This window comes from Nomascus leucogenys, chromosome X, assembly GCF_006542625.1.
Source record: "Nomascus leucogenys isolate Asia chromosome X, Asia_NLE_v1, whole genome shotgun sequence".
NCBI classification, from domain to species: domain Eukaryota; kingdom Metazoa; phylum Chordata; class Mammalia; order Primates; family Hylobatidae; genus Nomascus; species Nomascus leucogenys.
The window spans coordinates 99190371-99334549 of NC_044406.1; the positions used below are offsets into that span (position 1 = coordinate 99190371).

A 144179-nucleotide genomic window follows, 5' to 3' on the forward strand; every position below is an offset into this window, starting at 1 on the left:
TATCTTTGCATTCCTATTACACCTGTCTATTATAGCACTTTCTACACTCAATTATTATCATCCACTTAACTTATCTTAGCCTCAGTTTTCTCATCTGGAAATAGGGGATAATAACAATTTCTCCTTTATAGGGTAGTGGTGAGAAGTAAAAAAGACAATGCATGCAAAGCATGTAGCACAGAGGTAGCCCCGAATAAATAGGAGCTGACATCAGTTGAGCTCTCAATATGTGCCAGGCACTTTACGTGTATGAATTCATTTCATTGTCCTCATATGGTAAGTACAACTATTGCCTCCATATTCTAAGTGAGGACACGATGACTCAGGGGCTGAAATGACTTGCCTAAGGTCATACAGTTGGTTAGTGGAAGATCTGGTTGAACCCATGTGACCTGGTGCCGGACCATGCTCTTAACCACTATTGATCTGTGTACACTTTCTCATCCCTACTAAATGTGAACTCTTCTAGGACAGGAACTACTCTTTTCCTCATCTAAAAATTAGACTCACAGTCTCTAACTCTCTCAAGTCTGCTCCCCACAGGAGGTAGGGGTGCAGATTTCCAGCCCTCCACTCTGCTTAGATAATCAGCACTTCACCTTTCCTCCCTCAATTGCCCCCTGCTATTCAGCTACCTTGCCCTAAAATAACGTACTTTACATTTCTAAGCCCATCTCCAGCTACTGCTTTGCTCCTTTCCATTGCCTCAATTACTTTAATGCTTTCCAGATCCATATGTGGAGGCCTGAGAGCACTTCAGGTGAACAGAATATGGTTGTACACTGCATAAGAGTTTCAATCACTGTTCATTAATTGTTTAGGGTATAGTTTTAAAATGATTATAAGCAGAACTACAAATGTACCACACAGGCCAATATTCTGATTGGTTCTGTCCAGACTACAATCTGGGACCTACATATACCAGGTAAACTCTGCAAGCATCTCAGTCTATCCCAAAGATATTAAATGTTGATACTGTTTTACAGTCTTAAAAAAGAGATTAACATAGAAAGTGAAGAACCAACAGTAGCTCCAGAATTTCTATATAGAGAAGCTGCATCTACTCACCTCCTACCCTTTTACTGTTTGCATTTACATTCTTTCTTTATGTGAAGAGGTTTGGTGGGACAGGTAAAAATTAAGGGATTTGTCTTGAAAACACACTTTTTGTAAGCTTCTTTGGCATAACTTGATTAATATGGGCTAATACCTCTTTCTCCAAGTCAAATGGCACTACCACTGTGAACGGCTTACAGTCACACAGTGAGTCTTAGATAAAAGATAGATTAGAAGTTCTCATTTCTTGGCTCCAATTGCTGGGTTACAGAAAACTCAGTTCCACCATCCTTTCCAGACACCTACTAATTTCAGAGAAGATGAAAACCCTTTGCTGGTGAGAAATCCCAATTAGAAAGATAAGAGAGTCATGCTAGAGAAGGAAGGAGTGGGGGAAGAGTGGGATGGGAGCCAGGAAGAAGGAAATCACACCCACACTGGAGTCAAGGCAAGGTTTGTAGTTTCCACTAAGAAACCAAAAAGCTCGAAACAGGAAGAAAGAGGTGAGGTGCAATCCAAAAAGCAATCAGCTCACTGACATTTTATTTATTTTTACCTGGGGAAAAGGGGTATGAGGGAGGGGGCTTGGGCTCCCAGGCTGACCCAACAGCTGCAGCTGCTATAAAGGAAGTGGGTGATTGGGGGAGGGGGAGTGGGGGACCAGGATAGGAGAGCTTGCCTGTTTCTTGCCCCCATCAGAGGCCCTGGGATTCTGAAGGAGGGAACCTGAGACTGTGTCAACCCGAGAGACGGAGATATTTCCAAGCCCAGCAGAAAAGGAAGCCTCTCTCCAAGGACACAAAATCTATGGCAGTCCTGACTTGGAAATCTCGAGGAGGCCTCCCTGCCCCCACTGCCTTTTAGCCTGCCTTGCTTGCCTTGGCCATTTTAAGTGCAGATGAAGGCAATGGAATTGCAAAGCGGATGGAGGAAGAGGAAAGGAAAGACAGAGACTGTGCCAATAAAATATTACTATAAAAATTTAACGGAAAACGAGACTGTCCTGAGATTTTGCCCTGGTCTTGTAGCATCTGGTTTCATTTCTCTTCCTTAAAGAAGAAAGAACATAAGAGAGAGGGAAGGAGGGAGGGAGGGAGGGAGAGAGAGAGGAAGAAAGGAAGGAAGGAAGGGAGGGAGGGAGGGAGGGAGGGAGAGAGAGAGGAAGAAAGGAAGGAAGGAAGGAAGGGAGGGAGGGAAGGAAGGAAGGAAGGAAGGAAAGGAAGGAAAGGAAGGAAGGTAGGTAGGTGTTGGTGAACTTAGTACATATGTTTACAATGGAATCCTTCAAAACATGCTCAGGCAGCTGGGAGCTCCAGCCCTGAGGTGGAGCTCTTGTCACTGGTGGAGACAACACCATTCTGTCATGACTCTGTGTGGTCCTGAGCAAGTTATTCCACTCTGCCCCAGCTTCTACCTCACAGAATGGGTAGTGAAACTTTTAAAAGAAGTAACAGGAGAAAGTATGCCGAAAAGTGTAATAATAGTATGAACAGTTTCTGGAAGCTTCCTGTGCTTTACGTGCATGTTCTCATTTAATTCCCACAAAACTGATGTGATAAGCTATTATTGCCCCATTTTAGGGATGAGAAAAGTGGGTTAAAGAGAGGCTGGCTTGTGATGATCAGTATCTAGTAATTGCACCCAGCTCTGTCTGACTTCAGGGCTTTTAACTTCTAGATCATATAAAGTAAGATTATTGGCACTTTGATTAAATTGTACACTTCATGGTGTCCATATTTTATCTGGAGGAAATGTTTGCTTGAATAGAGTTTGAGAGATGGAGACTAAGGTACTTCTTTCTGTTAAGTGGGAGCTGAGAGAGGGGAACATTTGAAGCTGTAGCCCAAATTCCAAACTTCTAACTGAAGCAAGTATCCCCATCAGGCATTCTGGACTCAGTAATGTCAGGTGTGAAGAAAGCCAACCTCCTCATATTCCCTTGAAGGGCCTTGATGTTTCAACATATCGCTTGTTTCAAATTGAGAGTCACATTCACTCTGACTGGTTTAGTTAGTGCCCTAACCCAGCTCTCCCATCACCAAGTCTCCCTTTCATGGATATCTACTAAATAGGTTCCAATACTGCACTCAAAAGAATCCCCCAAAGAAAGAAAACTTAAATGTGCACAGCGATCTTTCGGCTGTAAAACATGTTGAAATATTGGAATGTGCAACTAAAAAGGCGAGTTGAACCTGATGGGCTTAAGGAACAGAAGGATCTGAGAAGCTTGAGCTGGTCAAGGGGTAATTCTGCTAAGAGGCCAAGGAATGGACAAGCTTTCCTTATAAATTTCCTTCCAGTGCATTTACTCAGACAAAGCTGGCTCAGAAGAGAGGCTTCAGAGGCTTAGATTTCCTAGACTGGTAGCCCTAAAAGGAACTTGTGAATTCATCTAGCCCAAATGTGTCCTCTTAAAAATAAAGAAACGTGTGTTTGGTATTCTGTTTAGTGCCATAATCTTTCTTTATGCCCCTGAGTCATATCTTTTGTCACTCAAGAGTGCCATCTACCAGCTGCTTCCAACTGCAGCCTCCTAAAATCCAGAATACATGGAGGAAGAAGCATATCCACTAGGTATGGTTCAGTGGAAAGATCTCTGGAGCAAAGGATGGGATACCTAGGTTGTACTTCTAGTTTTGTCTCTCTCTAGCAGTATGACCATGAGCAAGTCACTTGCTTGTGAGCAAATGGGGTTAATTATACTTGCATAGTGTACCTCAGAGCTGTAGCCTGAAACACACACACACACACACACACACACACACACACACACACACAGAGAGAGAGAGAGAAGAAAAACAGAAAAAGAGAGAGAGTTATGAATATAAAGTTCTATAGTAACTTACACAGGCCAAACCTTGACTATGCCTTGTAATATCGAAGAATGGAAAAGAAAAAAAAAATCCTGAGAAATTGAAAGTAACATTTTAACAAAATGACACTATCATTTTTAATTGGCATTTCACTTTGTTTTTCAATGGAGGAACTAGATTCCAGCTTTGTCCATACCGAATACAAGTGGGCCCCGTTCTCTTCCTAAATTCTTTTTAAATAAAATACAGATGGGTCACACTATGTTGCCTAGGCTAGTCTTGAACTACTGGGCTCAAGTGATCCTCCTGCCTCGACCTCCCTAATTACCTTTGTGAAAAGGAGAAAATACGCATTTGGCTCACATGAAGATCGCTTGTGATTCTTTAGTCATCAGTGCTTGCCTTGGTATGGCCACCAAAGGGTGTTTTTCTGCTGTGAACTGGCTGCACTCCTACTCCCAAGTCTTTCCCATTCCCTAAGCTTTGAGACTCTCAAAAACAAACAAACAAAACAAAACAACAACAACGACCAAAACCAGACGTGAGTTGGATGAGAAAGGACTTCCTGGCCTCTACAATGGTTCACTGACTGGCCAATGATGCCAGCAGAACAGAACATAGTAGTTAAGAGCATGGGCACAGAACTTACCCAGACCGGGCCTTGCATCCTGATCCTGTCACTTACCAGATATGTGACCTTGAACTAGTTGCTTCCTCTCTCCATGCGTCATTTTTCTCACCCATAATGGAAATATAATAATAACCTCCGTTTATTAATGTAATTGTGAGGATTAAATGAGTTAGGGCAAATAAAAAGCCCGGCACAGGGCTCAACACATAGTAGTGGGCACTCAAAAAAATGCTTAACATTACTATAATAATTTGGTACAAGAAAGAGCTGCTCCCAAGTCATATTTTGCAGAAATTCTCCGTTTCATTCAGAGTAATTGCTGGAACCAGGCTAGCCTGTACCCTCTACACTTTTTCAAATGCATTCTCCAAACGCTGAAAAGACTTCCCTTTTATCAATCTCTCTCCCGCCTTAGCGCCCTCTCCAGCTCTCTCACGCTCTCTCATGCTCTCTGTTTCTCGTCTCACATCTCTCCTCCCCCACCATCACCAAAGAAGCCCCCAATGTTCCAAATAGATAAAAAGATGTGGCGGGACGCAGGCCCCACTCCATTTGAATCTGGGTAGACTTGTCCGAAGGGGATGACAATATTACTTTTGTTTCTCAGATACTAGAATCTCCCACAAATCCTTAAGTGGACATTCCAGCGCCTCTTCAGCCCACTCTTAGCTACTTCAGCCCAGGCTCTCAGGAATCCAACAGTGCCACCTTTAAGGCCTCTCTCACGATTCTGACACCTGCATCCTGGCTCCTATAGAAACTCTTTCCCTCTTCTCAATGTATGTGATGTTGAGAAAACTGGAGGATGAATAGGGAAGGCATAATCATAATGTTAATGGGACTTTAGACATGCAAATGTGTGTCCTGAGCATGGATGAGCTGAACAAAGTCGATGTGAGGAACAGAAATGGACAAGTGCCATCAAAGCCCCAGATGTGTGACACTGGGAAGAGGGGACCTAGAAATGATGAAAGGAAACACAAGGGTTATTCAGAAAAATGGTACGTTTGAATGACTTGGTGAGAGGTGTGTAAATGAACAGACAGCATGAGAAAGTAGGAGAAAGAAATCTAAGTGCCTGCTAGGAGCATAGATCACAGAACTCTTCAAAGCCAGAGGGTAGAAGAGGAGGAGGCTGGGTGGGAAACTGCCAGTGACTGGGGGCTTTGTGCTCAAAGAGCTTTAGAAGAGGAGACTATGGGAGCCTTGTTTGGTTGGGCTATACCAGGTAGAATCAGAGCAGTTTCAATCTGGGACCAAAGGGCCCACCTCGCAATGAAGCTGAAAAGATCTCACCTCCCATTGACGAATTAGGCTACTCTGTGAACTTGGCCTTCTTCCATCTGCATAGCCGTTGGACCTTGAATTTTTTTCCCACTGTAATAACACATTTCAAACAGCTAGTTCAAAATCCTGAAAGGGAGGTCCAAAAGAGATGGAAAGGATACGGGAAGGACCTTGGTCTTGTGTCTAACCTACATTAGTGCCTATGCCCTAAGACATTGCTCTCCTCTTAACAATGTTTTTTAAACTATCCCCTCAGAAACTTTTGTGTTTTGTGAACTAAATAAGAGTATTCTGCCACTAAAAATGAAATGAAATGAAATGAAATGATGGTCTTTCACCAATTTTTTCAAGGAAAAGCAGTAAGTTTGTAGTTAGAATGTGCTCCCATAAGTTTTGCTGAAACCCTTGGCCCCTGCTCCCGTGTGCCTATACTAGAATGAAAAAGTTAGCATCTGATTTAACATAGAATTATATTTGTAAACATTTTATGATTTAAATATGAATATTTTATAATTTTCCACGAAGAACTCTATGATTCCCAGTGCTGTGTTACTGGAACAAAGTGAGAAGCTCTAGAATTAAGAATTGGAATCATTACCTTTATTCTTCATGATTACTTTCTCGCTTTCATTTTTGCTCCCTTCCAACTCATTGTCCACACAGTAGCAAGAATGAACTTTCAAATATGTCAACCAGGTCATGTCATCTCCCAGATTTAGACTCATTAATGGCTCCCCATTGCCTTTAGACTGAAACCCAGACTCCTGTGCATGGCCCATAAGCTCTGCATGAACTGACCCTTGCTCACCTCTCCAACCTCATTTTGTCCCACTGTCCTGCTTGCTCATAACATTCCAGCTACACTGGCTTCTCATTTCCTCAAATATGCCAAGCTGGAGTCCATCTCAGTGCACTTGGTCATTATGCTGTTCCCTCTGCCTGCAGTATCCTTTTTATCTGTGGGAGGCAGAATTTTGGCTCCCATAACCTTCACTGCCTGATGTCAAACCTATTGTCATGTGCAGATGTAATTACGGTTACTAATAAACTGACTTCAAGATTGAAAGATTGTCTTGAATTAGCCAAGTAGGTTCAGTGTAATTACATGAGCCCTTAAAAAGCAGAAAAAAAATGCAGCAGAAAAGGAAGTCAGAGATATTTGAAGCATGAGAAAGTCTCCAGACACACTTGCTGGCTTGAAGATGGAAAGGGCCATGTGGAAAACACAAAAAGGAAATGAGCTTGGAAGTGGATTCTTCCTCAGAGACTCCAGCAAGAAATGCAGCTGGCTTACACCTTGATTTTGGTCTTGGAGCTCTTAAGCAGGGAACCTACCTCAGCCATGCGGTGCCTGGACTGCTGCCCCATGGAAACTGTGAGATAATAGATCAGTATTGTTTTAATTCACTGAGCTTGTGGTGATTGGTTATGGCAGCAATAGAAAACTAATACACAATCCTTCCCTTTTCATAATTATCTCCTTTCAATCTTTTGGATCTTAGCTTAAATGTCACCATATATCAGGGTCATACCTTGACCATCCTGCTCAAAATGATTCTCCTCTCTTCCATCCCCCTTATTCTCCTTCTCTGTGTCCATTCTTTGCTTCCTTCATGGTCTTTATCATAATTTTAGCTATTTTATGTATAGAATTTCTAACTATTTTTTGGATGTCTCTCCCACCAAATTGCTATGAGACAAAGGGCCACATTTGTCTTGCTTTCCATCTTAGCCTCATTGTCAGCACAGTAGATCACATATAATAGGTAATTAATAGAAATGTGCTGAAGGAATAAATGAGTGAATGAATAGTTCTTGACAGAGTAATATTCACAGTATGAGCCACTGGAATGTAGACTCCACGAGAGCAGGAATCTTTGTTCACTGCTGTATCTATGGAACATAGAAAAATGAAAGGCATAGAGTGGGCAGTCAATAAATATTTGTTGAATGAATTAATATTTATTGAGCCTCTACTCTGAGCCAGGAACTGTGTTCTGCACTTTACCTACCTTATTTAATTGGATCCTCACAATACCAACTCAAGCTGGGCACCATTACTTTCTCCATTTTATAAATTGCGCTCAGAATGGTTACGCATTTTGTTCAAGGCCACACAGCTAGTAAGTGGAAGAGCCAGAATTCAAAGCCAGGCCTTTCTACAAGCCTATGCTTTCCACTGTGTCATACTGCCTCCCGAGTATTAACACAACCCAGTACCCTCTGGCTTGATCAGAGCTTTACAATGTGTAAATAATGCACATCCGGACATTCACATGAAACTTGGCATACAGTGGTAGGGAATTCATAGAACCTACTTATAAACCTCAGGTTAACTTAATGAATGCTAATAATGCATCAAATAATGCTCATACTTTAATAGAGATTAACCGGATTGGACCAGATGAACTTCATGTGTTTTTCTAGCTCTTAAATGGACATTCTTGAAGATGGAAAAATAAAATCTTTAAGACTCAGACATCCAGTACCAATAATAAGATGACAGGTGTTGGTTAGGCCAGCATTTCAGGGATGAGGCTCTGTCTAGTATTCCTGATGACTAAACACCATGTAAGCCTCCAGCCCTGGCTTCAGCAGTTCTTCTGGTGGTACCTAATCTCCCAAGAAATTGTGAAGTCATCAGAGAGTTGACAATAGCATGAAACCAAAAGCAAAAACTCCCCACAGAACTGTGTACTTTAAGGTAGGGCATGCTTCATACCCTTTGACTAAAAGCCCCCACCCAGCCCTCACTCAGCGGAGCTTGCCAATCCCTCTCTGAGCACTATTTTGTCAAAACCAAGTGTCGATGTTCTGTCTCAGCTTTGTGTAACACTTGGAATTCCTTCCAGATAAATGACAGGATTGTGGCCAAGAAGGAGCCAAGAAAGAACTTAGAGATAAGACCTAAAGGTTTGATTTATGAAGACAAATTTCTGAAAATGCTCATATCCCTCAGTGGCTGGGCAGCAGTCCGCTGGCTTCTTTCTTCAAGACTTCCTGCCACCACCCCAGGGATGGCAGGAACTCTTCTAGTGCCCACAGCCTGAGATTGCTACTCTTCCTTTCCTTTATCTCCAGTCGCCCTCCTCACAGAGTTATTATGACAGCCACAGACTCTCAGGACAGGCTCCCCGAGTGCAACTGAAACTACCCTGGGACAGACAGCAAGGATAGCATGAGCACACCCAGTTCACATGCAAGACTGGCTTGTTCTCCACAGATATGGGCCACCCACCCCAAAGCTTATGTGCTTTAAAGCATCTGCACACTTTCCAGCTAAATCCTCTTCCCTTTTCTAAATAGGCTCCTTGCGCCCCAAGGCCTTGACTGGGGTTTCATCTTCCAATTTGCAAGGGGGCTAGCGTAATGGTTGAGTCCAGGCTCTGGAGCCACACTGTCTAGATTTAGATCCTGCTCTACCATTACTTGCTAAGTGTGTGACCTGTGGCCAGTTATCCAACCTCTCTGGATTTCTTTACTCATCTGTAGAATGGGGATAATGATGATAGCCCTGAACTCTTAGTGGTGTAAGGATTGAACATGTTCATAAAAGTAAAGCACTTAGGCCGAGTGCGGTGGCTCACGCCTGTAATCCCAGCACTTTGGGAGGCCGAGATGGGCGGATCACAAGGTCAGGAGATCGAGACCATCCTGGCTAACATGGTGAAACTCTCTCTGAACTAAAAATACAAAAACTTAGCCAGGCATGGTGGCGGGCACCTGTAGTCCCAGCTACTCCGGAGGCTGAGGCGGGAGAATGGAGTGAACCCGGGAGGTGGAGTTTGCAGTGAGCTGAGATCCCGCCACCGCACTCCAGCCTGGGTGACGGAGGGAGACTCCGTCTCAAAAAAAAAAAAAAAAACACAAAAACAAACAAACAAAAAAAACAAAAGTAAAGCACTTAGAATATCACCCTGACTCATAGTTAGGACCCAGAATGTTACCTATTATTCTTTATCTATTCTGGAAGGCAAGGTATCCTTTTGCATATTAACAGGACAAAAGGCCTTGCCTGCTGCTTTCGATGTTATTACTACGTACTAATACCACAGTAATGTGTGATGGCCCTAACTTGGGGCTATATAACGCCTTGCCATGAAAATAAAAACAGATATGACTTATTGAGCACTGACTGTGCTTCAGTCACTCCCCTAAATGCTTTACATGAATTATTTTATTTAATCCTCACTAAAAATCTAAGAGGTGGGTGCTGTTATTTTCATCATCAAAGCACAGAGAGATTAAATAACTATGTAATATAAAACTTAAATAAGCTTTGTGCAAGGGCTAATTATGAGTTGGGGGCAATAATGGAATGGCTCATGGAGGATACAGAACTCTAATTTGATTTTGAAACATAGATTAGAAGTAGGGTAAGCAGAGAGGATGAGGAGGGGAGTCCAAGTAGAAGAAACCACAGAAACAGAAGGTGGAAATTAGCTTGGTGTGTGTGTGGAATTAAGAGAATAGACTAACTTGAATGCTCCAGAGGCTACAGAATGGAGAAAGGTAGGAAGTTGGGCTGATAGCATCATCCTTCCCACCTCACAGACTGAACAATTGAGTCTTGATACTGGAACAGCCCCATTCAGAGACTCAGACCCAGAAACAGCAATCTTTTGACATCCCGGCCTACTCTGTCCACTTTAGATGATTATGTTTTTAAATCATACCTCAGGGCTCCCCACATGATAACTTCATGGTATACCATCAGTTTCCAAGGTCGTGATCTCCCCTTCTCAACTTGGCTATCCCTTTGTGTCTCCCTTTGTGCACCCCACTGAGATACAGTAAGATGTATAGGTTGGGTCAGGAGAGTGGGCCTTGTGAGGTCTAAGCTAAGCTTGGTCCCTTTCCTGCCTTAGGACTCCAAAGCAAATTCGATCTACTCCAGAATCTTACCATAGCTCCATACTTGTCCTGATCTAGATCTCTTGCTTCACTAACTGACCCTTGGGTTTTGTCCCAGATAAAAAGAGTCCTTTAAGAATAACAACATTTAATTTTGCTATAAAAGCTTGTGAATCACTCAGCCATGTCAGACTGTTAGTGAAATCCTGTGGCATTATATGGAATCAGAAGAGAGAAGTAAGGCAAGTAGGGTTTCTTTTTTTTTATATATACTTTAAGTTCTAGGGTACATGTGCACAACGTGAAGGTTTGTTACATATGTATCCATGTGCCATGTTGGTGTGCTGCACCCATTAACTCGTCATTTACATTAGGTATATCTCCTAATGCTATCCCTTCCCCCTCCCCCCACCCCACGACAGGCCCTGTTGTTCCCCTTCCTGTGTCCAAGTGTTCTCATTGTTCAATTCCCACCTATGAATGAGAACATGCAGTGTTTGGTTTTTTGTCCCTGTGATAGTTTGCTGAGAATGATGGTTTCCAGCTTCATCCATGTCCCCACAAAGGACATGAACTCATCATTTTTTATGGCTGCATAGTATTCCATGGTGTATATGTGCCACATTTTCTTAATCCAGTCTATCCTTGTTGGACATTTGGGTTGGTTCCAAGTCTTTGCTATTGTGAATAGTGCCGCAGTAAACATACCTGTGCATGTGTCCTTATAGCAGTATGATTTATAATCCTTTGGGTATATACCCAGTAATGGGATGGCTGGGTCAAATGGTATTTCTAGTTCTAGATCCTTCAGGAATCACCACACCTTCTTCCACAATGGTTGAACTAGTTTACAGTCCCACCAACAATGTAAAAGTGTTCCTATTTCTCCACATCCTCTCCAGCACCTGTTGTTTCCTGACTTTTTAATGATGGCCATTCTAACGGGTGTGAGATGGTATTGCATTGTGGTTTTGATTTGCATTTCTCTGATGACCAGTGATGATGAGCATTTTTTCATGTGTCTGTTGGCTGCATAAATGTCTTCTTTTGAGAAGCGTCTGTTCATATCCTTTGCCCACTTTTTGATGGGGTTGTTTTTTTTTTCTTGTAAGTTTGTTTGAGTTCTTTGTAGATTCTGGACATTAGTCCTTTGTCAGATGAGTAGATTGCAAAAATTTTCTCCCATTCTGTAGGTTGCCTGTTCACTCTGATGGTAGTTTCTTTTGCTGTGCAGAAGCCTAAGCCAAAAGAACAAAGCTGGAGGCATCACACTACCTGATTTCAAACTATACTATAAGGCTACAGTAACCAAAACAGCATGGTACTGGTACCAAAACAGAGATATAGATCAATGGAACAGAACAGAGCCCTCAGAAATAATACCACACATCTACAACCATCTGACCTTTGACAAACCTGACAAAAATAAGAAATGGGGAAAGGATTCCCTATTTAATACATGGTGCTGGGAAAACTGGCTAGCCATATGTAGAAAGCTGAAACTGGATCTCTTCCTTACACCTTATACAAAAATTAATTCAAGATGGATTAAAGACTTAAATGTTAGACCTAAAACCATAAAAACCCTAGAAGAAAACCTAGGCAGTACCATTCAGGACATAGGCATGGGCAAGGACTTCATGTCTAAAACACCAAAAGCAATGGCAACAAAAGCCAAAATTGACAAATGGGGTCTAATTAAACTAAAGGGCAAGTTGTGTTTCAAAGGAAGGAGATATAGGTAGAACAATTTTTTTCCAGGCCAGGAAAGGTTAATGGCAGCATAGTGTCTTATACTGCAAGCAAAATATCAATGAAAAGAAAGGCATCTCTCCTTCCTTCCTTCCTTCCTTCCTTTCCTCCCTCCCTCCCTTCCTTCCTTCCTTCTTTCCTTCTTTCCTTCCCTCCACTTCAAAAATGACAACACTGCAAACAGGAAGAAGAGAGTGTCTACTTCCCCATCACCCCTGTCTGCCCCCCAACTTGACAGTTGGAGGCCCATTCTCTTGGAGTGATGAATCATACGTTGACAGGAATGAGTGGCCAGGCAGGATATTAATATTATATATTCTCCCTCGAGCCTGAAATGCATGCCCAGATGTTGCCATGGTAACTCATTAGAACGCGGCTCCAATCTACACAAGCTAGCACAGCTTTTCTAGTGACCACCTGGTTCCACATGCTTTTATGTTTTGTTTCACCTTTCCCAGACATCAATAACATGCTGGAGGCTAGTCTGGAAAACGAATATATCATCAGTAAACACAGAAAGAAGAGTACTCTAAAACTGGCCTGTAAGGTGGAAGACTGGGTTTTATTTGGACCTCTGCACCAGTGGACTATGTGACATGGCAAGATGTTTCACCTCTCAAGACCTTGTATTCCTTTTCTAGTGTATGAGTGGAGTGGACTAGTTGATTTCCTCAAGCTTCTGTCTCCCCAAAATGATTCTCTGCATGTCTTTAACATGCACAGAAATGTCAGTGGTAACTATTTCTAGAGATAGAGTCCTGAGAATTTTTAAAAGTGGCTGTTTAATGAAAGGCCTGTGAAGGGAACAGAAGAAAGAAAATAAATGGGTTGGGGGTGGGTGGAAGAGAAATGGTAACTTCATACATTCCAGTTTAGTGGTACCTGTATTCCATGAGAGCACATTCAGGGTCAAATGTTAAGTGGGAATGCAGCCACCTTTCACTCTTCTGTCCCTTGTACCTTCAAGATAGCTGGTATCCTTCTGCCTACTTAGTCTCCCAAATTTTCAGGTGACAGTAGTTCATTCTTACTTTATTGTCTTTTTATGGACAGCCTTCCCCATTTGAACTCCCTGTCATGTCTACCAATCGCATCCTAAATATGTGTTAAGTCTAGCTCAAGTCCCATCAGCCCCAAGAAGGCTGTCTGGATCTCTCTCAGGTTACAGGGACCCCTCAGACTTCTGTGGCTCTTGGGATATGCACCTCCTAATTCTTACCATAGACTGCTCTCTCATCATAGGTACTTTTGTTTTTATTGTTTTAAATGCACTTTTTAAAAATTTTAATTACTTTCATATTGATATTAAATATGGAGAGCAATAAAAGAAAAACTTCAGCCGAATTAAATTTAAAGGAGTTTAATTGAGCAATGAACGATTTGCGAATGGGGCAGCCCCAAGAATCACAGCAGATTCAGAGACCCCAAGGGTGCCTCCTGGTCAGAACAAATTTATAGACAAAAAAAGGTAAAGTGATGTACAGGAATCGGAAGTGAGGTACAGAAACGGTGAGATTGGCTACAGCTCAGTGTTTGCCTTATTTGAATACAGTTCGAACATTCAGCAGTCTTTGAGTGGTTGAAGTATGGCCCCTGGGATTGGCCAACACTCAGCTATTGTTACAGGTGTATACTATTAAGTTAGTTTTTCAATTTCGTCTATTAAGCTAGGTTACAGTTCATCCACAAGGACTCAAATATAAAAGTACGGAGTCCTTTTCAGGCCATAGTTTGCTTTAATAAGAGACGCAAAGAAGAAAACAAAATGGGCCATAATCTTCATCCTTATGACTCTGCTGAGTTTTTAAAATATATATCAAGGTAACACATGACAGGGCCTAGGGACTGGGGAGATGTTAATCAATGGATACAAACTTCAGTTAGACAGAAGGAATTAGTTCAAGATCTCTGTTGTATAAAATGATGACTATAGTTATCACAATGTATTTTATACTTGAAAAGTTTTAGGAGAGTAGATTTAAGTGTTCTCACCATGAAAAAAATAATTATGTGAGGTAACACATGTTAATTAGCTTGATGTAACCATTCCATAATATAGGTATATTTTGAAGCATCATGTTTTACACTGTAAATATAGACGCTGTTTTGCAATTTAAAATTTCAAAATAAATAAATAAATAATATGCATGTAAGGGCAGAAAATTCAAACTACAGAAAGGTACAAAATGAAAAGTAAAAGCCACTCCCCAAAATTCCTAGTCCCTTTCCCAGAGATCGCTATACAATATTTCATGCAGTATCATCCAGAGAAAATGAAAACAACATAAACTCACATACACACATACACACACACACATACACACACACACAAATGTATCCGTACTAGACATAATTCCTTATTCCAAACTCTTGAGGACAGAAAAATGTTGGAATGCAACATTTTTAGGATTTTAACATGATGATATAGTGCCTATGACATTTAGTATGTCACCCCCTCAGCAGGGTTTGGGACAGCAAAGATGTAAATTACACATGTTTAATATTAATTGAACATTAAAATTTATGGGACAAGGTGTTTGAATAATCACACTAGGTGGGATAAATGAAGACTACAAATAACCACATGTCAGTTCATATGAGGTTTCCCCCAAATGAGTTTGTGCCAGATTTTGAAGAAAAAATTCCATGTTCAGATTTTTTAGAATTAGGGAACTGCAGATAAGGGATTGTCTTTATATTCATGTTCTCTCTGTCTCTATCACTTTCTCAAATACACACATGCACACAGACGCACACACGCAAAGAGGGCACTATACACACTGTTCTGCCCTTTTGGTGGCCATGTTGGTAATTACCAGGCTTTTTTTTTGGGGGGCGGGGGGGGATGAAGTCTCGCTCTGTCGCTTAGGCTGGAGTGCAGTGGCATGATCTCAGCTCACTGCAAGCTCTGCCTCCCAGGTTCACACCATTCTCCTGCCTCAGCCTCCCGACTAGCTGGGACTACAGGCACCCACCACCACGCCTGGCTAATTTTTTGTATTTTTAGTAGAGACTTCCACCGTGTTAGCCAGGATGCTCTCGATCTCCTGACCTCGCGATCCACCTGCCTCAGCCTCCCAAAGTGCCAGGCTTTTTAAATTTTTTGCTATTTTTGTTTCTTAGTTTTTGTTGTTTTTGTTGTTGTTATTGTTGTTGCAGTGAATATCCTTCTTCATATGTCTTGGTGAAATTGTGCAAGTATATGTACAATTGAAATTCCAGTAGAATTGGTGTTTGGGTCTTGTCTTTTTGGATAGGCTGCATGCTCCAAAGAACGCAGTTTATACCTTTAAATTCTTTGTATCCACCTCTGGGCTTTGACATATAGTAGGTGATGGTAAATGTTTACTAAATGAGCAAAAATAATGAAGATGCTGAAATAAAATAATGAAGACAAAAAATGAAGATCATTAAAACCTTCATGAAAACTCCCATACAGATCTTCAAAATCAGACAAAAATATTTAGCAGCAGTTAAAAAATATTGTACCATTTAACCCTGTAGTTCCACTTCTAACTATATTTTTAAATGAAGTCATTTAAAATAAAAGCACCACTTGGAACATTATTTATAATAGCAAAAATTTCAAGCATGCTTAAATGTTTAACTGCTGGTGCTGAAGTGCAGAGTGGGAGAATGGGGGAATATATTTGTATACACACATATATAATTTGCAAAAAGCACGTTTGCAAAACAATTTCAATGATATGGAAATTTTTAAGATCAAGTAAAAAGAGCAAGCTAAAAATCAAATACATAATTCTCAACCATGTGAAGGTATTTTAAAGGCACTGGAATAAAACTGGACCAGAATATGAACAGGAACTTCATCTAGGTGAAGAAATAATTAGGGATATTTTTAACTTGTTTTGTAACACTTTTCTATACTATCCATATTACACTTCTACAGTCAATGTGTGTTGTTTTGATCATCGGGACCAATTTTTTTTTTTTTTTTAAGTTAGGTAGAAAGAAAGGATCCCCGGATGGGCACGGTGGCTCACGCCTGTAATCCCAGCACTTTGAGAGGCCGAGGCAGGTGGATCACGAGGTCAGGAGATTGAAACCATCCCGGCTAACACAGTGAAACCCCGTCTCTACTAAAAATACAAAAAATTAGCCAGGCGTGGTGGCGGGTGCCTGTAGTCCCAGCTACTTGGGAGGCTGAGGCAGGAGAACGGCGTGAACCCAGGAGGCGGAGCTGGCAGTGAGCCGAGATCGCACCACTGCACTCCAGCCTGGGCGACAGAGCGAGACTCCGTCTCAAAAAAAAAAAAAAAAAAAAAATCTCCATTTCCATCTCACATAGAGATGAAGAGACATCTTTTGGTACCTGCTCATACCTTACCCAAACTGGTACCCTTATGGATTCTCTGACAAGGTCCCAGGATGTGTTGTTAGCCATAAGGTGAGTTCTGTCGTGTACCCATTTTACAAACTCTAGCCCAAGTCAAATAGTAACTTTCCAACCTTTCTCAGAAAGCCTCTTTCTCCCCTGCCATGTGCACCCACCCTCCAGACTCATTCTAATTCTCATCAGTCAGGTTGACCTTGATCATTTTAACAGCTTTTTCATTATTGTTACTTTCCCCACAAGGATTGGCTAGTCTCTCTCTCAGGTGCTTGCCCACCCAAAGTCCCCTAAGACTTGGGGAATAGTCATGCTATTTATCAAAATGAGGAAATCTGAAGAGGTTAACTGCAGGGGTTGCCTGATTTGGGGTGTCTTTTTCTGGGTTCTTTATTCTTGCATTGCCTTTGACACTTCCATAGTGAGTGGAGGCTCTTTATAAAGCCAGGTCCCACACCTAGCCATTCAAAATGATATACTCCAGCCAGTCTTGCCTTCCTCATAGTAATAACCATATCTCCTTAGTTCTTATGCATGATCACATGTCCTAACCGGGGAAATGAGGCCTTTGGTTACCTAGGCTCGGGTCAGCAAACTACAGCCCATGGGGCCAAATATGCTCGGCAGTCTGTTTTTATGAGCTAAGAATGTTTTTTACATTTTTAATGTTTAAAAAGATCAAAAGAAGAAAAATATCTGATGACATGAAAATTATATAAAATTCAAATTTTACAGTCTTTAAATAAAGTTATATTGGAACAAGCCATACCTATTGGATTACAAATTTGTCTATGGATGCTTTCACACTACAATGGTAGAGTTGAGAAGTTGTGACAAAACTGTATGGTCTGCAAAGCCTAAAATATTTACAATCTGTCCCTTTACAGAATAAGTTTGCCAACCTCTGCTCTAGTGCATGCCCATCTATTCATTGCTAGTATGCTCTGAAGTTCTGTACTTGGCAAATGCCAGGCTATTGACATCAGTCATTGACACCGCCTGGACATAAAGTGATACAGGAGGGTGCAGAAAATTAAAGAACACATGTGTATCTAAAGGTGGCAACAAGGATTTATAATCATTCACAGTGCAGGCCCAGCTTTGCCAAATCTAAATTTTTAAAAGAATACAGAAATCCAGATTGTTATGTGAATTCTCCTGATTTTTATACATTGGCAAACACTGATAAGGTCAAATAAATCACATCTGCCAGCTACCAATTTACTACTGTTCTAGGGCTCTGAACACACAAAGAGCGAGTTCAGATTTTAAGTCAGGGCCACGCATTCTACCATCCTTGTGAACCAAGGGCAAGCAAAGAACAATTTGAGCTCATTAAAATAACTTATTCCACTGCAGATGGCATAGTGCTTGGGGGTGAAGATCAGAAATGAAAATAAGGAGAAAACTCCAGCACTTGCCTCTGCTGCCTTATCTTATATGACTTATCTTGTGGCTTTCAACGCTGATGACCAATCTCTTCTTTAACACTCTCTGGGTTGTCCTATTAGCCTGTCTTACTATTTATTTCTTTGGCTCACCTTCTGTTCTCTTGTGCTTTCTCTCTTCCATTAAACTGAGGTTTCTTTTTCTCCTATTGCCAATTTCAGGTACTGGTGGATAAAAGAGTCACAGAATTTGCTCTTGGCTTGGTTGTTCTTGTAGCTTCCTCCAAATTCTACCTACAGAGTGATAGGTTTTAGCAAGAGGTAGAAGCCCTGCTTAACGCCTCTAACCTAAACACTGTACTCCAACTTTCCTAGAGAGCCATGCGTTGAGTTTTCAGCTGCTTTTTTTTCTTTTTCTTTTTCTTTTCCTTTTCCTTTTTTTTTTTTTTTTTTGTTGTTGTTTTTCTTTTTGAAGCAAAGTCTCATTCTCTCATCCAGGCTGGAGTGTAGTGGCGTGACCTCGGCTCACTGCACCTGCACCTCCCAGGTTCAAGTGATTCTCATGCCTCAGCCTCCCGAGTAGCTGGGATTACAGGCATGTGCCACCACACCCGGCTTTTTTGTTTGTTTGTTTGTATTTTTAATAGAGATGGGGTTTCACTATGTTGACCAGGCTGGTCTCAAACTCCTGGCCTCAAGTGATCTGCCTGCCACTGCCTCCCAAAGTGCTGGGATTACAGGCATTAGCCACCACTCCCAGAGTTTTCAGCTTTTCTATTAAAGTGATACTTTGTTCACCCTTTGGCTACTGATCCTTGCAAATCTTTCCATACAGGATCTCATAAGGGGAAGGGCTGGTTGGCAAGGCAGGATTTCAGCAGTCCCTGGTTTTATAGACTAATGCCATCTAAATACTAGCAAAATTTTACCCCAATTCCTAACAGAAAGCTTCTCTCCTGGGTCTCTTTTTTATCTCAGGCTGTTCCATCCCAGGCTCCATTACTAACCTCTTTTTCTTCTGCTCACTTCTTAAGTGCTGCTGTTCTGTTCTTTCTTTGTCCTTTTTCTCTTTGCACTCTGTATACACTCTATGCAATTTCAACTCGGCCTGTGGCTTTAAATACAACATACAGATGGATGAATCAAAAATCTTTATCTCTAGTCTAGAGCTCCCTCCTGAGCTTCAGACCCATATATCCATCTACCTACTTGGCATCTCAGCTTGAATGTGCCAAAGGGACATCGAATGTAATGTTTCCTGCACAGATTATCTCTACTCCCCACTCTACCAGCCTTCTCCTCCTGTGTACTCGTAGTCCATTGTACCACTGACCCTACCAAGTGACTCAAGCCGGAAACACCGGGATTCATATTAGATTTCTCTCTCTACTTTCACCCACTACAGTCAATCATTCACCATGTCCTGTGAATGCCACCTCCTAATTGTCTCTGAAATTCATTCCCATTGCTAATACTTGCCCTAGTTCAGGCGCTCATTACTACTCATTCAAAGAGAGAGAGAGAGAGAGAGAGAAACAAACTATTGTCAAAACTTGCTTTAAGTCTGACCCCTTTCAATCAATTCTCCAGGCTGCTGAGAGAATGATTTTCTAAAATGTAAAGCTGGCCATGTCCCTCTCCCGCTTAAAACCTATAACTCTCCAGAGGGTCAAATCCAAATCCCTGTGTGTGCAGGTGAGACTCCTTATGATGCGGTTTCTGCCTACCTGCCCTGCTTCAGCTTTAAACACTTTTTCAAATACATTCTGTCCCAGTCATCCTGAGAATCTTGCAGTCCCCAACTCCAAACATACCATGCTACTTCTGAATTTCATGCCTTTGCCTGGAATGCCCTTCTTCATAACCCCCCTCCCACACAAATCCTATAGTACGTCTTCTCAGAGCTTTGCTAGGTGACAAGCTAGCTAATACCTGATAGACATTCATACTGAGATGTGTGATAATGGCTTCTTTTGGACATATGTAGGAATAATAATAGTAATAGCCAATATTTATGCAGTGATTACCGTGTGGCAGGCATTCTTTATTTACTTTCCTATATTAATCCATTTAATCCTCATGACAGCTCTGTGAGATAGATACTGTTATCATCCTCATTTTATCGATGAGGACACTGTATCATGGTCACACAGCTTGTAAGTGGTAGAGCAGGGACAATTCCAGGCGTGCTGGCTCTGGAGTGTGCGTGTTTTTAATCACTGCCCTCTTGCCATCACATTGCCTTAATTGTGTCACTAGTTTCTGGAAGGCAATATGATATACCAGTTGAGTGTGGGCTCTTCAGACAGAACTTGTTTCAAATCAAATCTTTGCCACTTACCAGCTGTGTGACCTCGAGCAACTGAATTAACCTCTCTGATTCTCAGCTTCCTCCTTCTAAAATGGGGTTATTTGTTGTAAAAATTAAATGAGATAAGCAATATATTTAAGTGCTTAAAACAGTACCTGGCACATATTAAGTATTTCACAAAGGCTACCATTGTTGGTTGTTACAGTGATTAAGAGCAATGATTCTCTAATGGTGGGGATTTCAGATGTCAAGGAGAAGGGACTGTAGCAAAGCGATTAAGAACAGGATTTTGAATCTTAGCTCTGCCTCTTAATAAATGAGTTAATCCCTCTGCATCAAAATTTCTTCATCTGTAAACTGAGGATAGCAGTATTTCTTTCTTAGCATTATTTTGAGGATGAAATGAGTTAATAGATGTAAGACACATAGAACAAACCAGGTATTTAGTAAATACAGTAATCCCCCCTTATTAAGCAGTTTTGCTTTTCGTGATTTCAGTTATCCATGGTCAACTGCTGCCCAAAAATATTGAATGGAAAATTCCAGAAATAAACAATTCACAAGTTTTAAATTGCCTGCCATTCTGAGTAGCATGATTAAATACCTCACTATCCTGCTTTATCCTGCCCAGGACATGAATCATCCCTTTGTCCATGTAGATGTCAGCCACCTGTTAATCATTTGTGGCTGCCTAGGTGATCAGATCAACTGCCATGGTATTGCAGTGTTTAAGTCACCCTTGTTTTTCTTCATAATAATCCCAAACGGCAAGAGTGATGACGCTGGCATATCATTATAATTGTTCGATGTTATTATTAGTTATTGTTGCTAATCTCTTACTTTGCCTAATTTATAACTTTACCATAGGGATGTATGTATTGGAAGAAAACATGGTATATCTAGGCTTCAATACCATCTGTGGTTTCAGGCATTCACTGCGGGCCTTGGAACGTGTCCCCCTCATATAAGGGGGGACTACTGTACTACATAACTGTTGCTTTATAATAACAAATAGATTTCTTTGAAGCCTTTACCTCTTTTGCCCATATATATGGTTCACCCTAAATGCAACTTTGTTTTGGTAACATCTGTGCCAGACTGCTGCTGCTGCTTTTTTTTTTTTAATCATTAGCACCCTTAAAGGCAGAGACTTGACTTTCTCACTATAATCCCGTAGCCAGCACAGTCTCTGGTACATGGTTTGATGAATAAATGAATGGGTCTGTATGGAAATATGAATACATAAACAAAAGAATGAAAAATTGGGCTGAAGTTCTGTGGCTGGTATAACACCTACAGATGGGACCAATTTTTTTAAAACAAACAGTAGAATGGAAAGCTCCCTTCTGCCCACTGTGGGGACTTATTAAATATTTAATAAATGTCCCTTAAATAGCAACATTCAAATGGCATAATCCATTTCATTTAGCTCAAAATGCTACTTCATTTTTCTTCATCTGAAAGCAAGCATGACAGATCATTTATTTTGCCTTACATATCAAGCATCTGCCTGAAACAGCTGCTTCTCTTCAAAACCTGGCAGCCTGAGGGTCTGAAACTGATCTAACTAAAGAAAGGTGATGTGGACTTTTGCGCCACTCTGTCCACCTCTTCTTTATGGAGACTCTTGAAAACAGACAAAGCTTTTCAATCCTGACTGTGTATCAGAATAATGTGGGAAGTTTATTAAATATGCAGATACTCAGATCCCATGCCAGACCAACTTAATCATATCCCCTGGGAATGGAGGCCCGGGAATTTGTATTTTTAGATACTGCCCAAATGAATTTTAAGCAGTGCTTTAAAGAAGGTCAAGGTTGGCCAGTAGATGTCACTGAATCTTTCCTAGCCTATACCACCCACCTGTCCTGTTGTCCTAAACTTTACACATTTACTTGAAAACGATGACTATAGAAAGTAGTTCTGACTGTATTCTAGAGGCATCCATAGCTCAGGTCACATGGACCATAAGAAAGAACAAGTGCTCTGTCATACATAGCATCTGGAAACTAAATGTTTTCCTAGGCAGGTTGGTGAAGCAAGGACAGCAGGCAGTTTTGCCTGTGCAGGAAGCAGCCCCCAAGCCTGTGGTTTTTCATTCTGTCCCCATGCATTGACCTGTAAGGTGATGTAGCCTGAAGAAGCCCCTGTTCCTCTGCATCCCTGGAAATAAATCTGCTCAATGGAGCACAGAATCAAAAACAGCAATAGCAATAATTTACAAATAAAGAAAAATATATTTTAATTTTTAAATTGACTTCAATTTCTATTTATACTTCCAGTTCTAGAGAAGCAGGGGGAGAAACATACCAGAGGAAGGTGCAGAAATAATCCCATCTGCTACAGAAGGCCTCCACAGAACTTGACCACTAAAAAAAGAAACAGACTGTTCCTTGCTTCAGCGACTCAGCTTCTCATGGTTCAACCTAGCCAGCTTTACCACAGAAGGATTCGGCAATTTGCTCAGAAATACGGCTTTAGTTTAAAACACAGACGACCCCCTGCTAAAAAAACAGTTGTGGATTCCACCAGCCCAACACTGAATTTCAGCTATCCTTGTCTGAGGATACAGGCGCCAATTGTTCACGTACCACACACTACTCCTCCCTGTGTTTAGGGGCTGCAGATCAGGCTGGGGTTTCTGTTCCTCTTGATTTGTAGCCACTTCCTCCACGGCTCCTGTGTGCACATCTGCATGTACCTTAAGTGTGATGGGATGTTTCTTAGCTCAGGACGCCATAACAAATACCATGGACCAGCATACTTGTATCGACTGGATGGCTTAAATAACAAAAATTTATTTTCTCACACTTGTGGAGGCTGGAAAGTCCAGGATCAAAGTCTGTCAGGCAAGGTCAGTCTTCTCACTGTGTCCTCACATGGTCATGGTCTTTCCTCAGTGCATGCTCACGGGAGGAGAAAGAAACAGAAAAGGAGTGGGAAGAGAAAGAGATAGAGAGTGCTCTCTTCCTCTTCTTAAAAGGCTGCCAACCTTATTGGATTAGGGCCCTGCCTTTATGACCTCACTTAACGTTATTACCTCTTAAAAGCCCTATCTACAAATGCAGTCACATTGGGAGTTCGGGCTTCAATATATGGATTTGGGTGGGAGTGGACACAATTCAGTCCATAGCAGGAAGTATAAAGTAGGTTCACCGTGCGCCAGTTACCAACTTGTCTGAGTCTGCTGAAATAGAATACCCACACATGCAACGAGTTACATGAAGCAGATTTATTACTTACAGGTAGGCAGCAAGGGACAACAGATGCCTAGAATTCATTATGAACTGGTCCCCCAAGGCTCAGAAAGCTGCCTGGGGAGGATGGAGTCTTGACTGAGTATGCCCCCACTTTCACTGTAGATGAGACCCCAGAAAGCAACCCACCCTGGGTGTTATACCTAGAGTCACAGGACTCACTGGGCTAAAGCATCCCTGTTTCTTGGGGGTAGGGAGGTACTGAAACAGTCTGGGCTGCTCCAGCCAGTTCCCCACTTATCTCAGGATGTTGCATTCCCAGCACATTCTAGTCTTTCTGGAGAACTATGAGCGAGAAAAGGGGAAGAAATGATTAGATCCAAGGCTATTCAGAAAATAGTCCTGCAGGAAGTCAGTGTAAAAACACTGAAAATGGACACCTAGGCCAGCCTGCAAGCAATTTCTGGAGAGGTCCAACCAAGAAAGAGAAGCACATACCAGAGAAGGGAAAGAGTTACCTGCCAACACGCCAGTCAGTCTGCACTCTGCAACCCTCACCTCCCACTTCTACACTCAACCAGTTGCCATCCCCAGTGGATGGATGTGTACCTCTGCCAAGGGGTGTCGCTTTAGCCCACATTTCAACAGGTCCCCCAGGAAGTAGATTTATGCTCGCTAGGGCTCAATTATCTTCCTTCCAAAAAGAAGGAGAAGTTGGATTATTTGGGTACCAATTATCGGCATGGTAAGTAAGAAAAAATGAGTGTTAGCTAGGTATCACAAGAGCAGATAAATGAATTGCTTGTACAATGATGATCATAATTGCATTTGTAGAGTACGGTTTACTTTGACTAAGTATATTCTGGCACATTACCACACTTGGTCCTCAAAGTAAACCAGGAGTTATTATTCTCATTTATCAGATGAGGAAACAGACGCCAAGGAGCTATGACAGTGTCCAAAGTCACAAATCCTGTTACTGTTGAAGTCAATGCTGAAGTCTTAAAGAATGTCAGCAATCACCAACAAAGTAACAGGGCCACACTGGCCCCTTGAGCATCAGAAGTGCTGTATGTACACAGCACCACACAATTTAGCACTGGTTTCCTCCAATTACTTTGTTTGCATTTATTTGGTTTCTATGAACTGGAAGTTTCTCAAAATCAGGGGCCCAGGCTTATGTATTATCATATTGCCCATAAGGCTTACTATAGGACTGCACTAAGGTGATGAACTTTCGGCCGGGCCTGGTGGCTCACGCCTGTAATCCCAGCACTTTGGGAGGCCGAGGCGGGTGGATCACGAGGTCAGGAGATCGAGACCATCCCGGCTAACACGGTGAAACCCCATCTCTACTAAAAATACAAAAAATTAGCCGGGCGTGGTGGCGGGTGCCTGTAGTCCCAGCTACTCGGGAGGCTGAGGCAGGAGAATGGCGTGAACCCGGGAGGCGGAGCTTGCAGTGAGCCGAGAAAGCGCCACTGCACTCCAGCCTGGGCGACAGAGTGAGACTCCGTCTCAAAAAAAAAAAAAAAAAGATGATGAACTTTCTGAAAATACTTCTTTCTTTCTTTATTCCTTTTTAGAGACAGGGTCTGGCTATGCTGCCCAGGCTGATCTCGAACTCCTAGACTCAAGTGATCCTTCTGCCTTGGTATCTCAAAGTGTTGGGTTTACAGGGTGAGCCACCATCCTTGGCCCAATACCTAATGTTGATAATAACACTCTACAATTTGCAGAGGGCCTTCACATATTTGATCTTTATGGAAACTACAAGAATAGCATGTTTAAAAAGGTCACTTCGTCTACCAATCCTCATGATGCTTATTTTAATCCTATTTTAGTGTAGTCATTTTATAAAACATTTATTGAGAACTTACCATTATTTTTATTATTAATAACTAACACTCGTTGAGCACCTACTATGTAGCAGGCATTAAATCAGGCACTGTGACAAATGCTGAGGACACCTAAAGAAATCACACGTACTCTTCTAAAGGAGTGTGACTAAATAAGTACTGCAGCATGATAAATGTCTAGTAAGCGATTATTTGGCCTCTGAACTGTACTTCTCTAATGATGAGGATCTAATCCTTCTCTAAACAGCTCATTCCATTTTTGGAGAGTTTAGACAGAAAGCTCTCACTGCAGAAATTTCACTCCCCTTTGGTTCCACCTGTTGCTCATAGGCCTAGCCTTGGGACTATATAGTGTAAATCTTCCTTTTCACTTGACAGCCCTTCAAATATTTGAAGACAACTGTCATTATCAGCCACCCCTTCTTCAGCTTCCCTGTCTCTGCCTCTGTCTGCCTGGACTACCCCACAGCTGGACCTACCGATCTACCCCAAGGACTCTATCCCACCTCAGGAAGCACTCAAGCAGCCTGCCTCAGGTTCCTTCATTCTAAATTCCAACTGCTGGGGCTTTGCGTTGGGGCACTTTCCTTGTTCTGTTAATTTCTGAATTGCAGCTTCTTCCCCACCTGTGCCCTAGTTTGGAAAAGAAGGCTTCTCGCCGGATCCCTCGTCTGAGTTTCTGGCCTGAGAAACGTGGCTGTGAAGAGAAGGAGATGAGGCTGCAGCTTGAGCACCTTGATTAGATTGGGGGAGGACCCAGGGAGGAGGGAAGAGGTTGCAGACAAGGGAAACTGGGAGCTTGTGGGTGGATCAAGGTGTCTGAGGATGAGAAGGGGGTGAGGTCCAGAGCGAAGATTGAGGTGTGAAAGTTAATCTCGGTCTGGAAGGATGCTTTATCCTCAGAGACCAGAGAAAAATGTGAGTTGAGTGAAGCTGTTGGTAAGTCTGCCATTGGAGAAGGCTGGACGTTGAGGTTATTCCTGAGGCAGATTTTGAGCTGGTTAAACCAGCACAGCAATAGTAGCTGTTTACAGCTGAACTGCTTTCTGGTTGGCTCAACGACTGCGCTCTACCTATTGCTATATGTTTTTAATATGAACCTCGTGTTGCCAACTGCAGACTCTGCTTTCACATTGAAATGGGCGTTGACTGCTCTGTGAGTAAGGGAGGTGAATATTTGCAGGTTGTGTGAAAAGAATACTATGTGTGGAATACTTGCTGAGGGGAACAGGACACTGGCCAAGGACAAGTACAGAAGGTCCCAGCTGAAATTGGAGCCTATGAATGTGTGATGGCACCAATCTGCACATCTTTCTCCAGCAACCACAATAGCTCAATACAGGAGTGGGGAATGCAGTTTGCTAGATTAATCATTCATTCATTCGTTCATTCATTCATTTATTAAAAGTATTTACTGAGCACTTACTTTGCATCAGGCACTCTTCTGGGCTCTGGAGATACAGTAATGAGCAGATATAGACAAGGTCATTTGCAATATCAAAATGGCTGTAGAAGTCAGCATATTCCCTTTCATTTCCTGGAAATCATGCAAGAGAAACAAGGGGAATGCAATAAAAAATCCCTACAAGCTCCACGCATCTACTAAGACAGATATGATGTACACATTCAAAAATATATGTAGTAGCTGCCAAAAGTAACAAAAATACGAGAAGAAAAGGGAGAAACCGGAGGAAAGGGAGGAAGGGATGGGAGGCAGTGAAGAGAAGCACTGAGAATATAGAAAGGACAGCATAGAAAGCTTTAACAAAAATATACTTCCTGAAGATGAGGGATCCACCTGAGTTGTAAAAACTATACCCTAGTTTTCAACAAGTTCAGAAACCAGGATGAGTAGAGCAGGGGCAAATGCCCTCCGAGACGAAGTTTGGCTTAGAGTGGCTGAAGAGGTGGGACTAGACAAAGAACCACACAAAGGAGCCATATTTGCAGTAAGCAGTCTGTTTCTCTGCCTGTAGCGGAAGAGGTTTTTGACTGTGTTAAATAAAATTTATAGGAGGCTATTGATTTGGACTGAGCTCCTGCACTAGGCCCAACAGACCAAACCAAAGTTGAATCATCCATGCTAAAGATACACCAACAAGCTGAAACTAAGTTGTTTATCTGATCTTCCGAGAAATCAGGAGAGAAAGAAAGAAAATGGCCAAATCCCCAAATAGGCCAGTTTTAGTCAGCATGGTAAGGAAGTCCCTTCTGCTTTAACCTTTACAAGGAAGGTATGTTTCAAATGACGGATCTGCTTTTGGTTTCTTGTTCCTGCTTTCTTCGGCCTTTTTCTGTCTATAAATACTCACTGCCCAAGTTGCAGACTGGAGTCCTCTGAACCTCTTTGGGTTCTGAGTACTGCTCGATTTATGAATCATACTTTGCTCAAATAAACACTATTAATTTTGTCTAAATTTTTTGTTTTTCAGATCGTGAAACATGGAGGACTACCTTGATCCATTTTTCCATCACTGGAGCCACCTGTAAGTAGCTGAGCCAGGATAATCCAAATCATGCAAAGGTAGATAATTAAAAACGGACTGGCACAATATTGATAAAACTACACTATTTTTTAAAAGGTGGAAAAGTACAACAAAAACAAAACACCACAAAAATTTTGCTGCTGAGTAGATTAAAACATTCCTCCATAAAATTTAAAAAATAATTAAGTAATTAACCATCTAAATGAAGAATAGAAAGCAGAGATTAATGAACTGTGGAAGAGATGGTGATACAACAGAAGAAAGTGAAACTTGAGCTGGCAGAACTCAGTGGAAGTGGTCAGATTCTGGGTAAATTGTGAAGGTAGAACTGATGAGATTTGCTGATGGATTGGATGTGTAGTATGAATTACATAGGACAATCTCAATATATATACATATATACACATGCATATATATGTATATATATAAACATAACCAAAGAAATTAACAAATATATGTTATATTCCTGTGTGTGTGTATGCTTTGTTATATTTCTTTGAACATTCTTGACTAATACAAGTATCATCTCTTTCTACTCTGATTTCCCTGTATTATACTTTCTGTCATGTTGGAGATCCCACAAAGGCAAAGTTGAGTTGGAGATACATTCAGTTTGTGTTTAGCGAGATATGTTTATACGGTTTTCAGTCAGTCCTGTGTATAGATAAATCATTGCTTACCTATCCTGGTAAAGGAATGGCTTCCAGAAATACCCTTACAGTTTATTCTGCGAACTCATCCAGCATGGTAATTACAAAGGTGCAAAGTCAGAGGTCTTATCACTATATGAAAGTGTCTTATGGTACTTGGCACTGAAAGTGTGTGGTATTGGAAGAGAAACAAGATTTGAAATGTATGGATTCAGATGCTAGTCCATGACTAATTCCTTCAATCACCTGATGTGCAAAATGGTATGCAGAATATTCAGGTCTCATTAATGCCTAAACACAGAGGAAATTCTCTTCTGTTAGGAATATATTCAATAATACAATGTACACAACTATGAATTGTACTTTTATTTAATCTGTGATGGGAATTGCATAAAGCATAATTTATCAGAATTATTATGTTCGTAGAGCACAAACACGAATTAGTTCTACAAGCACTGAGAACATCTCTGTGTAAAGTTGCGTGCTTTAGCTTCCCAAATATCAGTAATAATAATAAATTTTTATCAACCATGCTAGTGGAAAGACTGAATTATCTCAATATTGCAAAACCATTACCATATAAAGAAGGAAACGAAGAATATGAAGCCAAATATGCAAGAAAAAAGTACTACGGAGGTGTGTTTGCAGTTAATTATTTTAAAAATACTGTTTAGGGTTTTATATTGTGATGTTTGTGGTATTTCTCAGCTTTTAAAAATTTGTACTTAGCTGTGATTTCTAGTTTTACATAATTAGTATCTGGTTATGTATTCATAATTTTTAAAATTCTTTTTCTTAAAGAGGACCTTCCAAATTGTGTAAGCTTCAGGACTCACAAAATGTGGATCTGCCCTTGGGTGTGAGAGAAAGAAAAGAGTATTGAAAGATATGCACCACCCCAACCCCCACCCCAGCCTTTTTCTGTTAGATCTTACAACTTTGGCTGTTGCAAAGAATACCTAAGTAATGTATCTGTCACACAACTAGTTTTCAACACCTGGCAGTTCACAAAAAAGTAATTTTCTTTTCCCCTTTTCCTATCTCTAGTTATTCCCATGGGTTTTATGGTGGCTCAGCAGCCGCCACACTTTTCTTGACCATCTACTGAGACGTGACAAACGCCTTGAATATTTCCCTCTTACCCTCCCTTGTTTGTGCCACTTAGTCCTTATAAAACTGGATAAATGCAAATTACCACAGACTCATGGCTAAAAATATATACAAACTCTCCTGCCTTTCCTCCGTTTTGGTCTCCTCAGATTTTGGGGGGAAATTCATTCTTGTGGACCTGTCTTCTTTGGAAAATGATATACAAAGTAGGAGAATGGAGTAGGTATAGCCAAAATGGGAGACTAAAGTATCAAATACAGATACAACTAGTGAGGAAAAAAATTGAGGCTTCATGGGTAAATTTGCAGGCCTGTAGAATATTTTCAGTATACTCAGATTTTAAAATGTTTTTTTATCTGTGCTGCATAGCCAGTTTGGGATCCGTGTGAAAGAATTTATGACCTCAGAGGCAGTATTTAGTCTCATGGAATCACGGAATGTAAGAGCCAGAAGGGACATTAGAGATCATAATCCAGTGACCTCATATTACAGAACGGTCACTGGAGGTAAATGAGCTGGCCAAGATTACAAATGTAGTTGTGGTTGCCTCAAGAACTATAAACCATGTAAACCAACAACAAAAGTAGCCAACAACATGACCTGTTTGATCAGAGCAGTAAATCCAACTACTTAGAGTCATATCTGGGGAGCTGAATAGGCAGCCATTTCACCATAGGTACTATGGGTGAATTAAGAAAATAAAGTGACTGTCCACTGAAGTACCGGGGTGTGTGATAGCTAATACCCACATCAGACTTATCCATTTGACAACATGCAGTCGGGAGTCTGTTATGTAGCAAGGGGACTGAAGAGATGAAGAGAAGTATATAAACGCCATGAAATCCTTGGCCAGTGTTTCTCAAAGTATGTGCTTTCAGAAGGAGCTACAAAGATCTAGCAATTCCACTACTGGGTACATATCCAAAGGAAATGAAATCAGCATGCTGAAGAGATAGCAACATTCTCATGTTCATTGTAGCACTGTTCACAATAGCAAAGATATGCAATCAATCTAAGTGTTCATCAGTGGATGAATGGATAAAGAAAATGTGTGTGTGTGTGTGTGTGTGTGCAGAATGGAATACTATTCAGCTGTAAAAAAGAAGGAAATCCTGTCATTTGCAGCAACATGGATGAGCCTTGAGGATGTCATGTCAAAGTGAAACAAGCCAGGCACAGAAAGAGAAATACCGCATAATCTCACGCATATGTGAAATCTAAAAAGTTGTCCTCATAGAAGTAGAGAATAGAATAGTGGTCACCAGAGGATGGGGAAGGTAAGAGGAAGGAGAGATAATGAAAGATTGGTCAACAGATATAAAGCTATATAGTTAGATAGAGGGAATAGGTTCTAGTGGTCTATTGCATAGTAGGATGACTACAGTTAACAATATATTGTATATTTCAAAATAGCTAGGAAGAGAGGTTTCTGGATCTTCTCATTACAGCGAAATTATAAATCGTTAAGATGATAGATATGCTAATATTCCGGATTTGATTATTATACAATTTGTACATGCATTGAAATATCACACTGTACCCCATAAATATGTACAATTATTGTGTCTGTCATAAATTTTTTTGTAATCCCCTGGGAAGCCTGTTAAAATGCAAATTCCTTGGTCTTACTCTAGAAGTACAGGATAAGCATCTCTGGGAGCAAGGCCAGGGAAAAGGTGATTTCAAGACAGATGGTTTGGAGCACACTTCAAAAATAGTTGCTCTAGGTTAATATCAGAGAAAATAATGATGTCATGTCAGTAGTATCCTTTGAGCATAAAGAAAAAAAGATATTCATGACATTGTGTGACAATGATTCTGATGGAATAATAGTTCAAGATGTCTGCGTCCTGGTTCCAAATTCACTAATTATAAAACTGTGGGTTAGTTGTTTTACCTTTTGTGACACCATTTTACTCACACTGCAATTGGAAGCTTTTGAAAGATTGTAAGCAGGGAAATGACATGATATTAATTATATTTGTTGCTGACTAGTGACTGGAATAAAAACAGTGGGACAAGATTGAGCATGGCAGGCTGGGTGCAGTGGCTCACACCTGTAATCCCAACACTTCGGGAGGCTGAGGTGAGTGGATCACTTGAGGTCAGGAGTTCGAGACCAGCCTGGCCAACATAGTGAAACCCCATCTCCACTAAAAACACAAAAATTAGCTGGGCGTGATGGTGGGTGCCTGTAACCCGCTACTTGGGAGGCTGAGGCAGGAGAATCACTTGAACCCGGGAGGCCAAGGTTGCAGTGAGCCAAGGTTGTGCCATTGCACTCCAGCCTGGGCAACAAGAGTGAGACTCCGTCTCCAAAAAAAAAAAAAAAAAAAAAGATTCGGCATGACATATCAGTGAATAGGCTACTAAAATAGTCTAGGTGAAGGATAATGGTGGCTTAGAATAGGCTGTTGGCAGTAGACTTGGAACGAAGTGAATGAGTTTTGAGATTTATTTTCATAGGATCAGTAATAGATTGGATGTTAGCTATCAGAGAGAGGTGTCCAGGATGACTCATGAGTTTCTGATTTTGTGATGAATGGTTGAGGTTCTTAGAGGGTATGAATTGATTGCAGGTTCAAATGATTGAGTTTGAGGCCAAGAATAGATGGGTAAGAGCTAAAACTTTGGGAGGAAATGGAGGCATTGAGGGATTTGAGGTCTCTTTGATGTGAAAAGGTAGATAGAGTCAGAGCAGGCAAACTGAGAGGGTGGGAGACTGTGGTCAGAGAGTGGGGTACTGGTGGACATGTCCACAGTGGAGCAGTGCTGACTGATGACCAGCTCTGGGTTGGCCATGGGCACAGTGAGCTGAGGTGGAATGGACGTGGAGGTCAGTGAAGGCAGAGAGGCCAAGGAGCTGATGGGCCAAGATGCTGTCTGAGTTGTTTGCGGTAGAGAGACAACTGTGACCCAGGGCCCAAAACCATCAGTGCACTTGGGATAGTGACCAACTTAGTAGACGAGGGTAAACAAGGAACTGGATGACAGGGACATTAAGGGAGACAGAGCTTTTTATATGAGTGAAGGAGAAATAATAACTTGGAACCTACACTGGAGAGCCTTTAAAAAAAAAAATCCTGCCCTTTGATATGTGGGTTGTGAGAGAAGGAACCCCTCTGTTTTTGAGACCGTATGTTTCAATTTAAAGCATGAGTTGTGGTATCAAACCAAGAAGCTTTGTAAGTGGCAAAGCACAAGCATGCTGTCATTTTGTTTGTTTGATGTGTTACATATTTTGGTTCCAGATGTAACACTTGACTTTTTCATTATTAAAAATTTTATCATTCATTATGCATATTGAAGTATTTATGGATGAAATGCTGTGATGTCTGGGATATGCTCCAAAATAATATAGGATGGGTGGGGGTGATAAATGAAGCAAGATCAGCCATGTACTGATAATTGTTGAAGCCTGGAAATGGGTAAATGGAGGTGCCCTAGGTATTTGGTTTTTGCATATGCTTGAATTTTTCCTTAATAAAAAGTTAAAGAAAACATCTCATCTTTATAGATTCAGCCCTTTGCTTTGACTGGCATCTTTTGGGTTTTTTGTTTTGTTTTGTTTTTGTTTTTGTTTTTGTTTTGAGACGGGGTCTTCACTCTTATTGCCCAGGCTGGAGTGCAATGGTGCGACCTTGGCTCACGGCAACCTCTGGCTCCCGGGTTCAGGTGATTCTCCTGCCTCAGCCTCCCGAGTAGCTGGGACTACAGGCATGCGCCACCATGCCCAGCTAATTTTGTATTTTTAGTAGAGACGGGATTTCTCCATGTTGGTCAGGCTGGTCTCAAACTCCCTACCTCAGGTGATCTGCCCGCCTGGGCCTCCCAAAGTGCTGGGATTATAGGCATGAACCACTGTGCCCAGCCTTGACTGGCATTTTTATATTCTTACTTTGTTAGCCTCTCCTATCCCTTTCCACAAGGTTCACAGGGACAGGTATTTATCCCCATTTTACTGATAAACTTATCTGATCCTGTTAAGGAACTTGCCCACAAGTAAATATCTGTTTAGTGGCAGCTGTAGGACTGAAACTTTATGTTCTCTTGACTTCTAGACTAGTACATTCTACCACCTGACCGAGTGAGTTTGTGTTTCCATTAGTAGGTTGTTAAAATTCAGAGCAGTTCTCTAGAGACTTTGATCTTGGAAACGGAGTCTTCATTTGATTGCAGGTCTGGCAAAGTGAGATTGTCCTTGCACATGCTATGCCTTCTGCATGGAATGTTGATCCCCATCCTCTGGTTCACTTGGTTAACATCTACATACCCTTCAAAGCTCAGTTTAGTTCCTCTCCACTCCCCTCTCCCTGTGCCATCCCAACAATCATTCCCTCCTTTGCATTAGTTCTGTATTCTTGTTCAAACCTTTGCTATTTCATATATCACGATGAATTATAAATGTGTGTGTCTGTGTGTGGCTTTCTGTAATAAACTAGAATCATGGACTATTTTTAAATTTTGTATTCTAGGGCCATCTACATAATGGCACCATCTAGTAAGTAGTTATTCAACAACTCACATGTGCCTGAATCCATTGGTAGAGGCTACTAGCAAATAAAAAAACATGGAGACCAAAATACATACCATGGGCTTGGTTAGTTTGTGCATCTAAAGAGTGGGCATTTGTAATGTGTTATAAAATTTTGGTGCTGTGGGGAACATTTTTCTTCTTGGAAACTTAAGTCCTGTAACACAGGGCTCTTCACTGAAATACAAGGGCAATTGCCAGTCAACGTAGAAAGTGATCTAAGACCAAACCATTTACATTTTTTTCTCCAATAAAAACCTTACTGCAGAATAAGATGGAGGTGGGAAGCAGAACATGTTTTTTCTGCCACTGTGTAACTCATATAGGGTGTGCAGATCACTTATCTCAATAAGAAATGCACACAGAAAGGGAGAGATGAAGTACCATGCAGATGCCAGATCAGTTATATAACTGGATAATAATATCTAGAAATGCTCCTACAATGCAATCCAACTTTTTTTTTTTGAGACGGAGTCTCACTCTGTCGTCCAGGCTGGAGTGCGATGGCAAGATCTTGGCCCACTGCAACCTCTGCCACCCGGGTTCAAGCGATTCTCCTGCCTCAGCCTCCCAAGTAGCTGGGATTACAGGCACCTGCCACCACGCCTGGCTAATTTTTGTAATTTTATTGGAGATGGGGTTTCACCATCTTGGCCAGCTGGTCTTGAACTCCTGAACTCGTGATCCACCCGCCTCAGCCTCCCAAAGTGTTGGGATTACAGGCGTGAGCCACCATGCCCGGCCAATCTAACACATTTTTGAAGGAACATTTGCTTTTTCTTTCAACAAGTGACTGCTCCTTAAGAAATGGGCGCAATACATTTCTGAAAAGAATGCTTTGCAAAGCTATGTAAGAAGGTCTGGTTAACTTAATACCTTATCTTCTTTGTCCTGAAAAAGAGGGAGGCCTTTCATCCATATGGTTTTCAAAGCACTCATCATAAATATGGAGGGAATCAAGTCCAACTTTAAGAAAAATCAAATTTACAGTTGAATGAATTCTAGACCCCTGCCCTATCCCTTTTGCAACACCATCAAGTCTATTTCACTGTGAAAACGTGTCATTTCAAAGTCCTTGGGGATCCTTGCCTCACCAGTCAGGTTTGGAACTCATTGGTAAACAGGAGGCACAGAAAGGGCAGTGTAAAGGCAGCCTTAACATTTTCAGTGAAGAGCCAACTCGTTTGTGGTTTTGATTTGTTTTTAATAACAAGCTCCCTCAACCAAAACTGATGAATTGGCATCAGAACAAGGGTACAAAAGGAATATCAAGGGGCCTTCCAAAATGCTAACCAAAGGATGAATTCTCTGCTTTGGGTGGCCATCATTTTATCCCTAGAAACCAGAAGATAAAAAGATGCAAAGCTTTTAATATATGCTGCCTGAGTATATAAAGAGACCGATTAGAGCATGTGGCCTGTGGTGTTGTCTTAATACTTTATAATCTATAATCACATTCCATACTTCAAGCAAATGCAAATTCTGCTGCACGCTGCCCTTGAAAGGCAATTTCACTGCATACTGAATTGAAAGTAATCACTGATACAGCACAAATAAAGCCTCTGTCGGGTAAACACCAAAGCATTTTCCACACGGTACTGCATTTTAAAATAGCTAACTTTATTGTCAGTGAAAAGATAGGCACAAAGTGGATTTAAACCTGCTTAACTTTATTGGAACTAGCTCAGTTGATTACAGAATGGGGTCACAATCATTAGGGGACCACATACATTTTAAACCAAAGGCGATTCTTCTCTAGCCATCTGCCAACCCCAGCTATCCATTTTACAAACACATGCCATTAATCACAAGGGAGGCCAGAAGGAGGTTTCATGGCTCCATGTAACCCATCGTTGCTACTGGAAAAAAATAAACAAACTCCCGACACTTGTCCTACTGATGATGGATGGCACTTGGAAGATATATTTCCAAGAATCGTGGCAGGAAGAAATTGGTGGCAATTAGCCCACAGCTGATACCTTCCTTTGAAAACATTTTCAGTAAGAATGCACACATTTTAAGTAACATATTCCATATGCGCATAAGCAATTGAGATAATAGGAGATTGTGTGGCTAACAGATATGAGAATTGATCAAAGTTAGTGCATATGTATACACTTTGAGCTGCCGCATCATGAGGGTTTAGGCTTGTCATAAAAAGTAGTTTGCACAATCAATCAGTTTGTTCATTTTCCAATTGTTATACCCACCCAACAGTGTAACAACAAGAAGAGAACATGATGGGTCTCTGGGTATCTTTCTTATGGCAGATGATGGCAGATATTTTAGGTTCCCGCTGTCCTATTACCTTGAAGCTCAAAAGCAGCATTAAAAGGAAATCCTTCATTAAATCAACAATCAAGATACATGATTTTAAAAGAAAGCTCAAGCTACTTTTATTTCAAAAAAAGACTGTTAATAGGAGTTTCATATCAAGTAAAGTTTGTTCTAATGAAGTTTTTCTATACACGGAACACTGGGGTACAACTGAATTAGAAGGTCCTCAGAGATCACCAAGCAGTACAAGCTAAGACAACCTGGTCACCCACCTTTCCTGAGATGCCAGTAAAATGCACAGATAGGTAGGAGTCCAGAAAGATCCCCCAAATGTTACATCCACACAACTGTGAAAAGGTGGCTAATTGAGATTTCTCCCATAAACTTGAATTTTTGGAACAACAACTAGTGGAGATCTTCTGAAAAGGCTGTATCTATCTTCTGCATAATATACTGACATATTCTTCTTCCCTCTCTTGGATGTACAATGTTACTTTAGCAAATTATCCGGGATTGGAAACTGAGCAGAGAGGAACTGTCTCTGGTGTGAGAGGACAGATAGGTTCTGGAAAGTTCAAAATAGTACTCAGCCAAGAACTTCTTCCTTTCCCCAAAACACATGAGTCTAAAGAGATGGCTACCACACAATGTGGAATGTATGACATTTGTCACCTTGCAGAATGTGATTAAAATCATGGCTCCCAGAGCCAGCAAAAAGTCTGCCAATGTGTTATAACCATGAAAGGAGTAGGTGAAAAGTGTTTTTTAAATTATTTGGATAGAAAGTAGCTCTCCTGAAGTTTGCTACCTGCTGCTTCTACTATTTGAGGTTTTTTTTTTCTCCTTATGACTAAAGGGTAGTATGAAAAAGTCTTAACACAACTGCACTTTTAATTTCTATCTGAGATTCACTTTATAACTGAGGACTAATGTATATGTAACATGATTACCTCATTATTGAAAATGTGAAAGGACTAGCTGAAAATCACATCACCCTCCTTTATGTCTCTACACACACACACACGCACACACACAAAATAATTCCTTTGGAAGATAAGTAGGAAAGATACCATTCCTATACTCACAGAGGAACCGCAAAAGATTATCTAAGATACCCAATCTCCTAGAAAGAAGTGGGATTGGTTTCTTAGGGGGACATTTATGTGACTCGATGTTGAAATGCAGATCAGAAAAGGGAAAACCTTTTAAAAGGCACTGAAGGAGAGGCAAGACAGAAATTCAGTAGTTTGTCAAGACTGGACAAGCTACTCCATCCAGGGACATTTTACAAGATACATATTCCCTGGACCATGAAGATGCCTTTTCATAAAATGGAATTAAAAAAAAGATAAGAGTTTCCCAAAATAAGCATGGTGATTGGCATAATGGTTAGCTGTGTTGTATGACTTTCAAAAAGTCACCGAACCTCTCCAGTTCTCAGATTCCTCATCACTAAAATGAGGGGGTAGGGCTATATTGCTAAAGTTCTCTCCCACCACTATGGCTCATGATGTAATATATCAGGCCTACTCTTCTATTAATCTGGTTTCTAACTAAGACATCCCAAAACCTCTACCCCCACCCTTACCTAACACCCCCCCCACTTCCCTCACCCTCCCTATACCCCTTAAAACTGATCTTAATGATGCTATCTGCAGATTTGTCACCTTAATGAAGGGCAGACAGGTGACACAGGGCAGGGACCTGTGGCAACTGGCATCCTTCTGTGTCCTTGGAGGCAGCCCTATGGCAAGGCTTGGAGCCATTGCCTCCTTTGATCTCTACCCACATGCACATTTCCTGCTGCTTCCCAAAGGTATTCCAAGATGGAGTCACTGACAGTGAGAAGAGGTAGTTGAGGATACTGCTGCAATCCACCTCTCCCCCGACTGCAGCATAGTACTTTGGGTTTCTCATGCTATTCCCTTGGAGGTGATAGTCAAAAATGCCTTTTAAGACATATGCTTAGAATTTGACAAACAAAACAAGTTATTTCAAAGTAGTCACCAGAAATTCAAAGCATTCAACCTGTCAACAAAGATCCTTCCTCACTTTGCAAATGACTGGCAATTTGAGACTGGAGACCCAGCCAGTGAATCTGTGCTGTAGAAGAAATAAACACTAAGCTGATTGGTCTTACTAAATGCAAGCAAGCTGTGTTCATGGCTACACACAGACCATGAAAGTCTGCATATAGCACCTCATGCAACTCTCCATCAAGGCCTCTGATGGTCTAACTTCCTAAGAGAGAGGAAGTTGTGCATCACTCAGTTAATGTATTCTCCCAGCATCTGAAAGCAATATATTAATTATCCAAATGCATAAATTACTCCAGAGCATATATATGAATGTATGAACCTCCAGGAGGGAACCAAAAGAATCCGTTTCCAAAGCACCACTGAAATGAAGACAAACACAATTCCCTGGGGCAGGGTAGCTGGGAAGTTGGAAGAAAAAATTAGCTCCAGCACCCTTCTGCACCCCAAAACTCCCTACCTTTTTTCCAGCTTACATAGCTCCTGAAACTATTCCCTTTTGTAAGCCTGAGGTGAGAGCTTTCTCTGGCTGCTGCACAGGATAGTAACTATACAAAACAGCACACACTCAATTCTCTCCAGCTTCCCACTTCCAAACTACGTGTTATACACTGTCTTCCACACATACTGTGCTCTTCAATAAAACATGATCTAGAGTATGGAAAATTTAAACAAGTTTAAGCACACTGAAAACATCGATGTATAGCCACCTGTTAACAGTCCCAGTATTCATATAAATTCAAACAATAAGCTTTAGAGCACATTCTGATTAATCTGTCTTTAGAGGTACTCCCTAAGCATACCAAAATAGACTGGTGTTCACATGATATTACTCAAGTAGTACATTGTTCCAATAAAAAGTCCTGTTAAAAAACATCCCCTCCCCACAACCCTTGTCCTCACCCTCAAAACAAGAACCAATAAAAGGGGGAAAATGATTAAAAGCATTTTTGCTGATAATCTGCAGCTCTTGATTTGGCCGTTTAGATGAGATATTCCACCATCTCTGCATCAGGCTCTTGTCCCAGGATCTGAATGGGAGTTTTTCTTTCCAGAGTATTGGAGTGGAACACAGGCCCATCTAAATGGAAATAAGGGTTAGAAAACACTTAGGGATGAAGAAAAAACCCGTATTTCTAGAACCAGACACCATCAGAGCCCTCACGAAGCCAATGGCAAAGTGAGACTTGCCTGCCACCTCCCTCATTTACTTCTGCTAAGATAATGGCCTCTACTCATGCCTGTTCCCATCTTGGTGGATGAGAAATCATTTACAGACTTCTCTTCTCTCTCCTTTAGAACATGAAAAACTCAGTCCAAATGACAACTCTGCCCAGACATCAGGCAACAAGAAATAAATCTGTATTTGAGAGCAGAACTAAACCAAAAGCTACCTGCTAAAGGGGATAATTACCTGTTTTGTCTGGATTGCAGGTCAAACTTGGTGTAGACAAACGATGTGGTCCAGGACCGGTAGCTGGACTTGCAGGAACCTCAGCCTGAGCCACAGCTGGAGTTGGAGTTGGAACTGGAGTTGGAGCCACAGCCGGAGCTGAAGTTGGTGCCTGAGTCTGAGCAGGAGCAGAAGCCTGAGCCGCTGCTGGAGCTGGAACCGGAACCAGAGCCGGAGCTGGAACTGGAGCCGGAGCAGCTGGAGCAACCTGAACAGCAGCAGCAGCAGTAGCAGCAGCAGCAGCAGGAGGAGCAACGGCAGCAACTGAGGCAACAGAGGCAGCAGCTGGAATCTGACCAGCAGCAGCTGGAGAAACAGCAGCAGCAATAGCAGCAGCAGTGGCTGGAGACGGAGCAGCGGCAGCAGCAGCTGGAGCGGCAGCAGCAGCAACAGCGACTGGAGCAGCAGCTACCATGGTGGTGGTGATGGTGGCAGCAGTGGCAGTGATGGCGGCAGCAGTGGCAGCAGCAGCAACTGGAGCAGGAACAGAGATGGGAGCAACAGCTGCAGTTTTGTTCGATTCCGTCCCACGTTCCGTTTGGGTACTGCAGTCTCGGCTGCCTGTCTTGGAGTGAGCCGAGAGCAGGGGAGTCGAGGGGGGCACAGGCGAGGGTGTGGAAGGGACATATTCAGCACGGTAGTCTCCACCCAGGAGAATGCCTACAAATGAAAGAGGAACAGACGTTACAAAACAATAGGTGATTCAAATCCACACATCTAATTACCTGTTCTCCCATTCAAATTTCTTCTGAAATTTGAATGTGTCTAAATTATTTATTTTTGCCTCCAGGGAACCCAGACATCAGTGTGTGAGGCTCCTCCAACCATGGCTAAAAGTTTCTTACAGACTTCGAAGATCCCTTCTGGTCCTCATCCATCACCTGGCACAACGTATTATGCCTGTAAGTGACCTGGGTATCTGTTTTGATTTATTTTTCCAATGGTGATTGGGTTCCACCAAGTTGTCAGAATGCTCCTACTCGGCTCCACTTAGAAAACATTACCACATGTTACCAGGGAGCAAGAAAGGATCTGGGGAAGAAGTCTGTTGACACAGATTGAGTGTGGTACTAATTGTGTGAACTAAGGTTCTCACCATGACCGTAGTCCCCAAAATGCTTATTCTAACCAAAAGATATTACAAGTATCGGAGGACCAAGAAAAGAATTAAAAGCAACAAAAAGGGTTAAAATAAAAAAATATATAAGCTTCGTTCCTCAGGCTCTAAAAATATGCCTCGTGGTATCCACAATATGTCTGGGGTTTTGATTAGAGGGGAGGGAATGGACAGGAACGGAATGAAAAAGTACATTCTGTTCTCATCTCACAACACTGTGGGAACAAAACCTGCTACCCAAACGATTCAGTGTAACTAAAACTCTGGGTTCTCCTATTATAGATGAGGAAGGAACACAGAAATGCCGGAATTTTGAAATTTGGAACGACACAAAGGCCACATGGACTTTGGAGAAAGATAAAGGTGCCACATGGCAAAGGCCAAATCTGAGAATATTTTAGAGGAAATTAGAGTTATCTTCCTTCACACCCAAATGAAACTCAAGATTCTTGTCATCTAGGCCTCGGCCTCAATCGGTATTCTCACCGGGAGACTTTCAAAGTGTGGACGAGCTCCAGGAACTGGGGTTTCAGGAGGAAAAAAAACCCAAAGCCCTGGTACACCTTCCTCTCTAGAACCTGGACTGTCATCCCTTTTCCTTAAGCATGGGTGTTTATCTAAGGGCTCTCTTTGAACACGTGACTATAATCTTCCTTATTTACTGTCATTACCTAGGCTCCCCTTCCAGCTCTTGTCGTCTCGCTTTTCTTCCATGATGGGGGAGCCAGTCAGGGTGGATGAGTGGGAAAGCAAGCCTGATCCAGCATTGGAAATGGACATCAGAGACTTCGCTGGCCGCATGCACGACAGCTGCTCTGTCTTGCTCGGCTCCTTCCGGGAACGCTGCTGGAGTACTTTGATCATGGCATCCTTCTCAATAATCTGGGCATGGAGGGTCTTAATCCTAGGAGCCAAAGACAAAGAACATATAAAGACCTTGCTGTGGGCTGGGCGCGGTGGCTCACGCCTGTAATCCCAGCATTTTGGGAGGCCGAGGTGGGCGGATTGCAAAGTCAGGAGTTCGAGACCAGTCTGGCCAACATGGTGAAACCCTGTCTCTACTAAAAATACAAAAATTAGCTGGGTGTGGTGGCAGGCGCCTGTAGTCCCACCTACTCGCGAGGCTGACGCAGGAGAATCACTGTAACTTGGGAGGTGGAGGTTGCAGTGAGCCAAGATAGTGCCACTGCACTCCAGCCTGGGTGACAGAGCGAGACTGACTCCATCTCAAAAAAAAACCTTCTTGCTACCTCCACATTTTGGTCTAATTGACTACATGACTACATGGAGCTCCCATTATCTTTTCGACTAAAGGTTGATCTAGTTAGTTCTGAGTTGGAAAACAAGGGATGGTGTGCTAGTTTTTAAAACATGTTTTTCTTTTTTCTGCACACCCAAATGGATACAGCAGAGCATCCAGGAGCTGTTGCTTAAACCTTAGTAAGTCACAATAAAGTACCAGTGAAAAAAAAGGCTGAATATGAGAGAATGAACTGATGTACTGGGTGCGGTAGTGAAGAATCTCAGTCAATGGAAACAATTTACTCAGTGGGAAGATGAGATCTTCTATGAATGAGCGACAACCTTCAGGTAATAAGTAAATGATCATGTGTTTATAAAAGGAATCAGGTATCCTACCTCCACTTTGAGTAGATGTTCTTTTTGTTGTTGTTGTTGTCGAGAGGGACTCTCGCTCTGTTGCTCAGGCTGGAGTGCAATGGCACGATCTTGACTCATTGCAACCTCTGCCTCCCAGGCTCAAGCAATTCTCCTGCCTCAGCCTCCTGAGTAGCTGGGACTACAGGTGCCCACCACCACACCTGGCTAATTTTTGTATTTTTAGTAGAGACAGGGTTTCACCATATTGGCCAGGCTGGTCTTGAACTCCTGACCTCAGGTGATCCGCCCGCCTTGGCCTTCCAAAGTGCTGGGATTACAGGCGTGAGCCATTGTGCCCGGCCGAGCAGATGTTCTTTTACTCTTTTATTAAGCAATCTGCTGCATCACAGGGTTGCAGTGCAGTGCTAGAAAGAATACCCCAGAGTGCAAATGCCAACAATTCAGCTCAGGCAGAGGGCAGAGGAAAAGCAATTAGGAAGGCCAAAGGGACAGAAACCCTACCTGGAATTCCATGTTTAGTGGAGATTATCAAGGTAAAGGTCATTGCATCTCACACCTTTAAGTGACAAGCTGGCAGGGGTGATGGTGGAGTGGGGAGGCTGCATGATCAGATTTCCTAGTTGTGAATAAAGATCCTATCTGGTCTCTATATCAACGTCTCAGATTCCTCAGGGTCCAGAACAACATTTTACCTGCCCTCCATGTCAAGGCAACGCTTATTGGCCATCAAGATTTCTTCCTCCTCTTTCTGGATGCGAGCTTCTAGAGCTGTGTCATAGCTGGTGTTAGGAGAGTGACTGATGACTGTTGTGTCCCTGGGGAGGAAAATGGAAGTGATGAGATGGGAGCATAGCAAGATCAATGAGTGTTATCTTTCTTCTAAGTCAAGGAAAGCTTTTCTGGAAAGTCCTAAGCTGAAATCAAGCACATTTGGAACAGATGGTTTCTGGGGAACTAACCCATAAGAGCCTCCAAAATAGGACAGTTCAGCGTTCGGGGTAGAAGGCAACGTTATTAGTATAGAAGTGGCTGCACAAGTCAGTGAGGGATGAGATATGCACAGACTTGCCTTCAGAACTGAACAGATACCATCCCAAAACCTTCTGGCAGATAGCCCCTTCAAGTTTTTAGATCATAGCCAAGCAACAGGAATATGTATATATTGGGCCAGGCACGGTGGCTCATGCCTGTAATCCTAACACTTTGGAAGGCTGAGGCAGGTGGATCACCTGAGGTCAGGAGTGAGACCCGCCTGGCCAACATGGAGAAACCCTGTCTCTACTAAAAATACAAAAATTAGCCAGGCATGGTGGTGCACGCCTGTAATTCCTGCTATCCAGGAGGTCGAGGCAGGAGAATCGCTTGAACCCGGGAGGCGGAGGTTGTCGTGAGCTGAGATCAAGCCACTACACTCCAGCCTAGGCAACAGAGGGAGACTCTGTCTCAAAAAAAAAAAAAAGGAATATGTATATATTTCCATTTTATTCTCCTAGAAGTCATTAAGGGGGAAAGGTCAGACTTTCAAGAAAGTCAGAGGGTATATTAAGTAACTTATGGCTACAGATGAACATTGGTAAATACACCTGAGTACTAGAAGCAAACAATAGACACATCAGCTAAGATTAGGTAGGGCATGTGAGCTAATAAATAGTGCCTTTAAGTCAGTCCCACTCGATGCCTATCCAATCTACATCTGAAACATTCTAGCACCAAATCAATGGGTCTACCCCAACAAAGTGACTGTTCTCTTGCCAGAGTTCTAACTGCATAAAGGACCATCATGTTCCATCTGAAGAGTGTCTCAGGCCATTAACTCAAAGACCAATTAATAAGGAAAAACGCGTGCATGTGTGTGTGTGTGTGTGTGTGTGTGGTGGGGGGGTGAGGGGGGTTATTAGGATTAGGGAAAATACTGATGCAATTATATTGGTCTTAAAGGAAATCAGACAATAGGCCGAGAAAACAATGAACTGGCACTGCTTCATTATACTTCCTAAGAGAATGGGGATCTGCAGGAGAACTCCAGGCATGTTTTCTGTTGGCAGCTGACTATGTTCTCTTAGCTTCAAGATTATGTCCAGTGCAGATGGGGATGAAGTGGCAAGAGAAAGAGGCAGAAAGTTGCTATTAAGGTTGGGGATTTTGGTGAGCCTCTATAAATTTACTGTTCCCCAAAATATACGCGTACCTTATATGCAAGGTTGAAACCATTTATGGAATGATGAAATAACTGGAGAGCAAGAAGGGGAAAGAATACAATGGCTTTCATCATTTGCTAAACTCAAAATATTTTACTATCTCAGAATTCTATACTTTCTCTAGTGCAATTCACTGGCTTGTAGTCCTACTGAGTACCCAAGAGGAAGCAGCATTTGCATAGTGCTTGAGAGCACAGGCTCTGAATACAGACAACTCAGCAGGTCCCAGCTTCTCCAAGTACTCTCTGCCCCTAACAAGCTTTATGACCTCTGAAAGTCAAGTTAACTGCTCTAAGCATGCTGCTTCATATGCCAAGTGGGAACAATATTTGTAACTTCATCTCATAGAGGATAAAATTATGCATGTAAAAACAGTGTCAGGCATGGTCAAAACACTCAACAAAGCTATTATTAAGAGAGAACCACATAACTCAGGAGGCTGAGGCAAAAGGATTGCTTAAGCCCAAGAGTTCAAGGCTGCAGTCAGTTATGACTGTGCCACTGCATTCCAGCTTGGGTGACACTGCAAGACCCCTGTCTCTCAAAGAAAAAGAGAAGGAGGGAAAGAGAGAGGTGGAGGAGAGCGAGAGCAAGAGAGAGAGAATGAATCACATAGGTGGAAAGATGGAAGGAGACTAACATACAGAGATTACAAGAGATTCTGACTTGAAAGAATTCCAGCTCTTGGTAAAATCCTGGAAGCAATTCCTGTACTGCAGAATTCCAATGTGAAGGTTGGGGCTTTAGAGCCAGGACTGTTGAAAAGTGCATGGTGTCTACGGACACTGGGGAACTGAGCATACGGTTTGTCACTGGGGGAACTAGTGCTGGCTTGCTGCCACTTTCATTACATAAAAGACCATTTTGGGGACTCAGAGCCCTGCCAGCTAATTGATATGGACACTGTTAACTCCTCAGGAATGGAGCCTGAAAATGTGGGGCACTTAGTGAATTCCGACAGGGCTGCCAGGGCAGCCCTCAGCATCAATCTTCCTTCTAGAAGACTAGGGCTACTAGGCCAATGGCTTAGGCAAAAGCAAGCACAGTATTTGAACGAGCAACTTGACCTGCTACCTTCCAATACTCCAAGACGTTCTTTAAGAACATCAGGAGAGAGATGCTGGGCTACAATCTGAAAACAAAACCTGCAAACCCCAAACTGCATATTCCTGATGTTGACATCCTCCACCTCAAATTCTTAAGTAAACAGTTTGTCGTCTTCTTTCTCTTTCTTTTTTTCGACAAAGTTATCCCATCACATTGCTCAAACTGCTTTCTAGCATGTCACCAATAACCTCCTAAAACACCTAGTGGCCTTTCAAACCTCAAGCCTATCTTTTCCTATCAGCATCATCATTTTGTTTATTTAATGTGTGAACTCTACGTAAGTGGAGCACTGCGTTTGAAGTTCCTGGGAGGCTGGAGAGGGGAGAGGCACGGATAAGACTAGTCCTTAACTGTAGGAAACTTACAAGGGAAGAGAAAAAAGTAAATAATTAACTAGTACAGCAGTGAGTTTGGACTTTATTCCAATAGGCGCTGAAAATTATTAGTGCTTTCCAAGGGAATAAAATGATCTAAGCCATGCCTTAGGAAGACGGCCTTATCTCTCGTAGAAATGTGACAGATAAGAGAAGTGAAACACTGGAATCAGGCAGACCAGTCAGCAAGGTGATTGTAATAATCCCAGCAACAGATCATGAAACTATGCACCAGCGAAGTGGCAGCGGAAATGGAAACAGGCTATAGGAAGTAGAACTGATACAACTTGGAGACGATATCAACGTGGGAGTTAGGGAGATGGAAGAATGAAGGACAACTTTGTTATTTTGAACTCAAATGCCTAGGAAAGATGAAATACTGTTTGCTGTGAAAGGAAACTGAGGAAAGGCTCTTTTGGAAAGCACTGCAATGGGTTTTGATTTCAGGTACACTGGAGTGAAAGTGACTTAAGAATTGCCATATGCCAGTATCTAACAAGTTGTTCAAAGTTCTAACTTTAATTTTAGAGATATCAGAGTTACTATTGCGGTTATTATCATTGCTATTATTACTGAGAAGCTAGAGCAGAGAACAATACAACTAAGACAGAAGGTAGGATGAGAAGAAAGCAGAGGAAGGAAATTAAGAAATGCCTACAAAGAGGGAATAGGTAGACATGCATTATGTGTGTGAACAGCTTCTACCTTCTGCTTCCCCTTTCTTTACTTCCTCCTTTCCAGAATTTACTTTTGCTCAAAATAAACATGAAACATTACACATTCTGAGAAAGGTAGCAACCTAATTCAGTAAATGCAAGCTGATAAAAATTACATGGTTGATTGGGTGGGTTATCTTGTCATCCTTTTGCTGCTCTTCAGAAATAAATTCATTGTTTATGAGCTGAAACTAAAAATCTGCATTGCCAAATTGGTTCTTCTGCGAATGAACAAGGACTCCTACTCGGTAGTAATTTCCCCTCATCTATATTAAGCATCTAGAGAGGACTCCCTAGGGACAAAATAATATGGAGCCTTAATTCAGGCCATATTATTGTGATTATTTATAATATTTCCAGGTAACTAAATAATTAGCTTCAATTAGTATCTTACTGAACAGCTAATAATTCCTATTTTACCATCTTTGAGCTACACCATTTCTAAGAAGCGGCAGAATTATAGCAGCTAAGGTGACAAAAATATAGATTTAAATCCTAGTTCTTCTGCCATTTAGTAGCTGTGTGTGATCTTGGGCAAATTATCTAAATAAAATGAAAGAAATAAATTTCCTGTTATCACTTTGAACAAAATAAATATATATATATTTTTTCTTTTCTTTTCTTTTCTTTTTTTTTTTATTATACTTTAGGTTTTAGGGTACATGTGCACAATGTGCAGGTTTGTTACATGTGTATCCATGTGCCACGTTGATTTCCTGCACCCATTAACTCGTCATTTAGCATTAGGTATATCTCCTAATGCTGTCCCTCCCCCCTCCCCCCACCCCACAACAGTCCCCGGAGTGTGATGTTCCCCTTCCTGTGTCCATGAGTTCTCATTGTTCAATTCCCACCTATGAGTGAGAACATGCGGTGTTTGGTTTTTTGTCCTTGCGATAGTTTACTGATATTTTGAGTATCAAATACTCATTTTAGATATGCCAAAATATCTTCAATTTTCTCTCTCTCTCTTTATCTCTTGGCCCTCTTAACCTTTCATCAAGTAAAATTCACCTAAACATACAGCTGACCAATCTCACAGAGTTGCTGTATCTGATGTTTTAGATGCATCTCAGGATAAAGGGCAATGCCAGCACTTTCCATATGCATCAAAATGCCTCCTCCTGGACTCTTTAAGGCTAAAAACCTAGGTTTTCACACTCTGATCTTGTCTGAAATCGTTAACATCAACAGCTTTCCCTTTGACAAGAGGTGCATCATAATATCAAAGTGTTGGAAGGGGTATAAATAGACCACCTAATATGACTTATCACCTCAGAGAAGACATTTGCCTATTCTTATAATCTATATTTTATTATTCACAACGCCCAAAAACTGGAAACAACCCCAATATGCATATATCCAAATATGCATACATAAACTGTGATACATCCACACCATGGAACACTACTCAGCATCAACTTGAATGGGTTTCAAAATCATTGTGTCGAGTGCAATATGTCAAACAAGAAGAGTAAATGCAATATGATTCCTCTTATATGACATTCTAGAAAAGAAAATTATAATTTTATGACAAAATAACAGATTAGTCATTGCCTGGGGTCAGGCATGGGAGGAAGCGATCAAATTCAAGGGTACAAGAACACTTTAGAACAGGTCCTCTATGTTAATTGTGGTGGTGGTTACACTATTGTATACAATTACCAACATTCATCAAACCGTACACTTACAACAGGTGACTTTTAATATGTAACCAATATCATAATTGAAAAAAATTGTCTTACCCAACTATCATTGATACCATCCAAGCAAGGTGTCCTAATTGGGAAATCTGTCATTTACCAATGAGCTATTAGGTTTGAAATATATTAAGTTTGAGATCCTGGTAGAATACACAGAAACCAAGCAGATCATTAAAATGTGGCACCAGATTTAGGGATATAATTTATACATTCAGAAATTGTTTCCTTCCTGCTTTCACATCTTCCTTTCTCCTTCCTTCCATTTTTCTTCTTTCCTTCCTTCCTTCCTTCCTCAAATACACTTGAGCACTTTCCAATTGTAGGCAATATCCTAGACACTTGAAAATTATTTTGAGGCTGGGTGTGGTGGCTCACACCTGTAATCCCAGCATTTTGGGAGGCCGAGACAGGTGGATCACAAGGTCAGGAGATCGAGACCATCCTGGCCAACACAATGAAACCCTGTCTCTACTAAAAATACAAAAAATTAGCCGGGCGTGGTGGCACACGCCTATAGTCCCAGCTACTTGGGAGGCTGAAGTAGGAGAATGGCGTGAACCCGGGAGGTGGAGGTTGCAGTAAGCCAAGATAGTGCCACTGCACTCCAGCCTGGGCAACAGAGCGAGACTCCTTCTCAAGAAAAAAAATTATTCTGAAAGAAAAGAAAATATAAAACTTTTACCATGGAAAGGGGCAAAGGGGAGCACCTTGGTCAATAGCTACATTTAAGATTGAGAGAAAGAAGAGGAAAACAAGTAGACAAAAGGAATAAAAAGAAATGTTGGAAAGAAAGGCAGAAGAGCCCACAGGTTTTAAAATAAAGTTTTCTGAATGTTACCTCCCAAATATAAAATCTCATTTGAAAGGAAAGAGGAAAAGAAAACCAACCTCCGTGGTAGAACATAAGAGGCACTATCATTGGAAAAGTAATATAATCCTAGAAATAGGAAGGTCTGAAGGAATCACCTAGTCCAATTCGCGTATTTTACAGAAATTGCAATACAATCTCTCTGGCAGCGTCTCCTGTGGATTGGATTAGTCGCATGCCAGAAAGACACACAGTGGTGATCTGGAATGTTCACCTGTGGAACTATCAGAAAGTGTTCTTTCTAGGTGGGAATAGGCTGTGTTTTATCCTGTGAAGTGATAGGCATGCACGTTTTGCCAAAAACAGTGATTAGATGAAAAGTTTTTTACCTGATGATTAAAATGAATTCAGTTTAAATTAAATCTACCTTATGGGAGCCAACAGATTCTGAAAATCCATCTGAAAGGGGTTTCCCCAAATACACAAAGCTTTCAAAGGAGGAAGGAAGGAGGGTAGTTTCTTTATACAAGGCCCCCAGTGACAACCCCCAGAGCTCTCCTGCATTTTGACCTGGAGTCTATTCTGAAGTAGGCACCATGAACCCTAGCTTTCCAGTATTTTCTCACACTGCACACTCTCGTGACCTGTATGTTTCTAAGCTTCTGCCTAAAGGTGACAAAATTACCCTGTATCTTTCCCCCTGTCAATAATAATAATAATCTTTTTTTCAGCGTCAGGGTTTCTTACATAACCTCTGAACAAGTGCTGGACACAGGTGTTTCCTTGGGAGCTAGCAGGTAAAATTACATTTGATTCTGCTTCTAACCCGCCTACAACCTTCGAGACCATCTTCTGGCAGAGCTGGGGCTTCTGTGCACTCTATTGCCACACTAGCGTGTATTGAGTATGCCTTGCTTAGGAAACAAGGCCAGGAAGCTTAAGCCCATGAGGACCTCAAAATCAAGCCACAGGCAGCTTCCATCCATTTGAGGGATAGATGATATCTAATGAAGACAAACAGATGACATTAGAGAGACATGTCTTCCTAAAGAACCGAAGTGGGCTTATAAAGCACTGGTTCAGCTCTTAGCACTGAACTTCCCCACCTCTGATTTGGCATGAGAAGGACTCAAAAATAAATGTATCCACTGCCCGCTCCACACACATATCCCAACCCAAAGTCTGGCAAGCACTTCCAGACTCTGCTTGCTTACCATGTTTAGGAGAATGTTAAAAACAACACTGTGGTTTTTAATAACTTTCTGGGTAGAGACCTATCTGGGTGCAATATGCTGTAGCCTGCCTTTCATACCCAATTCCAGACCAAGGCTCTGTTATCGCCACAACCCAAGTCATCACCTGACTTGAATTCAGTTTTTGTTGTTGTTTCTTTTTCTCTCTCTTTCTTCCTTTCTTTTTACCCCAACTGATGATTATGAGCAGCAGCAAGGTAAGACACATGGGGTAAGAGCAACTATTTCCTCCAAAGGCCAATAATTAACTTTTATAATTTGAAAAGGGGAACAAATAAGGAGCAAAAAATAAAAATCCTCCGACCACTTTCTCTCCCTTACCAGATGAAATGTGACTGCTCACACGTGATGAGGTTGTGCACAGAGAGAATGTGGCCTTCAAATATTGACCTTCCCAAAGGGCAGGGATGGGTTCAAGTTCAGCACAGCCTTTGACATACCTTGGACAAGCCAGAGCTATCAAATGACAGCAGCAACTCCTCAGTGACATTTAGTTTCTGAGTGGTAGTTTCTCTGGAGGGGCTTTCACTCAGGTCCTGGGGCTAAACAACCTGCATATGTGGCTGAAAGAACCTGTGGCTCTGGGGAAGGAGGGGTGCAAATTTTCAACTCATCCCATCTGCAATTATTCTGGCTTCTGGGGAAAGCTGAACTATGATTCTAATAAGTTTATAAAACAACTTTTATGTTCCAATCCCTGACCCTCTGTCTCTACAGCTCAGTCCCTGCATAATCAGATGAAAGAAAACACACTTAGGCAGAAATTGGGGGGGAAACCCAGAATATTAAAGAAAATAAAACACTGGAAAAATCTATGAATCAGTGACCTTTCTGTTCTTCCCACTCATGCCCTACCAGCTAACTACTTACCTCTGAGCAGCCACGGTTGCAGCAGCATCCAGAGCGAAATGTCTCATCACATTCTCCTCCAAATATTTCTGCTCCCACTTTGTCATATCAGCTTCCAGAGCCAGAATCCTCTCCTCTTTCTCCCGAAGGAGCTCCATCAGCGCAGCGGCATTGTATTCTGAAACGTTGGTGGGCTGACAGTTGCCCTGACGCTGTTGGGCAGATGCAGAGAACCCTCAAGTTAGTGAGAGAAGAACCATGCTGTCTGAGCCCCTATTTTTGGAGAGGATTACTGCCCAGCCTACTTCTGTTTTGACTCTGATTCAGAAAGCAGCAGGGGGAATTCAGATCTCCTCCTAGGGCCACAGGACTTCCTATCATGGGCTTGAATGTGAGGTTCCCTTGGCCAGAAAAGGGGCCTGTCATATCAAACTGTGATGCTACTCAGAAAGTGAATTAATGGGCTAAAAACTGCCATCCCTGCCTGCCAGCCTAACACACAACAGAAATGGGAATTTAAAAATCTGGCCAGGCATGGTGGCTCACACCTGTAATCCTAGCACTTTGGGAGTCTGAGGCAGGCGGATCACCTGGGGTCAGGAGTTCAACACCAGCCTGGTCAACATGGTGAATCCCTGTCTCTACTAAAAATACAAAAAAAAAAAATTAGCCGGGCGTGGTGGTGCACACCTGTAATCCCAGCTACTCCAGGAGGCTGATGCAGGAGAATCGCTTGAACATGGAAGGTGGAGGTTGCAGTGAGCTTGGATCACGCCACTGCACTCCAGCCTGGGCAACAGAGTGAGACTCAGTCTCAAGAAAAAAAAAAAAATCTAGGATTTAGATCCTATCTTGCCCATAACTTATTGTAGTTATCATTAGTGACTCATGCCAACTTTTCCTAGTCTTGATTTTCATTCATCTAAACATGAAGAGTGGTACAGCCAGATGATTTCTGAAGACCATTTCTAGTTCTACAATATCAAGATGTGTATTTGTGTAGCAGCTCTAATTCTTACAGCATCTACTGTTCCTGGAGTTCATGTGAAAATAAAAGGTGCAAGACCATAGGCTTAAAGGATATTTCTGGGATAGGAAGCTAAGGAAACAGACTTTGTATTCACAATTGGGAGGCACTCTGGAGTTAGATTAGGTGGGAGAAAAATGTAAAGATGAGCAAGTGTGTGCTTTCAGTGTTCACGTCAAATGCCAACTGAAAAATAAGCAACCAGGAATAATGTCATTTTCTTACTTTTTTTTTCCTTTCTTCCTTTAAGTTCTCCGTACCTGCTGGATTCTCAGGGATTCCAGTTCCCTCTCCAGTCGTGTCCGGAGACGGTGCTCTAGCTGCTCACGTTTTTCACATGCTGCCTGGAGCTGTACAAGGGCCTGCTGCATCTTCTCCACCTTGTCAACGTACACTTGCTTCTTTTTCAGCTGGAAATCCATGTTGGGTAATTTGCAAGGTGAAAGGAAAAACAGCAAGCAACAGGGTCAATTAGGTATCCCCCAAATCCAGCCTTGTGTTTAGATCTCTTCTTGTTTTAGAGTCCAGCTGCAAAAAGGAATGGATGGCGAGAAGGTCCTTCACGATGAGTAGCAGGCTGCCTTGTATTGCTCATAAAGAGAATGTGAAGGAATCCAGAGTCCCTTTTAAACCTCTTCCTTCTTCCTCATCTCTATACCTTCCCAAAGTCTACTCTTATCAGTACCATCTATGTTAGATGGCCAAGTTTTTCAGATTCCCAATTATGCACATCCTTATCTCTGGCCTTTTTCACTCTCACATGGATTATTCTTGGGGAAGGCATATCTTATTTTGGTTATTGCATTAGGCAAATGCTTTAAAAGGGGGGATCTCCAGGAAGAAAGGTTTGCTTTGGTATGGAAAGGAAGCCCACCCCTTTTATGTAGCTGTCTCTTCTCCAAGTGGGAGAAAAAGGGTGATCAACTGCTGAAGGTACAAGAAGGTCAGAATTATCTTTTTGAAGTCTTTGGTCCTGGTAATCACCCCATATAATCCATCACTGCTCTCCTGGAAAGTTTCTCCTTCTCAAAAGTAAAGGCGTCAAGTAACAGTTCAAAAGCCTTTAGCCTCCACATTGCCTAGCACTGCCTTGCTAGTTCTTTAGGTTATTTGTGATTGCTACTTCATGAGCCTGAATTGGAGACCCTGGGCTATAGTCTCTCAACTTTTATTCTGGAACCATAAAAGATCCCAAAAGCCTCAAACTAATGACTCAAAAGTGAAACTAAATGAGTCAAACATTATTATTCCTCTTTACAAGCCTATAAGCCATATCCAAAAGCAAATGTAGAAGCAAGTAGGGAATAAGAGTGTGAGTTCTTTGTAACCTTGTAGCTTATAAGCAAAAGCTTGGCTCTATGCAGATAAAATAATGAGAAAGATCTCAGAGCTCTTTAAAGAAGATATGGGGAAACTGCAGGCTTCCCAACTTGTTAACAAATAAGCAGATTATGCTTCTTGTAATACTTGTGGGGCCTCCTCAATGCTAATAAATCAACTCATAGCTGTTTCCAAAGCAGAAATTCTTCCAAATGGGGCACATCTGTCATTATCCTTCTGATGGAAATTGATGTTAGGGATCAACATCAACTTGATGTTAGAGACACCTTCACTCTTCAGATTAAAATATGAAAATATTATTGATAACCTAGTCAAAAAGAAATTCAGGCATCCGATTCTGACTTTTCAACAAATTCCCAAGCTCCTGAGTTACCTACATGGATAACTGCAACATAAGAAGTTACCCACCCTACCAGCATTGCCTAACAGCCACTTAGCTGGGGCCCAGCTGGCAGAACCAACCTGACTCCCTCATTGCAGAAACCTTCATGGTAATGAGTCCAAATCACTACTTGGTAGAATTTCCAGTCAGACAGCACTAGCATGTAGTGATGGAAAAACCCTCTTTGCCTTATAACGGCCCCCTCCTCAAATTAGAATTGCTGAACTTTCTCTAAGTCGAAGGAACCCTATCTTGTATTTTCCTACCAGACCTGTAGTATGCCTTGCCTAGGTAACTGGAAAACAAAAACTTTTTCGACTTTTGTTGTACTTCCTTGACGTTTCCCTTCATTCCAAGTCTAGTTCAATCTAGCCTTGTAAACCAATTGAGGTGAGTTTGAAGCCTAGATGTTTTTATCCATTAGAACTTTTCCTAGGAAATACAACAAACAAAACACCATCAAACTCTTTACCTCAGTAAGTTTAAACCTTTCTTCCCCGGGGTTTGTGGCTGTTTATAACAACACTGACTAGGGCAACCAAAACTGTTGCCTCTGCCCTCCTATTTGCTAAGCTTTGAATAATTGGAGAGAAGGAAACATCCTCTATCCTTCACCTTTTGGGTCTTATAATCCTTATGAGCAATTTAAAGCTGAATGCATTTATTTGTGAATCGCTCTGAAAGCCCTAAGGGAGCAGGGCAATGTTAATGCAGAGAATGTTAAATATAATTACTAAGGCTTGCAGCAGTTATACTTAAAGGCAATTAAACTTAGATAGCATGCAGTCCTTGCCTTGGTGGTAAACTACTGCAATGCAAGCTCACAAAACTGAAAAATAAGCAATCCAGGGCCACGTGGATTTCTTCAGAAAGGAAACCTAAATATCCTAGCAAAAGCACCCCGCTATAGATGTCACTGAGCCAACTCTCTGGAAGGGAAATGCAATAAAGGCCCGGGGAGTTCTCTGAGTTGGCCGAAGATAGGCATGCAGGTCAGATAAATTCCACAAAGCAAGCCAAAAAATATCTCATTTTGATTTGCCACTGGGATGATTTTCCACAAGGTAGCAGGACCACTGTGGCTGGCACAGTTCTCCCACCTCATTTAAAAGGAGAAAAAGTGCAACTCACCTGTAAACATCATAATCACCTAGTATATGCCTACTCTCCAGATGAGTTAGGGTAGAAAAAGACAACTCTTGCATGTGACCAGTCCAAGATCCTAGAGATGCAATCAACAAAGCCAACCATCTTCTAAGTTACACTCTCTACATTTTCTAGATCTTATCTACGTGTAAAAAGGAACAAAGACCTATACGCTTTATTAACTCCACTACTATCTTGAACATTATGTGCTTCACTTTTACCTTAGTCATGCCAAATCATGATGTATCTTTATATGGATCAAATGAGATGATGCATTAAGTGCTTAGTAGAGTGTATAGTACAGAAAGTACTCCAGGTTGTTTGTTCTTTTTTAGAGAAAAATTAATACCAAGTCATACACATTCCAGTCCTCTCAACTTTGAACACTCACTCCAGATATCCTTGACATGGCTATCATTTTCTCAGTAACTCTAATGATCACATCATTGTCTCACTAGACAGTGCGAATATAGCCATTTTCCCACAGGAGGGCATATAACATTAGGCCTCAAACAGATATCTTTGGATAGCAAGTTGTTCATTGGAAATACAGTTAGAAGCAACCACTGAGTAGCTGCAAGGATACTGTATTTCTCTCCAAATGACATGATCTGCAAGGTACCTCTGCTTTAGGAGAAAAAAATATTTTACCTAATATCAAAAGTACTATTTAACTAAAGACCCCTAGGCAAAACAAATTTTCTTTCTCTCTCTCTCTTTCATTCTCTCTCTCTTCCCTCTTTCTCTCTCTCTCCTTCTCTCTCTCTCTCTGTGTGTGTATGTGTATGTCACATACACACAGATATACATATCAGAAATTTCTATCTGACAACACAATGAAAGGTAAAGGAACAAGGTGACAATTCGGAGACTTGGGTTCTAGTCCTAGCTCTGCTATTAATAGCAACTTGCTTCTTTATTCTCAGCTACAGAGACCTCATTTGTTTAAAAAAATGAGGGGGGTTTCAGGAGTCAGCAAACCAAAATGGTCAGCAGCAGCCCAAATCCAGCCATGTCCATTGATTTTGTCTATAGCTGCCTTACAGCTACAATGGCAGAGTCGAACAGGTGAAGTTGGAACTGAAACTACATGGCCCACAAACCCCAAAATATTTACAATATGGTCCTTTAGAGAAAAGTTGGCAAACCCCTGGAGAGGTCTTCAAATGGTGATGCAGAGTCCTAGTGTTCGGTGGAGGTGCCTGAGCGGCCACTATGGTGGGTGGGTTATATCAGATGGCTCCTCTTTTATATGCTTTACGTATTAGGGTTCTATTTAAAATTTCACTTGAATAAACGATTGCCAGAGCTTTGTGTGTGTTGTATTCATGTTCATTTTTGTTGTCTGTTACCTTTCTTCCCTAGAGAATGGGCCTCCCACCTTATTTTGTTCTATCATCTTTTCATACTTGATGCTTCAGTATGGTTACATAGCTTAAGATTCCTGAATAGCCCGTAATATTTCACCCCTCACTGCCTTTGCACATGATATTCTCTCTCTTAGAAATGCCCTGCCCCACCAGGATTTCAGAAGTTTAAAAAAAAAAAAAAAACAAAAAAACACGGCCAGATACATGATCTCAGAAGATGTATAAGTCTTTAACTCCCAAATAGGTTGTGAATCAGAATCCCCTTTTCACCTTCAACACTGACCAATATCCAAGAGGGCTCAGCCAAACGGGGTCCTGGGATTCTGTATTGTCATATTCTTAGATGTAAAAACAAAAGTTTTGCTTTAGTTTGTGTGTTACGTACATGCAAGAGACATACTATATAATGTGTGTTCTTGTCATAAGACCCTAGATGATTTATTTTTCTGTTTTCAGTGTTCAAAGAACTGAAGGTTCACTTAAAGTTTCCAAAGCCAAGATAGTGGTTCGAGTGTTTGTGCATAAAATGAGTTGTGAGGACCACAGATTAGTCACTCTAGTTTCTAATCTAGAGACCAGTACCCATGAGCCCTGAAGATTCCAAGTAAATCTATCATTTAAGCCAAATCCCTCCTGAACATTCAGTGAATGGAGTAAGTCCTTCATCTATTAAAGTTTTCTTACCAAATGCCAACTTTCAAGAAGTTGTCAAATCCTTTCCTTGCTTTCTCCAATTCTGTGTTTTCTTAATGTAGATCCCTAAACCGCTTTTACTCCCTGGCTTGATCTTTAGATCCACTTTCTCCCTAACCCTACCCTGACTCCCGCCTCCTACTGTACTCCAAGGTCCAATCTATGGTAGTTTCCTTTTTTGCCTTTATATCAATGGTTCTCAACCGGGGGCAATCCCCCCCGCCTCCTACCATGCCCAACTATCCAGGGGACATTTTAGCAATGTGTGGAGACATCTTTGGTTGTCACAACTGGAGGTGGGGTGCTACTGGCATTTAGTGACTAGAAGCCAGGGATGCTGCTCAACAGCCCACAATACACATGACAGCATCCTACCACCGCCACTAAAGAGTTATCCAGCTCCAAATGTCAGTAGTGCTGAGGTTCAGAAGCCTTGCTCAACATTGCAGCACTACTGGAGATCTCCTTTGTGACACACTAATATTTTAATATTATCAGGTTATCCTCAGTCACAGACCTCTAGGTGACTATAAGATTTCTCACTCTGAAACTTAGCATGCCCCAGATGGCTTTCATCTTTCCTCAAAATGTCATCCTTTTGATAGTTCAGTCATCATCATCATCACTTACCTAATTTTTCCAGTCTCAGAATCTTGGAATTATCATTCTTCCCTCTTTCCTTTGTCTACCATATCCAATCTACCACTGTGTCTTAATTCTAACATCTCTCATATTCTTTCATTTCTTTATATGTTCATAGCCAACACAGTTCAAGCTATAATAACACCTAACAGATCTTACTTTCAGTTGCTGTCCTGATCTATACACACATGCATGCACATACACACAGACACACACACACTCACACACACACACACACCCATGAGTCTATCCTATAGACAGCTGCTATAACAGATTTCCTGAAATAGTCATTTAACAAAAAAAGCAACTGGCTGGATGCAGTGGCTCACACCTATAATCCCAGCTACTTGGGTGGCGGAGGCAGGAGAATCACTTGAACCCAGGAGGCGGAGGTTAAAGTGAGCCGAGATCGTGCCACTGCACTCCAGCCTGGGCGACAGAGAGACTCTGTCAAAAAAAGAAAGGAAGACAAGAAAGAAAGACAAGAAAGAGAGAAAGAGAGAGAGAAGAAGAAAAGAAAAAAAGAAAAGAAAAAGAAAGGAAAGAAAGAAAGAGAGAGAGAGAAAGAAAGAAAAAGCAACCTACTAACCTACTGCTAGCACACCCATTCAATTAGTGTTTATTAGGTACCTATTATATCCAAGGCACTTTTAAACCTACCTCCTCTCTTCTTTAGACCAGAGCTGCTCTCTTTCATCCATACCTCAAACTACTTGGTGCTTTTACGTTCACCAGTCTACTGTCACTCTCCCCTGCTCAGCCTAGATATGGCTCTTAAAAATGCCTTATCAATCTAGGCTCCCAGTGTCTTAGAATTCTACCACGTCTACTATGCAAATACTCAAACTTCATATTGGTCTGATCATTTCTTATCTCTCCTTACTAAATCACTAAACTCTCCAAGAGTTCTTCCTTGAATAATCTTACCTGATCCTGATTGCTGCTTTTCTTTATAGCTTCTCATCATGTGTACTCTATTAGCAGTCATTTTTTAAAGATTTTATTCATGTGTGGGTTCACTCATTCATTCAACAGATATTTACTGAATGCTTATTATGCATCAGGCCCATTCTACAAATGAGAGCAGGAGGGATGTAGCGGGAAACAAGACAAAGTTTCTGCCTCAATTGGAAGGCAATATCCATAGGCCACTTAAGGGTAGAGCCCTTCTATTTTCCTTGGTGTCTTCTCTTAAGTTCTAGTTCTAGTTTACTGGTCACTATATTCTTGGTGAACAGTTAATATTAAATAACTATTACATTCAAGAACAAAAATGAGCATAGTATAGCTTATCTACAACACTGCAAATATACAAACAACAAACACACACCTCATAAATGTATTCACTTTGGCCCAGTCAAGATAAGAGTTTCATAGCATTCCTATTCAGAGATAAGTTTTTAAAGGAAAATCATAAAATTGAGAGGAAGAACAGTGGGAAGGCAATCTATTGAAGCATAAGGCAAATACTCTTGAGCTCAATCAATCATATGATTTTCCATTACACTTCTGTAATATTTTGAACCAGTTCCCAAGTATTTGGCAGATCTCTTAACCCCCTTCTGACTCAGGAAAATCTGATCCCTGCAAATGAATACCACGTGATGGCATCTCTTCCCTCCTTCCAACAACTGTGGGTGTCTTTCAAACTTATTTTTTAAAGGATGGCTATATACAAAATTACTTCTAGAGCCCCATTTGTCTTAGCCATTTTCAAGGAAGTGACTTAATCATTTAGCTTCCCATTTATTCACTAGTGGACAAAGAACAGAGTTAAAATGTTTTAGATTTAAGAGATCTAAAATTCATCTAAATAAATATTTATTTTAAATACATAAAATTTATTAGATAAATTATCTAAAATTTATCTAAATAAATATCTAGATATCCTAAATTTATCACTGACTGTATCACCTAATCTGTCTGTACTTTAATTTCTTAATCTGTCAAATGAGGATAACACTTGCAAGGTTCTTTGGGGATATACTAATATATCTGTAAATATTTTTAATGTTTAAAAAATACAAACAAGAAAATACGGATCAGTAGGCAGAAAGGACAGACTATTAATACTAGCTGGATGACCACCAACATATACAAACACTCCATTGGCTAAAGGACATTAAAGCTAAAAATATAAAACTAAGTCCAGTGCCTTCATTGTCTAATTTTCCCCTTCCCTTGTATTGTCCACAACTCCAAACACTATTATACAAATGTCACAACTGAAGTATATTTTTATTGCTATTCTCCTTCATACCACTGGTTATATGTTGCTCCAGGAGCCTGATTTTAGTTTGATCTGATTTAGTCTTACCCAGGAGCCACTGGATCCAAGTAAGGGTTCATGCTGAAGCAATTTGGTAACACTACCCTGGTATTAGCAAGCTGCCTCTGTCCATTGCCAGTAGGCTGTGGTCCACTGGTAGATATTAAAAGAATTGAAGAGTAAAAAAAACCACCTCTAAAAACTTGCTACCTCAGGAATAGGGCTCATGTTGTAAAGGCGACTAAAGAGAAACCCACAAGGCTTCCAATTTGGGAATTTCAAAAGCTAAAATCGTAGGAAAGACTGAAAGAATTGAGCTCAGAGAGATCACTCCATCTCTATTTGGGGGTATACATAATTTCTTTCCTGTAACATACTGGGTGGAAAAACACCTACTTTTGTAAATACGGCCAGGCACGGTGGCTCACTCCCGTAATCCCAGCACATTGGGAGGCCGAGGCGGGTGGATCACTTGAAGTCAGGAGTTCGAGAACAGCCTGGCCAACATGGTGAAACTCCGTCTCTACTAAATACAAAAAATTAGCTGGACGTGGTGGCACATGCCTGTAGTCCCAGCTACTTGGGAGGCTGAAGCAGGAGAATAGCTTGAACCCAGGAGGCAGAGGTTGCAGTGAGCCAAGATCAGGCCACTGCTGTCCAGCCTGGGTGACAAAGCGAGACTCCATCTCAATGAATGAATAAATAAATAAATAAATAAATAATAAAAAGAGAACAAAAGAAAGAAAAGAAAGAGATAAAATACACTGAGATGAATATGAAGAATGTCATCCTTAGATGAAATGCCCTTCAAATAAATCAATAATGCACCAGCAGAACACCTTGGAAGATTCCTGGGTGGATATGTATTTTATCTGTATCCTATCAATACTCTAAATGCACACGTAGTTCACATCCTTGGATCTTCCATCCAAATCTATAATCCATCAAAACACTGGGTAAGATTTACCTTCACCAATGAAATCCTATTGTTGTTTGAAAATTATTTTGGAGTATTAGACATATAAATATCTATGCCTATGACATCTTCCTCTAATATCAGGGAAGGAGGAAATTGGTTATGATGCTTTGTGGATAGGTGTTGTAGCAGAAAATTATGTATCTTTAAAACCAAAAAGACAAATCAAATTAGTAAGAGATCTAGAAAGAAGGGAAAATATTAGCCCTTAAGAACAATGGTGGAAATGGAGTAAAATGGTACGAATTTAGCTTTAGAGAATTGAGTAGAATTGCAACGGGACTCTAGAAAATGTGGCCGGGCGCGGTGGCTCACGGAAAATGCACTGGCTACTCCAATACGAACTATCAATGTGACATCTAAATCATCACTAGCCACTGCAGTTCAGAAAAGGTTAACATTTGGGCCCCTTCTTGTTGAATCTCCATGGCTTTCATTCTAGCCTAAAGCCAAAGAACAAGGCTCACTGGCTCTCTCTGCCAGCCCTCTCACATTCCACACTCTCCCTTCCTGTGCACTCAGTTCAGTAAGCAGCCCACCCGCAGCATCTTCCCTCTTTGATCTTGCCAAGGCCTTTTTCCCACCATCCCTGAAACAATTACCCAAGCCGCTTCCACTCCGGATCATCATAAGACAGCAGCCAGCCAGAAGCCTGGGCTGCCCTGAGCCTTGTGAGAGGATATGCCAGACATCCATCGAAAATCTCCAGCGAGGTCAAATTGGTAGGGGGTGGGGAGGCTGTCTCTGAATGGGAGAATACCGTGGTTGCTGTAGGACACAGAGCTCTTTTGACTTGGAGTTTAATGAGCCTCCACTTCAATAGGACCTACGTGTCCCGAAAGAAAGATAAGGGCAAGGACGGAAAGGCACCATTTACCTCGTTCGGCTGCTGCTGCAATAGGGGCACAGGGTACACATTGGTTCAAGGCCTGGATCAGCGTGACTCACCAAGAAAACAGGTCTGATTTATAATTACAGTGCTATCCCCTCCCCAGCAAGATACCTCCTTCCTGGATGTCAGCAGAGCCAGGTCCATGAAAGAATGCATTGAACTTGGGAGCAAATGGAAGCTGTGATTGCAGGAGAAAGTTCTTTGTAAGCCTGAGGCAACATTTCTATGTAGAGTTTAGAGCACAGTGATTGTAGAGAACCTCAGGCAAGAGAGTTAATGAGATTAGCAAAAAGGAATGAATTTCAGGAAAAGCATCTAAATGAGGTCTTTGTAAAGAGAAAGACATAAATAAATGCAAAGGTCCTCTGACCATTAAAGTAGTCATAACCTTTCCCTGACCACCTTAATGCAATGAGAAGTAGTTACCTGAGTGACCTTGTAGTTAGAAAGCTAAGAAAAATAGTCTCCTGACAAAAGGTCTAACTTGAGAAAGTTTCCCTAATTTTGATTTGCTATGTAGGCTGGAAAGGTTTTCCTTGGAAGAACTTCTAAGGCTCGAGAAAAGAGGAAAGTTCATGATGCCATTTGTAAGCCATCACTAAATTATCTGTTTATATGGGACACAGGCAGGTTATCTAACATACCCATCTGCCTTCAAACACAGCCTTACTTGAGCCATTTCCAACAGACAGAAGGATAACTCTTCTATTCATGAATACCTTTCTCGGTTTAGAAATGTTCAATGATTTTGTGAAGCAATCACAGTGAAGGCTCCTTCCTAGAGCTGTTCCAGAACTACCTGTTTACCTCAAATACCTCCCCCTGACGATGTTCCAAACTTTGACATTTCAGCCCTGAAAGAACAAAGCCTAATGAAGATTGAGTCACAGCAGCAAAGCAAAACTTTAATTAGCAATTTCCTATATCTGAGGATAAGCAAAAGGGATGTTTTCCTTTGAACAATATAGAGGAGACACGACAAACAGCGCCCAGGAGCAAATCCAGCTCTGAGAGACTGCTAAAACAAAAAGGGAAATAACCAGTTGATTTTCTCGGAGATGTGGTCTTCCAAGCCTTTATATGTGCTAGAAGTGAGCTGGCTTGAAAGTCTGGAAGACATCACATGGCGTCTGAGATTCCTCTGGGTAGAGGGTGGTAAGCTTGCTCTCCCAGTCAAAGGTTTCACCTCCTTTAGCAAGAGCAACTCAGAATTTCCTAACAATTAGACTCCATGTGAAAGCACAAATTGGATGAGGACTAGGAACTTAACAATAATTGATGACCTCACTTGAAATAAATGCCATCATTCAATCCCAGCTCAATACTTAGAACTTCTTTATATTGTAAAGCTACATACATATTTTGAAAGGGCCCCTGGAAAACTACTAAAAATCTCCAGGACTAATGCCCAGAAAAGCCTCAGAAGTCTGAAGCCAGAAATATATTTCAGGCAACCTTTTCAGCGAGGGCTGCCCAGTGGGAACTAGAAATGAACATTTTCTCCCAACACATATATTATTTTCATTATTTTCAAACAACCAGTTACCACTGTGCCCTTGGATGTTGCAAAGAAAAATGGTTGCAGACACTCTGTCCCCATTTATCTCCAACTGGCTGAGCACCCTTCCCGGAGGGACAGCAGGACTCTCTGTACATCCCAATCTCAAAGCAGTCTGGACAAGTTTCTCATAGTCCTCTGAAAAGAAAGGCCCAACGAGTGAAGAAATTTTTTAAAAACTTAAAAGATGCAGAGGTTACTAAATCTGAACAAGCACCCACATTTTCTTTTTGGGAGGTGAACCAAAGGATGATTCAGACAGGGAGAAAGGCAGCAGGGTTTAGGGAATGAAGAGTCATGAGATAACCACTTTTATTTCTGGCTCTACCCAAGACTGGCCATGTGACCACCAGCAAGCTACTTCTTCTCAGCGGGTCTCTTAGCTTGCCCTTCTCTAAAAGAATTCAGTCTTACCCCATCCTGTAATTTTCTCTGGAATGTCCTCACAAAAATGTGAGGGAAGGGAATATATGGGGTGTAGCAAAAGGATGCGATAAGCTCCTTAAACCTAGACATCAGGTAAGTACAAGTCTTCCTCATTTTCTGTTGAGCAACTTAGCATAGTTCTGATATAGACAACTGATGAAGCAAGGTATTAACCTGATTTTATACTACCTGAAGTTGATATTTTAGCAAGTCAGGCTAAGGGATATCATGAATTAGATGGCACTATCCACTGGTAAAGTGTGAATTTACAGCCCAACTCCAACAAGCATTTTAATATCCAAAAAAGAAAGCAGAGGAAATTGATAAGTTGGGAAATCTCCAGGAACTAGACCTATTCTTATTGAGGGAAAGGAAGCAAGCAATGAATGAAGGCAGTAAAGATACCTCATATACAATAGCCAGAATGTTTTTTAAATGCTAATACATTTCTTTTGCTTCAAATCTACAAATTTCTCAACTTCTTATGATGAAGGCTATTTTTCCCCTTAAAACAATTCAAATTTCAGAGCAGAAGTCTGTGAGATACGAAATTTTCTTTACCAAGTTACACTTTAGTATCAATTTTTGCTGGAACACACCCATCCCCTGAAGGTCAAAACATCTAAGAGTTAGTAGTCCAGTGCAATAACAACTGACATCCAAGGTAAATTAATGACAAGCCAGCAGCAAATTTCCCTCTATTTCACATGAGTACAGTTTAGTGTTGCAGTCAAATAGCATCTATGTCAAGCCTAATCAGATACATATTAATCATATGCTTAATAGTTTGGGGGCCCTTGCACTTATCAAGGGAAGGCTTCATCTCTGCACACAAATAAATGACAAGTCCATTCCTCCATGTAACTATTTTCTAGAACTAGCCACTGAGAACCACAGCACGGCTCTTGGCCAGTGCATTTTTTCTGAAATAAACTGTAAACTGTCCCTGGGTCCCATCCTATCTCAGACCTCCCAAGATTGCTTCTATTCAAAAACCAATCTGCCAAGTAAGTCCAACAGTAAAAGATATGGCCAGCAAGAATCATTTCTGACCTGAGAGGGGACTGACTTCCCACTAAGCCTGGGTAGACAAGGGCTGTTCAGATTTCAAAATCCTTAGAGTACTTTAAGCTACCTAGAATTGTTTTCTAGTTTTATAAAGTTTTAAAATACCTGTAAGGGCAGAAATTAAAATACACATCTATACATATACATATCCATACATCTATATATATATTTATATATCTGTCATAGGCTTATGGTAGGGCTAGGTAAGAGCTTGGAATATGGGGGCAGTGAGCTTATTATATGAATGAACAAATGGAAACTGTTTCTTGACCCTGGTGATTTCCTATTTTGGAGCAAAAGAAAAGAATTTACCAAGAAGAGAAAAGAAAGCAAAGTCTACTCACATCAGCCCAGTGGAAACTAGGAGCAGCAGATGGTACCTCCCTACTGGGGATTATGCAGCTGCCAATTCACTGCAATGTGGAGCCCAGTGTCCCTGATTTCCCAGCCCTCTCCACCCCCAGGCTCATATGGTACCTGAGGAAAGCATACCTCTTCTTCCAGCTTTACCACCTTGGCCTGGGCGTTACTCAGGGCCTGATCTCGGATTTCGATGTGTCGTCTTTGGTCCTCATTGGTAGAACGGGCAGTGGCCAGCTCCGCTTCCAGCTTCTCCTTCTCACGCTGGCTTTCTTTATCTGTCAGGACAATAAACATCAATACTGCCCGCCTGGAGCTGGCTCAAAGCCTTACCTGAGCAAAACTGACACATCATACCCTTTACTAGATAGCCTACTGCTCTAGTGCACAGCTGAAGAATCAGTATACCCAAGATCTGGACTCTATCACTGGCTCTATCACTAACTTGCTGTAGAAATTCAGAAAAGTCACTTAGCAACTTAATGGTTGTTGAGCAGAAGCAATGAGAAAATAGATGTAACGTGTTCCAAAAATTATTAGGCATCACACAAAGAATACACACACACACACAGCCCTCAGAAGAAAAGGTAGGCTCGTCTTCTTAATTTTATTTCTTCCAAATTGTCTTACATTGGCGAAAGAGCAATTGAGCTCAGAACATTTTCCCAATTGTTTCCTCATGACAGTACATTAAATAGAGCTAAAAACAACATTTCATAAACTGGATAAAAGCTCAAGCCCACCCTTCACACACTAACATCACTTTGTAACTGAGATCAAGTCTACTCGACAGCATGTCCTCTCCACGGAAAACCTAACCCAACACCACCCCCTAACCCAGCCCAGTTTATCTCAGCATCTGCTTCTCTTGGGAATCCAATGTCTTTTTAAAAGATAATACAGTAAAACTGGAAGCCATGTTATGCTTTTCTCCTACTCCTTCTCTGGTAGGATAGGCTAGGTGTGGAGGGAACACCATAAAGAACAGGGCAAAGTTAGATGGAAAACATCAGGATCAGAGGAAGAAAGGCAGCCATTTCACCTGAAAAAAAAATCCTCTATTTATGAATCTCCTTTTCTCCCTTTAAGCCTATTAGAGTTTGAAAGTTCGTTTTTTTTTTTTTTTTTTTTAAATAAAGTAATCCAATATGGCTGGGCACGGTGGCTCTTGCCTGTAATCCCAGCACTTTGGGAGGCTGCAGTGGGTGGATCACGAGGTCAAGAGATAGAGACCATCCTGGCCAACATGGTGAAACGCTGTCTCTACTAAAAATACAAAAATTAGCTGGGCGTGGTGGCACACGACTGTAATCCCAGCTACTTGGGAGGCTGAGGCAGGAGGCTGAGGCTGAACCCGGGAGGCAGAGGTTGCAGTAAGCCGAGATAGCGCCACTGCACTCCAGCCTGGTGACAGAGCGAGACTCCGTCTCAAAAAAATAAAAATTAAAAAAAAAGTAATCCAATATGCTTGTGTGCTTACACACACACATTTATATATATATGTGTGTATATATATATACATATATAAAACGTGTGTGTGTGTATATATATACGCATATATACAAAAACATATGTGTGTATATATATACTTGCATGTGTGTGTATATGTGTATACAAATATACTCTATGACCTTAGAATGGAAGAGCTTAGTGGGCAGATAATGGTCTTTCTGGCTTGGGTTTTAAAGAGAGCTCAGTTGAGCAGCACCTATATAATGAGGGTTTAATAAATATCTGTGGATGGATATAAGAAAAATAGAGGAAGAAAGCACCAGTATGAGACAGTAGCCAAAACTATAATTTTTAGGAGAATGAAGGAACATGATCACAAGCTAGCATTTGCATAAGTTAATACAGATTTATAAGTAATCTCTAAACAGATTCTACACTTTGGTCCATATACTATTCTTATCTCAATCTGCCCTCTTCTAGTGGCTGGCTGTACGTTGTTCCAGTACCCACAGCTAATGAGAATATCAGAGTATTACACCTAAAGTGATATCACTGAATTCCAACGAAGTAATTCTCACTCTTCCCAAATGATCACTTAAAGATTTCATTGCTTAGTCCTAGTTGTAGATGTCTATTTGTGAAATGGACCCCTTGTGATTCCAGCAGGGGGAGGGAAAAAGGAACCATTATGAAATATGCCAGAGCATTCTGTTCTTAACAAGGCCTGCCCTCAAGAGAAACTATTTAACCAGAACCTAATCTATGAGTTGTTGGGATTTTGTTTGCTTGTTTGTTTGTTTCCAGAGCCTAACTGACCCACGGGAAAGGAAACATCCAACTCCAGTCTGCTCTGGCCTTCTACACGAGAGAAGGAAATAACCAGCTGAAGCCCTTTCTAGTGATCCTGCACCACCTAAAGGGGTGAAAAAAAACTGAGATGCACTTGTGAAGTTCAGTCCAGAGGCACAGGCTCACTAAAAGACTGAGGCCTAATCACAGGTCTAGAGCACTTCCCTTTCCCCCAGATTTTACTATCACATCCTGAAAGGCCTATTTACCACAGTTGCCTTTTACCCCATACATCAGGTCTGCCATTTCACACACACACACGAAAAAACCTACAAGTCATACTAAAAGGTAAAATATACAGTTTGAAAAGACAGGGCAAGAATCAGAACCAGACCCCGAGATAAGGCAGGGATGCTGGAATTAACAGACTGGGAATTTAAAACAAATATGATTCATATGCTAACGGCTCTAATAAAAGAAGTAGACAGCATGCAAGGTCAGATCAATAATATAAGCAGAAACACAGACATGTTAAGAAAGAATCAACAATGCTAGATGGTAAAACAGAGGTAACAATACCATCTTATTTAACCTCACAATATTTGTTAAGGATCAAATGAGATAGATGATTTATTTAAGTGAAAGAAATGTTAGAAAGCGTAACCAAACACAAAGGAACTTACTACATAAAGCGGATGATGATGATCATCACCACGATTAGTAATGAGAATCTGTAACTTCAAAACCTTTCATTGTGATACAACAGATTCTGTACACTAATTTTTAGTATGAGAAAGTTGAGAGTCACCTGACCTATAAAATTAGCAATTCCATGTTTCTGAATCAAATCATTATAACTACAGGGGACCATGACACATGTAGTTATGTCCCGTGTCTTTCCCCTCCTCTTAACTAAGACAGACCTCACACCAGAAACTCAAACAAGTAGTTCTGATTTTCTGGAGGTTAAGTGCTCTTCATCTGGAGACTTAAACCTTAAGTTATAGGAGAAACTACAATAGGGCAGCCTCACCTTCTTTCCCACTCTGACTTTGCATTTGGAAAGAAAGGAACATTTGTTGAATACGTATTGCATACCAGGTATTGTATACCAGGTATTGTACTAGCTTAATCCTCAGAACAACCATACAAGGAAGGTACTATTCTCCTATCCAATTTGCATATGAGAAAACAGAGACCCAGACAGCTTGACTAACTTGCACAAGGTCCCACAGTTGGTAAATAAGTAGTGCAGCCCTTATTTACGCCCAGATGGGTTCTACTAGACCGGGCTGCCTTCTTCTAGGGTTGAGTTGGTTTGGTTTCTCTAGGATTCCTGCAGTACATTCCCCAGAGAGGCTTTTCGAGAGGGCTTTCTTTTCTCCTGCCACAGTTCCAACCATGCAGGGTCCTGTCAGTGTCCCAAGCCGAAAGAAATTAGGAGGGACAAGAGTCATGCCCTCTTCCCTGGCTAGTTGGTGAACTTCACTTTTCCTTCCTAGAGCCATTTGACAGTCTTTTGCCCTGCTGGTAATACCGTCTGATTTACTAAGTTACCACATTTTATAAACCTGTAAAGAGCTCCTAGGACACCTGAAATACCATCTCCATACAGAAAGGAGTATGATCTAGCTGATCCAGAACAAAGAATCTATACGTTTTGTTTTGTTTTGATCTGAGAGTCTGCCACCCTCTTTCTGCCAGTGAACTAGCTCTGACAGCAACTGTGATGCCACAAAAGCAATTTCACAAAAATTTATACCAGGCACTGATGACACCAGAAAAACTACATTCCTTACTCTAAGATATGCTGACAAAGGAACAGGAGGTACAGGGAAAAGAGAAAGAAAAAACCTGTTCTGAAGCCAGAGCACAACAGAACAACCCAGGAAGGGAGGGCAGTATTGTAAGTGAAGATCAAACGAACTTGTAAAAGCTGGCTAGAAGCTGCATGGAATGAGTTGAAAGGGTCATTTGGAGACCTAGCAAAGATGGAAGAGACTGACAAATCCCTACTGAGCACAACTACAGCCAGAGCTACACTGAGGGAGGCTGGGGGTAGAGGAAACCAGTTATGGGCATCTGCAGAAATGAGAGCAGTTCATCTGTTTCCCCTGGACTAATTCTCCCTGTGGACTCAATACACTATGAAGTTTTTATTGCTGGTTTTATTAAGGCAATTGGAAATAATTAGACATTGTCTAGCTGGGTGGGGTCCATTAGAGACCGATAAAGAAGAGGATTAATTCATTGTCATGGTCCTAGGAGTGTTTCCAGACAAAGGAAACACTATTATGAGGAAGATACAGCTCTGCCCTCCCCCACATCCTCCAACTCTGCAGCCAGAGTCACTAGTTCAGGCCACAGGATTAGCTCCCCTTGCAATCTGCCGCTGTGTAACAATAAATACTAGATGCTTAACGAAGGGAACCCCAGGTACAGGTGAAGTATTCCAAACACTATCCTCAATCCTGCATATTAATCCCATCTCTACCAGAGCCAGCACATAGGATCTTCTAAGAAAACCCCTTCAACATGAAGGGACCTCATGTTCCGTAAGGCTCTTTATTTAGGTAGCAATGACACTAGCAGGGATTTCAAGGGGCTTCTCTAGTTTAATGCTGAAGGACCAATGTGATGTGATGAGATGTTGTGGCAAGCAGCCTTCTTGGCTTAGGAGGAAAAGAACAGAATCTTCCAACTTCATGCCTGAATAGGAAAAACAATCCTTAGGTGATATTGACTCTGCCCTGGCTGTTCTAAAAGGCTAAAGAGAACAGTGTAATCTTTTCACACACCTTGCTCCCATCCACACGTTAATACCTGTTTCTGCAGCTTGCAGACTTACTTTTTGCAAAGAGCTGTGAGATGGTTTTTCTGGTGTCCTCTGACCCCTCATATTCCTTCTCTGCAAGCTGCTTGTTGGCAGTCTCTAGACGCTCTGTGGAATTTGGAGACAATCAACAGGGTCTCAAATATAAACTTTCATGCACATACTATTGGCCCTCTAAATACTGACCTTTGGTAAAACAAGCCTGTTTCTTCTTGTTAAACAGGAATGGGTGACTAACATGAGTTTGCAAATGTGAATCCCAAAATAATACTAGACCATGGCCGGGGAGGAGGAGGTAAGTATTTAATGCTTTCACTCCTCACTGCCAAAACCTAAGTTAAGTGCAGAATTCTAAATTTCAATGAAATTATCCATCCCCAAATATGTAAAGATATCTTTCATTAACCAGAAAAAAAAAGAGTATCACAGTTATTATAAAGTCTTTAAACTCACGTAATGTCAAAGCTAGAAAGGGACAACCAGCAGCATGTAGTTGGGCCCCCTGACTTTAAAGATAAAATAACCAAAATTCAAAGATAGATAGTAACATCCCTGGCCGGGCATGGTGACTCATGCCTGTAATCTCAGCACTTTGGGAGGCCGAGGTGGGTGGATCACCTGAGGTCAGGAGTTTAAGACCAGCATGGCCAACGTGGCAAAACCCCATCTCTACAAATACAAAAATTAGCCAGGCATGGTGGCGCACGCTGGTAGTCCCAGCCAGCTACTCAGAAGGCTGAGGCAGGAGAATCACTTGAACCTGGGAGGTGCAGGTTGCAGTGAGCCGAGATTATGCCAGTGCTCTCCAGCCTGGGTGACACTGCAAGACTCCCACTCAAAGAGAAAAAAAAAAAAAAAGAAAAAAAGAAAAAGAAAAGAAGAAAGTACCATCCCCAAGGTTAGCAGTTTTGAAGGTGCTGAAGGCACTTTAAAGCAGAAATATTTCCCAAAGTCTTCAATATTATCAGGTGAAAGTCAAAAATAAAAGGAGTCAGTCAGTCCTGGAACTAAGAGAGGACATTATACTTCAAGCTTGCACAGTCAAAGGGCATGCCTCTGTAAAACCTGTTAAAAAGAAGAGGCAGCACCTATTGTGGGGGTGGGCCAGGTGGGTCCAGGAGTCCCAGCAGGGATCCTGCCTGATTAACACATCAGCTCATCGCTCAGAAGACCAGTGAGGTGCATCCACACTTTGATCAATCAAGCTTGGGACTGAGGACTATTGCAGCCACAGAAAGTTAGCCTGGCACATGCCCAGGCATTTACTGCCCATACCGGTGGGTTGGACAACCCCAAAGAGCCTGGCTGGATCCTGATCAGCCCTTCCCTTCACCACCCTGCAGCTGCTTCAGAAGTACAAAGACAAGTCCTTTGGTTCCCTCACCTCTCAGATCCCTGTTGAAATCATGCATCCTCCGAATCTCGCCCTCTAGCTTGTTTCTCATGGCTTTCTCTAGGGCCTCTCTTTTGGAGGATGACTTCACGAGGTTCTCATATGCCTCCGAGACGCGCTGGATTTCTGTCTCCACCTTAACAACAACAAAAAAGACGATGGTGGTGATGGTAGGAGGTTGATGGGGAAAATGGTCTGAAAACAAACAGGCAAATCCTCGCTGACAGCTTCTCCCAGGGCTCACAGATGGCCAGGAGGCAACCATAACACAGTCAGATGAGAAAAGTTTCAAGAAAGGATCTCCACCTTCAACCATAAGCTTAGTAATTAACTCACGGTGTCATGGTCTTTCCTCGGGTTAAAAAAATAGACAATTTCTGCCTTCAGAGGAGATGGTAAGATACAATAAATTTTATAGTTATAAAGGATTTTAATTTCTGAAGAAAACTCTTAATTTTGAAAATATTAGTAATAATATATATAGTATATAGATATTCCAAAGCATTCAAAAGGCTTTCACATATTGGTTCCAGTCTGCACTGATTATCTGCCTAGACAGGATACCTCTTCTCATTTTAGTAGAGAGAAAAGTCAAATTGCCTCTGAAGATCAACTGCCAGCAGCAGAGACCAACCCTAAAAACCCCAAGCTTCATGAAGTAGTTCAGTTCAATTTAACAAACATTTACCAAGGGCCAAATATTTACATGGACTCTTTAAAGCACTATTAGGGGGTGTGTAAATATGAATGAGAACATTCTCACTGCCCTCAAGGAGGTTTCAATCCAATCGAATGAAAGAATATAGGGCAAGATACATCTTTAAGAAAAGTAGTAGTGCCATAAAGTACAGACAAGGAAGAAGTTATTCCTGGTTGGGGAAGTGGGGAGGAGAACAATTTCTGAGAAGAGGTGGCATTTAGAGTCAGATCCTGAAAGCTGAGTCAGATTTCAATGAGCAGAGGTGAGGGGAAGGGTATTCTATTCTGAGTAAGCAAATGCATTCCCAGAATGACCAGTCGTTTAATTTGGCTGGACACTGTGGGGTATGCAGAGGGAACCTGGCGAGATATGGCTGCTAAGATAGACTGGAGTCAGATCATAAAATGCTTTTAATGCCAGGCATTTGGACTTTATCCCATAGTCAATGGGAAACCAGTATAGGTTTTTGAACAGAAATTCATAATCAGAGTTGTGTTTTACGACACCCCTGCAAATCTCATAAAATGGGGAAAATAAACTCAGAGAGAAAGGGTCTTGCCCTGAATCAGCCACAATCAGGCAGAAAATGAGAAATTAGACTCCAGAGTCTTTCTGTAACTAGTATAGCTCCATTGCACATATAATAACCACACAAATATTTGCATATAATTTGTATAAGACAAATAAACCCACGGCCTATTAAGCAATTTTCAGATTAAATTGGACTCTGCAACCATTCTGCATTGCTTCTGTGTTTTCCACTATCCTGTTTAACAAAGCTCAGGGTACTTTCGGGGGAGAAATATCAGGCCCCTAATGGGACACTAGGGGAAAGGTAAGGTTGCCAAACCAGTCAGATTCAACCCGCCTCCATCTCCAAAATTCTGCCGGAGACAGGGCTGCCTGCAAACAAATAAGGCTTACACCACAGAAAAGAGCAGGCTCAAAAGTGTTTTTCTCTTCACAGATGGCACCAAGATAGCAGCACAGAAGGTGAAAACTGGTGAATGGCATTTAGAGACAAGATCTGCAAGGCCTGCGCCTGATGAAGCTTTTGCATGAAACTCAAGCGCTGGGGAGAGAAAATAAACATTTCCATCTGAAAGCGCAGGCTTGGTGTTGGTCTGCTCTGGGCAGCATTTACAGTTCAAGGCTGTCCGGTTGTGCACAGAATGCAACACCTAGAAGGTGGTCCCTTTCCTCAAAGTGTGCAGACTGCTGTTTCAAGATCTTGTACTAATCCTTCCCCTACACCCTGTGTAGATACTCTATCCTTCAAAAGGGCAAGTCCCACAGCTCTCAATAGGGCCTTCCAGGAAAAGCCATCACAGAAGGATATATCCTCTGGTTTGGGTTGGGTGATGGTGGGGGCAGAGAGGAGGGTGGCAGCGTGTTTTCCAGACTTACTCTGTCTACTTATTCCCCTCATGAGCCTCGGGCCTTTTCATTTCCTCCAGTACTACCTGGGATCTACCTTAATTTTCCCCACTTTCCTTTTCCTCTCGTGCTCCACCTTCCCCTCTACCTCGACCCTGGGTCAGCCTCTACTTTTCCAACATTCAAGCTGTTCCAGTTACACTTATTTGAGGCATCTTTTCCCATCTTGGGGAACAAACAACAGCAGTCCTATTCTGTCCCTCTTCTCTGTCACTGGCTGAACCTACTCCCACACACAAAAAAAATCATCATGGATCCTTTGGCAAAAAGGGCCTGTATTAGAGCTGGGTTCATCCTTCAGTGATTGTATCAAAGATGGGCTGGATCACCCCGAAGAGATAGTTTGGAGAGGGGGTGTCAACTGTTAGCCTAATCAGCCAGAGTGGGTTTCTAGTGTATGGATATAATTAATTTATTTCACCAAAGTGATGGGGGCAGGGATACAGTTAAAATTTGGGGGTGAAAATACAAAATCAGGGAAAAGCCAGGAAGAAACAATTCTCAGAGCACTCCAACAATCCTCATCCAGATTTAGGAAAACTAAGGGACAGGGAAGCCATTTTCCTATATAAAAATCCTCTGTTTGCCAGGCGCAGTGGCTCACGCCTATAATCCCAGCACTTTGGGAGACGAGGCGGGCGGATCACCTGAGGTCGGCAGTTCGAGACCAGCCTGGCCAACATGGAGAAACCCCCATCTCTACTAAAAATACAAAATTAGCCAGGCGTGGTGATACATGCCTGTAATCCCAGCTACTCAGGAGGCTGAGGCAGGAGAATTGCTTGAACCCAGGAGGCGGAAGTTGCAGTGAGCAGAGATCGCACCATTGCACTGCAGGCTAGGTAACAAGAGCGAGACTCCGTCTCAAAAAAAAAAAAAAAATCCTCTGCTGATAATAAGCCCCTGTCTCCTTTAGGCCCCCAGATTTGGTGTCTGTTTACAAATACTCAGCTTCATTCAGGCCTCTGAAATTTCCACTCCTGGTGTTTCCTAAGGACAGAGTTGCTGGACAATATAAGGCATCCTCCTGTCCCTCCCCCACCTTCACCCTCACCTCTCTGAAGAGTTCACATTGTAGGGAGACCAAACCACATGAGCTCCACAATGATAAAAGCTGCAAAGAAGCGGCCAAAGTCATAACCCTATTCACCAGCAGCCCCTGGAAGCCAAGAGCTAAGGTTCCTCGCTTGGGGTACTCCAGAGGTAAAGTCCCAAGGGGGGGCGGGCAGAGAAGAATGTGAACTGGAGATACACTCCTTTTTCTATTTCCTCAGCCTAGGGTTGTCACCTGTCACCCAGCTGTGGTGTTAAGCCCCTCCTGCCCCTCACATACACCAGAGAAAGAGAGCAGATGTTGAATTTGAGCTGCAGGGAGGGACCAAATCAAAGGGTGGGGAGGAGGGATTGTTGAAAGAGAGTTACTATGAGAACTCCCACTAGGAAAAAGTATTCTGAGCCTTTTCCAGAACAAGGCAGGACTGCTCAAACTTTAGCTGGTGAGATTTTTCTAGGAACTACATTTATGTTTATATTTAAGATTCAAATTCATATTTGGGAAAATGTGACCAAGACGATGAGCCTTAAGGTGCCGCCAGATCCTTTACCTATACAGGCATTACCAGTATTCTTATCAAGAAGTATCACTGCCTTCTGGAATTCTAAAAGAATCCATCACGTTTTCTTTAGGGCTATAGCGTCTGGAAAAACTACATAAATTTTTTTCTCCTTGTGTAAATGTAAGACGTTACTTCTCCTAGGTAGACAGGTAGAAGGCTTTTTCCAAAGTTTGACTCATATCTAACCTTCAGATATAAAAGTCCTGAAGACCTGCCACAAGTAATGCTGGGATTCACAAGTGGAGACTTTAATGTGGATATTAAACAAGTCTCACAAATAAGACTTAGAGACCCTAATATCCCAAAATGGAAGCCTCACCTTCTGCAGTCTTGCCACCTTCTCATAGCATCCTTCCAACTCCTGCCGCAAGTTCCGGTTCTCATCTGAGAGGATCTCAACCATCTGCTGGGCTCTGGAAACAATGGCAAAAGGGTCTGCTGGCACTGGCTGATAAGAAGCAGAGGATGGCTGAGCCCGAGGCATAGCTGAATAGGCTTCTCCTGGCTGCTGCTGTGGCTGCTGCTGCTGCTGTTGGTGGTGATGGTGATGATGGTGCTGCTGCTGCTGTTGCTGCTGCTGCTGACTCAGGCCAGGTTGGGAGAGACGGTAATGATCCCCCTGGTGAGCCTGATTAGGAAGGAAATGCTGCTGCGGCCTAGGCAGGTGAGCTGAATGGTCTCCCTGGTTTGGGACCAAGGGGTGTCGGGCAGGAGACAATCTAGTGGATGGTGGAGATTGTAGCAAGGGCAAGGACCCCCCAGAGGTCAGAGAAGAAGTAGGGCTGTGAGGCTGCGAGTTCCTGGCTGACAATGGCAATGAGATGTCCTGTGCTGGCCTGTAAAACATGAAAGGCAGGTGCGGGTTAATTTCTCTCTGAAGTCACTGGGGGAGAAGGGCACAGAAAAAGTGAGATGAGGAGGCAGGCTTCTGATGCCCCCAGGACACCTGCAAAATGAAGAGCAGGCAGGGTCTGACTATGGGGAAGTCTAACCCTGCCTGCTCTATCTCTGCAAAGACTACAGCCCTTTTCCAGCCTGACCTTCTGTGACTCTGCCTGACAAACAGAGGTGTGATCCCATGAGGGTCAGAACCAGACAACTTCCATGGTCACTTTGTGAAAATCGTAGTGATACACACCTGTATACCTGTTTGCTCAAGTCTAAACATTTCAAACGATTCTTCTACAAGGTAATTTTCATCTCATTATTTTAAATTAAACCTTTTCTGACATTATGCATGTGGTCCAGCACACATAAAGATCCTGGTTTAGAAACTATGTTCCATTTGCCAGGAAGGAAACAACGGCCATAAAAACCACCCCTCATCTTGCTATCTGCAACTCCCTTTAGTAATTCATACATTCACCAAAAAAAAAAAAAAAAAAAAAAATTCAAGGATTGGTAGATACTTATATTAGAGACACTAAATAATTATTGTTGCTTCCAGTTGTTAATGATTTAATGATTCCCATTAGCAGTAACCATAAAAAGACTTGAAGAGGGTTACAAGCAATGCTAACATACTATTTTTGATGTAATGAATCACAAAACATAAGAACTGGAAAGGCCTCAAAAGAAAATTACTTAGTTCAACCCTATCACTGGACAGATGGGGAATGAGGTCCAGAAAGGGGAAGTGATCTGCCAAATATTAGAGTGGTAGTGCCAAGATAGAATCCTTTTTTCCCAATTCCCATTTTCTGGCTTTTTCTACTGCCATAATGCATTGATTTCTGTGCACTGATACTTAGATTTCCAGCCTATTGCCCATAGAAAGTTCCAGAAAGAGACCTTTGGTACATTGTTTAATGTGGCTCTCCCATTTTTGTACCTAATTACCAGGTACAAAATGCTAACACCTAAGTATAAATAATTCATACCTAATGACTATTAGCCATTAAGGGAAACAATTAGAGTATGTGGATGGATCACTTCCACCATCACCACTACCAGGAATAGTATCTGTCAGTGTGCACTGAAGACAAAAAGCTTGTTCATGCCCTAGCTCGTGCCCAATTAACCTCATATGCTCCCATGTCCTGTGGACACTTGTTCTACAGTTGATATTTCTCAATCCAGGGAAGACAGATGGCTAAGTGCATGGGATCTGGATCCCAACAGAGGGAGTCTGGAGACCTCTTCTACTGCTCACGAGCTGTGTAACTTTGCGCAAGTTACTTAATCTGCATGAGCCCATTTTATTCTTGAGGTCACAAATAAATTGCAAAAATACTGGGGTCTTCTCATTTTTGGCGGAATAGGAATTACAAAGAGTCACTTCTCTACCTCCCAGTGAGATAAGCTGACCTTGTTAGCTTGTTACTTAAAGGATATCCATTTAATCTTTGCAATAAATTGCATAAAATTCATGTTGGAACTGGGACAAATCACCAGGAGCAATTAACTTTTAACTGGCATTCCAGATGCTAAAGCACATTCCTCACACACACACTCCAGTTACCATTACTGTTCATTTATCCATCTTTACAAGAGATCTTCACTATAAGGGCTTTTTACAGCTACAAAATCATTCCAAACACTTTCTCATGGATACCCAATAGCCTAGATCTTCCCCAAGAGTCCTCAAACCTGTACAAACCCTGGATTCTGTCGCTCAGGCCTATCTATGCCTCTGGTGTACCCACATTCTTCCAATCGCATACATCTGTCATTATAAATAATTGCTGAATATTGGAGAGGGCATGCGAACTATTTGGCAAAGAAGAATTGACATGGTACTCATGAGTACAACTGGAAAGTTGCTGCCATACATAATATTTTTCCCCAGAGCTCAAAGCACTCATTCAATCAAAAGCCTGGGAGTTATTTACACATTTATTTGGTGAAGAGCTCCTATTTTCCATTCTATGGATCTTCAGTTTCCTCACAGGTAAAAGACTATGTGCTCTTTTTTCTCTTTGAATGAGAGCTATTACAATTTCTACATGTCTACAGAGTTAAAATATAATGTCCTGAGATTTGTTGGGGCTTGTGTATCTGTTTTCTGCTTTGTGGGCAGAAAAGAGGGGCTTAAGTTTCATGTTCTCCAATGCAGCTCTCAAATTTTAAGGGAAAAAAATCACTATATTAACCTTCATTTTTGTTCCCAGGATTTGCAAGTCCAAGGCCTGGGAGGTATTCTCTTTTAAAGACTGAACGCCCAGTTCTGAAATGGGCTTTCTCTCCACAGCTGCCCTGGGCCTCATCAAGCAACCCAGGCCTCTCTCTCAAACAAACTCAGCCACTAGCCTCCCTCCTGCCTGGAGACTGAAAGGCCCCTCCATTCCCTGGATGACAGCACATGGCCTTCCAGGGACCTTGGGAAGGAGACCATGAGGTCTCCAGAAGGAGGTCTCTGGGGTCAGATAAGCTGAGGATGAAGATAAGCATTCAAGGCAGCTGCCCCTCAATTCCCCAGGCTGGAAAAGGAAGCAGATCTCAGTGCACCGTGATGTTGGGAAAACCAATGCAGCCCGTCACTGGCTGGTTTGCAAACCAGCAACGGCTTGGGCAGTCGCAAAGGGATGGAAAGCCCTTCAGCGAAGAACTCAATCTGGGCTCCAGCAGCCACCCATCAGGGGAAAGCAGGACAGAATGAACACTGGGGTGAAGCTCCCCCTGAGAAAAAGAGATTAAGGAATGACAGGGGTAAGGGAGAGTTGGGGGGTGGCGGATGTCAGAGGAAGCCAAAATACACCCCAAATTAAATAATAACAGTAAGAGTAATGACAATAATAATAAAGGTGGCAGCCACGTGAGCAGCACACTCTCCAGGTCCTTCCAGCACACAGCAGCCTGAATCACCCCCCACTGACACGTTAACCAGGAACAACAAGCCGCCTGCAGACAACAGAATCACATGATTCCATGCAAGCCCTGACCTGCCTCCCGCCACCTCCCTCCCTTCATCCTGCTCCTTCCTAAGGCTACCTGGGCCACTGGGGCTCTGCAGAAAAGGGGACATAGCATACATGCAGGACAAAGGCCAGTGACTGAAATCAGGATCCTCCCCAAAGCTGGGGGAGTGGGGTGGGGTGGGGGGTACCCTCCTCCCAGAGACAGTAGTAAGGACTCAAAGGGAAAGTAAAAGCCACTCTACCCAGCTGACACAGCACCTTCTACCCCGCCACCTCGGTGACTGGGAGCCCTCACCCTCCCCAGCCACACACACATGCACACATGTGCGTGTACACACACACACTCCACACTCCTGGCACACACATGTGCAATCCTGCACACACACTCTCACCAGAGCAGGTGCCACCCAATAGCCTGGAACTCGATTGATCCTCACCACAGAAACTGCCTTTCCCAGGCTCTGCAATGGTGAATTGGTGAATCCTGGAGCAGGCTGCAAATTCCTGATGGTTTCTCTTGCACAACCAGCTCTGCTCTGAACTACAGAGTTAGGTCACCCTTAGATTCCACTAAACAAGGATTTCAAGAAACCTCAGATCTGGGCATGATTTCAACAATTGAAAGGAGGTGGCTGCTTTATAAACAGAAATGATTTAATTTTTAAAAGCACTTGATAAATGTATAAACCCAGGATGCAGAAAAGGTTCAGCACTTAGACAAAGATTCTGAAATTTTAAAGTTATTCAGATAGCTTGGCCTTGTTTCTCATCTGGGGTTCTGGGCCTTCAAGGTATTTATTTTTTAAGGGGAGGAGGGCATAAGAAAGATGAAGTAATAAAAGGATTGTTTATAATTGTGTTCATTTTAACAGCAAATCTCCAGCAGTTCACTGCACCTCGAAAAGCAAGCAAATGTTTTCTTAACAGCAATTTGTTCAAAGAGTTTGCTTTGCATCCTGACTTGTAATTTGTGGATTAAGGGCTCAGAATGTAGTCTTCTAATTGATTGCTGCTAGCAGCAGTTACTTGGAAAGGTACTCACAAACTGTATAGCTAACTGGTTAAAGGAAATAAAGGAGGGAAAATGTATCACCACCTTAAAGCAGTACACTTCTGGAAAGCAGTTCAACTACCTCCTTTTGCCAGTAATTTGTCAATAGGTGCCACTCCCTCATGTAGGGCCCTGCAACAATTTTACAGCCAGAATTTGCCTGATGCAGACCCAAATTTCATATGGAGCATCCTCCCACTAGGGCCATTTTAGGTTTGCGTATTCATCAAGCATTATCAAGCACTCTGCTCCTCTCCCATAGAGAAAAACCTGTTACAGCAGAACTGTGTATTAAAATGCTGCTCAACAAGGGTAGATCATCATGGGCTCTGTTGCTTTTGAGGACAGAAAGAAAGAGAAATCCACAGATAACTTAGGTGGGAGGATAAAAAATATGTATCTTCCTGTAAAATACATGCAGCTAAATTTCTCCAGTGGCTTAATCAGGATGGGAAGGAAAAACAAAAATCCTCTTTGGGCTCCTTATTATTTATTTAGGCAGATCAAAGGGCTTTTCCATCTAGCTTCAAACACTGTGGGAGTCATTTCACATCACAAACAATACTGGTGAATGAGTTCTGAAAATAGCTTTCCTGGGAAGGCGGGCTGTGCGCTGAGTGGGGCTGTGGCTTCTGCTCCACACCCCAGCCAACACACTCCCCTCCCACAAGGCAACAGACGTCAGCCCATCAACAGACTCTTCCATACTGATGCGAAAAGCAAAACAAAAACCCCCAGCTTCATTGATATTTTGCTGGCTTGAATGGGTTTCCACTAAGTGAGGCAGTCTTGAACAGACCAACCCCTCCCTGGGTCTTCCGTTTCATTGGTCAGATGGGAATCTGGTTCTTGATCTCTTTTAAACCTGAGTGGCCTTGTTGGTTACCCCATTTCCTGTTCCAAGACACTTATCAGAACATAGGCTCCTGCCCTTTGAAAGCTGCACAGAGGAGGTTGAAAAGGGTTAGGAAATCAACCTGGGTTAAGAGGGAAAAAAAAAAAAATCCTAAACTGGCAAAATTAGGGGTGGAGTCCAAAGTGAATTGCCTCTGGCTACAAAAACAGGACCTGGAGGGGAAAAAAAAGAAATACCAGGAAATGCTAGGTGCCTTCTCTTACTTTCACCCTACTCCACCCCATGACTGCCTTCTCTGCTGAGTCACTCAATGAACTTCAAGCCAGAAGGTTTTTTCCAAAATGAGCAAGTAGGGTACAGGAGACAAAGAGGTAGACATCAAAGGACATCACAGACCTAGTCTGTGAGCCGCATATAAATGAAGGCCAGCCTAGGACCAAGCACTTCAAACCTGATGGTCACCCAGCATTACTCATGGCCATGAGGCAGGATACCACACTTAAATGCCACCATCAGTGCCCACGGTTTAAACCTTTTCTCCTGCCCTATATGTTGAAATACTACTGATCAGAGACATGGCCCAAATACTAACAACAGGAACAATGAACAGAATCATAGAATCATAAGGTCTAGTGAATGTAGTAGTGGGACAATGGACCTCTGAATAATTAAGAAGTATACATAGGAACAACTAAATATATAAGACAGAAATGGTAATATTTTTCCTTCTGTATTTTAGCATCTGACCAAAATTTCTATATGATGTGATGGGAATTTAACTCAGAGGTTTAAAAATGTGACAGGCAACTAATAAATTCTCTACCAAAAAAAGATACAACAGTCCAGATTTCATAAACTGCAAGCATAAGGCAAGTAACATTCTGAACCTACATACATACATCGCTCCCCCACCATAACATCTGGGTGTTTGTTTAGAGTCCAAAAGAATAATGGTAATTCTACGGAAAAATGATAACTGACAAGAAATGCACAGATTTGTTTGCAAAAATAAATGATGAAAGCTTCATGGAGGGGAATATGTGCAAGTGATAGGATGTTCCAGACTAATTAAAGTGCAAGGTAATTTGCTTCTACTTCTCAAGGAGGGCTTATGAGAAACACAGACCCCTTCAACATCCTAGGAGAGAGGACAGCAAATAGCTGCTGAAATCAAGACTTTTGCTCCTGTTCATCCACTAGGCAGTTGAGGCCATGCTCAACCTACAAAGCTAAGGGATTGTTAATACAGTGCTAATTATGGCTAAAGAGGCTACAAATTCAGGTTGGCAGGCAATTCACGAAGCCAGAGGCCTGTCATGCATTGTAGAGTTTGTTATACCAAACACCTGCCCATTCCTTCCCTAAGATTCCCAACACGCAGCAGAAGCTGGTTGGGGATGAGGTCAGGAAATGACAGAAAGAGAACTCTCTTACCTGGCTGCTCCATACTCAGGGGGATGCTGATACCTCATCAGTTGCCCCTCTGTTCTCCCTGGCTGGTTCAGGCGATGCTCACTATAGAAGTGCCCTGGCTCTTGGGGCTTGCACACTACAGATTGGGGTGGCATGCCCTTGAAGGGATATTCTGGTGGGGGGCCTCGGTGTTCCATGCCCTTCAGGCTATGCTGGTTAGGAAGTGGCCCTTGGGCCTTGTAGAATTCACTGGAACTCGTGGGATTCTTGTAGAGGTCATTGGGTTGTGGTGGGGAGAGGGGGGCACTGGTAACAGGTGGATGGGCCTTAACTCCACTGGTGGCCAGTGACATCTGCATTAGTCGTTCACTCAAGGAACGGACATGCCCTTGCTTAAGGTCTCTGAGTCCCTCATCTTGGTGCATCTTTCCAGGATTGAGCCGCTGAACTGATGGGCGTCCCTCGGTCCTCATCTTCTGGTTGGTGACTCCAGTGACGTAGAAGGCAGCTCCAACACTGGCATGCTGTTGGCCCCGAAAGTACTGGGACTGGACCTTGGCTTCTTCATAGGTCGGGAGTTCTTCATTATTCTGCATTCGAGGAGACAGCTGCTTCTCCATGATGAGGTTTTCTGACTGGATTTCCTGCCCCTGGGGTTCTTGTCGAGCAGCATGAGCCACAAGCTGTTGGTGGTGGTCTTGGGGACTCAACACATCACTCTGAGGGCCCGGGTTCCCACTGCCACTGGGGAAAGGAGGGCCATTCCCTGTGGCTTGCTGGTGTATGGCAAGTAGGCTGCGATTCTCACTAGGATTGCCATAGCGAAGCTGCTCTTGTAGCAAACGCTGCAATACCGTGGTCCCTCCACTTGGCGGTTCTTCAGAATTTCTCATCTCTATTGCTGGTGGTGCCTTGTGAAGAGAGAGAGAAATTGGGCACCTGGGCTGCCCTTGACCTGGGAAGGGGAAACAGGAAGCTTAACACCCAGTTGATGGATAAATCAGTCCTCTAAAGGGAAAGAAAATGGATATTGGAGGGTGAGGATTTGATTGCAGAAACAAAGTAGAGAATTGAATCTAAAATTAATAGATTGTTGGGGATTCCGGGCCCTAGCACTGATATGATGAGGAACATGGAGGCATAAGAGCTCTAGGTTTCCTCTTTCACTTTTAGCATGAGTTAAATATTCAATCTGGACTTAACTCTTAAGAGTGCTTGAGAAACCTGGAACAGTCAACGAGGGTAACCAAAGTGGGTAACTTTTCAAGGTCCATATTCACAGGCTTCATCTCTCTGTATTCTATTTAAAGCAAAAACCCAAATCTTATGGCTGTGGAGGTGGGGGCAGGACAGTGGGGAAAGTTACCCCATAACAGGATTTGTAAAGCAGCTCAGCATATGAAGGCAGCTACAAAATGCAAAATAAAGACTCAAATAAATAAAAGGTGAAGAGAGCTTGGCTTGCACCAGATAGTAATGATCCCTGCCTCGATGCAAATCTTTTTCTCTGATCTCATAAGGCTCTGAAACATCTTTTTAAAAAAATCATTTTCATAGTCTCCATTTTGGATGCTCCTTGGCTTAATAAGAGAAGGACTTGGAATACTTATTACTGACAAAGTTGCCTTTCAGCTCTCCAGAAATAGTCATTTAGATATGTTGTTGTTGTTATTGGGTAGGAGAAGCTTAAGGGGGAAGCCTCTTTTATTTGAAGTGTGCCTCTGACAAAATTTAGAAATTGAAAAACATAAAGATCATCCTTCTGGAAAGGTATACGATTAGCATATCCCCTCCCTCACCACCAATTCTTCTAAACAGGTACTATGGGTTGACTGAAACTGATAACTTCAGTAACACAATTTAATATTCAAATTCTAATCATACTGTTGGTTTACAGGGTATACAATTGATTCCTCTTTTCTTGACGTCTATTTTCTCAACTAAAAAATGACTGGTAGATGATTTCTCTCTCTCAGCACTGTATAGTACACACTAATTCATTAGAGATTCAAAAATTCTTTGGGCAGAATCTGTCATGTTAAGTATTGGAATTAAGTAATAATGTTCAATAATGAAATTTTCACTCTAAGGATCTTCAGTAATTGGTGGAGATGAACATAATGTCACACGAAAAGTCACAATAAAGGTCAGTTTAACCAGCATCAGGTTTCTAGATGGCAGCTCTGGATCCCTGGCTCCCAGGCTCTTATTTCTATGATATTAAGTGGCCTGCAATCTCTCTGGAAACATGAACCCCTTTCTTTTGGTCATGCAGAGAGAGAGTGACCCAGAATGTACATATAGTATATGAAGAAAGTTCATCTTCTCTCTTTCTTCACGTCTTGTTGGTTACTACTACCTGGCTTCCAACTGTTGTGCTGGGCAGTCTGACAACACGAAGGGACCCTCCAAAGTCCCTCTCATCATATTCTCTTGGGAAGTGCACACCAGTGGGTTAAGCAACCCAGTCCCTTTTCCGTTCCTCCCAATGTGCCTCCAGGACTCCTGTACTTGAACTGTCAAATTGGGATATTCTGATAGGCTGACAAGCATAATATATAAATCCTTTTTGGTGCCCCAAACTAGAGAGATGACTACCAAATTACTTTTCCTTGCTCACAAACTGGAAACAGGAACATGTATGGTGTTAAAGCAAAAGTGATTTACAAACCCTCCCTGCAAGGCAGGGAAATGCAGACACTGAGCTGCCCTGGACCCTGAAAAGTATACCACCCCCTCCCATGTCACACCCACCCCACCCAGCATGCACACAGGCACACATGCATACACACATGCACGAGCGCGTACACACACACACACACACACACTCAGAAATATTCCATACCTATTTCTGCTTTCTTTTAGGCTTAAAGCCTTGATCAGGATAGGGAATTCTTGCTTATGAGCAGCTCCAGAAACCGCAACGGCAGATTCCCTCTCCCCTAACACTCAGGTTCAGGGTAAGCGCCGCCAAGAGTCCAACCACTGGTCACTCTGAAATGTTCAGGAGGGGGAGGGAGGAAGAAATAAAAACGTCGTTTCTATTTTGCCACCAATGGCCAGCAGTTAATCAAACCAGTTCTTCCAAGAGAATGACTTGTCCTCCTATGGTGCTTGGCTTTTAAATGAGTAGCAGAGTCCATCTCCACTAGGGCAGAAAAGAAACCTCAGTGTCCAGTAGCTGTGTCCGGAAGGCCAGGCCAGTCTCCAGTGATGGAAATGTTCAGGTCTGAGACTTGCTCTGTTCTGACCTCACAGCCCTAGAAAGCTACCACTTCCATTCCAAGTTGGAATGGTGGATGATGACAAAAGCCAAAACCACTGTTCACCTTTAGGGTGCAAACTTTTAACTGCTATTAGTAGCAGGGGAGGTTAGTGAGGCTCACTGTCCCACATCCCAGAAGGGAGAGCAGTCATCATAAGGCAGGTTTTTGGTCAAAAACAAAAACAAACAAACAAAAAAAAACAACACTCAGTGAGGCTCCCAATTTGAGTGCCTCAAGCTCAGATAGGTGCGGGGAGGGGGGAGGGGAAGAACCTTCTTTTCAACCAAGTCGTTAAGTATTTATTGCGTATCAACTATTCCACACATTTGTCAGCCTCATACTAGATACAATAAGGGCTACAAAGGCACATAAAATATAATTCTTGCCCTCATGGAGCTTACACTCTGATCATCTGATCAATGGTCCATCCATTCTTGGAGTAGGAAAGTAGACTGCCCTTCCCAACACAGAGCACAACCCTTCTCTAAGCAGAAGATGCCTCCACTTGCTTTCTTGGCACTTCCATTGCCCCAGTGTCTCAGCAAAAAAAACTCATAGACTTACATTATATAGACTAGATGCACATGTGTAATAGACCTGGATTTGAGATTGTCCTTATGTCTAATTTCTGTTTGGACTCTCTGCAAAGCCTTGTCAGCCTAATCGAAATGATTCTAAGACTCAGGAGTTTAAGTGACATGCACATGAACCACATTTCTATCTTCTGTCCTGGCCTATGTATGATTCATTCATATCACTTAAAGGAAAGGCTTAATCCACACCAGTGACTCCATGAGAGGAGGAAAGCAATGCAAAAGAAGTACACAAGCATCTTTGTATTTTGAGAGCATGTTCAAAACATTCAAGTTTTTAAAAACTCCACAAAACCACAAAGTGATTAATTTAACATTATTTCCTTGCAATGTTGCCAAAAATAAAGTGAACAGATATAGAGTGAACAAACACGGAAATGTGTCTTTCCATCTTGTTTTGGCACAACATATAATCATGATCAAAAGCAACATCATCTCAAATCTGCAAGGTAATTATTTTAGGGTGTCTCCCCTAATTTTGAAGCAGAGGAACTTCTAATTGGAATCAAAGCTGGACTGTTAACAGAGCTATGGTACATAACCACCGTGCTTCTATTGTCCAATTCTGAACAAAACATTCATCCTTTTTTTTTCCAGCTGAAACACCAAAAAACAGCCCAAGGCTTTTAAACTCTAGTCCCTGGAGAGAAACTACCATATAATTCTTTTCCAGTACTATTTAGATTCTTCATGCTGATATTACTGACTTTCTCCTGATACTCAGCTCTTCATTGAGAAAACTTTTCTCGTGCAAGGACTTACTCTCTTCTCTCAATTCTGTCCTCTGTATCCTTTTCTTACTTATTTATCTATTTTTGAGATGGGGTCTTGCTCTGTCACCCAGGCTGGAGTGTAGTGGTGGGATCTCGGCTCACTGCAATCTCTGCCTCCCGGGTTCAAGTGATTCTCCTGCCTCAGCCTCCCATGTAGCCAGGATTACAGGCACGTGTCACCATGCCTGGCTGATTTTCATATTTTTAGTAGAGACGGGGTTTTGCCACGTTGGCCAGGCTGGTCTTGAACTCCTGATCTCAGGGATCTGCCTGCCTCAGTCTCCCAAGGTGTTGGGATTACAGGTGTGAGCCACCACGCTCGGCCCCTCCATATCCTTTTCTAAACCCAAATCACTTTATGTTAACTGGACACAGATCGTTCCCCTACCCTCTCACCCCCCTCCTGCCATCTTTGTCTCTGTTTAAAAGAGAAAAATCGGCCTAAGAAAAAAGCTTTGCAGAGTCCTCTCCAGTTTACTATTTTTTTCTTAAAGAACTTATGTTCATCTACATGTCAAGAGTCACATAATGAGGAAAACACTACTCCATTTATTTGAGAAAGGAAAGGAGAAGACTCCTTGTTTCATGCACAAGAACCAAAACAATATGAACTCTATAACCTTTAATCTCCCTCTAGCTTTAATCATGCCACTGCCAGGGGTCTGACATCATCTTCAATCAATAAAATAACCTTGTTTGTCCTGGGCACACAGACTGTCTCTGAGAATATTTGATAGGAAAAAAAGAATAATTGCGGTTCTGTCTTTAAAAATGCAATTTGAATCTATATAATCAACTCTTCTATAACAACAACAGGGAAGTAAGGCCAAGCTAAATTCTTACTCCATTTGCAGTCATTGGCCTCTCCCAATACACCTGTGAGGTTGAGCCAAAACATATTAATGAAGGCCCAGATGTTTCCGAAGACAAGTCCCAGAAAATCAACATTACAAGGTGGTCAGGACAGACCACATTCCCACCCTTCAAATAAATTTTGCAATATGCCTATAAGATCTTCTTTCTATCCCCTCTTCTATACCCTTCCACATTCTGCCCCTACCTCTCATTCTACCAACCAGGATAAAGAATCTAAGTCTAAGAAAGCTGTTTCTCTGCTAAATCTTGGTCAACTTGTTTCATCCAATTTGACTCCCAGATAAATGGAAGGGGGCCAGTTCAAAGTTTTCCCTGTACCTATGTGTATGTATTTGTGCAAACACACACACACACACATAACCTCTCACAAAAAGTGAGAGGCCCCAGTAAATTCTTATGTTCTCTCAGGTTGGTCCATATTGTAGCCAAAGTACCCTAGAGAATAACTTTCCCAACAGTCTTGCAACCCAAGATACCAATTCACTTCATTTAGAATATGAAAAACAATGGTCCTTTTGCAGGTTATCTCAATTGATAGGCATCACAAACACCGTGGCACAGAGTCTGGGCCTAGAGTCACACTGCCCAAGTTTAAATCCTGGATGTATGGCTTACTAACGGACCTTGTACATGTCTCTTATCTCCCAAGTCTCAATTTCATCATCTGCAAAATAGGGATAATGGTGTTCATACTAGATAGGGTTGTTATAAAGATTAAGGGAATTAATCCATGTAAAGTGCTAAGCATGGAGCCTGGCACATAGTAAGGCCTCAATAAAAGTAAGCTATTACTATAATTGTTATTTCAAAGTAGCCTTTTTTTTTTAGAAGTATACAGCAATTTTATGAAGAAAGGTTTTTTTTTAAAAAAAAAAAACACCTTTATTTGCAACTCAGTCTACTACACAGGGGTCCTTAGATCATTGAAAGCCAGAACTGGAAAGGGAGACCACCTAGTGTTCCCACCCTCTTCTTGTACAGATGAAGATGCCAGGGCCTCAAAGGGTAAGAGAGACAGCCAGGACCAAAATGAAAGTTTTTATAACGCCTAGGGCAAGAGCCCTTCCACTACAACATATTATCTAGCATTATTTGCTTGTACAAAGGAGATGCTTAATAACTATTTATTACATAGAATTGACCTTGGTTTTAAAAGACTATAAACCTGCCTTAATGCTACCACTGATTTTCCAGTTCCATTGAAAGTAAAATGTTAATGGAAGGAAGGAAAATTCAAGGCAGTAAGGGGGAAGTGTTTAGAAATACTACTATAGAAAGGCTTTGCAAATTTGCTTTTTAGGCTAAGATGTGAGGTGGATTGAACAGCAACATGAACCTCCACGGATGGATGTTTCCAGGCCCCCTGTTCCAGGTCTGTTCAACATCATACCAGCTTGGCATTTGCTCTTACTTAACTCTAGCACTAGTTCAAGAAAAGCCTTAAGAGACGAGTCAGCCCCAACTCTTCTTTGTTCCTATCTCTACCTCTATGATATAGTTTGGATGTGTGTCCCTGCCCAAATCTCATGTTGAATTGTGAGGTTTGGTGGGAGGTGATGGGATCATGGGGGCAGATCTTCTTGGTGCTGTTCTGATAGTGAGTTCTCATGAGATCTGGTTGTTTAAAAATGTGTGGCACCTTCCCCCATTGTCTCTTGCTCTTGCTTTTGCCATGTGATGTGCCTGCTCCCCCATCGCCTTCTGCCACGATTGCAAGCTTCCTGAGGCCCCCGCCCCGAAGCCAAGTAGATGTTCGCACCATGCTTCCCATAAAGCCTGCAGAACTGTGAGCCCATTAAAACTCTTTTCTTTATAAATTACCCTGTCTCTGGTACTTCTTTATAGCAATGCAAGGACGGCTTAATACACTCTATTGCAAACACCACAATTATTTTTGCACCACCCTATTAGATTAGGTTGAAAAATTATTTTAAGAACCACAGCAAGGCCTTGGCATTTCCAAATCTTACTGAGGATCAGTGTGAGAGATCCGTTTCTGGGATGGTAACTCAAGGTCTTGGTCGTTTTTGGTCCCAGTTTGACTTTGCTTTGCTGTGAAGCAATTACCTTAAACATGTTTATAGGCAACAAAGGTGATCAACCCTGAAGTGGATGTGAGCAGTGACATACTGGGTAGCAAGGAGAATCCTGTTGCCACCTCCCTCTATCCCCCAGCACACACATCCATTCCAAAAGAGGAGAAGACCACGCCATCACATCCCCTTCTTTATTAACTCAGGAAAAGTATAAAGGGTCCCTGTAATTAGATGGAACCTAAAATGAGAAAAGTTTAAGAATATACCTAGAAGCTGCCTGCTTGACCAATCTTTAACCTCCAATGCCAGACCACCCATTTTCATATCTACTTATATTTTATTTTACAAGTAATATAAGCACAGCACGCATTTATTTTTAATAAAGAAAAAAATCACTTATAATCCCAGCACCTCAACTTAAGCACTGTTAACATTTTATTTCCTTTGGTTTTCCTACGCGTATTTGTGTTTTTACAAAGCAACGAATTATTAATAAGATGTAATTCTCGATCCTGCATTTCACCTCATCATAAATACTTTTTCCATGTTGTGGCATAACTTCCTAACATCGTAATGGCTGCATAATAGTGCATTAAACAAGTGTATCAGCATTCACTTACCCATCCTTCAATTATTAAGACATGTAAATTGCTTCCAATTTTATGCTAATCTAAATAATGTTACAAAAACATCTTTGTGATTTAACCTTTTTCAATATTGTAGATTGTTTCTTCATGATAGAATCCCAGAAGTGAAACTGATGGGTCAAGAAGCATAAATGTTTTTAGACAACCCACTAAAAAATAAAGTTAGCAAAACACCAGAGTCCCATGAAATCCCTCCCTCATTTAATGAAAAATTCTCCCGCTCTCATTTTTCCAGAGCAGGGCTCCTGGGAGGGAAAGAAGCCAAGAGAAGCAGTGTAGTATCCCAGTGGCTTGTGAAATGGCAGAGTGGAATGCGGGCTCCCCTGTGAATCCAGCTTGCATGCACTTGCCCCAAATTGCCACCCAGCCAAGAAGCTAATTAGTAAAAGCATCAGGTGGGTGAGAACAGGTTCATGGCCTGTAATAGCTTATATCATCTTTCATTTTTGCCCTTGGAAAGATCTGACAGTCAGCTTGAAGACATTCAGTTCTTGTGACCCAACCTGCTTACATTCTGAGAATTCAATTTGTCAGTTTTTAGATCCCAATCTTCAATATATCCTAAGGGACATTTTGCTGTATAGAACTAAGCAGGCATGATCAATGAGCCTGTGTGTGTAGCTCTATTTTCAGCCTCAGTTAAGGTGGCACATTTAAGGTCAGCCCTGTTTAATAATAGATGACTAAGTGACACCTGTCTTAAATGGTCAATGTATTATAGACAGAGGTTGATTTGCAGACCTGACCATAAAAGTCATCTGGTCCTAAAGCAGGGGAGGCAATAGGTCAGAGATGCCCCTGGTTTAACAAGAGTGGACACAACAGGCATTCTTTCTGTGAGAACTTAGCCAGAACTCTCAAAAGAAGGCAGTTCTGCTGTCCATCTTCTCTTTGAAGATTTTTCCCTAATCCCTCTCCATCTATTCCTGACCTCAACTCTGCTCAATATGGAAAACGAATTCTCTATGATGACACTTATCACAGCAAATTTTCCATAAACTTTTATTGAGCACTTACTGTAGCCAGACATTGTGCTAGGTAAGCCCCGGGGTGGCAATAAATAAATAAATAAATAAATAAATAAATAAATAAAAAGAGAGCCCAGTTCTTGAGGAGCTCCCAGTCAGGCAGAGGAGGCCCAATTCAACGGGAAAAAAGAGGTATGAGCCGATAGCTCCGGCAACACATAGGGCTCTGCAAAAAACCCTAGGCTACCTGAAAAAGCTCCCAAAAGGAGGAAAACACCAAAAACCTATGAGCTGAGTAGAAGACATGGAGTGTGATGACCAATTTGACATCAAAGATAGCTTGAGATATATCTTTGGGAGTCATTAGCGTATGGATGACAGCTAAGGTCATAGGAGAGGGCTGGACCATATTGACTAGGAAAAGAACAGAACCCAGGATGAAACTAAACATGGACTTTTGGGGAAAAAAAAAAAAAGATCATTCAAGGGTTAGGTACTTTGCAAATGTGGGAGGGAAAGAAATTCCTTTATTTATCCCGATGGCCTTTCCTCCCATATATCTCCAAGGTAGACCTTGCAATACACAGCTCCAGGGACAGAAATCCCCAGCTGTAGTGTGGAGAGAAAAAAAGAAGTTAACTCTCACCTTTTAAGCTTCTGAGTGCCCCGGTAGCAATCACTGTTACAGGTTGAGCCAGAAATGGAAATGGAAGTTGCTAGACTGTAAGATCTTAGAGCGTATGGGCTGGGTGAGTGATTTTTCATTGTATCCATCCCAATACCTAAAACATTAACTGGTGCATAAAATGTGCTTAATAGTTGCATACTGAGTGAATGATAAACTTCCGCAAAACTTTGCTAGAGGCCACAGCAGGAGAAGAAAACAAAGAAAGACATGGAATAACAATAATAATAATGTTATTATTACCTTTAGTTTCTCAGCCTTCCTTCTAAGGAGACAAAAGCTCTTTCACTTCTGCTATCTTATTTGTCCTTCTCAGCAGCTCTGTGGGGAAATAAAGGCAGATGTGATTAATTCCATTTTAGAACTGGAGAGGGAAGCTCAACTCCAGAACAGATAGCTAATCGTAACTAATTGGACCAGAATTTCACTGTTGCCCATTGGTAGGGCCAGCATTGGAACCCAGGTCTTGCGACTTCCTGCCCTGTGCTTGGTTCTAAGACATAACCCTCCACAGAATTGCCTCTCCAGTTTTTAAGAGGACAGTTCACAAGAGAAATTCATTAGGAAAGCAAACTCCTGAAACACTCCAACAGTATCTTGAGCAAGTGAGTGAGCTGCATCTAAAAGAAAGTAATCTGTTTCCCCACGCCAACACTGGGATGACTAAACCCAGTTCCCAGTGGGGCTCTACTAACATAATTGAGAGCTCCCTGTTCCGCTGTGCCCCTTTTCAAGGGAGCCCCATCTGCCTTCTGTCTGGTTTTTGTGTCTGAGTGGGGCTCAGGTGCTGACTGCAGGTGTGGCATCCAGCAGGTGTATGGACAGGAGCCAGCATTTCATATCTTCATACCGAAGGGCCTGAGTCACTCTCCGAAGGCAGAAGGCAGCCCCTCCTCCTCCTGCTGTTGCCTTGCAAGCACAGGGAACCTGCCTTGCCTGAGGTGCCATTGCAGAACTGAATCTAAACCCTGCCTTCCCAAGAAGGACTAAGATGAGATTAAACCACAAATCATATAACCCAGCTAACTTTCTCACTTGCACAAACTACTGCAGGCACACACCTATGCCGCTGGCACAGCATATGGGAACCTAGGTACAGAAGGACCATCACCTAAAGTGATGGGGGGAAAGGAGGGCCACAACCGGCCCATATTTTATATTTAGCTATAGACCATTGACTCTACTGCAAATGGCCCTAAAATCTCAGAAGCAAGTACTCACCCCCCTAAAAAAAGGTGGAGTACAGTAAAAAGAACCTGCTAGAAATCTTGCACTCCTGTTCTCACCATAACCTCTTTCCTTCAGGCTTCCAAGGGAGAACCGCTTAGCCTGGTCACAGAAAGCACCAGGTCAGAAAATTCATCATATTCCCCTAACGAAAGCCCAACTGGCAGCCTGAGGCAGACAGAATGTTCCTGGGAGTAAAGGGGGGTCATCAAAATTTTCTTAGCTTCAAAAACTGTTGCTTTTTAAAAAAACAATCTGCCTCCCCTACTCTCTCTCTCACGCACACACACATAGACCAAAGAGAAACTAACTGTAGAAGAAAAAAATGAAATCTTACCTTAATAAAATGGTTTATTGTCATTTGTTCTATTTCCCTAATTCATACGGGAAATTCAAATAAGCTTTGGTACAGCCCATGATCCAGAAAGCAAAACTGGCTACCACACTAAAATGTGATCATTGTATATAAACATAGTAAAACAAAAATCTGAACTGAAAATCTAAATGTAATAAAGAGGAAATTAGGTTTCTTCAAAACAGGCAATCTAAATAATTTTCCCCATCTGTGATTTTTATCTTAGTTTGCTATCACATGGAACAAATGTCACTAATTCAATGCAAATACATGCTCCTTGAAAACAACCAAAATGAGTAAGGGATGTACTAATTAGCTTCCTAATGGGGAAGGTTTTAATCGAGCTATTCTTTAACAATCTTCATCAAAGTTTCCAGGGCAACTTCATAAAAGGATGTCAAACCTGGCCCATATTTTTATTCCCTTAAAAATAATTTTCAATACACAGAAACACAGAAAGCTGATTTCTCTTCAACGCTGTTAACACTCAGGCCACTACATTTTCTGATGTCAGCAATCCCCTTCCCACAAATATTCCAAGTATGCACCACCGTCATTCTCCTTTCAATTATGTGGTTTCTCTGCTCCTTTACTGATTGAGTCCAGGCCTCTCGGATAATGAGAAGCATGTGCAGGGAAAATACGCTCTTAAAAAACACATACATCAGTTTTATCTGCATTATAAAGAGGAGAGCAGATCATTTGTTCATATCAAAAAGATTGAAATGTGAAGTTTGCTATGGGGTATATATAAGGGGAAAAAAAAGATCAGTATCAATGCCTAAGGTTGGTAGGGGGCGGCACAGTTATTGTGATCTGATGTGACACCAATAAGAATAAGGGAGACTCTCCACCAAATCCACCCTTTCTAGCTTGGCCACATTTATATTTCATGTTATCTTAATGTTTCTTTGGGGGGTATTTAAGTTCTGACATACACATGGAAATGAGCCACGAATTGTACAGCAAGCATAAATATTCCATCATTAATAAAAACCAGCTGTGTATAAAACACTACAATGGCTGGGTTTCAGTTACTGGCTATCATCAGTATGTGTCACAAGCAAATATTACTGAAAACTTTCTCCCTTAAAACGCGCATGCACACACACGGAAGTTTGCTTTATTCTTTTTCATCTTTTGGAGGAGCTCTGAATAACTCACTGATCTCTATAGCCCTTTTCAACTAACGTTTCTTTTTGAAGCTATTTTTCACCACCCTGTAAGATGCTAGAGTCTTCTTATTTGTACCTCAACTTACCACACAGTACAAAACTGTTTAATTTTTTTTTCCAAAAAGCCGAGAGGGCCAATATTACAAATGTTGGGTTAATGGTAATTACAGTCAGTAAGGCAATGGGGCACCAAAGGGCACTGTATGTTATAAGAGAGCAAAGCTCATTAAAAAGGAACACCTGCTCAAGACCCTATAATAAGCCTGCTCTGCCATCATGCAAACACCTTTCATCCAATGACCTCAAAGCATGTGCCCAATATGAAGCATGCCGAAACACCTCTGTGAGGTATTAATATCCTTGTTTCCCAGAAGGGTAACTGAAGCTTAGAGCAGCTAATTCATTTACCCTTGGTCACATGGTAAGCCAGAGAGGGGCTGGGCAGAGAAAACCAGATCCCAGCTTCAAGTCACACAGGCTAATGATATTTCATGGAGTTAGGGCAAGAGTGAAAGTGTCTTTACAAATGTCAAGGCAAGCCCACAGACTTAAAAGAGTAGATTTTCAAGAATTGCCTTAGGAAACATTGGCAAATACACCCATTTGCATTTTCTCCAGGATCATATACTACAAAAAAAAAAAGTTCCTGTTCCTCATTTGCTACTTTCTAAATACTAAAAACTCGTACCACACTTTCTATTCCAGTTAGAGAAATTTAATCTAATTTATGATGAGCCACTGGTTTCCAGGAATGAATCCATCAAATCTTTTTTTTTTTTTTTTTTGAGACAGAGTTTTGCTCTTGTTGCCCAGGCTGGAGTGCAATGGTGTGATCTTGGCTTACTGCAACCTCTGCCTCCCAGGTTCAAGCAATTTGTTCCTCAGTTTCCTGAGTAGCTGGGATTACAGGCACGCGCCACCACACCCAGGTAATTCTGTATTTTTAGTAGAGATGGGGGTTTCACCATGTTGGTCAGGCTGGTCTTGAACTCCTGACCTTAGGTGATCCGCCCGCCTCTGCCTCCCAAATTGCTGGGATTGCAGGTGTGAGCCACCATGCCTGCCGAATCCATCAAATCTTAGAGATCACATGTATACCACACCTTTGTTATCAAAGGAAAATTAAAGAACTATGAAACTGAACTTTCACTACATGGTGAAGACCTCAGATGAAGAACCAATTATGTGTGGGCCATTCTGCTGCTGCACTTGTCTTTTATTTAACTGTCTAAAATCCTTAGTTTCTTTGCTATCTTTTAGTCTAATTTAAACATATTATTTTTCATGCTACAAAACAAGTATATTTGTGCTTTCCTGCTTCTCCTTTCTCATTCTGGAGATTTCATATTCCACTCAAATTTATACTCACTTGATAAGATTTCACCATACAGTGATTTAAAAATCATTGCCAATGATTTAGACAAAGTAAACAGTGGACCCTAGTTTTGTTGTTGTTGTTGTTAACAAGAATGGGGGAGGGATAACAGGAGGTCAAAGGAATTAAATTAACAGCCTTGCTAGATACATGAACAACTCCTGAATCACAGAGAGTGTTTAGGGATTACTTATTATATCCATTAGCCTCTCCTGGCATTTGAGAAACAAAATATATGGGAGTCTTCATGTGTCCTCGGTCAGATTCTGACTTCGTTCCTCCACATGGGTTTACAAAGCTGTCTTAGGTGGGCTCTTATTGAAAAGCAACATTGTATATATCTGTGGCTCCAATTATCTAAAATTCATGTTAGTACAGGAACCAGGACTTGAAAGGAACTAGAAAAAATGAAAGCAGGTGATCTGTTAGGATGATGGAATTCTTGAAGTTTTGGACAGAGTCTTAGCTTCTTAATTTTGGGTTGTTAAAATATAAAACATAATGCATCTATATTCATATATCCTTACGGGATCTTTTTTTTTTTAACATGATGACTAGATGATTGAATTTCTAACAACTGTTGCACTTCATTCTAGTAGCAATCATTCACATTCATACTAGATATTGAGGCCTAGAAAGAAAACCATAAACGTATAAGAACTGGCTCTCAAAATTACCCTGTCCAAACCCATAATTTACAGTGGAAAAAAAAAAAACTTAACAGAGGTAGTAAACCGAGTTACAGTTGGGCCTAGAGCCCAGGTCCTTCTCACCAATAGGCTCACTAGGAAATCTTATTGCAGATTCTTAGGTTAAAAGTGGCATCAGTCGCCATTAGTTACTAGAAATAACTTTCTGGATCCCTGGGTTAGTAAAATCCAGTAACTGGAAATAAAATATTTTACCTATATGGGGTGGACAGTCTCATCCTTAGAATTGTTCAAAATCTATAAAGTCTGATTTATTTTCAAAAAGTAATACTAGCTTTCTTTTGCAAGCAGTTGTAGGCCGGAGCTAACGTGGCCAGCATTATTACAAGCCAGAATGATTTAGACAATTAACTAACTCCATTCCATATAACAAAAAGATTTCAAAGGCCAAATAATGGCCTCACTTAATTTAAGCGATAATCATTACAAATTCTTATGTATTCCTTTATGCAATAAATATGCTTCCGAGAAGGCCCAGTTAGAGTGAATTTTTATATATCAAGTCATAGTTTAAAGGCACTAACTAGGAAAGCTAGTACTTACAAAGAAACCTGTTGTGGATTCTTTTATAAAGCAAATGACCTCCTATTTTCTTTCTTTCTTTTTCTTTTTCTTTTTTTTTTGTTCAGATTGTGTGTGTTGTGTGTGGAAGGGGCGACTTCCCTCCTTTCTCTGGGTTAAAAGGGGTCAGAAGCCCACCATGGAGGAGAGTAATGCAGTATGGCCAGCCTGTTTAATACCCCCTTAGTTCCTGGGACAAAATTCTAACCTTTGACTTGGGGGTGGAACCCTGGATTTTGGACCAAAGTCCACAAAAGGCAGCAAGGATGGAAAAGTAAGTAAGACTAAAGACAACACATCATAGTAAAACACCAACAAAAATTCCTGGGGACAGGAAATCAATGGATCACAATTCTAAACAAATTGGTTTAGTCCCCAGCTAATTAACTTGTCAAGCAGATCACTAAACCTACTGAAGCCATGGGAGAAAGAGATGATGTAATAGGAGATTTGGAAACATTTACCCATTTACCATCCTAAAAGGCTCCACTACGACCACACACACCTCTCCCCACCCCTTTCAGTGTTTAAGCTGGGCTTAATGGGTGCAAAGGACAATTTCTACCAGACAGTCCCCAAGAATAGACTGTTCTCATGCATTCCAAATGCTCAGTCTCCATGGAGGAGGCTACCTGGTCGCAAGCATTTCCCAAGAGGGAATATATCCTCTATTCCTCCTCATTGGTAACAACTCCCCCACTCCACCCCCGCGCCCCAAACAAAACAAAACAACTTCTAACCATCCTGAGAACTTCAGGGGACTTTTCTAGGGTAAAGGAAAAGAAGCGTTAAGAGGGGAACAGGAAAGTGTGAGAAACCCCTCTTGTCTCCAAATGGAAAAAAAGGCCTTAAAAAGCTGGATCAAAGGAAGAAAGGGGGATGGGGAAGAAGGGCCGCTTAATTACAAAGGCACCCTTTTAAAGAAGGCGCAGGCCCTGGGAGAGGGCTCTTGGGAGAGGCACAGAAGCAGATGTACCCACTTAGAATTCTGGCACTCAATGGGACCTCAAGGTCATCGTATCCATCCCCCTGCCTTCTGATTAGGCTATTCTTAAAGCATTCTAGAGTCTGATGCGGTCTTTACAAAACCTCAGAAAGAAAAAGCAACTCTACAAATGTCCTAGTTGGGAATTAGTCTAATAAATCCAACTTCATAAACCAGAAATGAGATTTTTCCAAATCCAAAACTGCATTGACTATGAATTATTAAAATTCCCTTTCTAAAATCTTTTAAATAGGTAAACAGATTCACAAATTTCATGTAAAAGTGACTCCACATACAATTGTGGTCAGACGTTTACTTCACATCTAGACCATGAAGGTAGAAAAAGCACTTTCAATTTTACAAAGCCACGAACTTTTCCAAGGAAAGAAGTAATTTAAAATGAGGTATGATGTAGTGTCAGAAAGTGTCTGTCAATGACGCCGGATAAACCCATATAGAATAGTTGGAACCTTAGTTATCATCTGTAAATAGAGGCAACTACTCTACAACCACCTGGCTGTTAAAATGTCCCAGGCCAGTTATAAAATGTAGTTTGGTCAGGCCAGCTTTTCCCTCCCAGCTGATCTGAAACAGGATAGCCTTTAAAACTGTCGCCCTGTAACGTTCCTTCTCTACCTTCCTACTTTCCTTCCCCTCATTAAAATCAACCAAAGTTATTTTAAGATGTATGTAAATAATGTGTTCCCAAATAAGCAATGGGTTAAGGACATCTCAGTAATAAGTCTTTGAACACCATCACTAACAAGCTTGACGCACTTGTCCAATTGAAGATAGGTGGGAGATGGATGAAAATGTATACCACATCCAAAATGGCATTTCAAACTATTCTTAGCTACTAAATGAGGGTGCTGAAAGGTCTAACTGAGAAGGCTTCACAAAGGCTGGCCTGAGAAAGAACTTTTCACAAAGCCTAGCTCAAGGAGACTTAAATACCCTTAGCCCTTCATCATTGAAGATTATGGTGACTAATTATCTTCTTCTCTGAATGGGAGAAGAGGGTTATATTCATAAAAGTTTTCAACTGCCTCCCAACATCCACTCTTCATGGTGGGGAGGGAGGAGAACTTCATGAACTAAACATCCCAGGTTGTTGAAAAATTCGTTCTAAAACATACACTAGAGATTGAAAATGCTGTTTCTCACCAACTTTCTCTTTCCTTGCTCATTTAATTCTATTTAGTCCCTTTATGCAAATTATTATATTATTATTAGTGGCAATTTACCAGGAACTGCTCGCAGTCTATTAAAGACTGTTATTTTCCCCTCCCACTTTTCTCTTCATTTTTGCAAACCCATGAAGCCCATCTTACTGCTGAAGCACCAATGTGCAGTGGCCCAGGCTTGGACCCTCAAGACACCCTCAAGATCCCCCAAAGCTATTTACTAACATCTTTGGATCTTCTAAAGCAGATAGAGGCAACTCCCTCCTCACCACCACTATCACCACCACCACAAGCACTACCACCACCACCACACATCTCAAAGAGTAGCCTTGTTTTAGATTACACAGACTTTAAAACTTCAAGAATTCACGGTCCTACCCCTCCTGCTCCCGCCTCAGGGAGTGTGAGTCCCCACCCCAAGCCTAAGCACTTAGGAGAAACCTATCTAGTTATCTGAGATAAGCACTGACATGCATGCTGGGCTAAATGTAGACTTCAGCTTCCCTCGAGTCTTTAGCTCCTCAATGTGATTAATTACCTAGAGACCCACAAGAGCCCCAGGAGGTAAAGAAGTAAAAGTACCATCTAGTAGTGGTACCCACTAGCATCTCCTCACCGAAGTAGGACGGGAAAGCAGTGCACACTCTAACCGATTTAACTTGCTGCACATCCAAAAAAACTCATGGCGAGCTGCAAAGAAAGTAGAACACACGGGCATTCCCACACGCGCCTAGATCGATTCACTCACGCCGAGGGCACGACCAAGTTCATGCCACCATGGATTCCTGCCCCAGTTCCCCGCGAAAAGTAACCACGCGTCTCCTACCCCTGAAGGCAACGAAGACAAGGTGACGACTCTCTGCTCGCTCAAGTGGCTTCGGTCCCGGGCCAGCGGCCAGGGATGGGCAAGGGGGAAGCCCCAACTCCCGGCTGCTCCCCTCCTCGCTGCTCCGTCCGGGCTCTCCTTGGTGGCAGCGGACAGGCAGGATACCGGGCCAGAGGGTGGAGCAGCGGATGGTCGGAGGCGAGACTGACTGGAGGTGGTGGCAGTTGAGGGGGAGGCGGAGAGAACTAAGAGAAGAGGAGGCGAAAGAGAGCGGAGATGGAGGAGTAATTCAGGGGGTCTACCAGTTTAGGCAGCCAGAAAGCTCCTCGGAAGGAAGGGGCGTGACTGCCAAGGCAGCTCCTGGGCAAAGGATGGGAGGTAGGGGAGGGGGACGAACGGGTGGCTTTTCTTCTTGCGGTGAGCGGCTAGGACCGCCCCGGAGCAGGGCGGGGGATGTGGACTAGGGAGGAAGGCGGAGTAGAGGGCGGGGAAAGAAGGGCGGGAGCCTGCCTGGACCCTGGAAGTGAGGAGTGGGGGGAGCGCGGAAGAGAGGCGGGGCCGGGGGGCGGGGAAGTTTCAAACAATTGAACCGCGGGGTCCGGGAGCTCGGGCGAAAGCGGGGGACCCTCGCTCTCGCCTTCCCACTAGAGGGGCACGACTCGGTTGCCGTAGCCGTGAGAGTCTGCGCGGGGACTGGCTAGGAAGAAGCAAAGGGTTTTGCAAAAGACTACAATAATAATCTGCGGCAACAGCGCGGCATAGACGCGTGGGAGAGCCAGTGCAGCTCCCCGCCCCACTGCGGGAGGAAGAAAAACAAATAATAGAAATGCTGAAAAGCAGCTTCCACCAAAGTCTTCTTAAAATAATGCAGGAAGGAGCAGCGCTCCTTCGTTTTCCTTCCCCTCTTGCTTCCTATTACCAGCAGGCCCCCACCCAGGTCACAGCTCTGCGAGACACCCTCCTTTCTTCCTCCGCTCCCCCGCCCCGGGCGCTTGCCCCCCTCCCGTTGGCGGGCCGCAGAAGCTGAGGGGCGAGGGAGGAGGGGTCGCGGGCGGGGCTCTGCGGAGGCTCCGCCCCTGGGCGGGCTGGGAGCGCCGGCCCTGGCGGAGCGGGTCCCTGAAGCGTAAGTCCCGCCCACCATTCTTTTGCAGCTACCCGTTGGCCCAGCCTGGCCTAGTATAGGCTTGCGATTGGGCCCTGGAGTCGCCAGTCTGATCCCTTTGTCCCACCCGCCCTCAAAATTAATAAAACTAAACAAGAGGCTATTGTGTAGTTCTATGTTCTACCCCAGCTACTGCTGGGAAGAGAAAGATGAGACGTTTTATTTCTCAGTCTCATAAAAGAGTGCAACAGTGTGTCGGCCGACTCTGGTACGCCTTTATGTTTATGGCACTGTCCAGCTCTCTGCAAATAGGTAACTTTTCTTCCCCCTTAATTTATTAAATCAGGAGGGGGGAAAGTACATGAAGTGTCATTGTGGTGTTCTGCTGACTGAAAAAAGCTGACATTGGTTAAAAACAAGAGAGGGTTGAGAACAGCATCCTGGGACACGGAAAATCTACCATTTTACATCTAGAAAAACGAAGGCACAAAGAAACAGTGTCAGGGTAGCAAAATAACATGGGATTTGGAACCAAAGGAAGAATTCATTTTGGGCCCTGGCACTTAGTAGCTAATTGTGTGACTTATGTTAAGTGGCTTAACTTCTCAGCCTTAATTTTTCTACTTGCAAGTAAATGCTATAAGACATGCCCTATTAACTTAAAGGCACTGGTATGAAAATAAAATGTGTGTGAAAACTATAAAGCACTCCACACATGTATGTGTTCCTACTTGTGTATGACACATAATGGAGAGTCTTAGATGTGTCAGAGGATCGATATTCTGCTCATCTGTTTTAAGCATTTACATCCAAGGTCGTGTAGGTTTTGTGGCTTTATTTTAAAAAGTCAACTCTTTTCCTACAGTTTTGGGGGTGGATATGAAGTTGGCTCCCTGCAGTTAGAATAATAAATTATCCCTTTTCTAAGCAGGGTGGGTGAGATTTCTTTTTTAAAGTTCTACAGTTTCATGACAACTTAAAGCTATTGTGGTTCTGGTACTGAAAGAGGAAATCATGCTGTGTATCTCCGAAGTGAACTTAAGAAAACAAATATGAAGGAACATTTACCATGGAAACCACCATTCTCTACAGATCCATATTTCCTAGAAAACATTTCAAGTAGGAAGCAAGCCTAAATGTAAAGGCCTTGACAGCGCAAGGCTATTATAATGACTCATGCCAATGAAAGAGTGACATCCAATTCAAGCCTGCCTAATGGGAGCCATCTGGGGGGCCATGGCTCAAGGCATGCAAGAGGAAGTGTGCTTAAAGGAAACACTATCACACAGTAAACAGGGGCTCAGAATCCAACTCTGATTGCAGGAAAAGTAGTGGACTATTGCATGTCATGGAGTGTGCCGCATATTCTGCTAGGAGCTGTGGAAAGATTCAGAAGCAGGAGTGTGCACAAAATGATTCTCGTTATGATTCTGTTTATGTATGAAGTGAGGTTATTTGGGTGATTTTTCATGGAGAAAGTGAGTTTTTGAATGTTCAAGATATGGAGACACCTGGTTTGTGAAGCAAGGAAAGGTTATTTCAGCCTTGTTATTTGGAGTGGACAGGAGAGCTAGATGGGAGGGGGGGCAGGTATATGCTGCAGGACTACTACCAATCACAGTGGCAAAAGGATATTTGTTAAAATCAATGCTGTCCAAGTGAGAAAAGTTAAACATGCACATGGAAGAATTCAGATAAAACGGTACTGGGCTGGGCACGGTGGCTCACACCTGTAATCCCAGCACTTTGGGAGGCCGAGGAGGGCAGATCACTTGAGGTCAGGTGTTCAAGACCAGCCTGATCAATATGGTGAAACCCTGTCTCTACTAAAAAATACAAAAATTAGCCGCACGTGGTGGCATGCGCCTGTAGTAGCAGCTACTCAGGAGGCTGAGACAGGATAATTACTTGAACCTGGGAGGCGGAGGTTGCAGTGAGCTGAGATCGGCCACTGCGCTCCAGCTTGGGTGACAGAGCGAGACTCCGTCAAACAAACAAACAAACAAACAAAAACACCAAACAAAAAGGTACTGAAAGACTACAGTGAAAAGTTCTTCTCCACCACTCTGCTCCCATAATCCCATTCTCTTTATGACTGTATGTCATCTTCCGAATAGATTATTTGCATATTCAAGCATGAGTGCATATTCCCTTTTTGTTCCTTACCAGTGGGATCGTTAATCAAGGCACACCTTGCATTTCTTTACTCAACAATGTATTTGAAATTTTCTTCCATCTCAGGATAACTATGTTTACCTTATTTATTTTAACTGAGTATCCTATTGCATAGCTGTGCCAAAATTCCTTTACTCATCCCCTTATTAAAGGGGGATTTGGGAGACAGACATGGTGGTGGCACATGCCTATAGGTCCAACTACTAGGGAGGTTGAGGGAGGAGAATCCCTTGAGGCCAGGAGTTCAAGGTCAGCCTGGTCAACATAGCAAGACTCTATCTCTGAAAAAAATGGAGGCAAATTTGGGCTATTTCCCATCTTTTGCTACTACGGAAGATGCTATTTAAAAACTCCTGGTAACAAAGGCCTGGTGGCTACATTTGTAGTATGCCTGCCCCTAGCCTTGAAGTTGCCTTCAAAACACTTTTCTAACATGCTTTCCTTTCCCCACAGCGACTGGTACTGTGGAGCAATGGAATTGGAGCAATGGAAACCTCTAAAACACTTAATTCCTTTAACATCCGCTCCTCAAACCCTGCTTGGGCATTACTCTTCTCCAAATTTTGATGGGGTAGAGTTAGCAGAACTCTGAACTTAATAGCGAGTCACGCTGTGTGTGAGTCACTTCTTAACCTGTGGCAAACAGTTTTTTGGTACTTCTGTTTAACCCAGGTCTTCCAAGCCTTCTATCCTGCCATGCAAGACTTCTTTGTTTTCACCCTGAAAACCTTTCAGTTTGTTTAAACCGAGTTTGGATTTAAAGCTATGCATTGCCTGCTCTACTTAAAAGAGAGGGGGAGGGGGAGGCCAACATCAACAAACATTGATTGAGCCGCTATTATAGACAAGACTGAAAAAACAAAGAGGCATGAGACTTAGCTCCTGCCTTCAAGGATATAAACATAAAAAGACAACTAACAAGCATGTGCTAAGTGCCAAATGAATGGTATTGACAGTAAAAGCTGTGGAAGTTAAGAGCAGAGAGTGAAAACTAGTTCCAGAGAGTTAGTTTATACAGCAAACTGTGCCACACACATTTAACTAATCCCCCACAGCATCCCTGTGTCTTCATATCCTGACTATAAAGTATAGAAAGCCCTCTGGGGGAGACCAGGAGAATTAACCACTAGCTGTAAAACACCTGTGTAAAGACACTGGGTTGCCTAGATACTACACATTAAAAACCTCCATATAACGATATGGAAAAAAGGAGGATCATTTTAAGCTCAGAAGTCAAGATTCCACATCCCAAACTACCTGTCCTGTTTGACCTTTATTTTTTTTCTTAAAATACACCTTCATTGCACAATAAAAATCAATATCTGTGCTGTACAAAATAAAGTCCATTAAAAAAATCAAATGTCTACCTTGAAAACATTACACAAAATGAAATAAGCCAGATACAAAAGGACAAATATTGTATGATTCCACTTACATGAGGGATCTAGAATGGATAAATTCATAGAGATAGAAAGTAGAGTAGTGGTGATCAGGGGCTGGAGGAAGAGGGAGTGGGAAGGTAGTGTTTAATAGTACAATTTCTGTCGGGATGATGAAAAGGTTTGGAACCAGGTAATGGTGATAGTTGTATAATATTTTGAATGTACTTAAAGCCACTGAATTGTACACTTAAAAATTGTTAAAATGGTAAATTTTGTTATGTATCTCTTACCACACACACGCGCACACACACACATGCACACACACAAAAGGCAATAACCCCTAGCCTTAGTGTCAGGAGACAATGCCAGTGATAGGGGTTGCAAGAAGGCAGAACCCATGTGAAAGGGGCAGCCTGATAACCACTACAGGGAAATGCAGGCCAATGTGACCACAGCTTCTGATTTTTCAAGGGAAACCAGAAGTCAAATGTTTTTAATATAAAATCTCCAGTGTTTCATGTTGCCAACTAATAAATGTCTTAATTAAAAAATCTTCCCTTTGTGTGCAATATTTTTGTCCAACGTACAGGAAAAGTAGGAAGGAGTGTATAGCTTATGGTCTATTCCCAATCCCTGGCCAGATTCTTCTTGAAGGAAAGATGATAAAACCATAGTGCTTTGCACTGAATGGCATTCTCCCCCACTTACCAAGTGAACTAGGAGTATGGAATGTGCACATCTTCCTCTAGTTGCCTAGTGAACAACTAAATGATTTAAATGCATTTATGAACAAAAGCAGAGGTAAGCAAGTATACGAGAAAAAATAAATCTTCAGGATTTATGTCTCTACACATAACTGTCCGCCTTAATCCCTCCAAAGACAAACGTTGAGAAGCAGCCTTCTCCAGGACACCTCCAAAAGTCAGCCTCCTATTTATTCATAAGGACACACTAGCCCTGTACATGCAGAAGCCAGCTGATCAGAAAATAGCAGGTTTATCTGAACAGGAAAGGAACAAAGGGACACATGTGCAATACAAGACTTCAGTTAAATGCTCTTCCTTCTGGATTCCCTCCCTCCCCCCTTCCACCCCTCCCAACCACACGCACACGCACACACACACACAAGCATGCACACACAGTCCAGACACAGGAAGTTTGAAGTCCGATCCATGTGTGGAAAACAGCAATGTGGGAATTCAGGAAACAACACCAGAACTGTGCTCCAAGGCCAAGACCTGCTACAGCATTTGGGAGCCAAGTTACTCCTGGGGTATTTGTGGGCCCCAGCATTTTGGAAGTAAATCGGCTGTAGAAAAATAAAGTTGCCTACAAGTCTATTCCCCAAACACCTCCTAAGGTCTTGTTTGAGTAACCTGGGCTCGCCTCTTTATGATTTATGCAGGGCTTCACTTCAGCTTAACTAAATACCATATCTCCTTCAGCAGCTTGAGTTTCTGGAAAGGCCCAGACTGTCCATACTTCTCAGTAGGGTTTATTTGCAAATTCCCAGGTTAGCCGGAGCAAGAGGGAAGTAGGGAGGCTGAGGAACGTACATCAGTCTGTACCCTGAAAGGTGGTGGGCTGAGAGGGAAAATATAATTTAGTCAATGGTAAAAAACAAACCTCTGAAAGCAAGTCAGAGGAAAATCAAATTCCTGAGCCAGTAAGCACGTTAAATGTACAGAGTTAGCAGGATTTAGAGGAAGTTCATCCTCTGACATTACCCTTCGCAAATAAACTCTTGATTGATTCAGAGCTCTCTCTTTTTCTGTAGTTGCCAGAGTGTCTGAGAGTTGTTATCCCAGTTGGGGGAGAAGAAGGCTGTGACTGCGGTAGAGATTTATCTTCTCTGGCTTGCTGCCCCACTTTAGGAACTCCAGGGAGAAGGTAGGTCAATGCCATTCCAGTGTGATTTAGGGCAGGCCCACCTTGCAGGCCCCAATCAGCCTTCTCTTCAGGTCTGCCACTGTCCTGTGAAATTCACACAGGAAAGACCCTTGTTAAAGTGCAAATATTAACCTGGGAAGGGTTAAATAGTAAGCCATCCTTGGTGTGCTCTGTGGAAGGGGTATAGACTTCTGGAGTCACCCAAGCCTAGATTCAAGTCACAGCTCCACTACTTACCAATGCGGCAGATTCCTTAACCAGCCTGAACTGCAATTCCCTCATCTGTAAAATAGGGATAATAATTTTTCCACCATAAGGGTTTCTTTGATAATTAAATGAAATAACACATTTAGAGGTCCTATCATGATGTCTGGCATATAGTAGTCCCTTAATACAGTTTATTTCTTCATGCCCCTCCATTCATTCTTCTTAGGGCATTCCAGGGTGTAGGACAATGGGTTTGTTTGGTGGCTTGTAGAGATTAAAAGCACCTAGCTGTAAGGCCCTCGCAATCACTCTTCTCTACTAAATCTGCTCCACAGGGCAGTGTGAGGCTAAGCTATGGGCTTCGGCACCAAAAGGACTTAGTTTCATAGTCTTCGTTCTATTGCTCACTAGCTCTGTGACTTCAGGCAAATTTTGAGTGTCAGTTTCCTCATTTGTAAAATGACAGCATCTATCTCAGAGGATGGTTGTAAAGGTAAAATGACTGTTGTATACAAATATTAGCTGATATTATTGCTTGTTATATTTTGTACAATGGACTGACTAGAGTTTACTTTTTCTACCAGCAGTTTCTAATTTAAACCAGTGAATGGTTTTTTTTTTTTTTTTTGGACAGAGTTTTGCTCTTGTTGCCCAAGCTGGAGTGCAATGATGCAATCTCAGCTCACTGCAACCTCCGCTTCCCAGTTTCAAGCAATTCTCCTGCCCCAGCCTCCCGAGTACCTGGGATTACAGGCATGCGCCACCACGCCTGGCTAATTTTTTGTATTTTTAGTAGAAACGGGGTTTCACTATGTTAGCCAGGCTGGTCTCGAATTCCTGACCTCAGGTGATCTGTCCACCTCAGCCTCCCAAAGTGCTGGGACTGCAGGCGTGAGCGACCTCACCAGGCCAGTGAATGGTTTTAGTAAGACTGTTAAACACCCTTAAGCAAACAACAGTTGTACGTCCCTGGCTTCCTGATCTTGGCTAGGGAATTTGGGGTGGTATGGGGCAGTCATAGGCATCTCAGTTCTAGGTGTTGGACCTCCTGCCTCCAAGATCCTCATAGGGGTTTGGCAGGATGTAAGTGGAAAGACAGACTCCTAGGAGGTGCTGCTGCAGGAGATTGCGAGATAATAGAACATGTGCGCTGTGAACATGGGCCCGGGACACTCAGGCCTACCGCTCTTTTAATTCCACGCTTTTCCCCTGCCTTAGAACCCTTGTACATGCCACTCCTTCTGCATACCCCATTTTCAGCCCCACTCTCTTCCCACTCTTCGCCTCACGAATTCAATTCATTTCTCAGGCTTCAACTTAAATATCATCTTTTCAGGGAAATGTTCCCTGAGTGGTAACTCACACTCCCTTCTCTTGTTTATCTTTAAACATTTATGTGAATTGTGCATTCTACATGACAAACTATATTGGAAGTGGTTTTAATATAAAATAATATTTAAAATATTTAATATGTACATTATTTAACTTTGTTTCCCAGTCTAGAAAATTTCAGGTCCAGGAAGAAGCTTCATGCGTACCCTGCAGCTCTGTACACCCTGCAGCACCCCTTTCCTACCCCCTAAGGAATTCATAATTTTTAGAATTATTCCTACACTAGGTGAGGGCATTGAACTAGATGGTCTTCAGGGTTCCTTGCAACTGTTAACTGCTAACAGTTGTCGGAATGCTGACAAGTTTTCTGAATGCTGGAGTGGGAAGCTGTAGCTGCAGTGGCATCCTCCTGCCCCCCAGTTATTTGATCTTGGTGTAAAATGGGGAGTTTTGAAATATATCTAGGAAATGTGGGTGTGAATGCTTTAAGCAAAAGGTGGAGTGTTTATTTGGTACTAGCAAATGAGAAAGACAGTGCAGGCATGAGTGCTAGGGAGTAAAGTGTGACTGGCTGGCTCAATGCCTGTGATGGCAAAAAGACAGTTCCAGATGACTTAACAGATGTTGTCACTTCCTGTTCCCCCATCAGAACTGTGAAGTAGGACTAGATTTACCAAAACTGAGCCAACTATGGTGGAAGAAACAAAGATTTTAAATCAAATAGAACTGGACTAAATTCCCCACATACAGCTGGTTGTGTGACCCTGTGTAAATCGCTTAACTTCTCAAGTCTCAATTTTCTAATTGATTGGTTGAACAAATGTGTATTGTGCATCCACTATGTGTTAAACACTTTCTAAGCACTTGGGGACACATTGGTGAATAAAATAGGCAAAATTCCTGCCCTTATGGGACTTACGTTTTGGAGGGATATGGGAATAGTGGGTAGATATTTAAGATCTGTGATGATTCATGATATCCTTACAGTCCTGGAAGTGGATAGGTACTCAATAAATACTAGCTGTTACTATTATTATATTTTAATAAAGCAATTACCGTCTGTGAAAACTCAGGTGAAACTGGGTAATTTCTATGCAAGGGACAATGAGTGGCTTGAAAAAAGTACTTGAGATTCTTGCAATATAGTAATAGCAGGTGGCTTGCACAGGTTTTTCCATTCTAAGTACTAGTACTTTTTCTACTACGGTTTCCTTAGTAGCAGTCCCCCCTGAGGTAAAATGTAGCCCAGGATGGCCCTGAACAGTAGGCTTAACGTTTATTTGGATAAACTTTCCTGCTTCATTTTCTCCAGGAGATCAAAGAGCATGCATCTGGATTAATGACATTCCCCTACAACCACTCCCATCATACTCTTACCTGGATGACATTAACCAATTGAACTTTTAACATAAATTCTATGTCCCACTCCTCTAGTTCCATAGCCCCCTTTCTAGAAGCATAGTGTGTCAGAATGGGGGAAGGAGAAGATGCTGCTCATATTTTTTTATGGTTCATAGTATCTAGTTTGATTTTTTTCAATTGCAGTTTTTACCTTATTGCAGAAAACAGAACTATGACTATGTTTCACACTTTATGTGGTTAAATTTCACCAAGTGCCATGTTTCATATACTATCACATTTCCAGCATTTTAATTACTGTTTCCCCTCTCCCCCAGGGATGCAGCTGGCATTAGCTCAAGGTGTTCAAGGAGAGATAGTATGCCTTGGGCTAGCTGCGCATGTCCCCCTAGCTTCCTTCCTTTCCCTAGGTTTCAGTTCTCATCCTAGTTCCTATCTCTATCAGATTACTTATCACATTGTTTTGTAACAATTTATTCTCTGTATTGCCAACTAAGCCGTAGGTGTCTCCTATATCATAGACAGTGTCTCAATTCACTGCTGTGTCCCCCACACCTAGCACAAACTGTATCTGGCATGTAGTGGGTACCCCGTAGTTGTTTGTTGGATGAAGGAAACGTATTTTATGATGCAGGTTTTTGTGTAAATGAATTGTTTATCATCCTTTTAGATACCCCATCCTACTTTGTGTTTAAGTCCAAAATCAAAGCTATTTTTTTGTATTTTTTTTTTTTTTCACAGAGATGGGGTTTCACCATGTTGGTCAGGCTGGTCTCGAACTCCTGACCTCATGATCCACCTGCCTCGGCCTCCCAAAGTGCTGGGATTACAGGCATAAGCCACTGTGCCCGGCCGAAACTATTTTTTTCTAACATCTGTAGTCAAGTCATCAGGCAAAGTCATTGCTCTTCTAGAGTATTCCTCTGCCTTAGATGAAAACCCCTACAAGCCGTCCTAACTGCATCTCAGTAGCTTTCCCAGGTAGCCCTCAAATTTTTTTAATTTTTATTTATTTATTTTTTTGTAAACTAAACTCTGTTTCCTTGGAACACAGACTCTGGAATCAGAACTGTTTTAATGTAAAAGCCTTTTAAACTTCCAGGCCTCTGAAAGCCTTGTTTTTCCTGACTCCACCGACCTTATCTTTCCATTGTTCATCTGCATTCCACCCACTCTTAACTCCCAAGAGGGTCACCTATCCTAAAAATGTTGTTATTTGCCAATCACTTCCCACCTTGGTGTAACAGTAGCATTGGATTTGGAGGATATTTGACTGTAGTGTTGCAATTTACAAGCTGTGCACACTCGGGCAAGCATCTTAACCCTTCTGAGTCTTAATTTCCTTGTCTGTTAAAAATGAGAGAATAACTGCTGTCATGTCTTGGTACCTCACTGGCTTGCAAGCTTTAGATCAAACAATGGTTGTGAAAACAACTTGGAAACTGAAATAGATGGTTATTTTCAGGACACCTGCGGTTAGCATGGTTACCACCCGTACTAACGCTTCCTCCCCCCATTAGGCACCAAGCACTGATTCCTTCTTAAACACTCTAGCCCTGGGCTATCGGTGGGTGGGGAAAGCATTGTTCTTCCTATCTTCTTGACATGTTGATCTTGGCTTAAGACTTGTTGCCCTTAGGTCTTTTCAATCAGTATCTAGGGGGAGCCACTCCCTTGGCTTCTCAAAAGCTTCTTGTCAGGTGCTCTTTAGATACTATGTAGCTTCTACCTTCAGGCCAGCTTTGTCCTCTCTAGTGAAAAGTGGTTATTGTGGGGGAAGGGGAAAAGGGAACATTTCCAACCTCTTCCTCCCTTGCACCAGAACTCCCAGGGTCCCCAGACTCCAATTTTTCAGGCATACTTTCTTTACATCCATCAGAGTCTACCCTGTAAGATATTTTAGACTGATCTCAGGCAGGTAAGTTACATTTTGCAGAGATTTCACTTATTCCCAAAGTGGTGTCAGCTGGTTGGTAATTACAAAACCCAGGACTTCCCCTGCCTTTGTGGTCAAAAAACACTCTCAGCGTTTGCCTCTCTCCTTGACCCCAGCTTCCAGACTGCTTTCGAGTCTGCACTGAAATCTCCTGAGGGAGTTCCCCAGCTTTAATTTGGCCAGATGCTCAGTGTCCTGCTCAAATTGCACTCAGCATTTATTTTTTTTTTCACTTTGAATAGCTTTTGCACAGACTGTTAGATTCACTCAAAAGTGCCCCCCTCTTGAGCTAGTTCTTCCTGCTCGAAGTAGTTGTCTTATTGCAGGCTGAGGAACCCTGATTAGTTTATTGCCAGGTTTAGTCTTTTCCTCATTCAGAATCCTCTTTATATTTATCATAGAGGGCTTCCACCACTGGCTTTGCATAGTTGATCTTTTCGCAGTAGGTGCTCAGTAAGTATTCCTCAAGTTGAAATGGAATTGGAATTTACACAAAAAATCACCATCTTCTAGAGGAAGACTGGGGAAATTACTGTCCACCAGTGGCTGGGTTTTGTGAAACCTCAGCTCGCTCTCTCTCTCTCTCTCTCTATGTGTGTGTGTACACATTTTTAAAGGGTTGTTAAAAGAAACAAAGATTATACAACAGAGACTATAGATATGTAGCTCACAATGCCTAAAATATTTACTGTTTGGTTCATTACAGAAAAAGTGTGTTGACTTCTAGAGTTTTTCTTAGTATCCAAAAACAGAGTTTGAAGCAGTTTTGACCCTATCACCTTCTCTTCCAAGCTTACAGGAAACTTCTGACTTTTATCGCCCCATTTTACCATCTCTATCTATCCCTTGAATTCAGTTTCCAGTCTAGCCATGGAGAGTTTAAAAGGTTTCTGTTCTACCTCCTGAACTCACATTTCATTTCTTTCCCAGCGAGTAACTTCCTTCGGTAAAACCAGCTCCCTGCTCCCTCCCCTCCTGCCTTTAATTAATATCCTTTTGGCTTTTGTGGACACTTCGGAAAGTGAGAGCTCCTTGCTCATTTTCACAGTCTCAGAAAAATGCTCAGGGTAATTTGAAGACAGAGCAGATGTTAAATATGGGGAGATTTTTGTGGACAACTAAACCATGGAGACACTTAAAATCCCCCTGCAAATGGAGACTAACTCTGTTTCGCCCACAAGGTGATTTATTTCCATAGCTCTTTGGAAGAAGGCAGGATCAGTTTACTAGGGCTCAGCTTACCCAGCAGAAGGGCTAATCTCCTCTGTTAAAATGTATTTTCTGCTGAATTTAATCTTACTCTCATTGGTTTTCCTTGTGCACTACCTTCCTAGTTACCAGGGTAGGCCACACCTAAAGAATGTTGCCAGACTCAAACAAAGAACATTAGCTATTAGTCCAGACACAGATACTTACTGAATAACTGTTAGATACCTAGCATGTGATTGGTGCCATGTAGGGTACAAAGAAATGTAAAATTGGACTCCAAACCTCCAAAAATTCCAGTGTAGCTGGAGAGACAAAATGTTTAAGTAACTATGCAAGGGGTTCTATGATACAATCCTGATGAGTGAATGGCTTTAATATTTATTATTAATTAAATATTAATTTATATTTAATTAATATTAAATATTTACATATATTAAAAATATAAAACTGTTACTTTATTCTGAATAAATGGTCACTGTAACCAAGCCTTCTGTAATAGAGAAGAGAGAGCTCATTATGAGCTTTGAGTATCAAAGAAGGTACATAGTAGGTGTTCAATGCAGATTCTTTGAATGACTTTATGAAGAGAGGTTGGGAAAAGCTTTCCAACCTCATAGAATAATAGCATTACCAAAGGTTTATAATCAGAAAAAGTTTGGTTTGTTTGCAATACAAGTGAGCAGCCTGGCCTGGTTGGAGCAGATAATTTGTTAGAGGTTAGGAAAAGTTAAATTCAGCTCTGTAAATTAGGACCAAATTTTTGAGGAACTTGAATGCCAACTAGAGCAATTGGAACTTGTTCTTTCAGAGGTTTTGGAGACTGATGGGAGTGATATTTTACACAGAGCACCCTGGTGGTGGTTCAGAATGGTTTAAAGGGTGTATAAACAAGAGGCTAGGGAAGACTTTATAGACCATTAAGAACCAAGAAGACTAACGCCAGGAGTATACAATATCTTATTTATTCTGTTCAGTTCTCCTTGGTACATACATGCTATTTAACTAGGGAGAAAGACTGACAAATACAAAGTTTGACTTCCTTGAGTCTTTTACCATCCTCTGAAAAATACCTTAACCGCTGTATATCTCAGATTTTGCAGCCAAATCGACACACCCATGCTGGGTTAAGAGCAGCTAGACTGCGCTGGTAGTGCATATTCAGCAGGTGGCAGGACCATGAAAGTGTTTTAAAGATACCTGGAAGTTTCTCTCCCTTAAAAATGCCTCTGGTAGCTGCTCTTGAAGATTCAGAAGCCAAGGATGTCTTATGGCCTCAAAGAATGACAAGTGAACATGGTGGCTAATAATTCCAAAATCAATACCACCTGCTAGATCTCTTACAAGATCCATGTATCAGGCTGCCTACTGGAACCCTCTGAATGTTTGATAGGCACCTCAAATTAGAATGTATAAAACCAGCCGGGTGCTAGTTTCAACATTTCAACATTTCTGAACATCTGAAGTCCTAGCTACTTAGGAGGCTGAGGTGGGAGTATTGCTTGAGTCCAGGAGTTCGGGGCCATAGTATGCTATGCTGATTGGGTGACCACACTAAGTTTGGCATCAATATGGTGACTTCCCAGGAGTTGGGGAGACTACCAGGTGACCTAAGGAGGGGTGAATCAGCCCAGGTCGGAAATGAAGCAGACCAAAAACTACTGTGCTGGTCACTAGTGGGATCACGCCTGTAAGTAGTGGGCAATATAGAGACCTGGGCAACATAGAGAGACCCTGTATGAAAAAAAAAGAATATATAAAAACCAAACATATAATCTGCCTCCATCGCTACCAATCAATCTCTTCTGCCTCTACCTGTATGCCTCATCTCCATGAATGGTACCACTAATTGCCTAATTACCCAGAGAGGTCACAAAACACAGATTTACAAAAATCTTCCCTCCTCCTCACCACACATAATCAATCACTAAAATATCTCGGAGCTTTGAGATATTTTACAGATTTGAGATATTTTACTGATTGATTAAATATGGGTGGTGAGGAAGAGATATTGATTGAATATTTTAGTCGTTGATTAAATCTTGCCACTCCTCCGTGTACAGGGCTTAAGTAGTGCCCCATATTCCTCTCGAGGTAAAACCCAGACTCCTTAGTTTAGCTTACAAGCCTTCTAGCGTATCTCACTCTTCTTTCCAACTCGTGCCTTGTGTTCCATTCACACAGAACAGCTACTCCTTCCTTAAGTGCCTGCTCATGCCCCAGTGCCTTAGCACATATTGTGTGCACACTCTCTCTCTGGAAATTCTTACCTCTTCTTTGCTTCTTTATTTACTACTTGTCATTCAAGATAGCTTAACCATCACCTCTTTGAGAAACCCTTCCTGAACCCTCATAGTGTGGGTCAGATGTTCCTCTGTGGTCCCTATGGTACTCTGGTCATACTTTGAATAGAAAAGGAATCACATTCCATTATACTGTAATGGTCTGTTTGTCTCTTCCAAAGGAAAATGAGTTATTTGAAGGAAAGGGCCCATGTCTTTTTTTTCTATTAACAATATCTACATCCTTTAAAGTATTTGTAATTGGAATAGATAGATGAATGAATTTAAACATATTCAAAGTGACATATAAAGGGCCGATACCTGACCCCTTATGGAGTCAGGTACCTGACTGAGGGGAGAAGGTAGAGTACGATAGAAAATGGGATCTCTAATCATGAATATGGGAATCAAATCAAGGTAAATACAGCCTATTTCATCAATTTGCCAAACAGCAGGTTTGATAGGTACAGAGCAAAGAAAGCATGAAGGTGGCAGAGGACTTAAAATATGGGGAAGATGTTATGTGGAACATTAGGGGATGCCATGAACAGAGAAAAAGTCACACCGAAGGTCCCACAGAAACTGCCCATCATTGGAGAGGGCAAGCCCTGGCAAGATAGGAATCTCTGTTCCAACAGAGAAACAGTCCAGCCTAACCAGGAGAAATAGCTGACTTCCTGGGAGGGTAGAGCACAACAGGATGCTGGAGGTTAACAGAAGGCTACTGCTCACCCAGGGGAAAATAGACATTGCATATAGAAGGAAAAAGATTTTCAGACTTTCGGTCACAAGAAAGCATCTGAGTGAAAGCATCGTTAACCACCTCCCCCTTTCCCCCAACCTGAGTGACTCGGAATGAGAGTTCTTTAGACTTGGGCAAGATAAGGTATGAGATAGTCTGGTCTTGAGGCACTCCCTGCATGATATGATTTGATGGAAAATAGGTTCTAAGTTGCTAGAGGGCATGGACATGCTGTACCCTTTTCTGCATCATCCCATAAGGCTCAAGGCAGAATCCTGCACATAGAAGGCATTCCTTCCATCTGTAACATGTCAAATGAGGCAGTGTGGTACAGAAGAAAGAGTACTGACTGGAAATCAGAGAGGCATGAAGAGCTTGTTCTACCTTTGACGCATTCCTGCTTTCTGCCCGTGGGCAAGTCACTTCAGTTCTCTGGCCCTCAGTTTCCTTCTCTTTAAAATGAACATGTGGGCCGGGCGCGGTGGCTCACGCCTGTAATCCCAGAACTTTAGGAGGCCGAGGTGGGTGGATCACGAGGTCAGGAGATGGAGACCATCCTGGCTAACATGGTGAAACCCCATCTCTACTAAAAATACAAAAAATTAGCCAGGCGTGGTGGCGGGCGCCTGTAGTCCCAGCTACTTGGGAGGCTGAGGCAGGAGAATGGCGTGAACCCGGGAGGCAGAGCTTGCAGTGAGCCGAGATCGCACCACTGCACTCCAGCCTGGGCAACAGAGAGAGACTCTGTCTCAAACAACAAAAAAAAAATGAACATGTGAATATCCACTTCACAAGCTTCTTGTGAAGAATACAGTAAGCTAGATTCGAGGGTTTTTTTCATCTCTAAGATATCCCACTTTAAAAATAAATGACTCTTCTGAGGGATCATATCTCAAGACGTCACCGTGTTATAAGTTACCATAGCCAGCCAAAGGAAGAATATAACAAGGACCCAAGGTAAGAAGCGCCTTACTAGGGTAAACAGAGGGGAGAAGGTAGAGCATGATAGAAAATGGGATCTCTAATCATGAATATGGGAATCAAATCAAGGTAAATACAGCCTATTTCATCAATTTGCCAAGGACTTCACATAATAGCAGCACAATATCGCCAAGTGATGAGGCCTAGGCTCTGTTACTAAGGTAGACTTTTAATTGGTCTTAAATATGTACCCTACAGACACACCATAAACCATGAGGTGAAGGCCTCATATTGTGATATAAAATGAACTGTGTATTTTATTAAATTTTGGGAATGAAACAGTGCCACAGTGTGGTCCGTGTACAGAGTTTGATAAAGTGTGTGAGGAGCTACTCATTTTAGAGCAGGGGAGATGTCATTGGTAATATGGCTTTACCAGGAAATATATGGGCAGGAAATAAAATGAAAGCTATCCTGGAACCTTCTCCCTTTCCCCTTCCCCATTCCCCTTTCCTTGAAAGAAGAAGGAGCTATCTGAATGACTGTGTTGCTGGATAAATATTAAGTAGAGTAGTCAGAAATGCCAGGAGACATCTTGTCTTTAAAGCACTTACATACTCTGCATACATGAGCAAATAAGACAAAAACTAGATATGGTTGCAGGTCACAGGACAGAGAAAGGCATCTGTGCGGCCCTAGAAATTACCTACTCCATCATAGAAAACTGAAGTCAGCTTTAAAGCAAGAAAATGGCTTATCTTTGTATTTTCCCAGGGCTTAGCATAGTGCCTGGCACATGTTAGTTATTCAGTAAATGTCTTTTGGATTCCCAAGTAAGGGCTGGTATTAGTTTTCTAGCGCTGCCATAACAAAGTGAGAGAAACTGGGTGGTTTAAAGCAACAGAAATTTATTTTGTCACAGCGCTAGAGGCCCGAAGCCCCAAATCAAGGTGCTGGCAGGGCCAGGCTCCCTCTGAAGCTCCCAGGGGAGGATCCTTCCTTGGCTCTTTTAGCTACGAGTAACCCCAGATATTCCTTGGCTTGTGGCAGGATCACTCCAATGTCTGCCTCCATCTTTACATGGCTGTCTTCCTTCTGTGTCTCTGTGTCTCTGCATGGGATTCTCCTCTCTGTGTCTCTCTCTGTTTCTTCTCCTCTTCTTAAAAGGACATTAGTCATATTTGGATTAGGGCTTACCCCAGTGACCTCATCTTAACTTGATTACATCTGCAAAGACCCTATTTTCAAAATAGGTCATGTTCATAGGTACTGGGATTAGGATTTCAACACATCTTTTTAGTGACACAATTTAACCCACAGGGCCCAGATAAACCCAGGCTCCTAACAGCATTTTTTGGTTATTAAGTTTAGGGAACATAATCTTTTTCCAGACCCAGCTTTGGGCTTGATCTCTATTATGGTCAAGCTCTCACTTTTTCTGTCTAACTTTCTTTGTACAATCTTTTTTCGAATGGTCATGTTTTCAATATCTTAATTTACTTGGACAAATGGCATACCCTCCCCATTGTTTAAGGTTTGTTTACTTTCTTTGTGCAAGTGTTCTTTGTTCAAATTCTTTCGGTGTAACTATGTTTATTTTCTCTAGTTTGCAAATATTGATGGTGGTGGAAAAGATGGCTCTTGAGGAAGCAAGAAGGACTGAGACGCTGATGAAGTGCAGGGAAAACGTTCCAGCCCTGTCCCTTGATTTGCTAGGCCTGGCTAGTTAGGTTGTGTTTCCTGAGATCAGCCATATCTCATCCCATATCAGGGCCTTGGGGTTGCCACCATCAGCCCTCCCTCCCTCTAGTTCAATACCTAGCTATGGGTCGATCTGAATCTGGTTCCTGATTGGTAAATTATAGAGCAGGATAAGAGTAGGGTTTCTCAACCCGGGATCCACAGACTAGCTGAAGTCTACCAAATTAAGAGTGAATATGTGTATTTGTATTAATTTACTGAGGCTGCTATAACAAATTATCACAGAAATTTATTTTCTCACTGTTCTGGATACCAGAAATCAGAAATCAAAGGGTCAGGAGGGTCAAGCTTCCTCCAGAGGCTCTAGGAGAGAGTCTGTTTTTTGCTTCTTCCAGCTTCTGGTAACTGCCAGAATGTCTTGACTTGTGGCTATATCACTCCAGTCTCTACCTCCATTTTCACATTGCTTCCTTCTCTTCTGTCTTGCCTATGTGTTTCCTAGAAGGACACTTGCCACTTGATTTAGGGCCCGACTGAATAATCCAAGATGATCGCCTCATCTCAAGATCCTTAATTTAATTACATCCGCAAAGTCTCTTTTTCTAAATAAGGTCACATTCACATGTTCTGGAGATTAGGATGTGAACATATCTTTCTGGGAACAACCATTCAAACCACTACCGTGTGTGTGTGTGTGTGTGTGTGTGTGTGTGTGTGTCTGTGTGTGTTTGCGGGGGGGGGGGCAGGCAAGGAAGTCTGTTTATAGATTTTTACCAGATTCTCTGGGGGCTGTGATAAAAATAAAAATTAAGAACCCATAATCGTTAAGCTCTTTTTAAGTCCAACATTCTATGACTTTGTAATTGGTATGGTACATATGACTTGGTCTTAGTAAAATACCTCGCATGTGAGAGGTACTCAGTAAATTTGGGTACGTTTGATTTGGCATTGGAATTATAATAATATTAATATGTAACATTATTGAGCACTTACCATGTGGTAAGCACTTTTCCAAATGTCTTGTGTGTGTTGATTTATTTGATCTTCACAACAACCCCATGAAGTAGCATTATCAGCCCCATTTTTTATGAAAAAGCTGAGGCACAGAGACATTAAGTAACTTGCTTAAGGTCACACAGATAATTGGTGGCAGGGGTAGGATTCTAATTCAGCCAGTCTGGCCTCAGAGTGTACGCTCTTAACTGCTATACTTTGTGAAAGTACTTAGTTTCCATTTTAAAATTTATGGAACATCCATTGTCATAAAAAACAAAGAACTGCTGTGGAAATGTTCCAGATAAAATGGGGATAAAGAGACATGACAATTAAATGAAATACCTTATCCTAGCCTGAATCTCGTATAGGAGGGGAGCAACAATGTTATTGGGCCAATTGACAAAACTGGAAAAGAGTAGACTAGATAAAATATTGGACTGATGTTGATATTGCTGAAATTATTAACTGCACTGTGGTATGTAAGACAATATGCTCATAGCTAGGAAATATACATCAAAGCAGTTAGAGGCAACAGGCCGTGATGTATGTGATTTACTCCCAAATGATTTGGAAATTTAGATAGACAGATAAAAATGATAAAGCAAATGGGGCAAAATATTTATAATAGGGTTATTATCATGGGTAAAGTATAGGTGAGTATTCTTTGTGCCGTTTTATTCTTGTAATTTTTCTAAGTTTGAAATTAGTTCCAAATAAGATGCTCATTTTTAAAAATGTATGGAACATTCTTGGGGAGCTGGATGGCTCCCTTTTGTTAAAATATTTACATTTGATGCTAAATGTGCAAATAACGTATTTTAGCCTTCTTTGTTTTCTTTTTTTTTTTTTTGAAACAGAGTCTCACTCTGTCACCCAGGCTGGAGTGCAGTGACGTGATCTTGACTCAGTGCAACCTCTGCCTCCAGGGACCAAGGGATTCTCCTGCCTCAGCCTCCCAAGTAGCTAGGATTACAGGCACCCGCCACCATGCCCAGCTAATTTTTTTTTATTTTTAGTAGAGATGGCGTTTCACCATGTTGGCCAGGCTGGTTTTGAACTTCTGACCTCAAGTGATCCGCCCGCCTCGGCCTCCGAAAGTGCTGGGATTACAGGCATGAGCCACTGTGCCCAGCCTGATTATTTTAACCTTCTTATTCAAATTTGCTAATGTTTATTGAGTACCTACTGTGTGCTAGGGACAGTCACATATATTGTATTATTTAATAATCTTCCAAACACTATGCTATTTATTACCCATCCCATTTTTCTGATGAAGAAACTGAGTTTCAGAGAGGCTTGGTGACTTGCTTAAAGTCACAGGACTATTTAGTGACAGAGCTGGGATTTGAACCCAGCTCCTCTGACTCCAGGCCTCCTGCTTTTTACGTGACCCATAGCTACCTCCAGTTACAAATAGCCCATTTAAACATTTCTGAACATAAAAATCTTTATTGTTAGCCTAACTTTCTGACCCAGTGGTCTGAAGGTCAGTGGGAGGGTTTTCTCTCTTTTCTTGGCTCCACTAGTGATGGTAGTCTTGGGCCGTGAGGAGCCAAAAAGGGAAGATCAAACTAAAAGAATAATGTTTCTATCTTTGATAAATGGAATTAGCATTCCCACGTGAACAAGAAATGTTGACTTGTTAATATCCTCCCTTGGGTTTATTACATGCAGTCTATTTACATCCTTTGAATATACTCAGTCAGGAGGTATTCAAGACAAGCAGCCCCATCTCAAAGTGATATCCTCTTTTCTGTTCGTCTGTCTACTGACAAAAAGTAGAGAATATTGGCCTGCCGTGTGGCTCACGCCTGTAATCCCAGCACTTTGGGAGGCCGAGGCGGGCAGATCACGAGGTCGTGAGATCGAGACCATCCTGGCGAGCACTGTGAAACCCTGTCTCTACTAAAAATACAAAAAAATTAGCTGGGCGTGGTGGCGGGTGCCTGTAGTCCCAGCTACTCGGGAGGCTGAGGCAGGAGAATGGCGTGAACCCAGGGGGCAGAGCTTGCAGTGAGCCAAGATCGTGCCACTGCACTCCAGCCTAGGCGACAGAGCGAGACTGTGTCTCAAAAAAAAAAAAAAAGTAGAGAATATTAAGCATACTGCCTAATTTTATTATATTACAACATGGCACAAACATTTAAGGTTAGTTACATGTGGATTGAAATATTCTTTATGATTGGATGGACATAAACCATTGTATATGTTTATTGAATGTCTATAATTTTCATAGTGCTGCAGCACTGTACAGTAGGTACAGTAGGGGACATATGGTAGATATAGACTGTGTCCTCAAAACCATACAAACTAGTTTGAAAATGAGACATAAGAGCAGAAAATATTACTACAAGGTGATAGTTAGGAAAGGACTATATAGGCAAAAAGTGCTTCAGTGTCCAGAGGGGAGATAATCATTGTGGTCTAGATTCCTTAGGGACTGTTTTGTTTGTTTGTTTGTTTGTTTGTTTTTGTTTTGAGACGGAGTCTTCCTCTGTCGTCCAGGCTGGAGTGCAGTGGCGCGATCTTGGCTCACCGCAACCTCCACCTCCCGGGTTCAAGCAATTCTCTTGCCTCAGCCTCCTGAGTAGCTGGGATTACAGGCATGTGCCACAATGCCCGGCTAATTTTTTTTTTGTATTTTTAGTAGAGATGGGGTTTCACCATATTGGCCAGGCTGGTCTCGAACCCCTGACCTTGTGATCTGCCCGCCTCGGCCTCCCAAAGTGGGGAACGCTTTTTTTTTTTTTTTTAAATAAACTGGACCTTAAAGGGCAAGTAAGATTTGGATAAGCAGAGGAAAGGCGTTCCAGTGGATGGTCATTGAGGTGGGAAGGCATAGGTTTCATGAGCTAGTATTGAATCAGAATGTAAAGAGCCTTGAAATTGGTCAATGGGGGGTTAATTAAAGGTTTCTGAACCAGTAAGTTACATAATGAAGCGGTGTTTGTAAATGTCCTGGCAATAGTGAGTAGAGAGGAATAATCATGGGTTCTCAAACCTGACTGCACATTAAAATCAACGGGAGATTTACAAAATACTGATGTCTGGCTCCTAACCTCGGAGATTCTGACTTAATAGTATGGGATATAGCCTTGGCCTTAAGATTTTAAAAAGATCCCCAGATATTCCTAATATTCAGCAAAGTTTGAGAACCACTGCAATCGAGAAAAGAGAGTTAGATACTGGCATGGAAACTAGCCAAAAGGCTGTAATAACACAGGCATAGTAAGAACATGAGTTCTGGGACTGCTGAGGTAGGAGACAAGGGGAATAGAGAGGAAGGTTTGGATACAGGTGACATTTCAAAGGAACAACATACTAAGCTTCAGGTTAGACTGAACACAAAATGAGAGGAAAGATTTAAATATGCTAGCAAGATTTCTGGGCTCAATGTCTTGTTCATGGTAAGCACCCAGTTAATATTTGCTGAAATAAACAGAACTTAATATGATAATGTGGAGACTCATCCTCCATTAGTAGAAATCTGAATGTCAGGGGAGAAGAGCCAGTTTGGATGTTGGAGGGGGATTTTATTCCTAGGCCAAGTATGAGATGACAGAAAATTATGCAAGTCATCGGGCAGTTTTGCGAGGTAGTACTGGAATTCTAAGACAAAATCAGGACTGGAGATTGCCGTTTACAAACCATCTTCATAGTTGATGGTTGAAATCCTGAGAGTGGATGATATCATCTAGGGAAAGGAATACAGTAAGAAAAGAAGAAGATTGATGATAAAACATTAGGGAAGGCAGAGTCATGTTTTTGTTGTTGTTGTCTTTTTAATCAGTGAGAAGGTCCTGTGCATGTTAGTAAGCAAAGAGAGAGTCAAAACATCCAGCAGGAAGAGAAGAGTTACCCAGTATTGCACAGTTATCCTGAGAAATAGAGGACAATGCCTCTCTCTTCAGGTAGGTTATGATCCAGCTGTGTAGACAAGCCATGGTACTAGCTATATTAGTCAGTAGAGTTGTCCATGCTGAATGTGACATTAAGTGTTATAAATGTTCATAGGAAAGTCAGGAAGGTTGAACTTGGAGAATGACTAGGTGTACATCATGTTTTGGGATTGGAGAGAAAGATGCTTTCATGAATTCAGAGGTAGAGAGAAGCAGAGTTTGAGAGGACAAGTGTCATCTGTTTTAAAAAGCAGGCCCCAAGGCCCATGTTTTCTTTGTTACCTTCCCTGAGCACTTCAGGCCATTTCCCACTCCTGCTCTCGCCAGGACCCACACTTAATATCTCGTTTTCTTTTAATCCAGCTGTGTCCTGAGTTACCAGACAGACAGAGCAATTCTCTTAATTTGCCATAGCCTAAGATTTCCCTGGGGGAACGTTTAAGAAAATATTGCTGCTGTTTGAGTAGTTCATTCCTTGAAATGTGCGTGAATCGGTTGGTTAAAATAAGAAAAAAAATTAGGTGAGTTTAGTCCATCTCAGAAAGATCTGAAAGTCTTTCCTCAGGGTTCATTCAAGTATTTAGTGAATGAATGTATTTACCATGTTCAGTACTGTGTACCCAAACAAGATGTGGGACAATGGCCCAGACAATCAATTGATATCACAGTATTACCATGGGGCAGGCCTCACTGTGCCTCTCAGAATAATCTCAAGTTGCCAACCTACTGTGCAGCATAACCTGAGACACTCCACAGGTTACTAAATCAGCTCATTATTTGTTTAGTGCCCTACCATTTGTTTGACATTAGGTAGACACAAGGCTCTATTGAATAAGGAGAGTGTATTAGCTGGTAGGTCATAACTGGGACCTTGGAATTACAATCCAAACAACCTGTCACACATTTCAGTCACACGTAGCAGCAATATAATTCTGTTGCTTTGGAAAAAGTTAAAAGCTGTTTTACAATAAGAAGACAAGCTCTTGAAAACAGGGAGGGGTGGGGATGGGTGTGATTGACAGACTGTCATTGGTACTTGACAGATATCCACGATTGTTTTTTGTAAGAGGAAAATGGGTGATTCTTAAAAGCAGTTTTAGATTCTTCTATTTTTTTTTAAAGAAAGCCTCTTTCTTCAACTTTTCTGTGTAGTGTCAGTAAATGAACTGTTTCCTCTCAAATCATGCATATTGCCTTGCAGCCTTCAACTGCATAGTAATATATCACAAACATTTGGATGTGGGAAGGGGAATGGCCAGAAATAACCATATAGGTCATATGGGTTTCAGATGCATCTGTTTACATACAGAGGGTTCCTACAGAAGACTGTTTCATTTCAGGGAATATTTTACCCTGATGACAAACTGTAAGTTAGTGAGTCATTTTCATGGCCTGACATTTTGCTGTTAAAGTGCTTGAGAGAGACTGCATCGCTTTTACAGGCTGCTTGTGTCCTAAAGCAAGTTGCAGGCATCATGTATGACACAACACAGGCTGTATTGGATGCTGGACCTTTATGAGACTGGGTTTAAGATGGGAACTTGCATTTTAAAACTTTATTTCAATTACCTTGTTATAGAGTTTAAGACTAGTTGTAATAATGGGTAATTTGAGAACCACAGAATAGGATTGGTATAAATTAGTCATAATGCCTACAGTGTTACAGCTAAATATTGCCATGATCACTTTTCCCCTAATTAAAACTCTTCATTTTCATAAATCTCTAGATTCCTATTGACACATTTATTGTATTTTCAAAAAGAATTCAGGAAGTCCTCATGTTGAGTTCCAAAAGTTTGTTTTTTTTTTGAACTCAGAAACAAATTTCCTATATAAACAATGTTGTAAATTATGGTTATATTCCCAAACCAGTCCACCCAAGGCTTCTTAACCTATAATGTGCTTGAAGTAAAGCTTTATGTACATCGTATATAATAACATTTCTATGAAAAACAGTTCTGCAATGAGGACACATGGACACAGGGAGGGGAACATCACACCACAGGGCCTGTGGGGGTGGGGTGGGGGTCTAGGGGAGGGAGAGCATTAGGACAAATGCCTAATGCGTACGGGGCTTAAAACCTAGATGATGGGTTGACAGGTGCAGCAAACCACCGTGGCACATGTATACCTATGTAACAAACCTGCACGTTCTGCACATGTAACCCAGAACTTAAAGTAAAATAAAAAAAAAAAAAGAAAAACAGTTCTGATCCAACATAGGAAGACCAGAATAAATTCCCCTTTCCTGGAGTGACTCCCCTCCAGCACTGTTCCCTACCCTTACTCAATCCTTTATCAGGCAGGCAGTGTGAAAGAGAACAAACCCTGACTCCAAGATAGTGGTGATCTCTTCAGGAACAGGAAAGGAGAAGGAAGGCAGACACTTTTAAGCATTTGAGGCTGCTCCCACCCTTTTTCTTTTCTATCACCAGGTATTGGTCTGCCTGCTACCCTGAGAACACAGAGTTTCTTTAAGGATTTTTGTGGATTTTTATTGATAGTAGTAGTGAAAATAGGGATAAAAATTCTCAGATCTGTGCTTCCACTTCTGTATATTCATTTACTTACTCAACAACCATGTATTAATCAATTCTTATGTAGGAGGCACCGTGCTCTAAACCCTGGGGATACAAACATGAATGAGCCCTTGAGGTCCTCTCAGTCTACTGAGGGATATAGACATATAAACAAACCATTGCAATACCGCATGCTACCTGCAGTGATAGAGTGCTCTACCAGGTAGAGTGGTGATACAAAAGAGGCAGTGTTCTGCTTGGTCAAAGAAAGCTCCACAGAGCAGACACTAAGCCTAGTCTTGAAAGATGAGGTGTTCAGCAGGCATACAAAGGATTCTGAGAAGTCATTTTAGGCAGAGACAAGAAGTCATGAAATACCACATTTTGAAAAGAGCAATGTGGTATGGCTTGATCAGAGGTACAAAATGGGGCAGTGTTAGGAGATGGAGCTAGGTAGGGGCTTTAGTTAAAGAGCCTTGCATGTCAGGCTGAAAACTTGGCATTTTATCCTATAGTGATTAATGGGGAGTACTGTGGTCAGATTTACCACTGCAGTGGCAATATGGAAAATAGGTTAAGTGGGAGACAAAGGGTAAGCAGACTTTTAAGCAGGACAAGAGGAAGGGGGAGACATGTTTTCATTTATTTATTTTAATTTTAATTTTTAAAATTGTTAATTGGGGTAAAATACATATAATGCAAAATTCACCATCTCAACCATTTTTAAATGTATAGCTTAGAGGTGTTAAAGTACATTCACATTTTTGTGCAACTGATCTCCAGAACTCTTTTCGTCTTGCAAGCCTGGAAGTCTATACCCATTAAACACTAACTCAATACTTGCTCCTCCCCGTGTCCCCTGGTAACCACCATTGTATGTTCTGCCTCTGTGAATGCTCCAGGTATGTCACATAAATGGATCACGTAGTGCTTTTTTTCTTTGTGATTGGCTTATTTAGTTATTATAATTTTTAAAATGAGGGTAATTTAAGTTTGCGGCTTTAAAAATTCCAAATAACACCAAAGTGTATAAAATGAAAAGAAAAAGTCTGGGATGGATGTTGGCTTTCTTAAAGAAATCTTTGACATCTATTTAGAAACTAACATTTACTAAGTATATGCCAAATGACACTGCGTTGAGTGTTTTACATGTGTAATTTACCTCTTAAAACATAGGCCATGTCATTTACTCATCATACTTTATCACTTAATCATCGACAGTCCCCAAGGAGAGGAATCTGACAAGAATTAAGCAAGAGGTCAGGGTTAATGCCGTAAAGACTGGAATGGAGAAAAGAGTTTCTGTGCCAGTGAGAGAACAGGAGTGTGCTCTGGAAACAGGAAGCCCAGCCTCTATCAGTGAACTCAGCACAGCAAGGCCTGGGGAAGATATGTAACCTAAGTGGGCCCAGAGTTCACAGGACCTTCCTCGGACACATTGGTTCCTGGGCTTAAAAGACGTTTGTCAGACATGCTGTGTGGTGAGGAAAGCACTCTTATCAAGCTTTCTCTGGGTTAATGCAAGAATTTTTGGGTTGGCTGCCAGAAATATCTAGTGCCTTGATCTTCCAGTATGGATACCAATTGGTTTGTGTCATACTTATTCCTATGCTAGCCTAGACCAGCATCCTCTAAACTGTATTTCGTGGAAACATACTGGTTTTCTGTAGTATGTTAGCACATAGTCATCAAAAACAAACAAGCAAACAAATTCCTGGTCAAATGCATTTGAAAACAGTTCATAGTAGATGCTTCTCCTAAAGATTTATAGTACATAAGCTTATAAAAATCTCTGAGAATTTAATAAATAATACAACTGTTGAACACTTTTATTTATTTATTTATTTTTATTTTTGAGACGGGCCCTTGCTTTGTTGCCCAGGCTGGAGTGCAGTGGCACAATACTGGGTCACTGCAGCCTTGACCTCCTGGGCTCAAGCTATCACCCACTTCAGCCTCTTTAGTAGTTGAGACTATAGGCATGCATCACCATGCCCAGCTAAGTCTTATATTTTTTTGCAGAAATGGGGTCTCACTATATTGCCCAAGCTGGTCTTGACAATAGACCTGGGTTCAAGCAATCTTCCTGCCTTGGCCTCCCAAAGGGCAGGGATTACAGGTGTGAGCCACCACACCTAGCCCTATTGAACATTTAAACCACTATTTCCCAGATATTTTGACCACCATATATATTTTCTTTTCTCCGTAGCAATATCTATCTATCTATCTATCTATCTATCTATCTATCTATCTATCTATCTATCATCTATCAATATATGTGTGGTGGGACTCTAGTGTTCTATGAAACACAGAAGCATAGTGTGTAGGTAGCGTCTTGGCTTGGTTATAGCAACCACATGCCACAGGCCTCCCATGCAATGTTGGTAACATCCCATGAAACCTAGAAAGACTAGATATTATATGGTATATTTTTGGTGCTTAGAGTATGGTATGGTATTTTGGAGTTGACATCTGAATTCCTTACAAGATAAGAAACCTGACATTAGAAGGTTAAATTGACGTTTCTGGAGTTCTTTATAGAATTGATGCTGCCACTAGATCTGTCCAGAATGTGATGTTCTATTCACTCAAGCAAGAACATTGGAGTACATCCCATTACTGCTAAACTAGACTGATAACCCCACACTCTTCTAGTACATAATGAAATACAACTTTCATGAATTTCTGAAAGACTTCAAGGCCGTTATGGATAGTACAGTGTCTGAACTGGTGCACATTGTAATCAGTCTGGAAGGTAGTTTTCTTCTAATCTTCCTTCCACATTTATTTCAATTTGAATGTCTTTCAGAGACCTAGGTGAGAGGAAATGTAGTCTAAGAAGTCATGGATAAGAAGTATCAGTTATCTATCCTGGAGAGTGATGACATTAAAGTCTCAATAATACTTATGAAACTGCATTGGGAAGTAGGAAGTGGTAGACTGTTGTACCTAGTCTTTCTAGGTTTCATAGGATGTTACCAACATTTCACGGGAGCCCTGTGGCATAATGGTAAGAACACAAGCTTTGGAGTCAGATAGACCTAGGCTAAATTCCAACTCTGCAAATAAAAATTTATGTTATCTTAGCAAATTATTTAAAATATTGTAACAATATTGATCTAAATAGGATCATTGTCACATAATGTATCTAAAATACCTGGCATGATGCCATGCACACAGTAATAATAATGAGAGAACCATTGGCTCTCATTATTATGAGAACATTTAATATGTGCTGATTGTGTGGCCGGGTGCGGTGGCTCACGCCTGTAATCCCAGCACTTTGGGAGGCCGAGGCGGGCAGATCACGAGGTCAGGAGATCGAGACCACCCTGGCTAACACGGTGAAACCCCGTCTCTACTAAAAATACAAATAATTAGCCGGGTGTGGTGGCGGGCACCTGTAGTCCCAGCTACTTGGGAGGCTGAGGCAGGATAGTGGCATGAACCCAGGAGGCAGAGGTTGCAGTGAGCCGAGATCAGGCCACTGCACTCCAGCCTGGGCGACAGAGAGACACTCTGTCTCAAAAAAAAAAAAAAAGTGCTGATTGTGTTAAGCACTTAATATCTGTTATATAATTTAATATATCCAAAACTGTTTTGAACGTGGGCCTTCATAATTCTGGATTTGATCATGGATGACTCATGACTTTGGGGCTATGATGCCATCCATTACCTTGAAACTAGATTCTCTTAAAAATAGGTTGCACAAATATGCATCCTTAGGTAAATGTTCTGCTTTCTATCTAAATTCAACTTTTGGATCTAGAAAGTCTCTCTTTGACATCTTACTGATTACAAAGTTATCTTCGTACATCAGTCCCAGATTTTTGAGCAATGACTCAATTTCTATACCTGCTATAGCAAAATATGCAGGTAGCCTTACTACCCTCACTGGATGTCTCTTACACTGACCACATTACATATCTATCAAGAATACTTCACTCTACACCAAATGTGGTTTTCATCTTTGTATCTTCCAATTCCAACTGTTTCCAATGCTGTTTTCATCATAGATGACTACCTGACAAATATTCTAACAGCACAAATATCCTTCAGCAAGCAATACCTTAGAATAAACTTAGTTCCAACCCATGACAAACCCCCGGAGGACATCTCAATAGAGGTCTGGACCTGTCTGCTCAAAAAAAATTTGATTACAAGTGCTTGGATGCTGTAGTGGATATATCTTGGTTTTTCTGTCCAGCACCCTTACCTCATTTGGCGGTACTGCTCCTCGTGCTGTGCAATCATGTGATTTTGTTGAGGCAGCTGCTAATCATAGTGCTCTATCTCATTGGTCACAGGGCTTGGGTGCTGACCCAAGCCCATTCAAATATAAAACTCCATTTCTGTAACTACACTAATTACTCTGGGTTGAGTATGTGACCAAGCTTAGCCCATCAGATTCCTTCCTTGAAATTTTCAATTTTGATCTAGAGAAAATTGGCCTTACTTTTGAGGCCATAAATCTAGAATAAGAAAGGGAGCCACAAACAGGCATCATTCCTGCCATATGGAAAAATCTATCTTAGGAGAAGAGAATGGGGCCAACAAACAAAGGAAAGCAAGATGGACAGAAATATTCTTGATGGCATCATTTCAGCATCTGGCTCAAATATGCCATATCTACCTTAGACTTCCAAGTTAGATAACCCAATCATTTTGTTTTTTTTTTTTCCCAAGTGACTTTAATTTGGGTTGCTGTCATTTGAAAATGTACTTTCCCAAAATGGCCATATTCAAACTGGTTGTCTGGCTCCCTCCGTATCCCAGATATAGTCTGTGCTCCAGCAACTCCTCCTCCTTTTGTGTAAACAGGGCAACACTTCATACCTGGCTCTCTGTGGCCCACCACTGAGCACCAATCTGGCAGTATTACACTCCAACTAGTAATGGAGCAGATGTTTTGGACGTAGCCATCCAGTGAAGGAATTGGTCTTCAACATCAGTAGAAGCAGATAAGATTTACAATGAAACAATGGGGTATCCTAATAGGGGACATATTATAACAACGAGGAAATAGAGAGGTGTACAATACTCAGAAAGTGGGATTAAGAAATTAAATTGGAGAGAAATGTGTTTTTCAGTTTTTTTTTTTTTTTTTTTTTTTCAGTTTTTTGGGGCTGCCTCTAGTTATTCTTGTTATCTCTAGTTAACTATTTACCTATTTACCACTACTTATATCTGGTTACTCTCAGTTATTTAAATAAGAAATAAGATGTTATAATTGATTGGAATGTGTGTTTCTGATCTTCTAAGCTTCAGTTATTCTTGTTGTCTATAATATTTAGCTATTAGTTTGCTTGTTACTAGTTAACTAATTGTATCATTTCTCTGTTTTTTGTTTTCTATACTTCTCACTCGCTCTTCTAACAAGAAATGAAAAGTTAGATTTAAGAGGAATACTATTTAGCTTCTTGGTTTACTCTAGTTTTCTCTAATTCATTATTTATCTAATCAACATGAGTTACATCTAGTTATCCCTGGTTATTCAAGCACGAGATGAGAAATTAGAGTTGAGATGAAAATGTCATCCTGAGTTTCTTGGCTTATTCCAGTTATTCTGATTATCTAGTTAGCTAGTTACTAGTTAAGATGATCCTCTATTTTTTCTAGTTTTCTGTAGTTGTCACTATGATTTTAACATGAAATAAGTTAGATTCAAGAGGATTTTGGTTTTGTTTGTTTTTTGCATCTTGGCTTCTTCTAGTTATCTTTAGTTACCTTTAGTTAACAAGTTAGTTACTACCAGTTACATCTAGTTATCAATAGTTGTCCACCAAAATTCTTTTCTTTTCTTAGGAACGGAGCTGAAATATCTTTCCCAGTCTCCCTTTGTCTAAATGGGGCACTGTGACTGGTTCTCTCCTATAGAATGTGAGCAGAAGTGATGTGTCTCTTCTGGGCTGAGGCAGGTAGGAGTGGATGTGTTTTCTTCACACTCTCTCTTTCCTCTTCACAATGACCTTGGAGACCATGCACTGAAGATGGTAGAATTATAAGACTGAAGGAGTCTCGGTCCTTAAATGACTAGCTGGATTAGATGCTCCTCTGCTCCTACTGACCACATTGGGCTTTGACTCGAATGAGCAAAAAAATCTTTACTGACTTAAGCCACTGAAATTTTGAGATTTGTTGTAGCATTTAGCCTATCCTGACAAAAACACTCTATCTATCATAGTACTTATCATCCTCTCTTGTATTTTATATGTTTTTGTACTTTGTCTCCTCCATTAGATTGGGACTTCCTTGGAGGACAGGACCCGTATATCTTTAGTCATTGTACCCCTAGTTGTTAGCTCAGTGTTCAGTATACAGTAATTACAATAATAAATCTTATTGAATTAATACTATAAATGGATACAAGTGCACTGACAGGATCTCCCTTACTGTCTCACCAATAAGGACCACTCTTTTATTTAAGATGTCCGAATTCTTTTTCTTTTTTCTTTTTTTTTTTTGAGACGGAGTCTTGCTCTGTCATCCAGGCTGGAGTCCAGTGGCGCGATCTCGGCTCACTACAAGCTCCACCTCCCGGGTTCACACCATTCTCCTGCCTCGGCCTCCCAAGTAGCTGGGACTACGGGCGCCCCCCACCATGCCTGGCTAATTTTTTTTTTTTTTTTTTTTGTATTTTTAGTAGAGACAGGGTTTCACCGTGTTAGCCAGGATGGTCTCGATCTCCTGACCTCGTGATCTGCCTTCCTCAGCCTCCCAAAGTGCTGGGATTTTAGGCGTGAGCCACCGCGCCCGGCCAAGATGCCCTAATTCTTTACTAAGGGAGATTCATTCATTCCCTCTCCCTTAAGTTTTGATTGTAGGTAGGGAGAAGAACTCCATAATGATTTTGAAAAAAGTGATAAGGTTCAAAGATCAACTAGTTGCTCGCACAGAATAGATTAGGACCCTTAGTCTACCTGGTTGAGCCACATTTTCAGTTGCTCATAAGCAGCTAACAGAATTTTTCTAAAAAGCTGAATTTCTCTTATGGTGTCCATAGATGTCAGTATAACATAGAGCAAATATATTAAAAATGGTTGCATGGGATATCAAGTATGCATAGCAAGGATATTTTGAAATTCATTTACACGTGGTCTATGAAATGGCAGTTTGATTAGTCATTCAGGATTAAAATCCATCCAAACAAACACAATTAGCCAAACTAGTATTTGTCAATACACAGTCCAAAGGAAATCTGCTTTTTTCAAGAGAGTTTTTCACTTTAACAGCTTGAGCAATCATATATATAAATGAGCCCAGTGTTTTTAAAATGAGTGTTTATCATCCTTAAGCAAATTTAACTAAAATCTCATTGGTCTCTAGCACGTTTTGAAATGTGGCAGGCACTTTCTGAGCTGGTAGAAAGAAGAAACTTGCAGTGTTGGGTGGAAGCATTTTTTTGTCCAGTCTTAGGAAAGGTCACTGAAGAAATCTCTGAGAAACTTCTAGAACATTTTTAGGCTAGGTCACTTCCTGAATGAGTTTGTCCAGTTCAAAAGGAAACTGAATTTAAAAGAAAAACCTGGGGGCTATCTCAGGGTCTACTTGATGCTAAATAACCATTTTGTTTTTGTTTTCATTTTTCAACTATCCTTGTGGCTTTGTTTGATGCAATTTGAGTATGTGCAGTATTACACAGTGCTACAAGGCACTGATCAACTCTGCTATAATTTATTGTACTGGTTTTACTACTCTACACATACTCCTATAAACATCTTCTAAGGAAAGTGCAGAGTGACAGGCAGCACACAAGACATTGCTACTAAAAGACAATGAGATAAGGTTGCAATTTTCAAAATGAAAGTTTTTAGTCATAATTGCATATGTGGCACACTTCTTAACCCGCTTATATAGACTATATTCCAAATTACCTCTTAGAGTTAAAAAGGGACAATTAGGTCCATATTCATACGCTAATAAGCATTGCATTATTTAAATCTGCTTTTCTTTTTAAACTATGAAAATGAGAATTGAGCAGTGGCAATGGAAACATATAAAGTGGTAATTACCATCTTCAAAGTGCAGCTTTTTCACATAAACACATTTCACCTAGCAGGTTTAGTAGCTATTTTTCAACAATAAAATTTGGTGAGTAAACCTTATTTTTCCCTATAGAAGTAGCCTTTAAAACACAGAATATCAAATTACCTTAAAAATATCTCCAAGGAAAGCAAAGTTTTGCTATAAATGCTGCAAAACTCCCACTTTTTTATGTTTGAAAGACTGCCTTCATGGAATATGCTATAACTTCCATTTCATTTTTTTTTTCCTTTAAAACAATTAGTAGGAAGGGGATTAGGAAGTATCCCGGTGTTCTCGCTAATTGGTATTTGTTGCTACACTCCAGAGACATAGGGGAACATGACCATTTTAGATCTTGAAAATTAATCCTAATAGATACCACAGAATATCTCAGCTTTGAGACGCGTCTCTCACAGTCTGGGAGACACATCAACAATAGGTTATTGTTCAACATTTGTTAAGTGGGTTGGCTGATGGTTAGTAAAAATCAAGCCATGAGAATAATTACTCCATGACTTGCTTGAGGGGCAGATGTTAATTTACCAAATTTATCAGGAAATAAGCAATCATAAAATCCATGAGAATTAATGCTGCAAATCTGGATGTTTTGTGGTGCCTAGGCCACACTGCACATTGATTAAGTGGCAGATAATGTTGAGCATTAGTTCCTTATTGAACATTACCCATCACATTTGCATCACGCCAGTTTCACTGAGCAACCTGCAAGTGTGCTGCTTCTGCACAACGTTTTACATACTGAAAACATTAGTTGAAATAAAGATGAGCATGCAACGCACTGCTGTGGGATTTTCTTCTCAATCGGGACTCATAAAAAACAGAATTGAGAGTTCTTCAGATGCCTCCATTCCTTATCTATCTAGCACCAAAGGCAACATATGTATACCAACTTACAGTGCAACCTTACGTAAGTCACTTAACCTTTTTGTGCCCGAATCTCTTCATCTGTCAAATGCCTATATTAATGCACATCTGTTCCACAGGGTGGGTGTATCAAATGAGATAACGGCTGTAAAAGGTCATTGTAAACTGTAAAGTGTGATACTAGTGCAATGTGTTAATAATAACAATAGTACTCAGTTAAAATGTGTGTGGCTTTTGTTTCTGCTGCTACCTTTTTGCCTTAGAAACTAGACATTTGCTCTCTTGCCCTTTTAAAAAAAATCAGAAATTCTGAATCAATCTATCTGCCTATTCCATGTTTATGAGCTTGTTCCAAGGCGAATTGCTGTCTACCAAATTGCACAAGCTGCGACCTCCAGCTCAAACCAGAAATAAGCTGGAAGATATGCTCTGCTCTTTGGCATTTGAAGTCTGACAAAAGTTATCTCTATATATGCAAGACAGGATAACATGGTCAGAGGAGAACTACATGTGCAGATTCTGCTTATTAGTGTCATACAAGCAGTAAAAGCAAACAAAGAAACAATCACATTTTGAACCTAGCAAGTAGTGCATATGAATGAAAAAGGGCTACTTTTCATCTGTGCTTTTCTCCATGAAATAATCTTAGATATTTATGACTTCTGTAGTGAAACCCAGAGGTAGCATGGAAATTGTTTTAATTAACAAGAGAGTGAACAACAAGCATATAAGGCTTTGTAAGCTGTAAAATCTGCATGAGAAATACATTGTTAGGTCTGCTTGAAAATATTGCTTTGGAAAACCAAGCTCATTGCAATCTAAACTATGATTTCACAAGTACAAGGTGAACCGACTAGTAGTCATCAGGAATGTGTCTCTCAGTTGACTGCAATCTGGATGTTCACTTTTTGTTGGAGCTTCGTTCCAGGAGCTTAGGAATTTTACACTTCTCATTATTTTTCTTATTAATATATTACAAATACTTAGATGTTATTTAAAATCATAGCAAAACAGACCTGTTGTCATTTACAAGTGAAAGTTGAAAACATTGAGATGATTTCTTGACAGACTAAGAGAAGTGATTCTCTAGGATGTTAAGGGGTTCAAATTCTTTTGTGAGAGGAGGATTTGAAAATGAAAAAGCATATGGGGAAAGGGAGCCTGAGGTTAGTAAGTGCCCCGTGTAAGGGGTAAAAGTTGGAACCCAGAGAGGCCTCACCTGCTTCAGCATTTTCCCCTTATAGATACATTCAGGAGACGTTTTATGACTGCAGTGACCTTGGAAAGACAGGATTGCACCATAGACACACCTGTTACGGGGCAGCCTTTAGAAGTTTGCTTCTATCAGGCATCTGGCCAGCTTAAAAGAATTTTAATCAGGAAGAGGTTTATGAGGTAACATTGCTTGGACACTCTCCTCTCTGAAGCCCTTTTGATACCAAGCAAAAGGTTGTTCAATCAGTTGCTTATCAGGCCTATCTTAATTATACCTTGGAAATCAGAATGCAAGTTAAATTGTCGTTAGGCTGTTACTATACTGTTTTAGAAAGTGTGCACTCTGTCTGTTCATTTCTGAAAGATTTTCTTCGTCCTGAGAGTCACAGCTGGAGTAGAACCAAAACCTAACACCAGCGAGGAAACCTGCTGGGTGCAGTTTCCTAGCTTTCAGCATAATTATGCAAATCTATCTTTGACATTAGAGAAAGGCCAATGACAATGTCAAGCAAATGTTATCCAATTTTCACTTAGCCCCATTTTAGGTATTCACAGAGCTGATGTTCAAGCACTAAAATATGTGAGTCATTTAAATGTCTAAGGGAGTTTCAGTTTGGTTCCTGCTACTGCAGTGGTTCAATTAAAAGGAGAAAATCATCTGCACAAAATCCTCTCCACTTCTGTCTCCTCAACCAGTAATGGGGCTTTCAGTTTACGTGCAAGTCTTGTGACATTCATAGGCAGTTTCCATGACACTCACCACTGTGAACTCTGCTTTTCTGGAATTAGGCTGTGTCTAAGTGTAACACAGACGCACCTGCAGCCAACCTTTTATTCTGATTGTTTTGTTTTGCTTATTTGTTTGTTTTCATATCATTCTATCCAGCACAGCCACAAAGTTCCAGGAAACCATAACATTATGAGGCTTTTCAAATAGAATAAAAAGGGTACAGAAATCTGTCTTATTGGTTATAGAGGCACAGAAATAGAGTCATGAACATTATAATCTGGAAACAACCATGTTTTCAGCTAGACTGGCCTCCACATTATGCATATGAGTTACCTGAATCCTGTCGCAAATGACTCAGTCTCTAAATAAATCAGTGATATAGCAAGAAGAAGGATCCAGATTTTCTGACATCCAATCCAGTGTTTGTTCTACTACATTGCATTTTCTAGAAGATGTTTCATGACTGGGTGGTAGCCTTCCACAAAGGCAATATGGGCATCTTTTTATGCCATGAAATTAGGGGGATTTTCAAAACCTCTTGGTGAGGATCAGAAGCCAAAGACTTACCCTTACCAAAGCAAGAATCTTGGATGTTTGCCTAACAACAGTGACCATGAGGAACAAATGACCCAGATGATGATATTTTTTAGAAGACTGACTTTTGAAGAAGATTCCCACATTCGAGAGATCAGTTAGCTTTGAGAGACTCTGATAGCTTCACTGATATAGGTTTCTCTGGTTGGTCAAGCTGGACTCCATGAAAGCTGTGGCAGCCCTGGGATCCAGGAAGTCTGGAAAATATGCATAAGAAATGTATTGTGGGTTTTTTGGTCTTATCATACAGTGACTTGGGATATTACCAGGGTTGATCACTGGACTTTAAAAGGTGCTGGCTAGAGGACAAAGAGAGTAAACCGAGAGGAATGCAAGGGGAGAATTAGATCAATATGGAATAGGGGATAATAGGACAAATGAGAGATGTAAGGGCAGGAATTCAAATAAAGGAGGCAGGGATCCTATCATAGTTTTCATAATGGGGCTACAGACAGTTGAGCTCTTATTGCTGAGGCAGAAATAGCAAAGCCAAATGGGCAGACTCTGTGACTATTATAGACAGGATACAGGATACCAGAGACTAGATGTAGTACAAAAGCAGAATTGCTGAGGAACCAAGCTCTGATAACCAATTCAAGAAAATATATCTCCAAGTCTGAGCAAGAGCAAACAAAATGAGAGTTGGAAAGACAAGTCCAATGTAAGAACCAATAAAGCAGAGCCAAGACAATTATCTCCTGACCAATTTGTAGTGCTCTGTGTTGGTGGCTGTTATGGACTGAATGTGTCTCCCTAAAAGTCACATGTTGGAATCCTAATCCTCATTGTGATGTATTAGGAGGTGAGGGTCATGAGGGTGAAGCCCTCCTGATGGGATTAGTGCCCTTATAATATGCTTGCTTGCTCTCTCTCTCTCTCTCTCTCTTCACCTTGTGTGAGAATACAGCAAAAAGATGGCCAGGAAGAGAGCTTTCACTAGAACCCTAGCATGCTGGCACCCCAGTCTTGGACTTCCAACCTCTAGAACTGAGAACTAAATGTTCGTTATTGAAGCTACCCAGTGTATGATATTTTGTTATAGCAGCCCAAGCTGACTAAGATAGAGGTGGAGTAGGCCCCAATTAAAGACTGCACTATGTATTTTTGCAAACATTTGTATTTCTAGCACCCAGCACAGTGCCTGGCATGTAGTGGTTACTTGATAAATGTTTGTTCAGTGAATGAATGATTGAAGCATGTTTTCTCTTAAAGATCTATTCTTTTGTGTTGGATAATTGGCCTGAGGGACAGAAAAAGCAAATCCAGAGGATGTGTAGAATGAGAAGAAAATGGCAGAAGGATGTGGGGGTGATGTCTGAGGGTGTAACTTAAGGGACCTGGATGGATGGATGCCTAAATGAGAGACTTAGTGTAGTTTATTATTTTGCTGAAGGCAAGCTTCATGCTGCATTTTGTGTAAAATTAGATGATGTCTCTTTGTGAGCATCCTTTGAAGTTTGGAGTGTCAATGTAAATATGAATTATCGTCATTGTGCACCTTAATTGAGTCAAGATATGTTTGTTCTTCCTTACCCGTTCCCTTGGGGATTTTGTGGGTACATAATGTGTGTGGGATATACACAGATTGTATAAATATGAATGTATTTCTTCTCTTTCTCCATTTGAAAAGGGCTAATGTCTTCACATTTCTTGTTAGGCTCATATGTCACTACTTGTATTCACATAAAAAGGGAGGCTTTAATGCCCTTAAGATCAAAGAGTACAAGCAGAGTCACTGAATTATCATGCCACAGTATTTATTGGCCATGAAAATTCAAAAGCACCCACGGAGTGTTCATAAAAGAGTCCCCCACCCCCTCAATAGTTAGTTTCTCTGTGTTTTCATGGCAAATTGCAGATTGACCTCAAATTTAGGCTCATAGGAGCTACTTAAACGAATGAATGGATGAATTCAGAGGTAATTATCTTGTATAGTAAAGGAGATGATTAGATTTCTCACTGGTACCCATTAAAGAAAGAAAATGGGTATGATAATTTTCTTCCAGTCAACTTCTTATAACCCTAGCTGTTGGGTCATAATGTCCTTGACATTTGACAGAATAGACTGTTTGAAAATGAATCATTACAAAGCATTAATATTTGAAAAATCCAAATTTCTGCTGCTTGGATTACTGGTCCTTAACAGTCTAACCTGCTGTGTCTGGGTTTGAAGCTTGCCTTCCTCACTTATTTGCTGTTAACTTTGTGGAAGTTAATTAATTTTTAAGGTCTCAGTTTCCTGCTCTGTAAAATTATGGTAATAATAGTGTCTATTCTGTACAGTTATTTATTATGAGGTACATATGTTATTAAATGTACATTTTTTTTTTTCTGACATGGAGTCTTGCTCTGTCCCCCAGGCTGGAGTGCATTGAGATGATCTTGGCTCAGTGCAACCTCCACCTCCTGGGTTCAAGTGATTCTCCCACCTCAGCCTCCTGAGTAGCTGGGACTACAGGCACACGCCACCATGCCCAGCTAATTTTTGTATTTTTAGGAGAGACAGGGTTTCGCCATGTTGGCCAGGCTGGTCTCAAACTCCTGACCTCAGGTGATCCGCCCTCCTCGGCCTCCCAAAGTGCTGGGATTACAGGCATGAGCCATCGTGCCTGACCTAAATGTAAATCATTTTATCATAGTGCTTGGCACATAGAAAATGCCCAATAAGTGTTTTTCATTATTATTATTTAAAATTTTTTTCATCAGTAGATAGATGGAAGTCTGGAAAAAGAGCTGCTGATTTTCTAAGAAAGACGATGAGTGTGTTTTTGGCAGATTGAGTTTAATGTGCAGATAAAATATTCTGTGTTGCTCTTCAGCAATTTGTTTTAAATGTACAATGGTTTCCTTTCCTTCCTTTCCTTCCTTTCCTTCCCTTCCTTCCTTTCCTTCCCTTCCTTCCCTTCCTTTCTCTTTCTTTCTTTCCTTCCTTCCTCCCTCCCTCCCTTCCTTCCTTCCTTCCTTTTTCTTTCCTTCTTTTTCTTTCTTACTTTCTTTCTTTTTCTTTCTTGAGTTTTGCTCTTGTTGCCCAGGCTGGAGTGCAATGGCGTGATCTCCACTCATTGCAACCTCTGACTCCCGGGTTTAAGCGATTCTCCTGCCTCAGACTCCTGAGTAGCTGGGATTATAGGCATGCACCACCACGCCTGGCTAATTTTGTATTTTTAGTAGAGATGGGATTTCACCATGTTGGCCAGGCTGGTCTCGAACTCCTGACTTCAGGTGATCCGCCCGCCTTGGCCTCCCAAAATGCTGGGATTATAGGTGAACCACCACGCCCGGCCTAGAGTGGTTTCTTAAGATAGTAATTGAGTTGTAGAGAAAGAGATTGAGGAGAAAACTGTACAGAGGTGAAAGCTGAAGCTAAAAGATAAATGAGAGCACCTTGGGAGAGACTATAGAAAGAGAAAAGGACAGCAGGCCTGAACCTTAGAGACAATCCACATTTATGGAGTCAAAGGAGAAGCTAGCAAAGCCAGTACAGGAGAGTTCAGAAAAATAGAACTAGAATACATCCACAAATGATAGGGAGAAGATGGCACTTTTTAATTTAATTTAAATTTTTTTGAGACAAAGTCTTGGTCTGTTCCCCAGGCTGGAATGCAGTGGTGCAATCTTGGCTCACTGCAGCCTCAACCTCCTGGACTCAAGCAATCCTCCCACCTTGGCCTACAGAGTACCTGGGACTACAGGTGTGCACCGCCAAGCCTGTCTAATTTAATTTTTTTTTTTTTTGGTAGAGATGGGGTATTGTAAGTGGGAGCTAAATAATGAGAATACATGGACACATAGAGGGGAAAAACACACACTGGGGCCTACCAGAGGGTGGACGGTGGGAGGAGGGAGAGGATCAGGAAAAATAACTAATGGGTACTAGGATTAATACCTGGGAGATGAAATAATCTGTACAACAAACCCCCATGACACAAGTTTACCAATGTAACAAGGCTGCACTTGTATTCCTGAACTTAAAAGTTACCAAAAAAAAAAAAAACCTAAAAAAAAAATTCTGATTTCGGATAGGAGGGTGTGGCTAAGGTGATGTTTGGAGGTAGAAAGGAGAGGACATGGGACAGCACACTTCAGGTGGTCCGAGTCTCTTCTGTGTCTGGAGAGGATGAGAGTGTTGCTGTGGGTGGGGCTGGGGAATTGAACAGGAACGACTGGGAACAACGCTACAGAATGTTCTTTCTTTGATATGTGGGGAGGAGGTGTTGGCCAATTGAAGCTACTTGCATTCTTCTTAAGAATATTTTGTTTCCTTTCCTTTTTTTTCTCTCTCTCTTTCTTTCTTTCTTTCTCTCTCTCTCTCTCTCTCTCTCCTTCCTTCCTTCCTTCCTTCCTTCCTTCCTTCCCCTTCCTTCCTCTCTCTCTTTCTTTCTTTCCTTCCTTCCTTCCTCTCTCTCTCTTTCCTTTCTTTCTTTCTTTTCTTTCTTTCCTTTCTTTCTTTCTTTCTTTCTTTCTTTCTTTCTTTCTTTCTTTCTTTCTTTCTTTCTTTCTTTCTTTCTTTTCCTTTCTCCTTTCCTTCTTTTTTTTTTTGAGACAGGGTCTCATTCTGTTACCCAGGCTGGTGTGCAGTGGCACGATCTCAGCTCACTGCAACCTCTGCCTCCTGGGTTCAAGCGATTCTCATGTTTTAGCCTCTGGAGTAGCTGGGATTATAGGCATGCACCACCATGCCCGGCTAATGTTTGTATTTGTAGTAGAGAGTGGGTTTCACCATGTTGGCCAGGCTTGTCTCAAACTCCTGGCCTCAAGTGACCCACAGCCTCTGCCTCCCAAAGAGCTGGGATTACAGGTGTGAGCCACTGCACCCGGCCTATTTTGTATACTTTTAATAAGTTTAAGTCATTAATACTTAAAGCTGGAGGAAGTGTAGATAAGTCTATTAAGAACCAAGCAGCACATTTTTTAAAAAAGTAGTGTAAAAAGTTGAGTTCTAAGAATATTCCTTATCAGTAGTCATTTTGGAAGAGCTTAGTTAATTTTATTTCATTATACTTTCTCAACTCTAAGACAATAAAATTTGAAACCTGGGAAAAGAGATGAATTAGTGTTTTCATGACTATAATTCAAATGCCTAAATTACTGTTTTATAGACACACACCTTGCAAATGTCAGTATCACATTTGTAGCCCTGTGGATTCCAGGTTTTGAATTTAATCAGATTTTGTTAAACAGTTAACATTTGTTAGCTTTTTCGTTTTTGGTGGGTTTTTTTTTCTCATTATCTTTTTCTTTGGAAGAGAAGAACTCATTATGTATCTACATGAGAACAACTGGACTGAATCTGAGCCAAAAGTTTCAGCTTGATTTGGCCAAATTTCCTTAGAGTTTTGGGATTCTTCTAAGAAGAAGCTAAGCTGATTTCAGCAATAGAACACTACTATAGCTAAGAACTGCACAACCATGAATCTCCATGTTTTTCTAGCATACAAATAAATGGCTCCCAAAAACATATATACTCATCCCACCCGACTAACACAATCTTGTAACCAGGAAGGG

At 41.6% G+C, this 144179-nt stretch overlaps 1 protein-coding gene across 4 annotated transcripts; it reads right to left on the bottom strand.

Moving 5' to 3' along the window:
• Nucleotides 1-35878: 35878 nt before the first annotated feature.
• Nucleotides 35879-102069, bottom strand: AMOT (angiomotin). Of its 4 annotated transcripts, none has more exons than XM_030807227.1 (14): nucleotides 101580-102069; nucleotides 93425-93502; nucleotides 86183-86331; nucleotides 83359-84248; nucleotides 76480-76996; nucleotides 72399-72543; nucleotides 71030-71122; nucleotides 66073-66218; nucleotides 53078-53227; nucleotides 51812-52002; nucleotides 43475-43597; nucleotides 41834-42066; nucleotides 40007-40705; nucleotides 35879-39673 (listed from the first exon to the last, which is right to left on the bottom strand). In XM_030807227.1, exons 4-14 carry the CDS (start codon nucleotides 84228-84230, stop codon nucleotides 39576-39578), a joined length of 3267 nt encoding a protein of 1088 aa, XP_030663087.1. In that variant the 5' UTR covers nucleotides 84231-84248; nucleotides 86183-86331; nucleotides 93425-93502; nucleotides 101580-102069; the 3' UTR covers nucleotides 35879-39575. The 4 variants fall into 4 exon arrangements, with proteins under 4 accessions (XP_030663087.1, XP_012354151.1, XP_004092544.1 ...); XM_012498697.2 differs by having other exon boundaries at nucleotides 83359-84292; XM_004092496.3 differs by lacking the exons at nucleotides 83359-84248; nucleotides 86183-86331.
• Nucleotides 102070-144179: the final 42110 nt, after the last annotated feature.

Coding starts and splice junctions, on each gene's coding strand:
- AMOT (XM_030807227.1), bottom strand. CDS start 84,230: ATGAGAAATTCTGAAGAACCGCCAAGTGGAGGGACCACGGTATTGCAG. Junction 42,067..43,474: donor TGCCTTGACATGGAGGGCAG/GTAAAATGTTGT, acceptor TTTGGCTCCTAG/GATTAAGACCCTCCATGCCC. Junction 39,674..40,006: donor CTGCAATCCAGACAAAACAG/GTAATTATCCCC, acceptor ATTTCCATTTAG/ATGGGCCTGTGTTCCACTCC.